This window comes from Anguilla anguilla, chromosome 5 (genome assembly GCF_013347855.1).
Source record: "Anguilla anguilla isolate fAngAng1 chromosome 5, fAngAng1.pri, whole genome shotgun sequence".
Lineage (NCBI taxonomy): Eukaryota > Metazoa > Chordata > Actinopteri > Anguilliformes > Anguillidae > Anguilla > Anguilla anguilla.
This window is the reverse complement of record NC_049205.1, coordinates 46,558,896-46,696,457: the sequence shown is the minus strand read 5'-3', so window position 1 is coordinate 46,696,457 and position 137,562 is coordinate 46,558,896. Positions and strand designations below refer to the sequence as shown.

At 40.1% G+C, this 137,562-nt stretch overlaps 5 protein-coding genes across 18 annotated transcripts; 2 read left to right on the top strand and 3 right to left on the bottom strand.

Annotated features, from left to right (window-relative positions):
* The first annotated feature begins 18,770 nt into the window (after positions 1-18,770).
* On the top strand, positions 18,771-78,762 carry LOC118227283 (fibrillin-1-like). 4 transcript variants are annotated; one of them, XM_035417508.1, is made up of 67 exons: positions 18,771-18,904; positions 19,061-19,096; positions 19,361-19,640; positions 21,683-21,765; positions 24,154-24,252; positions 24,935-25,030; positions 25,312-25,407; positions 31,407-31,604; positions 34,657-34,782; positions 36,169-36,294; positions 38,044-38,196; positions 38,419-38,643; positions 39,077-39,217; positions 39,443-39,562; positions 40,065-40,190; positions 40,993-41,115; positions 41,796-41,918; positions 42,208-42,360; positions 42,898-42,951; positions 43,166-43,291; positions 43,392-43,514; positions 43,674-43,793; positions 44,762-44,899; positions 45,507-45,557; positions 45,813-45,938; positions 46,322-46,549; positions 46,838-46,963; positions 47,770-47,898; positions 48,658-48,783; positions 49,871-49,996; positions 50,246-50,368; positions 53,038-53,163; positions 53,512-53,637; positions 57,733-57,855; positions 57,989-58,111; positions 58,420-58,545; positions 59,477-59,599; positions 60,039-60,161; positions 60,390-60,557; positions 60,685-60,753; positions 60,923-61,048; positions 61,570-61,692; positions 62,091-62,249; positions 62,743-62,814; positions 62,945-63,070; positions 63,195-63,317; positions 64,193-64,318; positions 64,619-64,735; positions 64,873-64,998; positions 65,407-65,526; positions 66,729-66,854; positions 68,371-68,523; positions 68,704-68,766; positions 68,910-69,035; positions 69,164-69,283; positions 69,586-69,708; positions 70,296-70,427; positions 70,997-71,122; positions 71,812-72,018; positions 72,171-72,296; positions 72,417-72,539; positions 73,660-73,776; positions 74,724-74,852; positions 75,297-75,416; positions 76,369-76,600; positions 77,028-77,211; positions 77,425-78,762. In XM_035417508.1, exons 3-67 carry the CDS (start codon positions 19,480-19,482, stop codon positions 77,803-77,805), a joined length of 8,658 nt encoding a protein of 2,885 aa, XP_035273399.1. In that variant the 5' UTR covers positions 18,771-18,904; positions 19,061-19,096; positions 19,361-19,479; the 3' UTR covers positions 77,806-78,762. The 4 variants fall into 4 exon arrangements, with proteins under 4 accessions (XP_035273399.1, XP_035273398.1, XP_035273400.1 ...); XM_035417507.1 differs by having other exon boundaries at positions 18,781-18,929; XM_035417509.1 differs by having other exon boundaries at positions 18,788-18,804.
* A 2,327-nt stretch (positions 78,763-81,089) lies between these two features.
* Positions 81,090-87,417, bottom strand: LOC118227284 (deoxyuridine 5'-triphosphate nucleotidohydrolase, mitochondrial-like). 8 transcript variants are annotated; one of them, XM_035417511.1, is made up of 9 exons: positions 87,320-87,417; positions 86,484-86,665; positions 85,781-85,950; positions 84,403-84,574; positions 83,286-83,377; positions 82,476-82,520; positions 82,217-82,291; positions 81,423-81,493; positions 81,090-81,340 (listed from the first exon to the last, which is right to left on the bottom strand). In XM_035417511.1, exons 1-9 carry the CDS (start codon positions 87,323-87,325, stop codon positions 81,284-81,286), a joined length of 870 nt encoding a protein of 289 aa, XP_035273402.1. In that variant the 5' UTR covers positions 87,326-87,417; the 3' UTR covers positions 81,090-81,283. The 8 variants fall into 8 exon arrangements, with proteins under 8 accessions (XP_035273402.1, XP_035273405.1, XP_035273408.1 ...); XM_035417514.1 differs by lacking the exon at positions 85,781-85,950 and having other exon boundaries at positions 86,497-86,665; XM_035417517.1 differs by lacking the exon at positions 87,320-87,417 and having other exon boundaries at positions 85,781-86,094; positions 86,497-86,631.
* Positions 87,418-89,775: 2,358 nt separating this feature from the next.
* On the bottom strand, positions 89,776-103,962 carry LOC118226719 (solute carrier family 12 member 1-like). Its single transcript, XM_035416538.1, has 26 exons — positions 103,412-103,962; positions 101,882-102,013; positions 101,613-101,688; positions 100,445-100,540; positions 99,627-99,766; positions 99,219-99,329; positions 98,766-98,877; positions 98,402-98,529; positions 98,068-98,152; positions 97,208-97,359; positions 97,011-97,118; positions 96,624-96,747; positions 96,235-96,336; positions 95,722-95,877; positions 95,526-95,625; positions 95,207-95,318; positions 94,645-94,785; positions 94,336-94,442; positions 94,161-94,243; positions 93,355-93,468; positions 92,496-92,624; positions 92,053-92,164; positions 91,582-91,668; positions 91,336-91,471; positions 91,172-91,239; positions 89,776-90,935 (listed from the first exon to the last, which is right to left on the bottom strand). The coding sequence occupies exons 1-26, from the start codon at positions 103,700-103,702 to the stop codon at positions 90,800-90,802; spliced, it is 3,138 nt and encodes a 1,045-aa protein (XP_035272429.1). The 5' UTR covers positions 103,703-103,962; the 3' UTR covers positions 89,776-90,799.
* Positions 103,963-106,754: 2,792 nt separating this feature from the next.
* Positions 106,755-110,019, bottom strand: ctxn2 (cortexin 2). Of its 2 annotated transcripts, none has more exons than XM_035417379.1 (2): positions 109,049-110,019; positions 106,755-108,151 (listed from the first exon to the last, which is right to left on the bottom strand). In XM_035417379.1, exon 2 carries the CDS (start codon positions 108,084-108,086, stop codon positions 107,841-107,843), a length of 246 nt encoding a protein of 81 aa, XP_035273270.1. In that variant the 5' UTR covers positions 108,087-108,151; positions 109,049-110,019; the 3' UTR covers positions 106,755-107,840. The 2 variants fall into 2 exon arrangements, with proteins under 2 accessions (XP_035273270.1, XP_035273271.1); XM_035417380.1 differs by lacking the exon at positions 109,049-110,019 and adding an exon at positions 108,765-109,028.
* A 3,083-nt stretch (positions 110,020-113,102) lies between these two features.
* On the top strand, positions 113,103-123,786 carry myef2 (myelin expression factor 2). 3 transcript variants are annotated; one of them, XM_035419166.1, is made up of 17 exons: positions 113,104-113,319; positions 114,653-114,858; positions 115,723-115,775; positions 116,943-116,950; positions 117,066-117,159; positions 117,286-117,477; positions 117,566-117,719; positions 117,936-117,985; positions 118,162-118,222; positions 118,660-118,761; positions 120,612-120,653; positions 120,936-121,028; positions 121,441-121,536; positions 122,295-122,363; positions 122,632-122,813; positions 122,904-122,955; positions 123,527-123,786. In XM_035419166.1, the coding sequence occupies exons 1-17, from the start codon at positions 113,216-113,218 to the stop codon at positions 123,688-123,690; spliced, it is 1,722 nt and encodes a 573-aa protein (XP_035275057.1). In that variant the 5' UTR covers positions 113,104-113,215; the 3' UTR covers positions 123,691-123,786. The 3 variants fall into 3 exon arrangements, with proteins under 3 accessions (XP_035275059.1, XP_035275057.1, XP_035275058.1); XM_035419168.1 differs by lacking the exon at positions 122,295-122,363 and having other exon boundaries at positions 113,103-113,319; XM_035419167.1 differs by lacking the exon at positions 120,612-120,653.
* The last annotated feature ends 13,776 nt before the right edge of the window (positions 123,787-137,562 follow it).

Genomic DNA, 137,562 nt, shown 5'->3' with positions numbered 1-137,562 from the left:
TTTGGCAGAAAATGCACCTCGTGAATGAAATGGGACAGATTTGTTCTAATGATTATAGGTACTGTGTGGGGAGAAATTAAGTGCAACGGGCAAAGACTGGAAGGCCACTGGGGGACAAAAAAAATAGTCTTCCCTGTTTTAGCACAGCCCATAATATCTTCTTCCTCTGCACTTATATTTTTCCCAGGCCTTAGTTCCAGTTCAAAGATTCATGGCTTCTCTAAACCCACCCTCTTTCTTTTCATTTTGTCAACAAAGGATTTAATGTTAGAGCTATAGACATTCATATGAAACACTTGCAGTGTATACCATATCAGGTGAAGAAAGGCTCTGACTCACCTTCTAATTTTCTCTATTTTATGAACCTAAGGTTTAATTGGAGCAGGTGAAATTCTATATGGTGTGCTCATGAGCATACAGTACAAGTCTAAGCATTTCAGAGCTGCACAGCATACAATGCTACTGTAACAGATCTACTCAACATACAATGCTACTGTTACAGATCTGCGCAACATACAATGCTACTGTTACAGATCTGTGAAACATACAATGCTTCCGTTTCAGATCTGTGCAACATACAATGCTACTGTTACAGATCTACTCAACATACAATGCTACTGTTTCAGATCTGCACAACATACAATGCCACTGTTCAGATCTGCCCTGCATACAATGTTACTGTTTCAGATCTGTGCTACATACAATGCTACTGTTTCAGATCTGCACAGCATACAATGCTACTGTTTCAGATCTGCGCAAAATACAATGCTACTCTTCTTCTACTGAAATATATTTGTGTTTCAGAGTAACTACACCAGAGTATTGTTTCTGGTACATAAGCATGCTGGTGTGTGGCTGCACCAGAATGGTGCTGCAATGGAGTATGACTCGTTTTCGACATGCCTGATGGGAACCCTGTCTTGGTGGAGGTGGTGGAGGAAAACTTGGGGGAAAACTTGGGGGAATCAAGCTGTAGACTGTCTGTTAGGTTGACATGAATTCAAGGCTTCCAAAGACACTTGTCCTGTGTAATGCTCAAAATATCAGGTCAAACACCCTCCTACCCTTGTGACACAGCTGAGGTCAATGATAATTTTTCCCCACACCACTAATGGTTTATTTTCTCCCAGATTAAAGGATGAGCAGGATGTTCACTCTGGGGGGGTCTAGGGAAGTGATTTCAGAGTACAACGAAGAGGAGGGCCAGCTGCAGGGGAAGATGTGGGCCACACCCCCAGACCAGACCCTTATAGGCTGAGAGCGTGAGGTTGTGAGTCATGACATTCACAAAATGATATTGAAGCGGTGTTCTTGCCAGAAAAAGATTAACTGGCTTTATTTCTGTTCATATTGACCCAACAGCAATTATCAAAATATTAGGGAATAATGCAAACAGGATGCTCCCATGGCTATACACAGCTGCAAATTAATACCCACCTTAAATTTGAGCTGCAATGAAAATAAACAGTGGATAACTGTCTGTAGCACTGGGCCAAATAACTGTTCATGATGTGTCTATAGACCATGGTAAAAAAATAAATTAATTAAAAAAAAGAGAGAACACAAACATATCTGTACTGCAGTTTTAAATCTTTTTCAAAATATTTTGATGACACATAAGCATCCATGATTACAGAGCATAGAACCATTTCAAGTAATGGAAACAAAAGCAGAAACAAACATAATTTTAATTAGCAGAACCAGAAAATGAAACAAATTGAATTTCTGATGTTCCAAAACAAAAATGCTAATTAAAACTCTGCTTACTTTTTAAAAAAAATTGTAATTTTTTCTTCAAGGACTTTTCACATTTATTCAAAGCAGGGCAACATAGTCACCCACCACAATGTGGCTAACATGAATAGGCAATGAGAAAAACAGCAGGTTTGAATGAGCAAAGCAGCTTCTCTGGCCTAGAACCTTTAGGGTACTAGTTTCTACTCAGATTCCCCTACTTGCCTGGCTTTTTCTGAATTTTGCATGCAAGAACTTTCAATATTGTCATATACGTTTAATAACTAATAAACAGCTACTTAACCACAACCAATACATTTTCATTTCATTTCCAGACATTTGACTTCACATTGCTGCAAGTGCCCAATAATAGATTAATATTTATTTGGCTGCCAAAGCTATACTCAGATATTCAAATAAGTGAAGATTATCCTTACTGACAATACTAATTTGCTGTATTGAACAACTGACTCAGACTTCAATTCTTCTTAATAGTACACAAAGTAGCTACAGTTATAGTTATGCCTGGTGTGAAAGTCTGTGTAATAGATTTAGCTAGGTTATGGGGGTATTTGTCTTTAATATTGGTTTATGGATTACTTCTAAATGACTACAACCAAGCATGTATTCCCAGGTATTAGCAATCTTTACACTAGTGAAACTAAATGGTCACTGTATTATTCAGCACGAGATGGAATAAAAGTCTGTAGGCTGTACATAATAGATGCAGTATGAATTGCATGAATCATTTTGACTCAGCAATTTAAGCAATCGGGGGAAAGTTGAAATTGCTTCCCCTCCCTGAATATTTATCTGTGGAATGACTACACTTTTAATGTAGACAAATTAGAAAACGCTTTCTGTTAGCCATTTTGGCTGCACAGAGAAATTGTGTCTGAGAAAAACATTTTGTACAGCTGATAAAAATAAAAATTCTGGACAAGTTCACAAGATGATATGCTGTCATTGGTCTGAAATCCTGGTCCTCACTATTTACAGTACAAATTTTTAACATTTTTAAAAGCAGTCAAAACTTTAAAATGGCTGAATATACAGTAATTATAACCCTACCACTTTTGTAGTAGCATGCTACAGAAATTGTCAAATGTGTGTTCAGAGACTGGATGAAGTATTTTTGGGTTTGTGTTTTTTAAATTCATTTTTATGTGGTCATGAATAACATTCGTCAGTTATTAGATAAAACAAAAGTAAAATAGTAAAAAAGAAAATAATAGTAATTGCCAGAACTGACAGACTGTAAGCAGTAAAAAAAAGACATGTCTGTACCTTTAATGGCAAGATTAATATTATGTACAAACTTGCTACCTAATTTTTGAAACCAATAAATTGATGCAACTAGATATTAAAATGACCACAAAATTAACAAAAAGTAAAGTAGTTTACACAGCTTTTGTCTTCCTGTTCAACTTTTTGTGTATTTACTGTATGGTATTTTCAATTTCATATTCAATGGTTATCCTAAAAGTAAATTGTAACAAATTGTAACAAATTTGTACACAGGAATAACTTATTCCTGTGTACAAATGTGTAACTGTAATTTTGTGTTATTTAAACTCGTGTCCGGCACTCAAGGAAAGGGAACTGAAAAAAATAGTTTTGTTCATAATGAACCTCTATGGGGAAAAAATGTGTTTCTCCCTCCCTGCAAGCCATGTTTCTCAAGAGGCCTAATGGGACGGTCATGGTAACTTTTCCACATGTGACCTCATTCATCTTGGTTTGCCTAAAATCCCCAGTTCATGTTGCCAATGGAGACTTTATTTACCAGTTTGTTTATTCACGTCCCCATCCAGAAACTGCAAAGGTGGAATGAGTATGATGCTGATAAGGGAGAAATTTTTGCCAATTTAGAATGGTTGATGAAATGTGAGTCGATCCAAGACATTTTTAAAAGAACGTAGGAGAACTCAGGCCACTGAGAGACCTGGGAAGATTTGTCAGACAACAGACACAGACAGTCACCCACCATAAAGGTAGCTGTGTCCAGATTTATCTGACATTACTCATTTGAGTGGCATAAGGCTGACTTATATAGTTTCCACAATACAAGTCATTCATTTACACAGACATATTTTCACTGAAGCAATTTGGTTAAGTGCCTTGCTCAAGACAACAGACAGAAGTGTCCTTCCCTAGATTCAGGCCTGACTGCAAACACATGGCTACATGTCCAAGTTCCTTACTACTATGCCGACTAAACATTATCATTCTCTGGTGGTCCGTTGTAGGATTGTATCTAGTTTTTCTTATATTACAGGATTAGTTCTATAAATAATGCAAGCATGAAGTGTGGACTATACCCAGGTCAAGGTCTTTCAAACTAAAAAAGTTTTTTGCTTATTCAGTGTAAAGTGTAAAGAGATCCGCTTCATTTTTTTGAACAGTAAATAAACTACCCCAGTAAATTTCTGCATAGTTCAAAACTTACTGACACCAGTGGCACAATGGATATACAGCAGGCAATATTATTATCTGTCTATTCTATGTCTATTCAAACTTACCAAAGAGCATGACAATACAATTTTAAAAATTAATTTTCCAATTCCATTTAGCCTTAGTAATTTACAGCCTCGTACACACTAGCACTATATAGTAGGCCTATCAAAAAGCATTTCAGCTCCTGAAAACCATCAAATCCACGCAATCAGAAGTTTCGAAAAATGTTTTACTTTGAAACCCTTCCAAGGTAGGATTGAAAACACATCGAGAACCCTTATTTGAGATGTGTGTGCAAGATAGTGAACGTTAGTTAACAAAACTTGCTGTTTTGATTGCACATTTGGTTTTTACCGTAAATGTGTTCAGGCCCGGATTTTCTAAATCTACCAGTAGAATCATTTTCTTTGCATCATAATTAATGACACAGCGTTCCACAGGAATGTCAAAAAAATCTTGGAAACACTTGAAACACACAAATCAATCCATGTTGTTTCTTTCATTTTTTAAACCGTAAACGTTGCTATGGTTACCGAGTAACACAAAAGATCATATCCGCTGTCAAAGAAAGTGCTGTGGCGGACTACATTCTTAGTTTTCAAAAACTACCGAACGCATTTGAGTACTGTGTTCGGATAGGTCAAGGTAGTGAAAACCTCTGAACTTAAACATTTCCCAAATGCTTCAAAACTAAAACTACTAATGTGTACGAGGCCTATGATATACACATACTAGTGCAGACAGGATAGAACATGTGACTCCAATCAGTTGACCTGTATGGCCCCACTGTGGCCCCCTCTCATAGGTTGTATGCCTGTAAACCCACCTGCTGAACTGCACGTGTCTTCCTCTGACTCAGGTCTGTGTGCGCCTGACTTGCAGACTGCAAAGTGATAAAAGGTGATTACCATCACGTGAATTTGATGAGGTATGCACTCTCCCAGATCGATGGCGGAAGTTGATGAGTGCAGGTAGATATATACAATTGGGCTTTGCAATTTTCTGAGAAAAAAGGGGAAAAACCAGCTGTGAAAAAACAGATGTGTTTTTAACCAGAACTAACCAGAAGGTGAGAAATACAATGTCAACCAAAAACCTCTCACCCTGAGCATCACCACATAGGGCCCCCAACCACAGCTGAACCTGTGACGGCCATTGGGACCATGGGGTACATCACTTGGGTACATCCTATATTTGTGGGAGAACTCAATTTTCAGACCAGAAAAGACAAGCGGAGCCATATGTGAAAGGAAACTGATGATGCTTCCTTCAGCACAGCATCATTAAAAAATTAGACAAAGAATGGCTGTGGAGAGAGATTCATGGTGCCAGCATCAGTGTGCTCTGTCTGGCCCTCATGCACGTCTCTGATTTACCCGCCTATATTACATTATCTTAGAACAAGACTCGGTCGCTTAATTTGATTGTGCTCAGTGGAATGAATGAAAATATTTCTTAGTATCCATGGAGACATTCCAGACGTGAGCATGCCATTGCAAACATAATGACTCTATAGGAGGCTGTTCGCTGTGGCTAATGCTTCAGGATAACTGATGTTTTAGTTTCCATGTGAATGAATGATAGATGGCCATCTTGGGGTGTGCTGGGCAGATGCCCAGTAAGAAGCCGTAAACACCCGAGGAGGACCTCCTGTGACTGGCAGGCCTGTTTTGAATCTGTAGGTGCAACACCTGTTTTCAGTCTATAGGGACTACACCCGTATCTACAGTAGCATACAAGGATTGCACCTGACTCTAACATACAGGGATTACCCATTTCTCCAGTCTGATAAGCAAATGTTCTCTAGTATGTGGCAATGTCTAACCATTCATTTAAATGTTGAATGAAATGAATGGAATGATACATTTCCTTTGGTTGTCTGAAATTGTATTCCATGAGTTTCGATCATTGCAGTAGACATGTTCTTTAGCCACCAAGTTGCTCAGAGATTAGGTTGCTCTTCCCACCCATATGTCTTATGAAAGTGTGTCTTCATTCATTTTTAATTTTTTATCATATAATACAATATAATGATGGTTTCTGATGGTTTATTCTCTGAGCATCACTCCCTTGATCACATCCAGATGCAATAAATCTATTTGTCAGTGCTTCCTGCTGTGCCGCGGCACTCTGCCGTGCTGTCAGACAAGGTAAAGTGTGCATGAAAAATCCTTGTAAAAAAAAAAAAAAGACTTAAATGAACAAATCTCATTCACAAAAGCCAAAATAAATGCCATTAAAAGCATATTGCTTAATTGAAACCCCAAAAGACTCCTTAGGCCCACTGTTGACACATCACATCAATGTTAGTATGTCGCTTGCTTTTGCAAGTGGTATGCCATAAAATTCTATGAATTAGTAGTGAAGTGTGCCACAGAAGCAAAAAGAAAAAAACAGGAAATGCTGCTATATGGATGGATATTGATGCAACCATGCGCAGCCACACCAGAAAAGGCGCATTATGCCCAGCACAGCTGTTTCGCATGCCGCCATGAGAGACTCCACTTGGGCTTGTGGTGTAAGTGCCGCAGCGGCAGAACGATCTGTTTTCCCTCTGGCCTGTGATTAGGGTGCTGTCTGTGGGCCACTGGCAAGCGCTCTGTGAGAGCCCACAACATACGGAGATGCTCACTTTGGATTTGCAGCTCATTGAAGGAAACTGACAGCCTGAGTCGTGCAGCCTCAGCCTTGTTTGCAGTGGCTTGCGCTCTGTTGATAAAGAATCACTCAGGTGGTTCCTGAATAACTCTGGAGTGAGCCACAGTGTTGACTGGAATGCATCCCATTCTCTGATTGGTTGCAGCCACTGGACAGGGTTATGAACTGAAACAGGAGGAGCGACTGCAATCTGTGAGGGCATTCCAAACTGCATCTGGGCATCTGCCCATCCGACTGGATTTCATTTCCCTGTGCTGTTTTCCATTTAAATGAAGGGGGAACAATGGTCATCTGTCCAAAGCAAACAGTTGCACTGATAATTGCACAAATGTACAGTTTTACCCTGTATTATTAACGGACATTGAGATGAGATTTCGTATTTATAGCTGCAAGATTTACAGCTTATATTATTCTGGATGGTTGATAAAGACAATGTAACACAAAACCAAGCAAACAGAGATATTATGGGAATGCCATGTGCACCTTTTTCTTTGTAAAAGCTTTGTTGTTAGGTGTTTGCCAATGTACATTAGCTCCCCCATGTGGTGTTATCTAAAGGAATTTCCACTTTTTTAGTACTGTGTGCAATTCATTTGTATAACACAGAGCATCTTGGTGCACTCGCCCATAACCTTTGGTTCACTTGCACAACATAATAAATCACAGTGTAATAAATGATGCTTCATCATTTATTGCACTTTTCCCACATTTTTAAGTATGGTCGTTAGTTAAAATAAGCCTGTGTACCACCTTAAATCAAACAGTTCCAAACTGCTGGAGCTGTTTCATGCTTTACATGAAAACACAACAAATGTTTTTAAAAAAAGCTCTCAAGGAGATTTACCCTTCTGCAGGTGAATAGATCTGAACACACCTACAGAACTGGAATAAGGTGCTGTCCCTGCACACTTAAATTAATATATGACCTATTTGCAAGCGTAAAGCGACAGAGACATAAAATGGCAGAAAGCTTATAGGCTTATTACTATCATCAGTGCTAAGTGAGTCACACATGGTTATGAAAGCAACACAGAGAATGCGATGGTGTGAGCAGACAAACTGTTCTGATAAAGTTTTTGACAGCGAGCCATCTATGCAATGATTATCAGCTCCCCCTTTCACCAGTGACATGCTGGTGAAAGTATTTAGTTGCTAGCTCAGACTGAGATTCTTGCCCTCTGCCGAGATCCATTTGGAGGAATCTGAATCACTTGAATCATTACTCTTCTGTTGCAAGAGGCTACTGTTGGACTGGGAAAGACAGATTGCAGAGTGCTTTAGGAAAATGTTTTCCACTGTTGTAAACATTACACGAAGGGCTCTGTGTGGCGTAGGTAAGAGCCTGCGTTTCGCGTTCTTTCCACTTGCTTAAAACTGCTTTTGTGGACATAATGACAGAACCCGAAAAGTACAGACAAATAGATGAGACACATTTGAAATGGATAATCACAAAACACAGTGAGTTATATTTTATTAACTGTACAAATGTGAGTTGCAAACTGAGATAGCGGTGTTTCCATTGCAATGCCTGTACCAAATCCCCAGGATGGTGACAGTGTCTTACAGGCTCCGATGAACAGGAGGTGACAGCCTCCATGGTCTGATGGGCTTCAGGTGCTGGAGCGTGGGGCATTGGTGGGAGCTGGGGCAAATGGGTGCCGATTGGGCTACCCTTCCTCAACACCACGCCACAGTATTCGATTTGGTCATAGACACATGCGTCTAGCTGCCTTACAAAGGCTTATTACAAAGAAAAATATGACCTTGTGCATGAAGTCACTGTATACTTGTATTGTATACAAGTACTGTATTTGTATTGTATACTTGTACTGTATTTTATACACGTGACACTATTTCCCAGAATGCCTCCCACCCCTTTTTAACTTCATTTCAAAGATGTCACTGATGTGAACCTTTTTTCATTAAGTCACCCCGAGCAGAAAGATCAGAGCCCTTATTCAGTTATTCAGCTGAAACATTTTATAGTTGAAGGCCAGGGAGACACTATCCTGCATATAAGCAAGATGTAGAACAAATGCACGACACTTCGCTAACCGACAGTGTAGAGGCAGAACACTATCTCTCCAGTAGAAGTTGAGGCAGAGCAATGGGAAACATCTGCAAAATATATTCAATCTTTTTTCATGATTCTTTGCTGTTAAACTCATTGAACCACTTTTTTAAAATCCAGGCATACACGAAGAGTCACAGACTGACATGGTGTGAAATAATGCTCAAAAGTAGGTTACTGATGCATCATTTCCTGTGGGACCAAGAATGTAAACAGATGCAGACAAACAGATCTGGTTCTTGTGAGGGATTAAGGATGGAGGAGAGGCTTCAAGTCACGGGGAGTAATTAAAGTTCCTGCTAGGAACCTCTCGGCCTGCAGCTGAGAACATGCCATTAGCCATGTAGACTGTTGCCATGTGTTGCATCTGAGGGGAGGGAGAGAGCGGGAGATAACAATCGCCGCCTCAGCAGTCTGCTGCAATCGCTGATTGGGGAAATACACAAAAGGCCAATTACACTGTCCAGCTCCACTGCTCTTGCTGGCCCACATAACAAAAACTCTTAACGAGTGCTCCCCCCCCCAAATGTTCCTACGTGAGTAAATATCTCACTGCCTGAACTGGAGCAGAATCAGCCCTCCAGAGTCCAGACGCCTTGCTGATGAAAGGAAATGCAGCTGCTTCACTGGTATAAAAAAATATTTTCAAAACAATCGGTTGTTCCAGACTTTGGTTTGGTCTTGGATCATTATCCTTGCAAGGCCCGCACAGCTAAGAAGAATAGGCGCAGCAGTTATGCGAAGCCCCGTGAACTCTGGGTTACCGTCACTTGTGATAAAAACTATTGTCCTGTGCTGCAGGCCAAGTGGGCGTTTCTCTGACAAAGGTGGAAAGAACCATATGTACAGGATGATGGCTGTGGTTCTTGAAGTCAGTATGCTCTATCGGTCTCCACCCATATATGCAGCCTAATACTGTATATGCTCATGAAAATGGTCTCCACATACGGAGTATAGGGGTACAGAAGAACAGTAGAGGCTGGGTACATGGCCTACATTTTGTGACTATAAGGAGTTCTGATGCAGCATGTACAGGGGATACGTTGTTGTCATTGTCACTGCATGTACCCATGCAGTACATGCTGGCTAGGGCGATGTTTTACATATTGCTGTGATGGCTGTAACAGTGTGTTGGTAGGTATGTTTCCCACATAGAGTGGGGCTGGAGATTCTGATGGCTTTCTTCACTTGGAACATGGTAATCCCAACTGCCTCTCCTCAGAGCTTTCCCACAGTGTGAGATGGACTCTAGCCTCTGTTTCTCTTTACTCTGCCCCTCCGTTTCTATCCCCTCCCTCTCCCCCCACCCCTGCCACTCTCTCATTCCCTCTGCAGCTTGGGAAACTAGGTCAGTTTCTCTGCTATTAAATCCTTCTGCACGAGAGCTAGCTGCATATGCAATGAAGCCACAGCACAGTTTCTTCATTTCTTTGTTGAAGTCGCTTAATATTAGTTTAATATATTTGTTCATATTTTCATGACTTTGTGCTCATACAGTACTCCCCTATGTGTTACTTTATTTACTGGAAAATTGATGGCCATCTTGTAATGCAAAGTCTGCAGGCATTACAAACTACACAATGTGAATAACCTGAACTAGTCTTGAAGGTGTATTTGTACCGGTGCCTAACTTTCATGAGACTTTGGACAAATATAACTTGCATATTACACATCCTATTCTGGGATGAGGGAGCAAAGTCACAGATGGCAGTATTTAAGAAATACCCAATTACTCACCGAAATGCTCAGATGTGTAATTGCAAAGTGAAAATCACGACAATGACTTCAGTCTGCATCCTGTCTTCTCTTGTTTATGACCTGCTGCAATTCCCTGTCTCGTCATGGGTCCCAGAATGGACCTGCTTGCATCAGGAAAATGGAATCTTTTTGAACTGCATATTTAGAATATCAAAAACCGCAAGCAGTTGCTTTTATTGAAAACAAATGTGCGGTGTGAGAAAGTGCAAACGTGTTGGGGTGGGGGGGGGGGGGGTGTTGGGGGGATTGGGGAGCAACGAATGAAAGGATTCCATGGTGTTGAGTGCTTAGTACAGCACAGTTCCTATGTGGTCTGGCAGTGTGACTGAAGAATGGTCATTGGTCTCAAACTAGCTACAGTCGGTCAGTGTGAGTGGGGCATTAGCAAACTATAATGTCTAAAGCAGTGGCACAAAGGCTGTGGTTTGGAACCATAACTAGAGTGAGGCCAGGCTGCAGAACCTACAGTGATGTCACACATATATGCTTTAAAAACAGGGCTGCTACCAGCCCCAGCCTAGCCCAAATTGTGTCAGCAGGGCACCAATTTCCACAGGGTTGTTACTGATTTCCATGATGTCACCCACAGACATTCTGTTATTTGTATTTTCATTTCAATTTCTGTAGTTTTTTTTGCAGATTTGCTTCTTGTTAGCCAGCTCTCATTGTGTGTTGCAGTTTATTGAGCAAACTCTCCAAGTTTCTTTCTGTTGTATTCACTTCCAAGTGCCTTGCCATACATTGCCATGACACACTTGCAATGATATTGTTGCTATGACACTACTCCAGGAAAAGAGCAAAAACTAACAGGCCAGACCAAAGCTGCATGAACTTTGGGGTATTGAGCCAGAAAAAATGTTGTGATAGTAGCAAAATGTCAGCAAAAGCTATCGTTTGATTGGAGCATGGTCAAACTACAGAACAGATTAAGGGGGGTCACACAACCTGTGGTTTGGCAATGTGCTTGAGGCATGGCTTAGCAGCTGAGATCAGCTGACCCTGTGGTCCATGTCCCTTCAAAAAAACCGCAAGTTTGACTCTGGTCACAGCATGATGTATTGTGTCTGCAATGTTTAAACACTGCTGAAAAAAAAACCCCAAACTGCCAGTATTTTGAATGGAAATCTGGAGTGGGATCAGAGGAAGTGTGTACCTAGCTCTGATCTTGAGATGAACAGCTCTGTGAACAGAATTAATTTGCTGAAGCTATATGAATCGATGTATATAAATTTTTAATAATAAATGAAGTTTTCATGAACTACCCTCTTCTACAATATTCATATGTCACTGTATTTGCATTTGTCATTCGACTCCTTGGCTTTACAGCGAAGGGAATTTTGTTTTCATCATTTTTCTGGGGGATTCGTATTTGGCAGGAGGTGCTGAAAACAATGAGAAGCTGGAAGCCTGCTGGAAAACGGAAACCAGACAGAACGCTTTACAGAGTGTTTTAGTTCGGTAACGTCTCGTTCAGCGCCAGGACTCTGGGTGGGGGGATTCCTGGAGGCGGACTGAGCAGCAGACACTGGAGTGGGTGGGAAAGCAATCCAAATATTTCTTGGGGTATACTTCAAAAAACACAAGTATGTCTTTTTTCTGTCTTTGATCTCCGAGCCATTTCTCTCCTTCTAATAAGGAGAGTGATGTGAAGTTTACGAATGAGATTTTTTTAACAAACAGTGAAAGGACTGTTGAGCTGTGAAACTGACTACAGTTTCTCCTTTCTCCTTAGTCTGTTCTCACTGGTTCTTATTGTTCTGTTTTACTGTGCTGCTTAAAAAAAAAGTTTTAAAAAAAATAATAATAATTTCAACGTATATTTATACGCAGCTCAGAAATTGACACGTTGTGTTTATAACACACTTCACTTTCCAAGAATTGTATTGCCACACCAAGTGTCTTATCTCTCATACTCAGTGGAATACCACAGGCTAAACTCAGAATGGAATGTTTTCCATCCCTAAGATGGTCAAATATGGGAAAACAACATGCAAACTCATAACATAAATCACAAGTTCAGAATACTTTGCACAGCACCATAGCACTATATCCTGGCTACTGGAAAAACACAGCATTCCTCATCGCCAATGAAACATTTATTCAGTCGTTGGACAAGATAGTTGGAGGAATGTTAAGGATATAAATACTTATTAATCACACAGACTTTAGGCTGAAATGGGACGCAACACTACTAACATACTAGTGGAGAGATGAATGGTCATCTTAACCCTTTTTCCTCTGTCAGGGTCTGGGTTCTCTTCAAGCTTTTCCCACGCTAGAGCATCTGGGCCATTGGCTAATACAGTTCTCTGGCAGTTCTTTGTTACACATGCCTTAAGTCAAGGATTATTACCTTGTCCAAGTGAAATGTATTGATTATGGGAGTGCAAAGCAGTATGGACAAGAAGAGATTTGCACATTGGTGCTATTATGATTGCATTGGACAATGTACAGAACGAGACATTAGGGTCAATGTACATTAATCTCACTTAACAGGATAATAAAGTTGATGAGCATGCACTGCAGTGTATATGTTTAATTTGTGTTTGCTTAGGGTCTTTTGCACTAAAGTACAGCTTTTATTTCCATTGAGGTAAAGCAATTATCTTGATGGATGAAGGTGATTTAAGGCATGTCTTTAAAGTGTAGGAACTTTAAAATGAATAGCCTATAGATCCTACATTTTACTGTGCAAGTCATAAACATGTCATCTTTTTAAAGAGTTGATTAACCTAATCACAGTGTTTAATAGGAATAGGTACCAGGGTTATGGTGTGACTGAACCCCTATTTATTGCCACTACTGAGTGCTATGAATTGGACATGGCTTTGATTTACAGTCTCTTAATTACGTTTAGTCCTGAGCTGTGTTCAATTTGTGCCATAAATCTACCTGTGCATTTTCTCTTTGTCTCAACTGGAGAGGCCAAGTAGCACCTGAATCTTTGGAAGGTTGCTAGGTACAGTAGATCTGTCTCACTACCTGCTCAGCATAACTGGCTAGGCAGAGAAGGTTCTGTCCCGATCACTGTGATAGAGATGGCCTGCATGGAACTCTACAGGTCAGACCGATGCACCAGCTGGCTATTCACCCATTGTCAGGAATTAATTTCAGACCATTTGGTCACAAAGATCAAATTCCGCAATGTTGCTTCAGCATTACTATGTTATTGGCTGGACCGCAACAGCGGGGCCAGCCCTACAAACGCAAATGTCTGTGACTGACTGACTGACTGAGTGAGTGAGTGATGAAGTTACACCATTGGTCGGCCGGATCACACGAGTTAGGTCCAGCCACATACTTAACCTGGTCTTGTTTTCCATCACGTGAATATGATAACTTTGTGTTAACAGTGCTAACTAATTTCATTAACTCATTTCATATGTCATCTGCCTTTTTTTATTTGGGGGGGGGGGGGGGGGCAGCTGAATAAAGGGCAGAAGATATTGATATCTAGTGTGTGACTGATATGGCATTTGATGATCTAGTGTGTAGGGAGGTGCAGTGTTTAGTGCTCTGGAGCTGGTCAATGAGCACTAGGCTCATTTCCTACAGTTGGATACCAGATATGCTATTAATGATAATAATACATTTTGCCATCTTCATGATTATGGTTATTATTATAAACCCAATGGAAGCACTTTTGAGATCCACATACATAGTACAGAGGATGCAGGGGACACAGTGAGAGAACCCCAGTTTCCACATTAGTATGAATAGTATGTTAATGCATGGTTTTTAATGTTTATAAATGTTAAATCAATAAATGACAAATATAAGAATACCTATTTGTTTTCTTTTAAAACTGACGTCCAATGATTCCAGCAGATAGGTAGCTCAGTGCCAATAGCAAACAACAAGTAGAATTACCTCAACTGGACACGTACTTGAGACATTTCATTTTGAATGAATTTTCAGGCAATCCTGTCAGTGGAGCTGCATTTACATTTGCAATGTGCACTCAGTAAACGTTTCTTGAAGTCCTTTGGCAACTTCCACAGAGGATTGGCCACAGTTCCAATGTGAGAGAAGACAAAGGGAAATAAAATAAGTCTCCTGGAGCCAAAGGCAACAAATAATGTGGGAAAGTTTGACTGAAATGACTAGCTTCAGTACAGGGGCAGTGATCTGAATCTCCAAGGTCAAGTTCACTTTGTGAGGTATGCTGATGAATATATTTGTTTTTACATCACATAAAATGGAAATATGAAAACAGCTATCAGATTGTAAGTAGGTCACATATTTCTGGCCCCCGCTCGATTTGTCCATGCTATTTAAAATCTTGTATAGCTGCTAGTGTAGTTTTAGGAGCTGGATATATAACCCAAGAGCAACACTGGGATGCTTAAAACAGTAGTTGACCATTGCTTTTGTTTTGTCATAGTGGAACTGTAACATTGTGTAGCTGTACTGTAGTTGCATCTTTAGTTGACATCAATATCTGCCATTTTAGGAATGTCTTGGATGGTGAGATAATTCTACCAGGGACCTGCACAGCGCTCAGTGGACTTACAGTCAGTACTCTTGCAAGTACACACAGAATGAAACAGTGGTTGGGGCAAATTAAAGCTCAACTAGAGCATCGCCAAGGGCCTTCTTTACTCCATTCCCTGGAGTTCAAATTTCTTCTCAGCATTTTGCTTAACTTGAAACCACAGGTTATCATGAAAAACATGTACAGAGCAAACAACAAAAACAAATAAACAGATCTAACCAGAACACTTAGCATGAAGCATGACATATATAAACCAGCCCTCCCTACCTCTCTGCCAATCCTACTCATTGGTTTCTCCTTTTGTGACAATTTCATAATTGTCTCTTTGCCAGGATTTTAAGATCATATTGAGGTGTTTAAGGCCAACACTGGTAGTATAGTATGCGGTATTTTGAGTTGTTTATTTGAAATACTAATGTAATATAATAAAGACCAATGTGTCATGTCATGATAGGAGTGGTGTCATACAAGGCAGTTAATCAACAGAAACTGTACACAGGGATTCTGGAGGGTTCTATTTCAGCACATGATCCACAGCAGAGCTGCACAATAATGAAGACCAATGATTACAGTACATTCTTCTTTGGCTAAACAGACGCCCTTATCCATGGTGATCTCATACAGCATAGGCAAAGCAATATTTCCTATTGCAGAATTTGAGATTAAATTCTTTCTCAAGGTTAAAACACCATTGGTCCATCTGGGCTTTGCTCCAGTAATATAAACCTCACTGAACTAGCTTCCCCATAAAATATGAAAACTATGGAAGTATAGCACATGTATACAATTGGATGCCAGCATGTTATGCATCATATAGACAGAAATTAGTGCTCAGACCTTCCACATACATAATCACACAGTAAAGTCCACATCACACAGTAAAGCATCTTTCATATAGATACTATGTATGTATGAGTAATATGTATTTAATACTGCATGGGAAGGAACGAGTTCAATGAGGCTGGCCGCTGATTTATTTCATGATGGCGGCCTGAGATCTCACCGGCGTTTCTTCCGAAGGGAAAAATGAAACCCAAACCCTCACACACTCCCTGGCTGTCTTCCTCAGCTCGAGTGTCCTTTGGCCCTCCTCAACCATTTTCAAACTCCATAGCAGCTCAGAAGACCTTGACTCACTTGTTGAAAAATCACCCCAGTGAGACCTGGGTGTGGCTCACAAAGCAAGCTATTCCCAAGCTTGCAGCGAACCGTGTTTGTTTCTTTTCTCCACCCTGGCCGTCTCTGCAGGAGATTGTTCTGTTAGTGGCATTTTGGCTTACTTCCCTGGCTCTTTAATAGCATAGCAAGTCTCGAACATGATTTCACAATTAAGGGAATTCTGAGTCAATGTTTTATTCATTTTATGTTTCCAGACATTGAATAGGCCATTTGGAACAAAACTCAAGCAAATTCCATTTTTGTCTACTTCATAGTGACCAATGTGTTGGTTTAGTTTACCATATCATCGATCAGAGCAATGAACATCCATAGGCATTATTAAGGGTAAAAACCTTTTCTGTGTTGCAACATGAATTCTTTCCCATGTCAACTCCAAATACACAGTCAAAGTACACTACATTTCCAAAACTATGTGGACACCTGAACATCACACCCATATGTACTTGTTGAACATCTAATTCTAAAACCATAAGCATCGATATGGAGTTGCTGCTGTAACAGCCTCCACTCTTTGGGGAGGGCTTTCCAGTAAATTTTGGAACATGGTTGCAGGGATTTTCTTCCATTCAGCCACAAGAGCATTAGTGAGGTTGGGCACTGATTTTGGGTGTAAGGCCTGGCTTGCAGCTGGCATTTCCAATTCATCCCAAAGGTGTTTGATGGGGTAGAGGACAAGGCTCTGTGCAGTCCAGTCAAGCTCTTTCCCACCAAACTCAGCAAACCATTTCTTTATTGACCTTCCTTTGTGCATGGGGGCATTGTCATGCTGAAACACGAAAGGGCCTTCCCCAAACTGTTGCCACAAAGTTGGAAGCGCACAGTTCTCTAGAAAGTCATTGTATGCTGTAGCATTAAGAGTTCCCTTGGAACTAAGGGGCCTAGCCCAAACCATGAAAAACTGCCCCAGACCATTAATCCTCCCCCACCAAACTTTACAGTTGGTACTGTTTGGACCAGTACAGTTGGCACTATGCATTCCACCAAACCCAGATTCATCCACCAGACTGCCACTGAAGTGTGATTAATCTCTCCAGAGAACGCATTTCCACTGCCAGTGGCGGTGTGCTTTACATCACTCCAGCCAATGCTTGGCTTTGCAAATGGTGATCTTAGGCTTGTGTGCGGCTGCTTGGCCATGGAAATCCATTTCATGAAGCCCTCGATGAACAGTCCTTGTGCTGACATTATTTCCGGAGGTAGTTCTGTGAGTTTGTGTGTCCTACAGCTTGGCAGCTCAGCTGTTGTTGCTCCTATATGTTTCCTATTCACAATAACATCCCTTGCAGTTGACTGGGGCAGCTCTAGCAGGGCTGAAATTTGACAAAGTGACTTGTTGGAAAGGTGGCATCCTATGACAGTGCCACATTGAAAGTCACTGAGCTACTAGTATGCCCCATCCTACTGCCAGTGTTTGTCAATGGAGATTGCATGGCTGTATGCTTGATTGTATTCACCTATTAGCAATGGGCGTGGCTGAAATAGCTGAAACAACTAATTAGAAGGGGTGTCTTCATACGTTTGGAAATGTAGTGTACATCCTCTGAAGATTCTTCAAACTGCTATACAGAGGTTTCATTGAAGTTCAGACAACCTGAATGTTACAATTGTGGTAGAACTTTGGTTCTCTGAGTAAGAGCCTGACTTGCCACCAGATACATATTCCATACTCCAACACGCTTTTAGGAAAATATTTTTAGAAATTACACATCTGAAATATGTTTCTCAAGTAATAATGGACTGAAAATACAAAATATTTTATTTTCCTTTAGGATGACAACACATACATTCCATATTTACATGGAACAGTAACACATACAGATGGATCGGGCACTGAAAAGTACAAAAACTGACCAATTTTCTAAACTTTCAGTAACAAGGCCAAAGTGGACATGGGTAGCTTGTGGAGTCGATGGAGTGGGATTCAGCAAAGGGGATTTGTGTGGCTGTATTTAAAGACCTTTGTAATCATAATGACTAACTATGTCATAATGGCAGGTCCTTTTATGATTTACCAGGTAAACTTTTCATCAAAAGATTTGCCCACTGATGCTCAGTGTAAATATGATATTCATACCTGAAACATATTTTTCTCATTGTATAGGTGTCATAGTAAACTATGTGTCTGTGTTTTGCTGATGAGAACACCATGTTAGTGCAGTAAATATGTAAGGTGTTTTGTCCGTAGTAATTGAAGACGGTAAAGGCTGAGAATGTAGCTTCAAATGCAACGGGCAGTTTCAACTAAACTGCGAACCATAAAAACAACAGAAAACCTTTTGTAAATCTAAACCGATGGTCTCACTGGCGGAACACACTACATTGAATTTTGGCAGGAATCTGGCAGTCTATGTATCGCGAGAGCAAGAGAAAATCATCCGGAGGAAGGGGAGTTAGGGAATAGTGTAAGTGAGAGCGAGCTCGGAAGGGAGGGTGAGTAGGAGCGTGAACGAAGGTAGCCTACACCTCCCATCACTTCTAGCAGAAGTTCTTGCAGAAGAGCGAACCGTTTTGAATGCCATTAGACCTGGGAAGCTGGAACAATTTTATGCATTGTATGTGGTAGAAATGACAAGGATGGTAAACTTGAAATAATTCATTTCGGCCGCGTCCTTTCGCATCAGTGATTCTTATTTTTATATTGTGTTAAAATAGTTTATTCAACATCGTGCCGTCTGTATAAAAACATTGGCGATTTTATTTTTTCTCAGGCGGGTTTGAAGACTTTTTCTCCTGTTGGAGAGAAGGTACAGTAGCCTGACGTTCTTTGTGTCACAACGTTATATTTTGTATAACTCATTAAGATGTTTAATAAATGTAATATTTTAGAACATCCATTTTTTCTGTTTCTACCATGTTATGCTGACTAATGCCATTTGCAAGATGATTACTGCTTAGAGTCGCTATGTATTTTGACAATGTGGTTTTTAAATGCACACGAACCAAAGTGTGTTTCGCCTGAACATAATCCGTTGTGCATTTTAAGTGAAAATACGGTTTCTTTTTTGCAGTTCTCTCCCAAGACTACGAGTCAAGAGTTTTGGAGCGAGAAGGGGACTTCTGAATTGAACGCTGTTATTCTCTGAATAAAAGTGGAGCATATAACTTTCTAAAAGAAAATCTGGGCAGTATGTGGCAGAGGCGACTGCTGAAGTTTGCTTTGGGACTTGCAGCGGTTTTGTCGGTGGCTGTCAATGAAGGTACTGCGGGGAATAGCGAGGCTGACAAAGACACTGAACCGAGAGCCAGCAGAGCCAAGAGAAGAGGAGGAGGTCAAGATGTCTTGAAGGGGTAATTGTATGATCAAGTTCTCTTGGCGTTAGAACTGGTCCAGACACGACTTGTATCTATTAATACATATTTTGTTTCAATAAACAGAGAATACCAAGATTATGTTAATAAATGTTTCCCTTGTGTTGTGAACAGCGAGAATGCAGCGTAGGCAGCTATTATGGATACATTGTTAAAACAACGAGGATACAGGTACGAAAATAGGAACAGCCTTCTTAACCATATAGGCTGCATTGTTACAGAAAGCTCGTCAATGATGCATTCATCTTTGCCTGATTTAAAAATAAAATTTTGTTGCAAAATGTCAAAAGGACAAGCGTGTTTCAGATAGGGATTTAATTAAGAATGGACAGATTCACATCTGTGCTGCTGTGCTGCTGCTTTACGCAGCCCACGGCTAGACTATGGAGTGGGCGAACTCCGCAGGGAAATGGACTAAAAGTTTTCACAAATTACATAGTCATGTAGTTTATAGGTCAGAGTTATCTTCTGTTTATTTAAGGTCTGCTAATGGAAAAAAAAGAGACGACAGTGGGTCAAGTTGATTGAGTTTTTAATTTGAGAAGAATGCAGGTTGGCTTGATAAGTGAAATTCTTCCAGAGGGAAGCTTCGAGGAAAGCTTTGTAATTAAATACTGGCAAGAATCGAACATTCCTACTGTGTCGCGGAAAAGAAGTTATACTCTAAACAAAGAACTCTTTTGCACGTTTGTCCCTTTTGGAATGTATAGAGCTGTACTGTAAAACCATTTTTTATTACGCAGTTGAATCTAGTTCTCCGCCGTAAACACCACACCCCTATATGGAAAAAGTAAAATTTGCAACCACATACTCCGCAGCAAATATCACGCGCAGTCGCTTTACTGTTGGACCCAGATTTACTTGAGATGAAGCCAAGAGCTTACTGAAAGGTCGTACACGCTCAGAACTTCAGTATTGTTTAAAATTGATCAAATGTTGCAACAGAACCTATACTGCTACTGAAATAATAATAATAATATATATTTTAAAAAATAAATGTAAAGGTAACAGTAGCTTGACCTTTAGACAGCCTTTTGCAATAAACGTCTTAGAAGAGGTTTTCCCTTTTACTCTCTTGTTACTCTCAAATCTTCTTGCTTGATTAGATTGCAAAGAGTGATTTACCAATTAAAAGTTTATTGGTAAATGATTGATAAAACACCTGCTACAGATATTGATAATTAAAATACAGGTGTGCATTGTGCAATCTGCACATTCAGGTTATTTTAAATTGATCTTGGTATTGTTTTTTTTTTTTTTTTTGAATGATTTTGCTCAAGAAAAGAAATGCTGTGCTGTGAGTTCTTAAAAATTGGCAATGCAATTTTTGCAAATTGAATATAGGCCACCAGGTGTTGCTGTTTTAGAGACAAGGATGTGTCTGGATAGATTATCAAATTAAGGCTAGAGGTTCTTTGGAATGTCTCCACTGGGCAACATATTTTGAATTAATTCAAATTCTCATGGGGAAAGGGACTTTGGAAGAGTCCAATTATGTTGTTTTCTAAGTAGAAGACATTGTTTGTGAAAGTCCAGTTCTATCCCGTGAGACGAATGGCTGATCATGTGTCCATCTGTGTCTTGTGCAGGCCAGTAAAGATATAAATGTGTGTCAAATTCATTGTCCTGTGACTCAAAATGGAGTTTACTAAAATAAGTGAAAATTAACACACTAAAAGGTTTTTAACAAGGCTTGTTAAAGAATGTTACATAGGTGCATATATTAGGACCACAGAGATGACATCTGTTATCTCTAAGAATAATATTTTTGGGATGTAATGAAATTGAATACTTCATTGGCAGCAATGAAAAGAATCCTTGATATTTAATTATGACTTGACCAGGTCTTGAAGAATTGAAAATTCATAAAAAACAAAAACTCTATGTAATATTATTATTTTATTTGGACAGAGTTTATTATGGTTGAAACAAGATGACCAAAGTCCAAAGGTGGTGAGCAAATATTATTAATAATTGTTATCATTAAAAAGTAAATTATTATGTTAATGTATTTCTTTAAGGCCCAATGTTTGTGGATCGCGTTACAATGCATACTGCTGCCCAGGATGGAAGACTCTCTCTGGAGGGAACCAGTGCATCGTCCGTAAGTTCTTTGTACCACTTTTGTTATTAACCGCTATTTTTCATTCCCATGTTTGATATGGCCAATCATAACTGCAGTCATCCAGTCATACTTGCTTTAGGTGTGTCCAAATGCAGCAATGTCATCCATTGATTCAGAAGGGCACACAGTTGGACACACATCTACTGAAACACTGTACCACTGTTGGCACAGACAGGCAATGCACAATCAAATGCACACCAGTTTATATACATGTGGAATTCAGTCAAACCTCACCTATGTATTTTTGGATTAAATCAAGAAAACCTAAACACTGATAAAGACTGGCCTGAAAACTGTAGTGCCTGAGCCAGAGGCTTGCCCGTTGCAAATGTTGGTTGCCTACCACCAACTTTACTGTTCTCACTGTTTTTATTCAATTTGTGCCCAGTGCTTCAGTTGGATGTGCCTCCTGGAAGGCCCCTCCACTTACCCCAATGAAACATTTTAACTGATATTTTAATTGATAATGGAAATGAGCACTCAGCAATAGTGAATAATAACATCATATTCAGCACTGACAGGCGTAGGTAAAAGCAAGTGCAAATGTTTTTAGCTCTGGAAGCAATATTTCTGTGACACACCCACACTTTGAAATGCAACTGTGAAATACTCCCAGGCATTCTAATAGTAATGTAACTGTGGGACATGCACAATCTCTATCTCTCTCTCTCTCTCTCTCTCTCCCTCTCTCTCTCCCCCCCTCCCTCCCTCCCTCCCATAATACATTCATAAATTAAGGTGGTCAGGTTTAGTAATTTGTTGTATATCCTATGCAATGACTGCTTGAAGTCTGTGACCCGTAGAAATCACCAAGTAGTGATTATGTTCCCTGGTGATGCTCTGCCAAGCTATTACTGCAGCCATCTTCAGCTCCTGTTTGTTTCTGGGGCTAGTTGCTTTACGTTTTCTCTTCAGCATATGAAATCTATGTTCAGTTGGATTCAAACTGGGTAAATGACTAGTCAAGAATTTTCTGATTTTTGATTTTGCTTTAGCAGTATGTTTGGTCTTTGTCTTCCAGTGACTGGAGATATTTTCTTGAACTTGAGCAGATAAGATTCTTCTGTACACTATAGAATTCATCCTGTTACAGCTGTCAGCAGTTCCATCTTCAATAAAGACAAGTCAGCCAGTGGCAGCCATACATGCCCAAACCATAGCACCCCCACTACCAACTACCAATCACAGATAAGGCTTTGCATCTTAGGCAGTTCGTTTTGGCCTCCACACTTGTTCTTGCCATTACTCTGATTCAAGTGAATCTTGGTCTCATCTGTCCACAAGACCATTTCCCAGAAATTCTCTTAAGTACTTCTTAAACCAACTGTAACCTGGCCATCCTATTTTTCTGTCTAATTAGTTGTTTGCATCTTGCAGTTTAGCCTCTGTAGTTCTGTTTGTGGCATCTTCTGCGGCCAGTAGTCACTAACACATCAACGCCTGGTGAAAGACGTTAGACATTCAGGTGAAAAGTAGAACCTGTGCTAACTCGGAGCTAACCTGAGTTAACATAGTCCTCAACCTAGATTTACACCCTTCTAGATTTCTAGATTTGGGCTTTTGCTCACTGTGAACTGTTTTGCATTATTGACAATAACAAAGACAATCTACCATATGAATAACATTAACCTTGAAGAGGTGTAATTGCGAATGGTAAGTAAATGGTGTGTGTGCCCTGTGATAGATTGGCGACCTGTCCAGGGTGTATTCCTGCCTCTTGCCGAATGCATGCTGGGATAGGCTCCAGCACCCCCTCTCCGTGACCCTGACCAGCATAAGCGGGTCTAGATAATAGATTGATGGAAGGTGTAATTGCTTATGCTTATACCGAGGTCATACCTTGTTTAGTTGACCAGTCAGTCTGTAGTGCTGAGGCTTGTAGTCCTGAGCATACATTGTATATGTAAATGAAATGGTAATGAATAGAACTTGACCCTGACTATGTGATGGAGAACAGGAAGGCTGTTTATTTGTGTGCGTCCTGAGATTGCAGCCTGGCAAGCTGCCTTTCAGTCAGCATGGCCAATGACATTGTTTAAAAATACAAAACCAAGGAAGTTGGGTCACAGTGTGCGTAATGTCTCACCCATCAAGCCAGATTACCTTGAGCTTGATTTTCTCTTGTGGGGAACAGCATCCTGACTCCTGCCTGTTTCACCCTTCCCCCCGATCTGACGCTATGCTGCCCTGTTTACATTATACATGAAGGGAAACCTCAGACCCAACCCAACCCGCCACTATGCACATCGCTTTGCCAGTCGCTTCTGATGGAAGAGTTCCTGCTGATTTGTGTTGTGTGGTATAAGTCCAGCTGTGTTTGGGCATCATAGTCTGGGATCATCTGACCCATCTGTTTTGTTTTTCCAGCCATTTGCCGGAGCTCCTGTGGAGATGGATTTTGCTCAAGACCCAATATGTGCTCTTGCCCCAATGGTCAAATTGCACCTTCCTGCGGTTCCAAATCTGGTACTGTATTTCACCATGAAGAAAATGGTTTCAAGCGTTTTGCCGGTTGTTTAATGGTTTGACATTAAAGTTTGAAGAATTTTATCTAATGGTCCACATCATGTCTGTCTTTAGTGCATGCAAGCCAAGTACTTAGTTTTAGGGTCAGAACAGTCAGAACAAGACACTCTACCCTCTTTAGTATGTACCACACAGACAATATTACTTTTGATAGAATGTAGTGTTACTTGTTCCATGCAAATTATTTGTAGACTGATGTGACATACATGAAAAAACACACAATGCAATATTTAGAGTGATTATTTCAATATGGGTTTTTGTGTTTTTCTTCAGCAACACAGCATAAGTGACTTTTTTATTCACAGAAGGATCTAAAATTAGCTCTTGGCTTAAAACCAGTCTGGTTTTAAGATCCTTCTCTCCATGGCAGATGATGTCATTTCCTGTCACTTGCTTAATCCCTTCTGTTTTTGTCAGGCACAAGACAATGGAGCTCAGCTGCCCAGCTTGAAAACCGGCCCATTCCTTTGTTAAAACTTTGAAATGGCTGCTAGTCATACACATTTTTATAAACCATGTTCTGTATACTATAAGAACATACACGTTCCATAGATACATATGTGCAGAACAGCCTCTGTTCAGGAGAAGATATGTTTTTAATATTGTCACTGTTGTCCCTCAGTTCAACACTGCAATATTCGCTGTATGAACGGTGGAACCTGTGCAGAAGACCACTGCCAGTGTCAGAAGGGATACAATGGGGCTCACTGTGGGCAACGTAAGGACCGCTGCTTTCAAATCCTTAATGTCTTTAAAAGCCGTACCCTTTTTTTGGATATGAGGTGTGCATTTTCAAGGCGCAAGGCTATTTCAGTAGATTATTTTAACATCTGCATAGCATCTCTGTCACACCAGAGTTAGCTAAAGAGAAGATTTGCATGTGCAGTATGTGAAATGGAAATCTTTTTGATGTATGTGGATGTAGTAACTGAACAGTTTGAAACAATATCCCAAGGAGTGTCATCTGGCCTCATTTGCATGTATGATTTTGTTTCTCAGCTGTCTGTGAAAATGGGTGCTTGAATGGCGGAAGATGTGTGGCTCCTAACCGCTGTGCCTGCACCTATGGCTTCACTGGAGCACAGTGTGAAAGAGGTACTGTTGGCCATCACTAAAATATTCCAAATGAGTGCATTCATATCCACAATGGATAAAGCAGTTGATTGAAAAAACATACATGCCATTGCCATAGATGTTATGTACAGATGTCAGTGCATACTGTGTATGTAGTTCTTTGATGGTATTAGATATTGCATTGTGGCTGACAGCAGTGGTGGAACATTGGTTTTATGTTTGCCCTGTAATCTGTGTTAGCATTACAAGAAGTTAATTCTTGCTTTGTGGTATAACATTCTAGTTAAATAAATATATTTTGAAGTTAGTATAAATCTCATTGGGTTCCATAAAGTTGTTTATTATTTGTTTAACCTACTGTATGTGTTTGCAACAAATGTTTGCCCTCAGACCCTCTTTCTTTTGTTGCCCTATTTGTTGCCGTCGTGCAGGTTTTTTGTCTTCACAAAACTAGAAAATATCATCATCCACATCTGTTTCCAACTGTTTTTTTTTCCTGTAATGCATGATTGACCAGTCGGTATTCTTGAAGTATTGCAAAATTGAATTCCTTGTTCATGAGGAATAAAAACACTTTTGCACTGAGGTAATAGCCCTTGGGAAACCTCATGAAGAGGCTGCTACATTTAAAAACACATTGAAATGTGTCAAATGGATTTGCCAGGAATTGTTGATTTGTTAGTGAGTAAGGGTGAGTAATGAGTATTAATATGGCATGGTTGAAAATCTGGTAATTTCCCCCAGTGATTTTCAGGGTTTTACCAGTTCTGTTTTGAGAGCATGATGTGCTGCAGTTCTGGAATGGAGTCATTTCCTGTTGGTGTCGATGACATTTGGATTCTGTCAGACACAATAGCCATGGCCCATGTATGACAGTAACAGGCCCTGGTTTCTGTAAAGGAAATGTTTCAAATGTTTTGTTGCGGCATCTCTGATATTGCAACCGTAGACTGCTGTGTAGTTGGCCTTTTTATGCATCTGAAAGGGACGATCTTCTCTGGGTTTGCTTCACTTTACTTTGCTGGGTTTACTTTAAGATATTAAAGATATGCAGTTAATATGTTCTGCTAAATCTAGAGTGACTTACAAGCTAGTTCATATCATGAGGCGAGATCATTGTTCCAGGGTTTTGTGTTACCATCTCAAAAGTAGTTTCAGTGTTCCAAAACGGTCATATTGTGCAGAGACCTGGCAGACATCTCGTCCTTAGAACTTTGCTCTGGCCAAAACAATCAAAGTCAGAGGATCCTCATTGGTTTTTCAGTTTCCAATGTCAAATTTTAAGTCGATGGTGAGAGACACAGGAGCTCCTTATATTTTATGTTTTTTTTTTTGTCCTAGCTGTGCATTTAACCTGAATTTTGATATAACACAAATGTAGTCTTGAATGTCCTGCATCTTGATTCATTATATGAAACCAATTGTTTTGCTATCATTTTGGTTAATTCTACTCATTGACATCTATTATCCATCTTGAATCTTGAGTCATCCTTCCTGACTAAGTCTATTTGATGCAGATGTGTTGGAGGTTTTTAAGGCCGTTTGTGTGAAAGAGGAGAATAAAATGTACTTGAATTTGCTGCCAAGCTTTTTCCTGTTTTTTTGTATATTAACCCTTAAAACTGACCACTTGCAAAGGGGTGCATCTAGCCTAGCTGTTGTGTATTGTTCAGAGATTTAGTAACATTTTAAGGAATCATTACTACAATGAAATTCAATTTTATTTTGTATAGCACATTTTATCGATACTGTTAGAAGGGTGCTTTACAGAAAAAGTAAATATGAAGCAAGAGCCCCAACAATCTGGCAGAGAAGTTTAAAAACTCTCCAGCAGGAAGGAAAAACATTGAAACAGTTTGAAAAATGCATTGTTCGATTGTGTGAGCTTCGTCACTTAAAGTTAATTAAGTTAAAGCTAATGTGAACACATTGTAAAAGCAGCTTATTATTTGTAATTACAAATGTGATGTGGAAGGCATGCTACCTTAATTGCTAAGTTTTAAGATCACGATTAAGACTTGGTTATTGGATATTCTTTCATATAGTTTTCCAATTATTACTGAATTTCAAGTTATTGCTCAACAGAACAATCGCAAAATTGGCATGAAAATGGCTGAACATCTTTGGCATGTTATAGAGAATACCTTCAAAATTAGAAAAATATGGATCAGTTTATAATGGTTGCAATCATATTCGTGCTTCCTACTCTGCTGTCAGTGTGCACTTTTAACCCCAGTATTTAAAATCACTTAGCATTTTTTGCCCTAAAGGGCATCATGATTTTTTCCTACTTTAAAATGTCAACATTTACTTTGTCTTATCCTAAACAACATAAAAGTTTGTAATGAATTATTGTATACGGAAAAGGAAAAGTAGATGCTGCACATTCCAGGGACATACCAATGAGTGTATTTTCTCAGAAACACATGTTTGAACCCTACATTGTACACTGGTTGTACCATTCAGTACACACATCTTGAAGACTAATTCTAATAGCTACTAGTTTACACTTGTACAATGGACAGACTGTATCCAAAGAGCTACCATTATCTTAAACCAGTGAATCCAAGCACTTAAAAATAGTCTCCTCTTATGAATCCACCTAAATGTGAAATAAGATTGCATGTTGAATGAAATGGTAAAATTCATAACACCAGCAGTAACTCCATACCAGGCCCCTTGATAAGTACAGTAAATGATTGAGTATGTTTTAAATATATAATTTTGACCCAAAGACCCAAAAAGCATTGAATTTTGGGAAGTGGAGAAGGAAAAGAACTGATAATTGGTTTTCTAAAGGAGTAAACACAGTAATTGTGTGCTGTGCATTTCCAGGGTGGGCTTTACAAGAGGCTGTTAATTCTGATGATCCCTGCTCCTTCTCTCTGGCTCCTGGTTAGCACACTCCTAATCAGAGTATTCATTCATCTCAGTATCGCTTCCAATGGTTTCCTTCAGTAGACAGCCAAGCCAAATCGAAAACTTCCTATCTCCTGTCCAAAGCGCCTGGAAAAGTGGTTGCTTTTGGCAAGGCGTGATGTCGACCTCCTTTGTTGCCTCAACGGTTCCAATGGTCACAGATAACCTTGTCTTGTCTCGCCCAGTATTTTTTTGCATCAACAGTGGCAGTGAGAGATTGTATTATGCTTGTGAGGAATAGAACTCTTTCAATTAACAGTTTCATTCAACAGTTTGCTGTATCCATTGATCTAAAGCAAAGAAATGTCCAGTATTACATGATATGGGACTTTTTTCTTGTCCTCTCATTCATGCTTTCATGTTCACAATATTGTACAGTATACATGTATAAGGCTACATGCTTTGTGAGTTTCTCTGACATTTTCCTGGCTATATTCCATCTCCTCTCCAGGATATTGTTTTGAACATGTATTCACATTTTCCTTAGTATTGTTTGAGAAAAGGAGTTTCTTTATTAGGCACAGATTTAATCTTATACCATTAACACAGGAAATGTTGGATGACTGACATTGTGAAACAAGAACAGCACTGGGAAATTGAAACTGAAAAGAATGCCTTGCCTATGAGTTTGATTTCAGCTGAGGAGACTGTGCCCACAATATAGCTGTGGGTACTGCACAAGCATTTCATATGCTAGGTATAAGTATTGTACAGCTCACATTTGCTGTAAGCAGTTATTTTTTTATTGTTTATTAAGGGTGGTTCTCCCGTTGGTGTCCAAAGAGAGTGAGTAATATTTGACCCCATGTACATAATACATTTATTTTAAATTGGCTTAAGGCTTCGATTTAAGTAGCATGGTCAAGTTCAGCTGTCCTGTTTTATAAGCCTTTGCTACACCTCATTGAAAAAGGTAATAGATAATCCAAACCATTCCATTGCTCTATGTAAACCGATATCTCAAATTACAGTGACATGCTCTCTGATTGCCTTCTGTAGACATTGGCTCATCTAGATATCATTAAATCAGATAGGCTTGCAGTGGAACAGACTGCTGTAATTGGCCTTAACAGGTATACCCAGGCTGGAGACAGAGGAGAGAGAATCATTTCTCAGTATTAGTGATGAAACCACATTTTTCCACCTTCAGCTGAGTGCAATGGCATCCTCATTTATTGTGGGCTCTAATATTTTCACACCAATTTATAGTTTGTGACAAATGCCTGGAAGTTGATATTTTGTCTTCAGTCTGACCTTGACTGCCAGCAAAGGCACAGAAGTGAATTCCCTGGAAACGTAAATATTTACAGGCAACTGAAACATAATAAAGCAATAGTTTATTCCGTCCTCAAACAAGTCTGTTTTAATGTGTTTAAACACATATCCCATTCAGAGCCCCAGCAGTTTCATGCATGTTCGTTTTGTGGGTGTGCAGCATTTGATTTTGTCATTCAGTGTGGGCGCAATAGATTTGGTGTTGATCCCTATCTGTTTTAATGACGATATTGGACATTGTAACCCGTTGCTTAGAGTCATGTGGAGTGGAGTATTCAGGATTGCTCTCAGATATGTGCAGACATGGGAGAGTCCCACAGCTGTGTTTAGACATGGTGTGCAGAAGGCTAGAGCAACACCGCCATCAACCTCAGTTTAGGATTTCCTATAGTTAATATCAAATGGGGCTGGCAACAGAGAGGCTTTGGACAACATGGTTGGTCTTTTGGTTACAAGTTTTCATTTTGGCTGACATTGTTCTCCAAACTAAGGATAATTTTAGGAGTGAGTGTCACAAAATCCAGTAAATATCAGCAAACAGCTGCAATTGCTTAAAACGTACTAATTAAAAGAAGGAAAACAAAAAATAGTGGGTGTGAAATTGTAACAGGTCTGGCTTAGTTTCCATTTTAGAAACTTCCATGGCATAAGTCTGTATGTCTGTGAGTTGCATTGTAGTCTCAATTAAACACGATGAATTAAAAATACATGAAAAATGTTTATGTTAAATATCTCACACACTTTCCTCATTTACTATGAGTTCAGTACCGAGTGACTGATGAAAGATAAACAAGCCCCCTGTGACATCTTTGGCATGCATGCTTTTCCCATGTAGTTTGCAGCAGAATAGTTTATTGTACGGTACATAATGGTTATGAAAACAGGATTTCAATAGCCTTCCAGTCGTCCTTCTTATGGTTAGAAAAATAAGAGCTGGTATAACTTGGAATATGTTCATCATATATCCTTAGAGTAAAGCAGTAAAGTTTTGATTTAAAAAAAAGTCTCTAGTGAGCTGTAGGCGGCTTGGATTTTCTCTGAAACTGTGTGAAACTATCTGAGACGAATTTGAGATGTTTGGTAATCTCCCCAGCAATGATGACAGTGAATGTAGCATGACTCTACTACTGCAGTGTTTTGTAGCTGGAAAAGTACTTAAATTATACTTAGGGGATGGAGATGACCCAGTTTTTCTTCAAAACATTTTATTTGCCAGTAACTGGAAGAAATGCAGGGGAGAGTGAAGCATACATGACCAGTGTTGTGTGCATTTTAATCATGGGGAAAACATCCAGTTTAATTTGTTTAAGCACTCCTTACCCTGGAACAAGAGCTTCTTGCTCTCCTATTTTTGCTTCATGCTGTCTGTTGTCTGCTGTTAAATGTGGAACCAATTTTTGAGTTTGGGCTCTTGCCAGACATAATTGGAGCTCACACACTACTGATGTAAATCTTCAGTTTATATTTCATCTGAATTAGACACTTTCTGCCCCCATGTTGTAACTGGATCTGGTGCTTTACAATTTCCCATTGCATTTGCCTGAAAGCTATTCTACACAGTAAAATGTCCAGTGTTAATTCAACTCTAACAGAGTACGGTACATACGAGTCCAGTTGGGACCATATGAACTCTGTAAGAGTTGATTTAACACGGAACATTTTACTGTGTGCTGAATCTCTAAGAGGGAAACTCTTAGTTAAAAAATCCTAAACGTTGTCTTCTGTTTAAGCTAAACCAGGACTCATAAGCCTCCTAATCTCCTGTGGTGTACAGATGTGCTGTCTGATGTGCGGTATCTGTCTTTTAACTGTCTTCTGCCTCTCAGATTACAGGACGGGACCCTGCTTTGCCTCAGTGAGCAACCAGATGTGCCAAGGCCAGCTGACGGGCATTGTGTGCACCAAGACGCTGTGCTGTGCCACAGTGGGCAGGGCCTGGGGGCACCCCTGCGAGATGTGTCCAGCCCAGCCCCACCCCTGTCGTCGCGGCTTCATTCCAAACCACCGAACAGGAGCTTGTCAAGGTACACTCCACGCCACCGCTCTCTTAGAGGGGATTAGGCCTAATTGATTTAAATTGCTTTTGGTCCCTCTGTCTGAAGAATTTCGTGAGACATGTCGACAGGGCAAAGAGGAGGACTGTCAGGTTTATGCATGCATGGTTGGATGGGCATGAGATGCATAAGCACATTTAGTATAAACCAAAAACGTTTTTTTTTTCTCGTAAAAATGTCTCGGGTCATGCAAAAACATTTTTATTGTTTTTCCACAAAACAAACCTTCTGCTTGTGCAAAATTAAATTAATGTTGGAACTTCAACATTTTTCAGGGTTTTTTACAGAGTATCTAAAAGGATTCTGTTAAGTGCTAGGAGGAACTTTATCTGCTGAAGTCTAAACAGTCTTCTGTGAAAAGTATTACTTAATGTATACATTATTTATGAAACAGGTGAAGGGACAAATGCACAAATAAATTTTTCCAGTTTGTCAGAATTTAAATGGCAAAATAAATCCACTTTCAGTATGTCAGCCACAACAACTGACAACAGCCTTGTGAAACGTCCCAATGAGTCCTGATATTTTGTCAGAAGTATGCCTCAACTTAAACAAACCACCACTGTCTGAACATTTACATGTGGGGACCAACCCAAACCAAATTCTGAGCTCAGGTTCCCATTAGTTTGACATAGCTACAGAAGTTGTATTTCCTATTTTCAAGTGTTTTTACTGTACTGCGTTCGCCATCCCTGTTACCTTAATGACATGGACGTCTTTATTCAGCGTGACTTCCTCCATGCTCCTGTTCCAGCATTGAAAAGTTAAAGCCAACAATTCATGTGGAACAGGCATGGGTGCACTTTTGTTGGAACCAGCAGGAAGCGATCTCAAGTCACAAAAATGCATTGTCACTGCATGTTGGGCAGCACTGAACAAACTACCAACAGAAGCCTTTTATTTTAGACTTAAATATACCAGCGGCAGCTATTTGAAGAAAAAATTCTCTCGTGGTAATCTTTGCACATGTCTTGTCTGTGTTTTTTATTTGGTAACCGCACATAGTACATTCTACTCTTAATAATCCTGATTCTCCAGTGTTATTAATTTGAGGCACTTGGAGGGTGCCCTGCTTAAGGAAACACTTTACTATCTTTACTAGCAGCTGATCACTCAGTTTGTGGTGATAGCCCAGTTGACTAGACCAGTTGGCAAGCCGTCTGTCAATACAAGAGTATGAATATTGGTTTGGAAGATAGATCTTTCACCCCACCATTCAGTTTTAGACTGGCCAAATGTCATGTTTCAGAGCTAGCTTATATCCCTTTCATTTTTGATTAAACACCAAAAGCTCTTTGTTGCGGCTTACACAATAATATTCCAAAATGAAAAAAGGGCACTAAACTGGGTCTTTAACGAAACCCTTCATGAAGAAGGTTGTTTCCTGTTTCCTTTTAAACATCTGTTTTTCTTTAGCTGGGGAAAAACAAGTGTCTGTACAATATGCTGTTCATAGACACACGCAAGAAGACCAGCAGTCTACTCTTAATGCCATTTACGGAAGTGACTATATATTTTTCTACGTGACACATTCTAAGACAGTTGATGAAACATGGTTATAATTTTTCTTGCTTGGGAATTGGATGTCCTTGCAAATGGCAGAACAGATGGTCCTATAACAACATGCCATGCATGGTTATGTAGAACTTTTAGTGATTCAGTGCACAGCAACATTTCAGTTGGTTTAGTGGCCATTTTTGAATCAGTTTTTTTCCCCTCTTTTGTCTCTGCTATTACTGCATGTAGTGCACAGTTTGCTCATTTTATATGACTTGGAGAGGGTGCATTCTTAATTTTCTAAACTATGCACACACACACAAAAAAATACCATTGGCAGCTTGCCTGCCCCTGACCCTGTGTCCCTCTGCTAGAATTGCACTACTTTGGCCCTCAGGGGCACAGCTCTGTCCTGATGTAGTCATGGCAAACTAGTCCTAGTTGGTTATAATTACAGCCCTGAGATACACATCGCTCCCAGCATGGCCTGCTGTGGCCGATGTCTTTCCCGCTTGTCAACAGCACAAAATAAAGACTCCCTGGGCTCACACTGTCCCTTTTGTTCAGTCCCAGCATTCATGTCAGTCGAGCGACAATTGTTTTTGGATACCTGTCTATCACGCCGTCCTACGAACGGTCCCTGTACCCCTGGGTTTTAGTGAAGAGGTCCTACAGATGTGGGCCGGGACTCCCCTCCCCCCCCCCCCCCACCCCCACCCCCCCCAGGGCATTCTGGAAAGCCCCTCTGCTGCGTTTGGCTTCTCCTCTAATTCCTCCAGCTGTACAAATTCTTTTTATCGTCTGGCTGTCTGTGGGACAGAGGAGAGCGTGAGCAGGAGTGGCCGGTTCTCAGTGCTGGTGATTTATAGCCCTCCACACGCAGCTATGGGAAGCATTCCTGTCTCCTCTTCCATCTCTGCGTTTATTTTCCCCTTCTCCTCCTGACCCCCCCGGAGGCTGTGTGTCCAGGAGCTCGGGGACCTGCTTTGCGCTGCCAAACTTTTGCTGTCGCCCTCTCTCTCTCTGCCCGGGTCACACCTGGGCCTTTGCATTGGTTCTCCACGTAGGTATGAGTGCAGGCAGTCACGTTGTCACCTGATGTCGTAAGATGTGATTCTAAATCAAACTGCAGAAAGCGTGGAGCAGGCATGAAGGGTTTATTGTTTCTGGGCTTTACGCAGTTTCGTTTTTATGCAGAATCCATTTAAAACACAGCCTACAGCTGTGGCAAAGGGCAGGAGGAAAATAATGTTCTTGTAATAGTGATTACGAGGCCAAGCAGAACAGCAGCTATGATGTTACTCAGTCCTATGAGTCCAGCACTTACAATGGTGTTATATTTCGCCTGCTCATAGCTCCTTCCAAATTAAAGCACAGTTTCAGCCCATTCACCCTGGCTGAACAAAGCCCAAAGTTGGGTGCCCCATTTGTATGGGTTTAAACCAGTAATCTTCATCATAATTTTGTGGAAAGCAAATTGGATTTGATTTTGTTTTGGTTAACAAGTTTTTTCCCCTCTTGCTAGATGTGGATGAATGCCAAGCCATTCCTGGGCTCTGTCAAGGAGGAAATTGCATTAACACTGTTGGATCATTTGAGTGCAAGTGCCCTGCTGGACACAGGTTTAATGAAGTTTCACAGAAATGTGAAGGTAAGACCTTTCTTGAATGTAAAGTGAAAAACCACACCTTGTACACAGAGAAAAATAATTGCTGTTCTATGTAAGGTCCACTTTGAGTCTAGTTACTGGGCGGCCGTGTAGTATAAAGGGTAAGGAGCATGTAACCTGAAGGTCACAAGTTCGATTCCCGGGTAGGACACTGCAGTTGTACCTGCATTATTCATTTTATATCCAGCTGTTTAAATTGATGCGATGTAAATGCTATGTAGAATGTTCTGTATAAGAGCATCTGCTAAATGGTTGTAATGTAATGTTTTTCCAAACTTGGTGTGAGTGATTTAGTTGTACAAAAAATAATAAATGCAAGCCTGCAGGCAGCTGCAACACATTTTAGTGTTTCTCTTAATAGCCGGGATTAAGGCCAACCCTACGGGATTAGTGTGCAGCCGAAGGAGCAGCAAGTCATGACTCAAACCCAGTACAGAGACCAGTAGTTGCCGGTTCTTTATAGAATGCCATTGGACAATTGGAGGGGCAAAGAGGACAGGCACCATCGGCGGATAGTCTGAGGACCCTCCCGGGTGGGAGAGTTTGACTAAATAAGAGCCCTTATACAGTGGCTCGCCTTCGACAGAGGGGCTCCTTTCCGGGGTCAGGGGAGAGGCGCCTGCGTCTCCGGGTGGACGGCGCCCTGGAAGTGCGGGGGCCTCTTCCCGAAGCGAGAGGGGCTGACATGGGCGCCGATGATTCAGAGATGACTCAGATGTTTTGTCCTTGCTCCTGCCGGGGTTGGGGGGCGCGGGGCTCGCAGGCTCTAGGGAGACGATGTTCCTAACATCTTGTGGCGCACCAATCCATAAATAAATATACTGGCTCATGTCATCCAGTACAGAGACATTCTTCTCAGAAGCTCTCATTGTGTCTGCCAGTTCCAAGGCTGCCTACTGTATATGCTGAGAGCAAATAAACTGCGGATTATAGCGAAACACTGGACAATGTATATGGTTTGGTTTTATCTAGTCTCAGAATCTCTCATGCATTCACAGTAAATTAATAGCCTTATAATAAGCTGATTCATATAGAATTCCAAATGTTTCATTTGGCCATTGTCCGATAACTCACATTAATGTCTAGTGCCATTTATTTAGAAATCTATGTGGTTAGCCATGTTTAGCAAACTCTACCAATGAAATTGTTCTTCAAAATAACAGCTTGGAAGGATGCTCTATATCTAGCCTGCACTGCTAGATGACAAGTAGAAGACACTGTTTTAAAAAGACAAAGCTATTAAAAGACATCAGGAAATATCTGCTCTGTCATGTTTTAATTTAGTTTCTAAGCACATTAAAGTTGTATGACATCATTAAAGTGTACTAATAAACAAACATAACCCATACTTCATTTCATTTTGGACAGATCTTGATGAGTGTGCCAGCATTCCTGGTCTATGCAGTGGGGGTGATTGTTCTAATACAGTCGGGAGCTATTTCTGCAAGTGTCCTCAGGGATTCTACACCCCTCTTGATGGGTCCAGATGTATTGGTAAGGGGAATGAGTTGTGACAGTTTGCCTATCACTTGAATAGTGGAGATAATGTAGCATCTACTGTTTTGTGGAAAGGTCTATTTGCACTACTGCAAGTGTGTTTAGCTTGAAAATCCATAAAAGTCATTAAATCCTCCTGAACTAATAGCTCTGAAATGGTGTCCTAATATGCCAGAATTTGCATGGAAAATTGGGGAGTTAGTAGGATACAAACAGGAAAAAGACTGGTTCTCTGTCCCACTTTTGCGTTTGTGCTTCACTAGTGACATGTTCAGATTTGTTTTTTGGCTCAATATGAGGTATGGGCTTTTAGGCTTATCAGCGATTTTGATAACCAAACCAACTTCTGTGTACCTTCCCATTTCCTAATTTTACCAACTGACTGTACCTCAGTTAAAATTCATTCAAGGAACATCCCTACAGAGACATCACCCTTTTCCATCCAGTTTCCAGCCATGCTCCTTCTTGAAGACACTTAAGAGAAACAGGAACGTTTCAGTTGGAGCGTTAGGAAGCAGAATTTTTTATGTTAAGAATGCAGATTACCGCGTAGCTCCACTCCCTCAGACTCTGTCAGATGAGCTTTTCCTCTTTGCAGTCACACTCTGCAAGCAATGGGGCCATGCCGAGAAATCACTGTAACTATTCCAAAAGCTCAACTGACAGGAATTTAGGTCAGTAGTCTGTTGCCTCTTAATGCCACAAGAATGAGCTGTTTTCTTTAAACTGCTGCGAGTGGAAGGGACACGGGGTGTAACATCACACTGTGCATACCTGCCTGTTGTCTTATCCCTCTCCTCATTAACGTCTGATAAAAATGCTTGTTGGTTTAACTCAATAATGCCTGATACTGAAGAACTCTGTGGACGAGAGCTCCTTCGTCTGAAGCCAAGGGACATCTCCCCCTGTCCTGCACTATCGTTTTGAAAGCAGTGAGAAAGGGAAAAAATACAGCTGAAGTTTTTATGGCTTTTCCAGTGGCGTAGTGCACCCTTCTTTATGAAACTTTCCTTTAAGAGGCATTCACAAGACATAATTCAAATGAACAAAGGCTCTTAACAGAATTTGAGCTGTAGCATATTGTTGGGGGGAAAGAATTATGAAATATTGGTTTTCTGGATTTGTCAACCCATGTTTCAACACATTTGAAAGCCGTGGGACATTGTATTGTGGATGTGCATTTCAGGGAAGGGGGATCAGCTGCACTTTTCCAGGTGCTTCTGTTTAGTCACACGGGGGAAGGAAGGAAGATGTTGATATGTAAATCAGAGAAAGCCATTACAGAGCCCTGAGTTATGGGCCTATATCCTCGCGGCACACCAAGATCTTTCACCCAAACAAGGCAAGAAAAACCCTAAATCATATAAGTGGGCTTGGTTCCGCCCGGGTCCCAGATAGCACTGGGAGAATTTGGCCCAGGAAACTGCAGCTGATCTACATTGGCCCCGGCCCCCAGGAGGATGTTTGTTTGGAAAGAATGTCTGCTATGAAGCTCGACTTGCCAAAAAATCTGTTTTGCCAAACAATTCTGTCAACTTCCCAAGCACAGTGAATGTCGATGTGAACGTCCACCATGAGCCATGTTTTAAATTTTTTTCCTCTTCCTCCTCTTTATTTGACATATGTGAGGCACTTGATCATTGTTTACAAGTTCATAAAGCCAAACTGTCCCCTGCATCCATTCATCCCGTGTAGAGTTGGAAAATGTGAGGCGTGGCTGTGTAATGCAAAGCCCTTGTTCCTCAGATGGCCGGAGTGGGTACTGCTTCTCCAGTCTCCTGAATGGCCGCTGTGCCAACCAAAACTCACAGCTCCTGACCAAGATGCAGTGCTGCTGCGACAGTGGGAGATGCTGGTCGGACGGATCCATCCAGGAGATGTGCCCCATACGTGGAACTGGTCTGTTTCTCCTTTTCTCCTCACTTGCCATCCTTCAGAGATCAATGCCATACATTGCTTTTACCAGCTGGACTGGGAAGCCTCTTGTTTTATGAATTCTCTGCATTTTATTTGAGTATGGGAGTGAAGTTTTCTAATTTAATTTTCCAAGCAGAATTTAGTGTTTCATCCTTGATTGTGTTGATTATAAGAGTCTGTTCACACTGCAACTCTTTGTTCCAGATGAGTACCAGAAGCTGTGCAGCATCATCCAGCCTGGGGGCCCCATTGGACCTGGTGGACCTGGTGGCCCCATTGGACCTGGTGGCCCCATTGGACCGGGTGGCCCCATTGGACCGGGTGGCCCCGTTGGCCCTGGTGGCCCACTTGGCCCAATTGGCCCTGGTGGCCCCATATATCCCAACATCCCTAGACCGACATACCCGCCATGGGTTCAGCCTCCGCCTAGTATGTCCACATCTACATTTTCAGATATGAAACTGTCCAACCTCTGTATGTATGAGACAATGGTTAGAACCTTGCATGGTTCTCCATGTGAAAAAATGTGTGCTGAAGTATATTTGAATTATACTATAATATACCTCAGAATACTTTAAGTATAATTGCATTTTATATAATTATACAACTTCAGGTATGTTGAAGCATACATATATTTCCAAATAGACAGCCTTAAGAGTTAAGTACTCGTGATTATCGTAGCACCAATTGTAATTGAACCTCCTTGTAGTTGTGTTTCTTCTGCATTGCAGATGCATTAAAATATTGGTTTATTCGTGAGCAAGATAGACCAGGACATGTTTGTTTGGACCTGAATGCAGTGTTTTAACAATGTGTGCTAATCCCAGAATAAGTAATAAGAGTGTTCTTTGTCTTTATGCAGTTATTCAAACCCAGAATATTACCAACATGTGTTTGGCCTTCCGGCACCTTTGTCCGAATGGCCGCTGTATCCCTACTCCTGGAAGTTACCGGTGCGAGTGTAACATGGGCTTCAAGCTACACGTACGGGGGGAGTGTGTGGGTGAGCACTTCCTCTTCAAAACATCCGACACTTAGCAAACCTCGTGGAGCAGATTAAACAGGTGCATTTCCCCAACGACTACCTCTGAGCCGTTATTGTGGGGAAAATGGCAGCTCATGGTATCACAGTTGTCAAAGATGGTATATTGCCCCAAGAATAGATATGTTATCTTTTTGGGTTTGATTTCACCCTGTTGGCTGACATTTTATATGTGCTGTGCTACAGATGAAGACGAGTGTGAGCGGAATCCATGTGTGCACGGCGAGTGTGTCAACACGGCTGGCTCGTATTTCTGTCAGTGTCCCACTGGCTTTCAGAGCACAGCTACCAAGACGGAATGTAGAGGTGAGGGAGGCTGTGCGCTTGCACTGTGGGCATGCTGATCAACCCACAATTGAGCACTGCACTACAGCAATGCACAGGGTTATAAGTAGGACTGAAACGGACTGTCATCTGTCCAATTATTCGAGTCAAAACAGAACAGAGGTGTTTTAGCCAAATGGAGCTTATTGGTTCTGGTTTGACTGCAGTAAGTTGATATATTAGTCTGTTTTAATGGTCTCACTGCCTGTGAGAATTGTGCTTGAATCTTTGCAGTGCATTACAATACAACAGTCTATTGTTCTTCATGCAAACATCCCAGATAACTTTGCAAGAAAATGATAATATGAAAAATAAAAATAAAATGAAATGTGTCAGAATCACCTCAAATTCCAAACTATGAAGAATATAGGCAACAAGAATGGAGAAGCTTTACGAATGACAGTGTGAATTGCAGAACACAAATGACCGAGCGTGCACAGGCTGGAGAGATGCACCCTGTGATTGTTCTCTTTTTTTCTCACAGATCTGGACGAGTGCATAGCCAATGGGCGCATCTGCAACAATGGCCGCTGCGTCAACACTCCAGGCAGCTTCCACTGCGTCTGCAACGCTGGTTTTGAAATCTCTGCTGATGGAAAGAACTGCCAAGGTCTGTTTCCCCATAAAACTTCACTTACTGTCCACTGCTGTGTTCATAAGCTGTGTTTTCTGCTCTCTGGTGTGCGTTCTTTAACATCACAGCACCGTGAGTTGGATAATCCCAGGCACAATACGATAGTGTGGCAGTTTATTTGACTCTGTGCAGTGGCAATTGACAGTATATGACCACATTAGACTGGATTTATTTAACCAGGTAGGTGAACTGAAAATTCAGTTTTCTTCTCTTCTGCTGTGGGAAATATAAATGCATGGGGATTGTGTAAGGGATTGTGTAGCCAATCAGATGTAGTGGGTGATTAGATGGCCAGATGTAGACAGCCAGTTTTTTGGGAATTTTGCCAGCACATTTGGATTATCCCCTGTACTTTTCTGAAAATTTCAATGGGATCTTTAATGGCCTCTCGAGAGAAGATTGCCCCATACTGGCCCACCTCTTCTAGCAACAACTGATCTAAGAAAACAACAACAGGTTTCCCTAGATCTCCTATCCAAGCGCTAACCAAGCTTACACTTGGGTTGATTCAGCATTTAACCATGTGAATGGTATTGGGTGGTATTGCTGCTGGAAATGTAATCATGTGACAACATGATAACATACGATATTGTGTAAGCATATATAATTGTATATGACAACACCTGACAATATATTAATGTTAAGTAGCACAAAACCGAGTCAGTGAAGAAAGAGGCACCGCAGATGGAAGCAACTCCCAAATCACTGAAGATGCCATTTAACTGGTGGTGCCTTAAAGTGCTGCGTTTGACGAAACTGCGTGGATGTTTGGTTTCAGATCAGGACGAGTGCCGCATCAGAAACATGTGCCTGAATGGGATGTGCATCAACGAGGATGGCAGCTTCAAATGCATCTGCAAGCCAGGCTTCTACTTGGACTCGACCGGGCGCCTCTGCCTAGGTACGTCTCATTTCTGTTCATTTCTGGCCTGCGTTATTGCAGCTTTTACCAATCAGACGAGACCCTGTGAGGCATTCACGCTCTCACTAATGTTTTGTATAGTCTGGTGACAAAAAAGACCTACCCCTTTGTCTGGATCAGAGGAAGTAGATGTTTCCAGCTCTGCACAAACCGTGTTTAATTGGTTGAAAATTACAGCCTGGTGATTTCTTAAATACGAGTAATGGTAAAACAAATAGCTTGAAATATGGTGACCATGTACAAGCCTTTTCGGGAAAGTTCTGTTAATATGAAAAATAAAAAATGACAATTGTTTTGAGCAGTTTTCTCGGGAGTACGCCTAACACGGTATCCCCTAAACACATTCTAACTTGCCAAATTCCTTCCATTGTTTGTGAAATGATTGCTATGGGAATTTATACAACTTTCGACAGGTTGTTTTTAGCAATGGTTATATGCTGTTTGATTAAAGTGGAAGGAGAAACAAATCTTGTCTGTCTTGACAACAACAGACATAGATATGTCCATGAAAGACCACTCGCTAGTGCCTGTTGGGTATTTGTAATGGCAGGCACAAGCTTTCCCATCTGTACCTCTGTATGCCCCGTGGTTTGCTCACTGTGATCTAGAGCTCTGTGGAGCTGTGGTGGCACTCTGTGATGTTGGCCCTCTCGTTGCAGACATTGATGAGTGCCAAACTCAGGGCATGTGCATGAACGGACACTGTGTCAACACCGAGGGCTCCTTCAGATGTGACTGCATGCCCGGCCTTGCCGTGGGGCTGGATGGCCGCGTTTGCGTCGGTGAGTCACGCTTTTAAGTCTGCATTATCTTTCCTTTTGCCTCCTCCTCAAATTTGTCACATCCATTCCCTCTTTTCCAACAACGTGTTAATCATGGTTATCGTGACAATTTTTGCATGTGAATTATTTGTGTATCCGCCTAGATACTGTTGTAAGCTTTGTTGCCACAGTGTTACATAAGTTGAGATATCTGCTCTGAGAGATCTCGCCCTCTACCACCAACTTTTTCTCCTCCCCACCACCAAATCCACCCGCCCTCCCCTATATCCCACCCCTGCCCCCAATACAGACACACATATGCGCAGCACATGTTATGGAGGTTACAAGAGGGGACAGTGCGTGAGGCCCTTCTTCGGTGCGGTCACAAAGTCCGAGTGTTGCTGTGCCAGTGTTGAGTATGCATTTGGAGAACCGTGTCAACCCTGTCCACCGCGGGGCTCAGGTACTAATGTGTCCCAGTTTCCCAGCATCCTCTGCCTTCAGTACACCAGTACAGCACTGAGGAAGTCAACCTCGAAAGTATCTGGCCAATATTGTGATGTAGTACTTTTCATTTCAAGACACAAATCCTTATAGGACACTTTGGTGATTAGTCCAAGCTTAAGGTTTTACTTCAGTTAGCTGTGTCACTGATCAGACAGATGAGTCTCACAGTAAGAGTGCTTAACAGTTTACAGTTTCTAGTTCAGCAGTTTCAGAAAAATGTTCAGCAGCATATGATGTTACTGGAATAGGATTTCTTTTAAAACGGCACCAATTTCTCATTAGTTTTTCATTTTTTTATGCATACTCACTAAATTTATGCAGCATAGGTTGACTGAGTATACATGCTCATTAACAGCAAAATGAGAAATGCACAAAGCACTGACATGGATAATAACACAATATTGCTAGCACCTTCAGCTTTCTGCATTTTGAATTCAGAAGTTGTAGCATTCTGGACTATTAAAAGAACATCCTGGGATTATTTGTTTTTCAGCTGAATTCTTGGCACTTTGTAGTCATGGAGAAGGCACTACAACCGATGGCAGAGGTACATGCTTCCTGGACGAATCCCAGTCTTAAATACAGCTGCTTGAATCCCAGTATTATTCATTCAAATGAGCCAAAAAAAGCAAATGACTTTCAATATATTGTCAGAGTAATAAAAACATCTTGAAATGAGTGTACTGGTATCTTGAAACGCAGCCGAATTTTAAATTCCTTTTGGATTTCTAATATTTGTCATGTTGCTTTCTTCCCTACAGATATAAATGAATGTGCTTTGGATCCAGACATTTGTGAAAATGGTGTTTGTGAGAATATGCTGAGAACATATAAATGCAATTGCAACACAGGATTTGAAGTTGACCTTTCTGGGAAACACTGTTATGGTGAGTCACACCTCTGCTAAATAATTACTTGGATAAGACTTTATAGGCTCATTATTAACATAGGAGGTAATGAGCTGTCGTGTGCCTGTCTCTTCCACAGATATTGATGAATGCGCCGTTAACAGACTCTGCGATAACGGACAGTGCAGAAACACTCCTGGCAGCTTCACCTGCCACTGCTCCAAGGGATATGTCTTTCAGCCAGAAACCGATGTGTGCGAAGGTGACTTCATACAATCTCAACTTATTTTAACAAACTTTTACATTGTTATTTAATTAATTTGCTCAACAAGTAGCCTTTTCCACATTAATTTTCTGATTTGATCTGATAATTGTGTTGGCAGTATAAGCCACGTGCGATAATAGTGCATTGCCTCTGCAGATATCAACGAGTGTGAGTCCAATCCCTGTGTAAATGGGGAGTGCAAGAACAGTCCAGGGTCCTTTGTCTGCTTGTGCCCCACAGGCAGTACCCTGGACAGCTCTGGGACTCAATGTGTGGGTAAGTGGGGTGATGGTAGGGGTGACTACCAGTGTGGGCTGGGCTTCCAGATTTTAGCCATCGGCAATGAAGGGGCTGTTGTTTAACTGAAAATGTGATTTAAAAAAATATACATTTAATTTAGCAGAATTGACTCCAGAATAATGACAACAAAAACAGCAGAATGCAGTTAGATTGACTTTGTCATTATCCCAATGAATAGTGGTTTTGTGGGTCAAACTGAATAATAGGTCAAACCAAATACAATTTTGTATTTTCTTTTTTGTTTTTGTTTGCCGCATGAAATCAGACAGACAATGTAGACAGTGTCATGAATAAATCAGCAAGTTTAAAAACAGAATTCAAATTAACCTGTCTAGGTCTTTGGTTGTTCCATCTCTATGCTAAAAGTGGCTTTCCCAGTTCAGTAGTGCGTCAAGAAACTTTTAACAGTGAATGTGATACTTGTAGGAATTCCAATTAAGCAGAGCTGATTATTACTTTACTGATATATATGTATATCCCAGTCGATGATTCTGCAGACCTTTAGGTATGTTACTCCAGACATTCATAGAAAAGAGTGTTGGTTTAAGAAGCTAATGAAATGCAACCCCTCTAAAAAGCTATACCCAATGTGATTAAATAGTAGAGTATGTCTCTATAGTCTAAAACAGGTCAAAAACGTAGCTATGATGATGCTCTTCTCAGTCTTAAAATTATTCCATAAGGATTTTCAAAAGGAGAGACCTGTCTGTCATATATATTTATACATTGAGTTCTGTTAGAAATATCATTAGAAAACCCATTGGATGCTGCAGGCCCAAACCAACGTCCCTTAATCTTTTAATTAAAGGGATGTGGTGAACTCTCTGGAAGGCCTTTGAAAGTTCAATAAATGACAATGTCATTTACTACTGAGGTTGCAGTAATTACACGATGAAGTTTGTTTTATTGAAAAATGAAAGGACCGTATTTCTTCTGGCTTACAGAAACCACCAAGGGAACGTGCTGGCTGAAGTTTATCAATAACCGATGTGAAGTCAACATCAATGGAGCCACACTGAAGTCCCACTGCTGTGCTACAATGGGCGAGGCATGGGGCAGCCCGTGTACCAAGTGTGAGAGAGGTGAGAGTAGAAGAAGTCTCTTTGTAAGGTTTTGTGTTGGCCATGTCTGTTACAAAATTTAAGACTTGTCCTCACTTGCTCTGACATAGGGCTCATTCCAACTGCTTATTGTATCCGTCCTTGTCTCCTTGGCCCTCCCATGACCTTTAAGGACATTCCATTTTGTTAAATGCTCCTTGGAGGAGCGAGGAGTGAGGAGCTAGAAGGCTCCTGGAGGATGCTTAAGTGAGGACACATGAGTGCAACCTTTGTGGAAATATTTTTTTGGAATGCGTGATGATGTATAAATGATCAGCCTGTGGATCCACCTCTCCACATCTTCAAATGAATGCTTGAAAGAGCAAGGATGCTCGATTTGCCAAATATGTTTCCTCGACTCCTCCATCCTCACATCCTTTCCCTGCATCCTCAGTTGGGTGGAGCTAAGGAGTGTTGAAAGGACATGAAGAAAGGATGCAAAGACTGACAATAAGCAATTACAATGAGCCCACAGTCTTTTACTGCTGAAATACTGTATGCATTTCCCATAATTGTTGTGCGCTGAATGGTGAATGTTGAAATGCTAAGATGGAATTTTGCTATTGTAAAACATGGCCTCTGTTTTTAGATACAATCTGCTCTAAAGGATATGCAAGAGTAAGAGGGACAATATGTGAAGGTAAGGCCATCGCTGAATTGGTAAAAACAAATTTACTGGTTTTTAATGCTATTTATGTGTCTGTTATGAAAAGATGTTATTTAATGAGTATTAGGGAATTTATTCTGAAAACAGAATAAATATCTTTTTGATTATGTTGTAGAAGCTGCAGTTTTATGTCATGCAGACTTTCTGAAAATATGCTTTAACTGTCTCATATTAATGCTTTAATATATGAGTTCTGGGTGCAATGTTAATTCTCTTTTCTGGCAATAGATGTGAATGAGTGTGAAGTGTTTCCTGGAGTCTGCATCAACGGAAAGTGTGTAAATACCGTGGGATCTTTTATTTGCCAGTGTCCCACTGGAATGACTGTGGATGCCAGTGGTAGAACATGCATTGGTATGTAGTCCTTATACACAGTTATTCACTCATAATTAGTGAGGTTGCTATTATACTGAATTTCATCAAATTACTGTACCATTATTTGTTCTGACCTCAAATACTATTTTAATAATTTTGCTTTTATAAAGTTACATTTATTGTCCATATACCTATATAGTACAATAGTATATAATTTGTATCTGTTTTGCATCACTATTTGCTCACTCCTGGTAATGCCCTGCTATCATAATCATGTTTCATTTCCCACAGTTCCTTGCTGCATGTTGTGCTTTGCATTCCCATTGTGAAATACATTTGATTAGTTGATTGAGTTTGGAGCGAGAGAGAGGGGTGTGGCTTTGAGATGAGTGACATGTGTGTTATTGTGTGTCGTCCCCCAGACCTGCGCACGGAGCAGTGCTATCTGAGCCACGAGGATGAGCGCTGTGGGGCCCCCATCCCTGGGAGGCACCGCGTGGATGCCTGCTGCTGCTCAGTGGGCGCGGCCTGGGGCCCGGAGTGCGATGAGTGCCCGGAGCACGGCACCCTCGATTTCAAACAGCTGTGCCCACGCGGCCCCGGCTTCTCCCACAGGGGAGACTTCATCAATGGGAAGCCCTTCCTTAAAGGTACGGAGGACAGGGTTCTGCGACAGTGCTATAGCGGCAATCAGTCTTAAAGGGTACCCTGATTTTCTTCAATGTTTCGTTTAAGATTTCATTCTGATTACCATTCAATATGTCATAAATGTTGGGTTACACGTAACTGTACTCTGTCTTTTTTTCGGATTTGATCAAAAAAATTGGGGTTGAAAGTGATTTATTTAGCCCTTTCAGCATTTGCATTGTTTTCTGACCACATTTTAGCAATGCATGTTGTTCCAAGCTGACATTTCCCTTGGTGCTCTCAATCCTCAGATATAAACGAGTGCAAAATGATCCACAGCCTGTGCTCGAACGGGAGGTGTAGAAACACCATCGGTAGCTTCAGGTGCAAGTGTGACAGTGGCTTTGCCCTGGACTCACATGAAAGGAACTGCACTGGTGAGTATGGTTCCTGTTTAATTCTGTTAGGACTGAGACCCAGATTCAGTCTGGTCATAAGGCGTTCTCACTTTAGCCCTTGACTCACAAAATTAAAGACGGGCTATGTCTTGTCATTTTACACAAAAACACGAAGGCGTTGACATGCTAAAACAATATTTTAAAATGTAAAAAAGTTTTATTTAAATTTAAATTTACTTATTTAAGCATATAAAGCATTAAATGCATGCATTTTTATTTATATTTATTGTGGTAGTAATATATATCTTTGTAAGCTTTAAACCAAATATATTTTATGACTCTGTTGTGCTCAGCAATTCTAGTAGTCTGATTAGGCATTGTGATGCAACTCTCACCCGGCATTTCGTCAACATCTCACAAACAAATAAACTATGGTAACTTTAAGAAAGTGAAACACAGAAACGGCTGTCTACACTGTCTTTCAAGATAAAGTTTAAAAGATCAGAATGTTGTGTTGGCATGCTAATGTGCTCTATTACTAGGGAAAGTATCTGCTTTTCTAGATATTGATCGATTTAGAAATCACAAAATCACAAACACGCATCACTGTGAACATGAATGCCAATTCATTCATTCTTTCATTCTTTCTGGAGTGTAACCTTATAGTGTGTTTGTTTAGTTTTTGTGTGAACCTTTTTTTTTTTTTTCAATTTTGGCCACAGTGAGTCTTTTGTTTAGCTGGTCCACTCTTGTACCTAAAAATGCACAATGCTCAGTTGGAGATATTGCTGCTGCTGCTGCTGCTGTTGTTGTGCTAACTGTTGACGCGGTGCTGTTTGGTGCAGATATCGACGAGTGCCGGATCTCTCCGGACCTGTGCGGCCACGGTACCTGCGTCAACACGGTGGGAGACTTTGAGTGCGAGTGCTTCAAGGGCTACGAGAGCGGCTTCATGATGATGAAGAACTGCATGGGTGAGCTGAGGACACGCGTGCGTGGAACGTGCGCCAAGCCCAGCGTTTGACCCAACAGGGCTTTGGGAGTACATCATGGAACACATTACAGATTTAAACGCCTTTATTTAAAATTATACGAGCGGAAACTTGTTTTCTACCAGCAAAAAAAAAAAAAAAAAAAAAAAAAATGCAAAAATTCAAGTGATTGCCTGTTGCACGGTTTCAGTCCCTACCTTGTAATTAGCACAGATAATGTAGGGGTTGCAAATGAGCTGTGTGTGGAATAAATGGCTCTGCTTATAACAGGACTCAGTTTGGAAAGGCTGTTATGCCAATTTCTTTTAAAGGACTGTTCAGCACATTGAGTCAGCTTTATGGGAATCACTGGAGTGGTGCTTAAAACTCACTGTGTTTCCAGCTGTGTGAGCTGACTGGTGCATTCGCTGGAGCCAGAATTCCCTTCCATTAAGGAAGCACGCCATAATTATTTGTCCCTCCTCAAGGATTTTTATATGCAATTACTTTGTCATTATGTGTTACCATCTGCAGCAGAATTGAGTGTTACTATATTTATTTATTTGCTGCTTTATTTTTTTTTATGGGCTTGGCATAGTCAGTGTTTATAACAAATCTTTGTATCTGTGCTCATGTGTGCCAAAACATGCACAAAAGCATGAATGAAAGTATATTGAAGAGTAGGGTAATAGTAGCAGTGTAGTAGTAGTAGTAGTACACTGTGTTTATGACTCCACCTTCTGGTGCCCCTCCTCTCTGCAGACATTGATGAGTGTGAGAGGAACCCTCTGCTGTGTCGAGGTGGTGAGTGCGTCAACACTGAGGGAAGCTTCCAGTGCCGCTGCCCTGATGGACACCAGATCGCCCCGGATGGGTCGGCCTGTCTTGGTGAGCTCTGAAAGGCAATGAGGGGATGGCTGGGGATGACGTGGTATTGGTGTTGGTGATTCATGGATGAGGAGATTCATGGTCCTGCCTTGGATTTCAGTGCCTGGGTGTGTGAGTGTCTGAGTGGGAGTGTGAAGGGTGACTGAGGGGATGTTTATGCGTTTCTGAGTGGTTGGGTTTGTGGGATTTTGAGCGGTTGTGCGTGGGTGCTTGAGTAGATTCTGAGTAGATAATTAACATATTTGTGCAGTTTACTGGAATCAAGCACAAGCAGTGTTTTTAAAGCCTAAGCCTTTTTTCATGCAACCCCTGTCCACACCTTGCTTCTACTGGTTGAATTGATGGAATAGTAGAGGTGTCAGGGCACCTGGTTGGCTTACATATTGGGATGATGTTTTTTTTGTGGTTTTCAGCCATCTAAAAACCACAAAAAACATTATCTCGGCAAGTAAGCCGACCAGATAGGCAGATAGCTGAGAAAATTATTGATGTAATAGATGTAAGTTTTGTGAAAGGATTTGAGAATGCTGGTTGCTAGGCTGGTGGATGTCCAGGGTCAGTGAATCTCCTGCTCAGACTGTGGTAGAGAAGACTCGCTGGACTGCAGGGAGGGTGGGAGCCGTGCACCAAGCTCCAGGGCAACAGATGGAAACCACACATTTCCAACGTAGGCCTCTGTAATGCAGCTTCCCAGTTCCCACATAAAAAAATAAATACAAGCTGTCGGGAAACAGACCGCAAACGGATTAGATTGCGACAAGGAACCAGGCAGAATATGTCTTTCGCGGCCACTACAAAATGCTTGCACAAGTAGTTTTACTTGTGACAAATGGCTGGCTCATAATTTTTTTAAATGCAGCATTTTGGCTGGGGAGTGTGTGTGTCAGTGCTGTAGTGTCAAGACATGCCATGTGTGCTAATTACTCATGTTGTTAATATATTTTCATTGCAGGATTGGAATACTGGAAATCCCCACCAATATGAAAAAAAATGTTCCACTTCTGAAGGCCAGTTTCACGTTTTGCGTTGTGCTGTATCTAGGCAGTGGAGCATTAAAGTATTTTATTGTAATTTGTTCTCCTTGCAGATATCAATGAGTGTGAATTAAGTGATAAACTATGCAAGAACGGACGATGCATCAACTTGGTTGGGCGTTACCAGTGCTCCTGTGATACTGGATACAAGTCTACAGGGGACAGGCTTTCCTGCATTGGTAAGAAGGCCACTCCTGAAATGAAATATTAAACAAAAAATTAAATCACATTATTATGACCACAAATTTATATTTTTAAACTCTAGTGGCATAATAGTGCACGTATGAATAATGAGATAACTGTGTTTAATGGATTTCAAATCAGAAGCTCAGATTTGCACGCATTTTTTGGAGTGTATTATTGTGAATTTTTGGAATTACCTGCCTGTCACTGACTGTGATGTTTGCTCCAACAACACTTTCCGACAGATATCGATGAGTGCACTATTCAGAATGGGGGCTGTGAGACCTTCTGCACCAACTCTGAGGGAAGCTATGAGTGCAGCTGCCGCAGTGGCTATGCCTTGATGCCGGACCAGCGCAGCTGCACAGGTGAGACCCCTCTGCGGCTCACGCTCACCGGGACCTTACCTGCAAATATAAAGCAGGGGTTGCCATGTGCGCGTCATCCGGAAGTCTCCGGCTCAACACTGAGATAACTGACAGTTCAGCAAACGGTGTAGAGCATTCTCAGTCCTTGTCGCTGATGGCACGACAGTAGCTCGAGTCCGTCTCTCATCGGATATGTCCTCATTGTTGCTCAGAACCACCTCCTTTCAGAAGCGAAAAACAAATGAAAGAATTCCAGAGCAGAATTATTTTTTACATGGCTGGAAGTATGAGGCAACGGAAGAAGAAAGTGGTAAAAATGAAAACAGATGCAGGGTTGCAATGGGTAGCACTAGGCATACCACCCTGTGAAATTCTTCTTACTCTTGCCTGAAGCTAAACTGAACTGGGCTTGGATTGTACTTGGATAGGAGACTTGGGAAATTAAAGGGATTTTAAAGACCCTGTGTAATAAAAATGACTTTTTAATGGCTATATTACAGAAAGAATCATACAAAACAAATGCTAGTATGTTAGGCCTTTTTATCCTTCAAGCATTGCAGGGAGATTTGGTATTGGCCATTTGGAGACCATTTTTCTTGTAAAAGTAAAATTGAATTTACATTTTAACCAATCAGCAGTGTCACTGTTTAGTAGTCTGCCAAATCAAAAGTGAACTAGATGTGCAGATCCATTCAGAACAAATACTCCATGTCAGACCTCCAGCTCCAACAGTTGGCTGTAGCATTACCTAGGAGTGACAGTGGGCCTGTCCCATTACCCACACTTGCGGTTTTGTCTACTTAAGTGCACGTTCATGCAACACGTGTAAGCATGCAAGACCGATGTCTGAAAAATGGCAACACACAGTACACTTGTCCCGCACGTAATGCACCCTTACCCTAATTTCGCTTTGGAGCGGTATTTGGAGCTAAGTGTTTCCCACAATTCATCATGTTGAGGAGTCCTAAGAGTCTTCCCAAATGGAGAATCGCCAAGATGACGGAGAAGAAAACATTCCCATGTAAGCTACGCATCTTAACACATTACTGTATCGCATATTATTGGACCATATATACAGTCTGTCTATATGTCTAGTGTGAATAAGAATGTGTTTGAATTATTTGTGCAAAGGTTGGCCACCTGTGGGCATTGCTTGCTAACAGCAGCCAGCACAATTTGATGCCCAGTAAAATATGTTTGTTACGTTTGTTGCCGCTGCAACCGGGAACAACATCTTCGAGTCGATAAGGGTTTCCCAATGTACGGTGAAAATCCTCTGCACACTGCAGTCTTCACGCATACTTGGGCACTGTGGCCAATTACTGGAAATACGTAACACAAGTAGCCACTTGGCTAAGTACAAAAACTGCGTGTGTGAGTAATGGTGTTTCACCGTGCACCAGCAACCTCTGCGGGTTGATCGAGTGCCTGCAAGTCCGCCTGTTGATCTTCACAGGAAGTGTCTTCCTCTGACTCATGTCTCTTCATGCCAAACTCAGTGTGATAAGAAGTGGTGGCTGACATTACATGCTTCGGAGAAGAGAGCAAGCTTGCCTGCACTCTCCCAAATTGATAGCAGATATTGCGGCAATAAGTGTAGATAAATAGTATTGGCCATTCCAACAATTGGGAAGAAAGAGGGGGAGAGCATAAAAAGTTAAGTGGGATAACTATTACAATCAGCCAGCTTGACCTTTTGGGCGAGCTAACACCCACCCCCCCCCCCCCCCCCCCCCCCCCCCTCAGATAATCCATTCAGATCTTTCATGCTCCAAGCAGTGTCCAGCACATTGCTCATTCTGAGCTGCACATTGCATTACATCATATTAATTTATGCGTAGTGCTTTTGGTATGCCCCACTACTTAACTTTCCCAAAGACATTGTTTTTTTTAAGACGCCCCTGTCTCCTCAATAATTAGTCCTTGAGTTCAGGCAATTTTTGCTTGAGATTGTAAGATAAGTTCATGCAGGTAAAAGCACAAGTACAGTAAGCTTATGTTGGTAAGAGATGTGTGATAAAATTGAAGAATTGGCTATCACTCGGGAATGATGCTCTCTGCAAAGAAAGTATTTAACACACATGTATGATGTTATATCAGATGTACTCCAGGTTGGCAGGTTTCTAGTTCATTCGATGCTAATGGGTTACAGTGAAAAAGTAATTAGGCAGTGGGGAAGGACCGCTTTGTAATGCATGTACTGTGTACATTCATGTGCTTCGGAATAGGAAATGGGATTCAGCCCACAGAGATGGCCTGGGAGCCAGACCTGTGTTAGCATTGACAAGTGCCTCTCATAAAAACCCATTATAAATGGCTGTGTTCACTGAAAATGTGTTTGTTCCTACCCGTTGTTTAACACAGTTGTTAACAAGAAATGTTATGGATCTTGGTTTTGCTATAAACTTACAAAAGGAATTTCTTCAGTGTGAAATGCACAACCCCTTCATTATCGGCATGATGATGAGTGACTAGCTTACGAGCAGAATGCTAGCAGAAGAGCTAAGGGTCTGGGTGGCATGCTAACGCTGAGTTACTCCCCATAAATGAATCAACAGTCACACGTCTGGTTTCCTGATCACTGATTGGTTCATTGAAGCCTGTCAATATTCCAGCTGCCACTGCCATGAATTTATCCTGAATTTGATCCTCCACTCTCTTCCTTGCAGATATCGATGAGTGCGAGGACAATCCAGATATCTGTGATGGGGGTCAGTGCACAAACATCCCTGGTGAATACCAGTGCCTGTGCTTCGATGGATTCATGTCTTCTGAGGATATGAAGACCTGTCTGGGTAAATGGTTTGGAATTTTATGATAGTTGCGTAACAACGAATGTACATAAGCATAACATTTAATTTATTTACTTATGTATTTATATTCTAACTATATATAAATTCTTACATGAAAATGGTGTTTTACATTTAAAAAAATGGATGAAATTATGTGACTTGTAGGTATGGTTCAGTTTTGATAAATCAGACAATTAAAAAAATTACCAGCCTGATATAACACGTGTAGATTTAAACCAGATTCAGCTCTACTGTAAAGTGAGAGCTTCCTTTTTTGGTATGAATAAATAGTCCTTGTTATTTTTAGACTAAGAAATGCCCCCCCCCCCCCCCCCCCACCACCTTTTTAAGATGTTGACGAGTGTGAGCTCAATCCAAATATCTGCCTAAGTGGGAACTGTGAAAACACCAAGGGCTCCTTCATCTGCCACTGTGACCTGGGCTACTCCGTCAGGAAGGGGACAACGGGCTGTACAGGTACACACCACCCTCATCTCCCTCCATCCGCTGTGGTACTGCAAAATGCAAGCATTGCTATGCCTCGAGTACGAAACAGGTCTCTGGAGATCACAGAGGTATCTTCTTTCCTAAGTTCTGATCTTGGGCATGGAGTTACCCTGTGTGACTTGCGGTGTTGTTGTCTGGCAGGGCCGTAACACACCTTATTCTTGGGCTGTGTCGCCATAAATCCACAGGCATCATGCAATGAAGGCTAGACTCGGTGAGTCAACATGCTGCCCCAATTAAAGAGCAGCTGCTCAAAGGTATTTCTACTCCTACCTGTGAGCAGACTGCTCACAGCTGTGTCCTTAAAGGCTTCTCCCAGGCCAGTGATCTCATCAGGCTCTCACGTGAGTTTGTTCAGTGAAAAACATGTGCTAAATTATTCAGTCTCTTCCTTTGTTGTCTTTTTTATTAACCCAAGTAAACCGTTACGTCACATTTGGGCCATTTCATTAGAACATAATAGCTGGTCCAGGACTAACAAACAATTAGACCTGAGTGGATCTGAGTTTTTTTGTCATTGCATCACTCACTGCAGTTATTCCACAAAATGTTGGGGGAATGTGTCCTCCGGAAGAAAGGGAATTCCAAGGTGGTGATGTCCAGAGAATATGCAGTGGACCCTCCGTGTTCATTAGCCCTAGCAGCTGACAAGCTCGGGGTTTTGCAGAGAGGATACTTAGGGCAAATGAAAGACTTAGACCAGCTGCCTGAGCAACCCACTGGGTGTGGGTGTGTGTGAATTCCTGCACACTATTGTTTAAGCTGTCATCATGTTTGCTGGCCCTGGTGGTTCTCCCAGATGTCATTACGGCATATATGTTACGCTGCGTACGCTGTGTACTGTAATTGGGTGGAAGGTTATTTTGCGTGACATCATTAGCTTAAGCCGCACTTTTCTAGAATGGCCGCAGTGGTGCCTAAACAAGGGGGACCGTACGCTGAGAAGGCCCTCCCAGCCAAGAGCGCTTTAGGGTTTAAGAACATTTTGCAAGATTCAGTGGTTGAGGAGCACGGCTGGGAAAAGGTCACAGATTATGTTTTTTGGAAGCGTGGCTGGGAAAGACATGCGTTTGATGAGAACAGCCAGCATGACGGCTGCTGGGTTTTATTAACATTCTGCCTGCATTACTCAGCTCTCATGTCATCATTGTTTCCAGTTTGACAAACAAACAAATCTTTCCAAATCATGCGATGGCTTTGGAGAATAACCCAACCCTCCTGCTGTTAGTTCAGTCTCTCTGTGCATATTCTGGTCCTCTGCAGATGTTTACTATTTTCTTTGTTGTTAAGCACAGGATGCATGTGCTTGGTAAAAAGAGTACACTTTGTTCTTGTCCAATGTGCTGGAATTTGGGCACTTTAAAGTTTTATTATTCAGAGTGAAAATAGCATACAGTAGGAGAATGCGTGGAAATGGTTAACTCGCTAATTTACTTTCCAATAATTTATATGTCTTCAGTTCACATTTTCCAGATAGATTTGCCAAACTTTTGAAATAGGTATGTAATGATTATCTTAAGGATTGCTTTTCACTTTGTTTGCAATTCATCTGTCTGAAATGTTGGGCTAGTTTTACAGTGGATTGTTGGCTTTATTGTGAGGTGAAAGGTAGATATCTGCTGAACTAAACCCATCACTCCAAATTTATTTTAGTGACTGAGCCTTTAATTAATTGTTTCTGTATTGGTAATCATTAAGACAAATCATTAGGGAAGTTTTTCTTTTGAAAGGTAAGCCTTTTTGTTTTTGTTCTGAAAAAATGTTGACAGTGATGAGTTTCAGGGCTTGGGTCTTTTTTTTCCCAGGATTAAATAAAGTTCTACTTCTTCCAAATACCTGAGCCAGCTGCACATGATAGCCATTGGGGAATAATTTCCCTTTTTATTTAACATTACCGAGCACATAAAGTTAGGGTGGGAATACAATTCTGAAACAGAGGGGTTTAGAAGTTTAGGAGTGGCCCTATGCAGACCTACATTAAATCATTCTCACAGAGACCTCTTTGTAGTCCACATGGGAAGTCCACTGTGGGCAACAAAAATGTTTCAAATCACAAAAGGGTCTGCCTGAAGTCATGCTGTACCTTCTGCCCTGACAGATAGAAACATTCCCCTATAATATGTGAAGCATTAGCCCCCTTAAAAAATCTCTATCTGCAGTTATCATTACTGGGTCCAATCAGCATGTGACCATGACACAGATTTTGCATGCAAAGAATTCTGCTCACAGTTTATTGGTTGGGTTTCCACATTCTTGGCACGATGCGCTTGTTTTCATGGGTTTTTCTTTCCCCACTTGGCTTCAAAGGTCTGTAGGATGTATCTGGATCAAATGAATATCTCCGAAGCATCCTGTGATCAGACAGTACACAATGTTTTAGCACTCATTTTAAAAAGATGAGGATTTTATACCATGGAATCTAAGATTTTCAGCATGAATCTGTGCTCCCTTTACTCAAGATATTCAGTACATCTACAAAGCAGTACTTTTCCTGATTTTATATTTTTGTAATTAATAACTAGATGCGCAGTGAAACAAGTACATATGCTGAGACCCTTTGGGATTTTGGTGTGGTTAAATTGTATGACTTCCACCTATTCTTTTCAGAATGCCCAGCTTTTGTGCTGTTGGCTTGGCACATGGCCAGATACTGTTTTTGTCAAACTTACTCAGATACGGTTTTGTTCCTGTCATTGTAATTTTTTTGTGCACAGATGGCTTTCTGATTAAAATAAATGTGTTCCTGAAATAAAGCAAATTTGGCTCTGCCCTAGCTGACCTGTTTGGGTTATTATCACAGTACTGACACTTGGCAGGGTAAGGTAGAACAAGCAATGTTTTGCATCGATGCAGTGAATGTTACAGAAATGCTGATGTCAATCGAAGCACTCAGGTGAAGGCTGATGGATATTGTTATGGGTTGGTGGGGCATACCCCTTACCTATACCTTGTGAATATCTCCATAAACAGTCAGCAGTGCCTATAATGGAGAGTATTCTCACTCATGTGATGATTTGTCTCTACCTTACTGCTTACTGTTGTTTATCAGTCATCATGAATGTTACAGCTTTCTCACCAGGCATTCTGAGAAAGTGTTTTCCTTTTCACCCTGCTCCACTCACTTGCTCCAATAAGAGTACTCATATTTTCAATGGGTGGGGTCCCTACGAGAGTGGGGCCACTTTCGCGTAACCTTGTGCAACCAAAACCTGAGGACTAAAGTGTGAGATGAAGAAAAATTGAACCTTTTTGGGTGAGCTATTCATTGTGAGAAGTTAAGCCAGGAATATTTAGCAGTAAAGCTGTGAAAGATTTTGTTTTCTTCTGACTCTACTTTCATTATAATTTGACGATGTGCCAATACAACAGAGCCTGTGCTACATTAGTTTTGTCATGTGATAACTGTTTTATTTCATTGATATTCCCATTAGCTGACATTTTGAGTCAAAGATACAGAACTGAGAAGATAAATTGGCACATGAGTTGTGACTTTAGGCATACATGCAACAACCAATGTACAATTGCCAAATTGTGTTCAGAGATTAGTTCTATTTCATTTCACTGAAATTGAATGTTTTAAAAGCCAGGGTGAAAGGTAATTGGTGCTGACTTTGTGCAATCCTGCTGTTGCACATGGCTGCCTTGTGAGGTGACACATGCACATGGTGAATATAGCCTCTGCTTCTCTTGTATTCCCTTCTATTGCAATTTGTAAAGCATATAATGCAAAAATGGACTTAACTTGAACATATGCTTGCTGCATACTCGTGGACCTAGATTATCTCTAATAGTTTTCTGGCAACCGTGCCTGATGTACTTTCCAGAGAAATACGATAGCAAAATGGAATTCAAATCTGAGGCATGTTTATGATAATTTTGTAATGCAGAGTATCATGTGACCAGGGTGGTGTGACTAAAGCACCTGCTGGGCAGATGGGTATTTATGGAGAGTATATGTGAGCTCATCTTTGGCCATTACCTCATTTTTGTACTTTCAATGTTGATGAAGACCTACAAACCTCAAACCCATTTGAATTTCTCTGTCTGTTAACTACTTTTCTGCAGATATTAATGAGTGTGAGATTGGAGCTCATAACTGCGACAGACATGCCACCTGTACCAATACCGCTGGCAGCTTCAAGTGTAAATGTAGCCCAGGCTGGATCGGCAATGGAATTAAATGCACAGGTGAGCCCACAGCACAGATGCCTTTTTTCCGGTGAAAGTCTATGAAGAAGTAGAAATACTGTCAAATTTTGCAAATAACCATATTTTAATTGTGAACCGGTTGAATGTGATTACCTTCCACTGTCTGTTTCAGACCTGGACGAATGCTCCAATGGCACCCACACGTGCAGCAACAATGCGGACTGCAAGAACACCATGGGCTCCTACCAGTGCTTGTGCAAGGAGGGCTTCAGCGGGGACGGATTCTACTGCTCAGGTGACAGCCACACCTCATTGCCTCATGCTTACAGTCACAGAACGTAGAGAGAGCCGCTAAACTACGGCCATGGCGCATTCAAACCCTGCATTTAGCCTGAGGGCTTAATGAGTAGTAATGTTGGCATTTATGTATGCTTAATGAAAGTCTTATGAAGAAACACTTAATGGGGAGGCTGGAGTGTGTATGTGTACCCCCCTGTGTTCCTGCTAGCATCACAAAGATTCAAATGTCTGCTGCTTTCGTAACTGCTGGGCAAAAGATGACTTTCTCATTGGGCGTTTGTGTGTGCCTTTGCTTGCTTGCAGACAGCGATGAGTGTGCGGACAACGTGAACCTGTGTGAGAGCGGACACTGCTTGAACCTCCCAGGGGGATACCGCTGCGAGTGCGACATGGGCTTCATTCCCACCCCGGACGGCAAGGCTTGCGAAGGTAAGAGTTCTCAAGTCACCCCTGCAGGTGACACATATTAGAACCTAAGTAACTTGTTCTTGTCATCATTGCTCTTGTCATCATGTATTTTTGTAGCCTTAAGACTTTTTTTGTCTACCGTCTACAATCCAATGAGGTGCTGCTATTCAGTGTTGAAATATCAGTTCTTTTTTGGAAGTGAGAGAAATATTCAGTTTCTTTTTCAAGTACTTTTCATAGTCTGAATACTGAAGAAGATTAAGAAGAAGAAGAAAAAAATTATTTTAAATAAGATTAATTTGTCATTTTTGCTCAGAACTCTCGGGTCGTTTTGAGATTAATAGCCACCACTGTCCATGTTCCAGACATGCAGGATCAAATTTTTAATTGGGGTGCATTATTACTGCAAGGTGATGGCACGCCTGTAATATTTATTGGTTAAATAGCTTTGTCTTTCTTTTTACGTTTTTAACTAAATACCTAAATTGTGCAAAAGGGCTGTGATGGGGGTTAGCCCATGGGAACTTCAAAAAAATCTGATTCTTTTATTGGACACAGTCAGTTAAGGGTGTTCCAGACAGTCATCTTGCAAAAGCTGTCACTGAAGCTTGCAATAGCCTATCATTATTTCCTCATTACTGAAGGATAAAGCTGCCAGGATACAAAATTACATCAAATGTAATATTTAGATGTGCACAATCAGTTGTGACTGTGTTTATTGCTGGGATTTCCTTCGTGGTTTAACAGTTTATTTACTCATGAGTTATGGTTTAGCTTCGGTGACTATTTGGTAATGTAAAAGTTTTCCAGTCCAGTTCCTGATGCGGAAGGAGTTGTGTACTTGCCTCCAGCATTCCCCACTTCTTGCATACCTCTCGTGCTCTGTTGATATCTCAGTATCCATGATTTCCCTGTTAATTCCTAACAGCTGACCTCTAATTTCTGTCTGCAGACATAGATGAATGCACCTTTGCAGATATTTGTGTCAATGGAAGGTGCCGGAACATTCCAGGCCTGTTCAGATGTGAATGCCACATTGGGTATGAACTTGACAGAAGTGGAGGCAACTGCACAGGTAATGGAGCACCAAAAAATCCTAAATATGCAACAGTGATGTAAAGAATCCCAATTCTTTCATGTCCACCTCCACAAAAAAACTCTAGAAAGCCCCAAAATATACTTCATGACTATCTGTCCTGGGTCCTGCTTTTTGTAATGCGATAACAACTTCACTGCCCCATCCCCTCTGAAACAGATGCTTCAGCTTTCCTTACATGACCTTGAATGGAAAGTGTGACAAGAAGGGTGGCTATTTTCACACTCTCTATGGACACTCTGCTACTTTGGAGACTTAGTTGGCACTCAAGTAGATCTCTGTGCCCCTTCTCTCAGCCACATACAGAGAGTTCAGCCATTGTTTTTGTTGCTGTTCAGAATAAAATTTATGTTTTATTTCAGAATGGCACATTTTGTCCCTTTTGATTGAGGGGGTTGTTTTTTTTTTCACTTTCCAGATGTGAACGAGTGTGCTGATCCAACTACTTGCATCAGTGGATTTTGTGTTAACACTCCAGGCAGCTACATCTGCAACTGTCCTCAGGATTTCGAGCTCAACCCAACTCGTGTTGGATGTGTGGGTAAGACACTGCTTCGAAAACTGGGTCAACACAAAAGGCCTTTCATGCTCTACAAAAAGAACCTCAAAATTACATTTCACATTAACTGTGAATATTGTCGTTTTTTTAAACTAACTGATTGACTGTCCTCAATTATGGTACAACAATAGTACTCTCTATGGAGGTCTATTTGAAACCATTGAAATGTAAATTGAGTCATATTTGTCACCAACATTTGGCTTTTACTAGATACTCGCTCTGGCAACTGCTACTTGGACGTTAAAAGGCGGGGTGATGCATCCCTCAACCTGGACTGTTCTAACGAGATTGGCGTTGGGGTGTCCAAGGCTTCATGCTGCTGCTCTCGAGGGCAAGCCTGGGGGAGCCCTTGTGAGGAATGCCCGCAGCTAAACTCCTGTGAGTCAGATGTCCAGCTCATTTCCTGGACCAGCTTTGCTTTCAAGAATGTCAATTTGACTTCATCTCTTAGAACATCAATCCATTCTTTTCAAAACCTTCTTTTTGGGATTTCTTTTTCTCACAGCTGAGTACAAAAACTTATGTCCGGGAGGAGAGGGGTTCCGACCCAACCCCATCACGGTCATTCTGGAGGGTGAGAGTCTGAACTGTGTTTTACACAGTTCCATTATTATTTTTCGGTTTTTGGCTTCATCTGGTGTTGATGCAAGTATGTTTGCATGATTGAACTACAATGATGTGAGTGAGCTTTGTCTTCCAGCTGAAGGTTTGACCCTGTGTAACGCTGGTGTGCTTTCTGGCAGATATCAATGAATGTCAGGAACTGCCTGGTCTTTGCCAAGGAGGAAACTGCATTAATACATTTGGGAGCTTTCAGTGTGAATGCCCGAGGGGTTTTGCCCTGAATGAAGACACCAGGGTCTGTGAAGGTACAAAGCCTCTTTTTCTTCAGCTTTATTGAGTGTTTATTTGGTGAAAGACAAAAAAACAGTTTCATATTTATTTAGAATTAGGAACAGGGAACCGATTTTCTCTGTGGATGTAGTGTTGACTCATACAGCATTGTGAATAGTTTTTCATATGAGTCAATAAATCATAATTTACTTTAATTCTGTACAGATGACAGTCTGTGCTGATCTTTGGGCCCTTATGATGTGGCCAGTTCCATCTATTGGATTAGAGCAAGCTAGCTAAATACATATCCCTTGAGGTCAGGAAACCGGCATACGCTGTTCTGTCAAGTGGGAGTCTGTGTGGTTAATGGCTTTTTAATTGGGGTTTGTGTTGGAAATGAGTACAAAAGAACTGTCTGGAAACTTCAAACATCCCCATAGTTTAAGGATAGGTTAATGGCCTGTTTTCATGATCACAGTACATACTTGGTTGTTTACAGCCATTAGAGTGGAAAAGGCAGGAATGACTCCTCACAATGCATTCTGTTTTGCTCCAGATGTTAATGAATGCGAGAATCCTGGGATCTGTGGTCCAGGCCAGTGCTACAACACCATAGGAAACTACACCTGTGTCTGTCCCCCTGATTACATGCAGGTCAATGGTGGAAACAACTGCATGGGTAAGATTAGAATACACAGTTACTAGACTCTGAAGCAGTCTGCCTGAGGACACCAGAGTGACCAAGTCCTTGTCTTCTTTGAAATCTCTTTTAAAAATTCACTTCTGTTTATTTTTTATCTCTGCCTATTGTTTGATTAATTTATCAGCCCTGATGTTGTATTCATTATCATAATTGTTTTGTTATATTTTTATTTGCTGTTATTGATGTCTTTTTATTCTGCACAATTTGCCAGAGAAACAAATCATAAAGTTATTATTGTGTGTGTCTGTTTGCTGTAAGATACTTTGGTGTACATTTGCTTGGATTGATATTTACTTCCAGATGTCTGTATACTGCAAGAGTTTTGAGAAAATATTTGAAAGAAATAGACTTTGAGTCAAGTCTTTTCACCACAGACATGCGAAAAAGCCTGTGCTATAGGAATTATTATTCTGACAATGGAACATGTGATGGTGAGCTCACCTTCAACGTGACAAAGAAGATGTGTTGCTGCTCCTACAACATTGGCCGAGCCTGGAACAAACCATGTGAACAGTGCCCTGTCCCCAGCACCAGTGAGTACCCCATCAGCACAGTACCCTCCTCTTAGCACAGTGAGTACCAAAGCACTGCATACTCTTCTTAGGATAGTGAGTACCCAAGCACAGCATACTCTTCTTAGAATAGTGAGTACCCAAGCACAGCATACTCTTCCTAACACAGTGAGTACCCAAGCACGGTGTCCTCCTACTACAATAAGTACCCAAACACAGTGTCTTCTTCCTAACACAGTAAGTACCCAAGCACGGTGTCCTCCTACTACAATAAGTACCCAAGCACCACATCTTATTTTTTCAAGCGAAGTTAGTACTATAGTACAGTGTACTTTTCCTAGCACTCCTTAGTACTGTACCCGAGCACACTATTCCAGTTTACTCCACTTGAGCACTACTACTACAGTACTGTGCAGCTTCCCAGGGGACTGTAAACCAGTATTATACTGTATATGCCCTCTAACCTGTACTCAGAAAATACTCCTGTTCTCTGATGATCTCTCTTGTCCTCTAGATGAATTTGCTGTCTTGTGTGGCAGCGAGAGACCAGGATACTACATTGACATTTATACTGGACGGGTAGTAGGTAAGCAGCACCAACTTGAATATCCTTTCCTCTATACTATTTCCTGTTCCTGTTTGTCATATTTGTTCTTGGTGTATTTACATTTCATATAGAAGGCACTTTAAAACAAGGCCCTTTTGTTGTTTTCCAGACATTGATGAGTGCAGGGAGATCCCGGGCGTTTGTGAGAATGGCGTGTGCATCAACATGATTGGCAGCTTCAGGTGTGAGTGTCCCATGGGTTTCATCTACAATGACAAGCTTCTCGTCTGCGAAGGTTAGTCACATGTTTTTAATTGTGATTTTGGGAGAACGAACAGGCGGGATGATAAAATATGTATAGCTGTGAGATGCTAACAGGCTGTGTGTTTTATCTTGATATTTCTTTGCGCTCCATGAAGACATCGATGAGTGCCAGAATGGACCGGTCTGCCAGCGGAACGCTGTCTGCCTTAACCTCCCCGGAAGCTACCGCTGCGAGTGCAAGCCCGGGTACCGGTTCACCCCCACTGGCCAGTGCCTTGGTATGTACCCGGCCAAACCTCCCCATCTATGCTTCACATGTCTATGCTGCCTAGTGCTTGCCACCTGAGAGGTGGAATTGAGCTAACATTCACGTGTGGGTCATGAAAAGAGCAGGGTGGAAGGAATGTGGTTTCTAGGTACTATGGGTCATTGATTTTTACTGCTCCGCATAGGCCGTTGTTTCAGTCCCACTGTAAATTCGAGGAAGTGTTCTCCCTGGAAAATCTTGATAACAGCCTGGGCATCAGACTCCATTATTAAAGTTGAATATGAGCCATGCTTGGTTCCTGTTGTTTTGCCTTCTTTTATTTCTGAGAAAGTGCATTCCAGATGACACTACTAGCCCAAACCCCTTTTAATGGCTTTGAGACTAGTGTTTTAGTAAATGCCTTCTGTTTGTAATCATGTATAGGACATGATGAAAAGGCTCACAAATAAGAGACATGAAGAAACAAGGACTCTGTAGCACTTAATATTTTCTGATACACAGAATCTAGAAAATGCAAGAAACATTTAGAGAATATAGAAAGTTCAGAGTGTAACCTCATGCCTTGATTCAATAGGGAATGTGAAAACATGAGAACGTTGGTTTTTTAATGGGACAAAAATGTGTGCTATTCTTAGCTTTGGAGAAGTTTCAGAAGTATAATTCATCAATTGCTTCACTCTAACAGTGCAAGTAACCTGTACTGTTACAGGGGTTGTGCAAGAGACATATGACTCAGGGTCTGGGAATTTTTAATCATTATGCTTCTTACCAATGAAAATTATTCTTGTGCAACAAGTATGGATTTTCTTTCAGTCATTATTTGATTCTGAAGCAGCGATATCCAGGTGGCCAGAGTTCTGAAAAGTCCTGTTTCTCTTTCTGCAGATCGAAATGAATGCATTGAGAACCCTGGGATCTGCAGCCCAGGACAGTGCATTGACACAGTGGGAAGCTATCGCTGCATCTGTCCCAACGGGTTCAAAGCAACTCCAGATTCGTCCATGTGTATTGGTGAGGGCTGCCTTTCTTGACCAAATTCCTCTTGTGATAGAAGTGAAGTGATATGATGAACTGGTCCCAGATCTGCCATATGTGTGGACTTTTGAGAAGTTAAACCTGCTCAGCTTTTAAAAAATATATATTGCATGGAATCAATCCTTTCACGTGTAGCACAAAAAACATTAAAATGTTTGATGACAAGAACAGACAACTCAGTCAATGTAGGCTGATCATTGTATAAAAGGCGGCTGTTGGTTAAGAGGTTTTAGGTGGGGCTATTTAATATATAATAAGTCTTTTCTGTCATTACAGATGTGGATGAGTGCGAGCGGCAGCCATGTGGGAATGGGACATGCAAAAACACAGTAGGGTCATACAACTGCCTGTGCTACCCTGGCTTCCAGCTCTCCCACAACAATGACTGCATAGGTACGCCCAACAAAGACTCGCCCCTCGTTTCTAAGGACATCCGGACAACTTTACCATCTATTCCTGTGCCGAGGCAGAACAGTGATGGTTGATTCTGCCTGGTGCCTCCGGTGTATGACTGTGTTGTTCTGTTCCAGATTTGAATGAGTGCGACACACAGAGGGGTCTGTGTCGGAATGGCAACTGCGTCAACACCCTGGGCTCCTTTGTGTGCTTGTGCCGCGATGGCTTTGAGCTCACGCCCGATGGCAGGATCTGTGCGGGTGAGGGCCTGCCTCATCCCTCTCTGCTACTCAGTGAAGTCACTGGGTTCTCCCAAAGACTGGGAGGGTGTTGTCTTTTTGATTGGTTCATATGCAGCAGCTGTTGACAGCAGATTGGTGGATAAGTACTGAGTGGTTGCACTCATTGTTGGGATATGAAGCCTCACCTCCTGTACTTTATCCATCGTGTTAATCTTGTCCACCCTAAACGATGGATTATCTTTTTCAAATTTAAATTTTAACCAGAATTGTATTTCCCTTTTAGTCGACAATAGATGCTATCTATTACAAGTGAATCCTGGGATTCAACAAATTCCAATTAATATTTTAAAACATTTTATTGTAATATTTTGCATTTCCCAAACAAAAATATATATTTTAAGTTAAAATAAATGTTTTTCTTTGTAGATATCAATGAATGTCTTGTCAATCCTGGAACATGTGGCCCTGGAAGCTGTCAGAACCTGGATGGATCCTACAGATGTATCTGCTCTTCGGGATACTCTTTGGTTGATGATAAGTGTAAAGGTATCTGTGATGACACTTTTTTATCTCAGAAAGGCTACCTTGTACAGACAACATACACGTTACGGCATTTTAAATGTCTATACCAGAGATGCATTTATATTTAGATCTATGAACAGCCTTTTCACAACATATGTTTAGGAATATATGTATTCCTAAAGCTGTCATATGCCATGTATAACATAAAATTACATCCAATTTATTTCTAATATATGCAGTGACTTACAAAACCATCATAGCCAACCTATATAGTTCATGTTGTGTCAGATCATCAGCAGCAAACTTTGTTCTGTGAACACCTCTAAAATGATATTCTCTAGTGTGACATAACACAGGCTGTCATGTAACAGTCAACCCTCTGGTTAAAATCTCAGGTAGATCTGGCAGGTACATCTTATGCAAGATGTATAAAAATGTCATACTATGTTTATGAAGGGGTTGTGCATCCTTCTTCAAAGCATTATGGACACATGCATTGTGTACAGTGTAATCAAATGTAGCTTTGGGTAGGATGAATTTACAAATCCCGTGGCCTTATAAGGAAATATGAAACTTAAAATCATTAAATTACAGTACCCAGGCTGGATTTGTTTTTGGAGACAAGTAACTGTAGAAGGCAAATAAAACCTCAGACTTTTAATGCGTGTTATATTTTAAGATTGTGCAAGGGCACCAAAAAATCAGTTTGAATAGCAAAAAATATCATTTTCAGACAAAATGTGCTTTGGCTTGTGCTGACAGACTAAATGCATTACATATGGAACCCGCCTCTGACAGGAGGTACTGTTGGAGTTCTGCACCTGTTCACACAAAATTGTGTAAAATATGTTGTGGTTTGTTAGGCTGAAAATCTGAACTGACATTGAGAGTCTGCTCACAGGCCCATGATGCTGATGTAGAGAAGGGATTGGGAATCAGGCCTACCGGATTACAGCCTAAGCTGTTTTACCCAAGACCAAAGTAGCATTGGCAGATTCTGCATATTTATAGAGCTTAAGTGATACACTGATGTAATATGTCCATTTTCCTGATTCCTTTTGTGTCACATAATCCTCCCTTTTAGCATAGGTAATCATTCCACGCAAGTATCACCACCTGCTTTCAATCACAGAAGGGTGTATCATCTTAGCAGTGAAACAGAGATTGTTGTTGCCCTGGATCAAATGTGATTCCGAATCAAAAAGACTTCTTTTCTTTTTCCGTAGACATTGATGAATGTGAAGGTACCCCCGATATCTGTGTTTTTGGCACTTGCACCAACACGGAGGGCAGTTTTAAGTGTAGTTGTCCAGAAGGGTTCCAACTTTCCTCATCTGGGAGGAGATGCACGGGTGAGTTCCCTTGGCTGTCTTCACTGCTTCACAAGTCCAATAAGCATGTGTGTAACTGGTCTCATGACACTGGAGATATATCCCATAAATTTGCAGAGCCTTTAAAAATGGTCTGAAATTATACAAGCTATATTTTATCCTTGACTTCCAGCTGAAAAAAGTCTTGTGTCAGTTAAAAAAGTGTCCACTCTAACCTTTTAAAATTCAAAGCCCAGCTCGAAGCCCTAGAGTGCAGAGTAGCAACAATAAATTCAAACCTTTGTCATGTGACATCATGGATCCTAATATACTGTTTATATGCTGGTCCACTAAGCACAAATGGCACAAGACCTTTATGACTGTGGTGTTAAGCTTGAAGAGAGAATAAGATGAAGGAATCCTTGGATACACAACACATTGAGGAATAGTGCTGAGTAATATAGGAATAAAGCACACGCATGCAATCCAGGGCTATTACTGTTGCATAGGTGGAACGTTTGATTGTACAATTAGTGTATTATTTTGGCGTTGAAGGGCTTGAAGCAGCTAACACTGTCCAGATGTCTTGCTTTTTAATGACATATTGCTCTTGGGTCGGTGTACCCAAGGGTGTCTATGAGCAGCTCTCAGCAATTTTCCATTTCCTCAACTACTGAGCTAAAGGGGTGTTCATGATCTTAGCTGGGAGTTCCCCGCTAAAAAGCGCAATGACATAATCACCGAAAAGGGAGGAACTGTTTACATTTCCTGGTTTGCCCCCACACAGATGTGAATGCCTGAGGATGGGAGAACAATTTAGTAAATTAGAAACAGGTTTTAGGAATTAGAAAAAATAAAATCAGCTAATAGATAGTTCTTGTGTGTTTCTCCGATAATATGCAGAGTCACATTGCATTGTCTACATTTTCATTCTCGATAAAACCTGATGTCTTCCCCCGGTGTTGGAACATTTCATGGCTGTGCATGTGGCAGAACTTTGCGTTTGTGCACAGCTGTAGCAGGGGGACCTGCGGACATAAATCTTTTTATTTCGGAAAAGCTGACAAATCAGTTTCATGGGGGAAAAGTAACAAGACACTTTTCAGCGTTTTTCCACTGTGCTTTCAGGCCAGGTGTCTGTGCTGTGTGATCTATAGAGGTCAAAGAGATTATTTGCTTTAAGTCTCAGGACGGCCAGCACAAGTACTCCAGGGCCAGGTGCCAGCCATTTGCTTTTCATTACAAATTAACTGAGAGAACCTGGTTTCTCATCTTGTGATTTACGCAATAAAAAAGACCACTGAAGTCTTTCCTGGCATTCTTTTGCTACCCAGTTGGTATGGATATTCTATTTTTATTTTCGTTTTGGAGAGGCTGACCGTGAGATTGAAAACAAGCCTGTGTTGCTTCTTTGAGTTATTAGCTTATTAGATTAATATTAGCTTATTTATCTGTCACTCTTACTTTTTGGTAAAAGGGACTTCCCCATGTTGTTAATTTTGTTATAAAAATTCTTTAAAAAAAAAAGTGTTACATCCTTTTTTTTGTAATCCCACAGATATACGTGTCAGCTATTGCTACACCAAGTTTGAGAGTGGTGTTTGCTTGGCCCCAAAACCCATGAACACCACCAAAGGGGACTGCTGCTGCAGTGCCATGCCAGGACAGGGTTGGGGTACCCCGTGTGAAATCTGCCCCACCCCGGCCGAGGGTAAGTGGTCCACCCGCCCATGAGTTTGCAACACTTCATCTCAAGGCTTACTTAAGAAACAATTCATACTGCACATTCTTCTTCTTCGTCTTTGTCTGTTGGGGAATTTGGACTATTTTAATTATAAAACATTTCTGAAATACTTCTTTAGAGTCTAAAGTAAGGTCTATCTCATTCCAGATGTGTTTTCCCTGCTCTGCCATGCACTTGGCCAAAAATTTGGTCCAAATGACAATGCTGTTGGTAAGCTGGCTACAAATTATTATTTTTTGACCATTTTGTATGAATATATGTGATTGCATGAATATACAAATGATCAATGTGAACGTGATATGTGCTTCTGTGACATTGAATATCGTTTTGCATGATTGTTTTTTGATAATCAGATATTGACGAGTGCGCTACAAACCCCAACATCTGTAACAATGGAGTGTGCATCAACACTGATAGATCCTTCCGCTGCGAGTGTCCTTTTGGTTTCCGACTGGACTACACTGGGGTCAACTGTGAGGGTAAGCTGTGATATCTGATAACTTGTCCGGTGTGCCTGTGTATGAGGAGAGAGCTGCCATTAAGAGAGGGAAGCAGAAGTTATATATTATATATATTCAACCAAATTAAATGTATATGTTTACCCTAGATACCAATGAGTGTGACGTGGGAAACCCCTGTGGCAATGGCACCTGCACCAACGTGGTTGGAGCTTTTGAGTGCGCCTGTGATGATGGCTTTGAACCCGGGCCTATGATGACATGTGAAGGTACTCAAGTCTGTATTTTTAATTACTTTATTAATCCTCAAAATAATATATATTTATTAGCAAAAATGTATTTGCCGTGAATTTAAGTTCATCGACATATGTTCCATTCCAGACCAACACAGTCAAAAAAAATCAGTTCATATTTCAGATTGTTTTTATGGAAACGTCATTGAACGGTGCTGTATTGGCACCTGTTTCAGAATCTGCAGAGCATATTTACGATACATGTGCTCCGCTGTCTTCAACTACAGCGTCTGTTTTCATAATGTCTGATGAGAACTGGTGTATGTCTGCCTCTCCAGATGTGAACGAATGTGCGCAGAACCCCCTGCTCTGTGCCTTCCGCTGTGTCAACACCGTGGGCTCCTACGAGTGCAAATGCCCTGCGGGCTACGTGCTCAGAGAAGACAAGAGAATGTGCAGAGGTAAGGCCTTTCTGTTGGGCCGCTCAGACTGCTGTGGCTTTCTTCTGCCTGGCGGGAACCTGGTTATAAACAATTGCTAAAGTTATAAAGTTATGAATATAGGCACAATCTCCTCATAAATATAATTATGTCTGTTTATTTGATTAATCGTCTGGGTCATTCATCTGATGTTGGTTCAGGAAGGCCTGAGTAGAGGAGCTTGTGCAGTGCGAGAGATCTTCTGGATGTGGCATTCATGCTCAGTTCAGATGCGCAAAAAGCAAAAGCCCCCGGAATCAAACGGTTAACTCCGCAGAGTCTCAGCAGGTTGAATCCCTCACTCTGTGGAGGCTACATGATATTGTTTACATTACATTTATAAACAGAATCTCAGCTCACGTTTTTTAAACATGTCAGCCAGTGACTCTTCCCGTGAGAGAAGGGTGTTACGTTTCGCTTGGGCTTCGCTGAGCCTGTAACATAATACCCCCGGGCCCAGGGTGTCAGGGACCGCGGCCTGCCGACACTCCCAGAACCCCTGCCCTCCGCACCGTGTGGAGGGAGCGCAGATGAAACCCCTAGAATGTTCTGTGTTTTCCGCATCGCAGACCAGAACGAGTGCGAGGACGGCGTCCACGACTGCGACTCCCGCGGAATGACCTGCAAGAATCTCATCGGCACGTACATGTGCATCTGCTCCCCGGGGTACGTCCGCCAGCCCAACGGGGAGGGCTGCATGGGTAAGATAGACAGCCTCTGTTTTTTTTTGTGTGTGCCTCCAATGGCTGTTTCTATGGCAACAAAATGCCCACCAGGAATTAAAAATGTAATCACTCACTGGGTCCCAGGATGAAGTTGTCAGGTTATGTGTATTAAGCCTCATACATCATACCCCTTAAATCTTAGAAGCGTCAACTTCAATTCACTTAGCTGTACAGAAACCACCCTTTTCTAACACCTACAATATAGAGCACATTTTTCATTTTGAAGTCATTTTGCTCCCAGTAATAAATCTCTTATTTCCTCCAATTCTCAGTGCCATCACAGGTACATATATACATGAATTATATACAGTATTTTCCGATCTGTGGTGTGGTGGTGGAAGAATTCTAGGTACACAATGTGATCGGATTAATATTTTCGACTTGGTCCAAAAGTAGTGCTCTGTTATTTGGGTTAATCACCTCATTATTCAAAAATGCAGTTCACGTTAAATCACATTCATTTGACAATTTCCTTAGGTGAAGGCCCACAAGGTACTTAATGCTTGCTTCTGCCTCCTGTTCTGTTCTGTTCTGTTCTGCTCTAGACCTAAACGAGTGTTCTACCAAGCCAGGAATCTGTCAGAATGGCCGATGTGAAAACACAATTGGCAGCTACCGGTGCAGGTGCAACCTGGGCTTCAGTCCGAGCCCCACGCAGACAGAGTGCATAGGTAAATATCACCCGTCACTACGGACTGAACAGCACTTATCGGTTTCGACGGAATCAGCTCAGTCTAAAAATAACTGACAGGGTCAGTTTGGCAGTTCAAAACAAGTTTTGTTGTGAACATTTCTTTAATGTTATTTATCAAGAGCTGTTTCCTTCTCTTTTTTTCTCTGGAAATGTGCTAATATGTCTGATCTTGTAAGGAGTAAGGAATAAGACTTATTGGCAAAACTTGTTTCTGTTGATGGAAAATGGGTGGCTGGCTTCAAACATTAGATTTTTTTCCCCACTCTTCTGCACTTTTTAAAGCATTTTCTGTAAAGAACTGAATATAAACATCTCCAAGGAAAGGGAACATGGATGTATTTCATTTTAAAATATATTGACTATCCATGCTTTTCGTATTTCTCAGTGCTGTTTATGTTTTATGATGCTGTTCAGTGGCAATTAAGTTCATTTGGAAAATAGATTGATCGATCTGTCAATTGATACTTTTAAAAATTATTTTCTGTATACCAGTGCATAGTTTGTTATAGATCTAAGTTATAGATCAATAGATCTGCAGCTATGTTATACTGCTCTCATTTGAAGAATCATTTCAGACATAATGTCTCTTACCCTTCTCCCCCTGCTCTGTTACAGGACATTATGGGTAGTGTAGTTCCTTGCTAACCACCACCCTTTTGTTTGCAGACAACAGGAAGGGTTTCTGCTTCACGGAGGTCCTGCAGACCCTATGCCAGATGACCTCGAGCAGTCGGAACAGTGTCACCAAGTCCGAGTGCTGCTGCGATGGAGGCCGTGGCTGGGGCCCCGACTGTGAGCTGTGCCCCTTGCCTGGAACCACTCAGTATAAGAAGATGTGCCCCATGGGCCCTGGATACACCACTGATGGCAAGGGTAGGAAGAGGAAATCCACAGCCATTGTGGTTGATTTTCAGCTACAAAAAGCCTAGCACTACTGTTCCTCAGTCTTACTGTATGTTCTACAATTTGTTCCGATGTTATGCAAGGCTGTTTTACTGTTACTGATTTTCCCCCCTTGACATCAGATATTGACGAGTGCCGCGTCATGGGCAACCTGTGCCGTAATGGTCAATGTGTGAACACCATTGGTTCTTACAACTGCATATGCAAACCTGGGTATGCCACGGACATCAGCGGGACCACATGTGTGGGTAAGCCATTTGCCAACATATGAAGTATTGCTTCATACTGACTGTCTACCCAAGGTTTCATGTAATGGCTGAGTCTGGGGACACACTTCACACAAGTTTTCGCTCTTGCGCTTCTTGCAGATGTGGACGAGTGCATCCAGGCGCCAAAGCCATGCAACTTCATCTGCAAAAACACGGAGGGGGCCTACCTGTGCTCCTGTCCCAGGGGGTACATCCTGCAGGAAGATGGCAAGAGCTGCAGAGGTAACAGAGTATCCCCTTCCTCTGATTAGATTGGATTTGCGGTCGGAGTGCAGTTGTTGCCCGTTGTTGAGGTGAAGACAGTCTGGATGCTGACCTGCAGCCATTTCCTTTTCCAGTTAATATCAGTTCAGCAAGGGGTCCCTCGCTAGACACCACATTACATTTTCACTCGACTTAATTTCAAGGTTAGCATTTGGCAGGGGTATTGCTGGGCCCATTGCCCAATATCCTGCCTTGCAAAGCGTGCAGTACTTAAGTCTCCCCATCTGGAATTCTAATCATTTTCCCCCGTTGGCCAAGTACGTGTTTAATACACAGAAGTTGTTACCTCCTGCGTTTGCTGAAAAACAGATTTCTCCCCCCGCTGGTTTGCGTTAGTTGAACTGTGAGTTCATGAATGGAATTCAAAAAAGCTTCCTTAACAGGGTCATTTTTTGTTGCTTATCTCTATTTACATATTTCTGGACCAAGATTTTGCCCCAGAGTTTCCGCTGTCTGGTTCATTTACTGGTCACTAAGTATGGTTGGGTGGGGGGGGGGGGGGTGGGGGGGGGGGGGGGGAGGGAAATAATCTGCAATTAGTGTTTTCTCCCCCCTACGCAGCCTGTGAAATGTTTGGCCTTTGATAGAGGCCTGGGGTGCAGGGGGTCTGTGTGCTTGCTGAGGCAGGGTTTATGTTGTTTGGCAGAAGCTGTCTTCCTTTTCCTGGAGCAGGGAGTCCAGTCTGCATCTCTCTGTGGGGGGCTTCGTCAGCTCGCCCTCGCTGCCTCTTTATTCACCCCTCCATCTCTTCACCCCGGCTTCACCCCTCCTTCTCCGCGAGACTTTGATTCACATCCTGATGAAATGCGCACACACATTAAACGCCTGGAATTTTTTGGCGGCTGTAATTGACAGCGTCTGTGGAACACCTTGCCCATCATGTGAAAGGGCCGGATTTGGAAAGATTTCGGTATTTAACTTTTCGTGATTGCGGAGGGGAATGGTTGCTGTTGCTGCTGTATTGAGGGTGCCACCTGGAGCTGACTCGAAATGCATGGCTGGGAAGACGTATGAGGTTGGCGCTTGCCTTTGCGGACACGTCATGACAACTCCCCCGTTTGTCACCTGTTTCTTGCAGATCTGGATGAATGCTCGACCAAGCAGCACAATTGCCAGTTCCTGTGTGTCAACACCATTGGGGGTTTCACCTGTAAATGCCCCCCTGGCTTCACCCAGCACCACACTGCCTGCATTGGTAAGGGCAGCCCACACAGTCACCCCTTCAGTGCTGCTCTGAAGGTCAGACTCACTGAGCTGAACTAATGAAGCCATTTATCTTTCATCATTCTTCAACAAAAAACTCCTTTTATGACTTTTTTTTTTGCAGACCTAATGGCTTCAGTTTGATACAAGAAAATCAAATTAAGCTTGACTGATTTGTAGTTATGGAAACTTAACTATTACTTGTTATGGAGCGTTGAGCTGTCGGTTTCCATGGTTACACCCAGGGTAGCCAATCTCTGGAGCAGATCCCATGATCTCAGCCTTAAGTACTTGAAGTTAGGTAATCATTATCCAGTAATGCTGTGGGTCATTGAGGGCCCTTTTATGGCTGTAGGCCTCTGTGAGTGACTTTTACATTCACAGGATAAATGAGTGCTCTCAGGAAAGAACACGGGCTGAGATTTTCAGAGTATGAATCCTTGTTTCAAATGGCTTCTGAGTTTAAAGACTTTAATAGTGTGCTTAATACATAACAGGCTACAAACTAAGAATGCAGCAGAAATTCTGTTTTAAAGCAACAGAGAATTTCAGCCGCTTAAGGTAAAACATAAAAAACATAAAAATTAAGTACACAGTAAAATGTCCCGTGTTAATCCAATAGGGACCATATGTACACTTAGGGACAATGAACACTTTACTGCATAGAGGTGATTCCAGATCCTGAAAAATCTGCTGTACATTCTGAAAAGTGTAGATTCTTTGTTTGGCAAAGCAATTATTTGATTCAACTGGATTTCAAGATATCAGATGTACAGAATTTACCAGCTTTCAGGGTAAAATTTGTGCTGGAGGGTGGGGGCGGGTGCCATAGTGTCAGCAGGCAGGTGTCCTGCAGGGGTTGCAGACACCAGGCTGAGGGGGGGGGAGGGGGGTGTGACTCAGTACAGAGGGCTCATGTCTGTCCACATTCCTCTGCAGACAATAATGAGTGCGCCACCGACCCCAGCCTGTGCGGCACCAACGGGGTGTGTCAGAACAGCCCCGGGAGCTTCAACTGCGAGTGCCAGCGCGGCTTCTCCCTGGGCCAGACCGGACAAAGCTGCGAAGGTCAACCGACCACCTGATGGGGCCTCTGCTGTCACACTAACACTCACTGAACAGTCATTTACAGTACCAATCCTACAGCTGCAATACACTGTGTAAAAATGATTTGCAGTCCCAGAGGTTACCACCTTCTCCTCTACTGCGGCCATGTTATACTGCTCTCGTTTGAATGTGAAATATGCACACCCATGTTTTGCACGGATGGTAGGTTGTACTGTTAGCATAATGTAAAGGATAACTGGCAAGCACACCCACTGCTCTCATATATTGGTTTTCCGCTAGATTTTAGCCAATGTGGTCTTCCACAGGTCTGTATTACACAAAGTTCAACACATATCTATGGGGACACATCATCCGTGGGCTTTCCGCATGGGGAATGGCAAGGCCGTTTGTAGGTATTTGTGTTTCTCCCCGAGTTTTAACGTCACCCTGCGCGTCTCCCGGCAGACATGGACGAATGCGATGGGAACCATCGCTGTCAGCACGGCTGTCAGAACCTGGTGGGCGGGTACCGCTGCAGCTGTCCCCAGGGCTACCTCCAGCACTACCAGTGGAACCAGTGTGTGGGTGAGGAAGGCCTCCTTCTCCTGACTGATTGAACTTCCCTTTCCTGGAAGCACAACCTTTTCCTCCATACGATTACCACGCAGCAGAACAAAGGGACACTTAATCTGCATAAATGTTTACCTTTGAGATGAGCCTCCTTGAGATTTGCTTGAATACATATAGTATGTTTCTTTAAAATGTCATCATGCTGAGTGAGAATGTTGTTAACTTGCCAGTTGCAATAACATTTAATTAGAATGGATGCAGACATTTAATGTTGTATTTGACACACTTGCAAAATGCATTTAGATTTAGCTATTTATTGATGTGGCAAATTATACACTAGACACTAGAAAATGGACAGATTTTGTACAAAACACTTGATGACATGTACTTGAATCAAAAAAATTTCCCTATTTGCAGCTTATTTTCTGCTCTGAATTACACTAATCGTTGCTCAAACTTTTGACATTTTTAATTTTACACTGCATAGACATCTCCATTCCTCTGCTCAATCTGTGTGCTTGAGAACAGGAAGTATGTCTTAAAAGATAAGTTACTCATAAGAAGTTCTTAGCACTTTAAATATCTCAAAGAAAACTACACACATTTTGTAAAAATAAAAACAGCATTAGTTAAGATTACTATTTCCTATGTCCTTGCTCATTTGTATTTTAGGTAGATGCAGGTAGATAGCAAGATTTTATTACTGACTAATAATTTACTTTCAAGTGACAGTTAATTTTCTGGGCATCATGTGACCACTTTTATATTACCTCTTAGTAATATGTAGTGTGCAAGCTGGTGGCCAGCTAACTAGTTATGTTGCTCCATGGGGCAGCAGGGTTAGATCTAACAAGCAGAAAACATTCACATATCACAAGTATTGGCTGCCTCCATTTAAATAAACTACAGAGGAGGCATGTAACGCTCTTTGGTCATTACGTTGTTTTATTTCATTTGCATTTCATAGATGAAAACGAATGCCAGAACAGCCAGGTCTGTGGGGAAGCCTCGTGCCACAACACTCTGGGAAGCTTCCGCTGCCTGTGTCCCACGGGCTTCAACTACGAGCAGTTCAGCGGAGGATGCCAGGATGTGAACGAGTGCTCATCCTCCCAGAACCCCTGCAACTACGGCTGCTCCAACACTGACGGGGGCTACCTGTGCGGCTGCCCACCTGGATACTACAGGGCGGGCCAAGGGTGAGCGATCTCCCCTTTGTCAGATAAAAAAAAGCCTTAAGGGTTTCAGGTTTGAGAGCACTGTTGGGGTCTTGAGGCCAAATAATCTGACTCATGGACAAGGATGTGCAAAGTTCTGTATAACACCTGTCCTCAAGGGCAATCCTCTGAATGACATAAATGACTAATACTTTACTGAGATGCAGTTAGTGTGAGATGGGTATTACAAGCCTATAAATGCTTGGTATCTCCAACCAGACACTTTATCTGAGTTCGCTTTCTCTAAAGAGCAATGCTTGTGGCTTGTTAAGTGTCTAAAAGACCTAATCCAGCTTTTAGAAGTGAACTCTGTGATGAGGAATGCAAGTGCCTTGTAGTACTGAAGTAAGTATGCGGTTCATGTGTTATAGAAAGGTGTTGCTGAAGCCTCTGTTTCCCTGTGTTTCAGGCACTGTGTCTCAGGGGTGGGCTTCGGGAGTGGAGCTCTGGGGCCTGGTCAGGGCGGTGAGGCGGACGATAACTCTCTTTCCCCCGAGGCTTGTTACGAGTGTAAAATTAACGGCTATCCAAAGAAAGGCAGGAAACGCAGAAGCACTAACGGAACCGATGACACACCTGTGGGAGAGTCACAGGTAACCTGAAAATCAGTTTTTGCCTGTTGTCTTCTGATAAAAATGACTTTTTAGGAACATAAATGAATGGTCCATTATTTATTGCTGGCCATTTACAGTAAGCAAGAATGTCTGTTTTAGAAAGCCTGAACCTTTCCCTTAAAAATAATTTTGTGGAATTGAGAATTCTGTCAATTCTGTTAAGTGTCATGGAAATATTTTGGATTTTTTTAGGATGAACAAGAGGCCATCAGCCTGGCAGCCGTGGATATTGAAGACACCATCTTGTTTAACTTCAACATCAGCGACCTAAACAGCAAAGACCATCTCCTGGAGTTTACTCCCGCTCTCTCCACGCTGACTGACCATGTCCGCTACATGATCGACTTTGGGAATGACGAGGGCCTGTTCCGAATCAACCAGAAACAAGGAATAAGCTACCTTCACTTAACCAAGAAGAAACTTCTTCCGGGAGCGTATTATTTACAAATCAGCAGTGTGCCACTGTACAAAAAGAAAGAACTGGCCCATCTGGAGGAAGAGCATGACAAAGACTACCTCACAGGACAGCTGGGGGACGCCTTGAACATGAAGGTGCAGATAGTTCTCCATTAACAAATTCCGCAAAAGACCGCAAAAACGTTCGCTGCCAAAGAAATAGGGGGACTGCATTGTTGACTCCGAAAGACGATTCTACATATCATGGATACGATTTCTTATCACGTGTAAAGTGTGAAGTAATAAAATTACTAAGTGCAGCTGCATGTTCAGAAAGCTAAGGGAGGGAGCAGAGCTGAGTGGAGGAAAAAAAGGTTAATATGCAAACCCCCCAAAATCAAAATCGCTTTCTCAGGCTTTGTATAAAAAGCTCTTTTGAATAAGGTTTTGTATGATGGTATGTTGAATCTTTCAACTTTCAGTGACACATGTAAATTGGAAGAAGTCACTGACGTTGAGATATTTTCACCAGAAGTTGAAGATTTTTTTTATTTTGTTTGGGCTCGAAGGACCTTTGTCTTCATTAACTTCTCTTTTCAATCTTTTCAATTGAATAGATCAAAATTTTATATTACCTGGTGCTAGCAACGTGACATCTTAGATTTATGAATGCACTGTAATATTTTGCAAAGACGGTAGCCAAAAACACCACTTTTCTACTGGTTGAAGATTTCAAGTTACTTTGCAACCAACCAAAGTTAACTCAATAGCTTTTCTGTTCTGTTATGCCTGAACTACATGTAAATTAAGTGTGTTTATACTGTAATCATGCCACTTTTTTTAATCATGGAAGCATTTGTAAACTAGATAAAGCCCTGTACAGAAGGGTTTTGTAATGGTGCTTATAATGACCAACTACTTCTTTTTAACTGTATACACCATTCTGATGATGCAATATCTGTGACTTAATTATGCACTGAGGCCTTCCTGGCCACATACATTTTCGCAAGTACAATCAGTGCCGTCATCATGTCAAGATGACGTGAATGAGACCATCTTTCAGTGTCTGTTCACATCAATGAGGGTTTAGTTTCAGTAAATTCACAATAAAAAACATATTTTTGGTTTAAATGAGTTCAGTCTTGCTTAAGTACTATATTTCTGTTTCTTGATCCATGAATTTTAAAATGTCAACCAAAGACTAAAACTGAATCTGAGGGACAGGAATCCAAAGAATGTTTCATCTTCATTCAGGATTCCCCTCGATATTCCGCCATTTTCCACCGCAATTTGGAGTCACCAATCGTAACTGTTCACCAATCCCATAGCTGTAGCATCCTATGTCAGTTTGGGAAGAACCCACACTAGCTTTCATGCAAAAGTCGACCGGTTCTTCTCCGATGAGCAATCCCACAACTGAACTTCAGCAGATACCGCGCTGCACAGCTGTAGCTTGCACAAGCACATCACGTGTGTCAGATCAAATAGACCAAATAACAGATCAGCTTAATTGCCTACAACTTGTACGCAATGAGTTTACTCAATAGTTGGCAAGTAAGCTGATTTGGACACGGCCTATGTCTCCTTTCCTTCATAAACCATTTATTAGCAATAACAGGGCAGAAGCTGCAACTGACCATGGCAGGTAAGCAAAGGAAGAAAAGTCTTCTCTGCAATATAGCTGATCTATATACCCGGCTGCCTGTCATGAAGGATACTTCACACATAATCTGGACCTTGCTTAGAGGTAAGCACATTTTTATGTGAAGTTCAAGTTTTTAAAAATCACAATACTGAAATGCACAGCCATGCATTTATCTAGAGCACCCTAATGTGGTTTCTGTAATAATAAAATGTCATTGCATAGGTTGTGAGCACGAAATGCAAACACCTGTGGTGAGGAAAGGAGGGCTTGTAGCCTGTTACTTCCACACACTGAGCTGTTTCCCTAAATGCCGTTAGATGCATTGGCTCTTTCTAAACTTGCATAACCTGAACTTACTTATTTCCTCCATTTCCTTTAACATACTGTTGGATACAAATGATTCAACTTTGTGGCAAACATCAAAGTACACAAGAACAGTATAGTAAACAAGGAAAAGAAATGTTACCTTTTAGAGAAAAGCATGGACTGACTTTGTAGAATTAATATTTTATGTGGACTCCCTTCAAAACATGAGGAAGCTGTTGCTTCAACATGCAGTGTTGAACAGCTACACAGAAATGGTAGTGTCCCTATTCTTTTAAGTGGCTCTTCCCAAAGAAACAGCAGGTCTGAGTTTTACCACTAGGTAACAAAGTTTGGGTGACAGTTCTGAACACTGCCTACCCATTGCTCATGTGTACGATCAGCTATCCAGCAATGACAATTAGTCAGCACTATGCTAGGACCGGAGTCCAAAAACCTTTAAAAGTTCAGTGGTTAAAGGGAGAAACCTTCTTCAAACATCTCAGATGTTTTTTGTCTGTATTGACACCTTTAGAATGTGGCTATATTCTTCACCTAATATTGCAGAGTAAAACATTACAGCATTTCTTCTTCCTTGACCCCTGCATTATAAAAACAAACAGTTTTGCAGTCCTTTTTAAAGCTGATGCGGTTCTTAGGCTGCTAGATAAAATGTTAAATAACTGCAAATATGACTTACGCATTTGCATCATCCTACAGCAAACCTGTGCTATAACTTCCGCATGTATGCACTTGAAATACTGATTTATATATTTATACTTCTGAGCTTTTAACAAATAATACAGATTAGACAATACCGGCAACAACTCTTCTGGCTAAATGTTGCCAAATGGCCCTCCAAACATTGCTTTGTGAAAATAACTCACTATAAGTAGTACTGGCAGTTATCCTGAGGAAACCACTGCCTTCTTACTCTGGTGAGATTGTATTTTTTTTAGTTGGCTAATACTTGCTGGATGGAATCGGCTAGTCATAAAAACAATAAACAAAGCCATCAACATTAAGGACCTCATTGCAATGGCACAAATGTTTTAATTTTCCCTTCCAGCAATGACTTTGTAAAAAGTAATGTTTATAATAAATTGATATTAAAAACAAGAAACATTTTTCTATCATGTGCATGTAGCGCCATCTAGTGAAACATTTAAAGGCAAGTAAAGCAATGTTATAATAGTTGGTTCTGGTAACCACTTTCCAGCGTGATTGTACTACTGTACACTTTAGGTGTCCATCATCTTGTTGATGAATAAGTTACAACTTAGCCTTCTACATAAGCTGATAAAAAGTCAACAGACCACTCAACTTTCTGAAGAAAATTCACTTTGGATTGAATTAATATTATACCAAGAACATTAATATTTAAATGTTCTACCAAATCAGTCATGGCTTGTGAAGATAAAGTTGCATCAAAAAGCCTCCACCCCAATTCTAGAGGTAAAAAGCACATTGTAAAGCTAAACCCCCAAACACCATTGTAAGGAGAAATTAAAAATAACCAATAGCCAAAATTGCTTTATTATGAAACAATGACAAGTAAGAGTTACCAACTGTAATATCTTCACTATCTGTAATATGTGTGGCAGACGTTCATAAAATGAACCAAACATAAACCAACATTATTAATTACAGCATATACAGTAATAAACAGAAATCTTGAAGTATGAAAACACCCAAAAAAAAGTGGTCTCAATTTTTGCCAGTGGATCCAAAACCACCAGCTCCACGAACAGTTTCATCCAAAGTCTAAAGGAAAGAGAACAGGGTTTGGGACTTTATTACAGAATATATCATGACAGACTGAACGTATAACAAATTGCCTACATACCTTGTGCTCCTCCAATTCCGGGTAGCATATTTTTTCACAGATCAGCTGCGCAACACGATCCCCCTTTTTAACTGCAATGAAGTCAGACATTTTAGTTGTTCATTTTTACTGCAGCATTCATAACAACAATGAAAATGGGTGATTTGGACACAAAAACAAGCAATGTAAACAATGTGAGGAACTACTAGCAGTTCCCAGGTACTAAACCCGATTGGACTGAGATGCTTCAATTGCTGTTCTACCATGGAAAATTCTTCCAATTAAGATTAGAAATAGCAGAACAATAGCTTCTTTTAAAAACCAGCTTTAGACATTTCCTTTTAACTCTGCTTATATTTAATGTTGTCAGGGGATTCAGGGTCTGGAATTGCTCCCATTCTAGCTCATTTTTGTGGGAGGCGAATTTGAACTTTCTCTAACCAATCACAAGTGACTGACGTATCTGACTGATATTAAACTTTTACCAAATCCCGCGGGGAGTACGCCAAAAAAAGATCTCTCCTTCGAAGAAATGCCTTCAATGCATAATGTTGTTCTGATTTAAGAGCTGTTACCGTTGTCAATGGATTCAAAACAGCCTTGCTACCAGATACCTTGTGCATCTGACACAGCTTGATGATGTCACCAACATTAGACCCACCCCCAAAAGTGGAAGCAGAAAATCAGCTAGAATGGGAGGGATTCCACACTCTGTATCCCCCCAACAACATTTCTCAATAGTGGGCAGGAAAGCAATTCAGGAAAAAAAATGTATATAAACAACAAAATTGCATCAGTACAATGAAAGGCCTCACCTTCAAATGTTTCTTTACTGAAGTTGAAAAGCACAACTCCTACATTTCCTCTGTAGTCTTCATCTACAACTCCAGCTTTGGAAAATCATTTCAATTAAAACCAGAATTCAGAGTGGCGAAAAACACTGCATTATTTAATCAATCAATGAAACCAGCTGTTAAAAATTTTCAAAGCCATAACAGGTGCATTTTATATTAGACCACCAAATCGGCATCATTTCTAAGGATTTTTTTTATTTTTTTTAATAAACATACGTACCTCCAACATCTATGAAGTATTTTGCAGCTAATCCAGACCTCGGAGCTTGAAACAAAAAACAAGACACAGCTAAAAAAAACTCTGCAATTAAATTCCTCCTCACTATTTAGAGTGTAAGCACCACATAGATATCTGATCGCTATATTTTTCTAGAAGTTTTTCATTAAATTAAGCTGAATATGTTGTCAGTATGGCTTCAAATTTGACAAATTGATCACTCCTGTCGGAAACACCTGAAGCCACGGCGAAAAATTATTTATGCGACACGTAACGCAATAGGTAGAAGACAAGCAGCTCTGCTATTATACCTTTGGGTTAAAGAGGTGACAGAAATGGACAGAACTGAATACAGCCTTTCAGGTTTGAGCCAGAGGTGACCTGAGTTGGAGGATTCTTCTCAAAGCCAACAACCAGAGCACTATCTGGGAAATTTGTTTTTTAGCCATCTTGCTCAGATTCATGAGAAGACTGAGACCAATTGTGTCTGTCCCTCAGCATCCAGTACAAGGATATTAGCCAAAAGGGCTGTGTGCTAACAGTGCTAGCTCTATCAACCTGTGTGCTAACAGTGCTAGCTCTATCAACCTGTGTGCTAACAGTGCTAGCTCTATCAACGCCTGCAGATGGATAGCTCATACCTTTTTATAATATCTGGTGCTTACCCTTCAAAACAATTACGCTGTCTTTCAGACAATTAAGCACTGATGACAAGTTGTCATCTCAATTAGCTGTCTGATTAGGACAAATGTTGGCATGGAATTAATTCACGAAAACTTAACCATAAAATTAAATTTAATCAATGTTACTCACCCACTCTTCCGTAGCAACCAGTGGGAACTGCAATCTGAATGTCTGTCTTCACTACAACTTTATCCATGGGGGCGACGGAGTAGTCGTAAGCACTGTTCGAAAAGTGTCAGATTCAATATTAGCATGCCACGGTTAATGTATGCTGTACATTTTATGGCTGAGTTCAAAACCACATATTATCATACTCGTACTAAATTTTAAAATAAAATCAGTATGTAGTATGTATATTGTGTTCTCAGTATGCCAAAGATAGTCAGATGATGTACTATATCACCCAAAATGTCTAGTATATGGCGAATAAATATATCAAACAGCTGTTGTACATGTGTGCAAGAGCTTTTTTTTTGGTATATAAACCACTTTTTTGTATAAAACATTTTTTTAAAACCACTACGAAGTTTGACAAATTATTGTTTTGTATAAAATATTTCTAATATTCTAACTGCGATAACTATTTGATAGCATGTAGAACTGCTTCTTGGAATGTTAGCTGGTCATGCTCGCACTGAGATTAGATTCACGTTCAAAAATCAAGGGCAGAATTCCTCCTCTTCATGCCTCGTTATTGGCTTGAACAATGGAAGGTGGGACGCGTATTGGGAAATACTGTACTGATTTGTGCCGTCTCTCCCGGAGGTAAATTTTTTCAGACGTCATGTGACAATTAATCAGTACACTTTGCGTATGTATGCGTATGTATTTACAGTACACAGTATGCTTTACGGCGGCGTGCTGTGTACACAACAGTATGCAGTGTACAGTACACGGATGCAGTGTTTAAAATGAGGTGGGCAGTATGCAGTTTCTAACACAGCCTACGATTTAATCAATACTCCCTTAGCTACTTTCATAGTTAGTTGGCTACCGTCTTTAACTTGAGGTCTGTAAATGTCAAGACGTCAAGTTCTAGCAAACGCAAGATAGGGACTGAATTACAAACTACCAATGGCCAAACACGCTAACGATACAACCGACAGCAACATAGTTGGGGAACCATTTTTTTTTTTGCGAAGTGGTTAGCCAGCCAACTCACGCTACATGTTGCAGTTAACGTTGTAGTAAAAATGTAGCTAACTGTACCACCTATATTGAGAGATGAATACAAATTTGGACCAACCTGTAAAGATCATAACCCGCAGATTTCGCAGATCCCTTTGTTGGAACTGTGGCGTTTTCGGTAAGTTTAGCGAATTTCAGAACGACTTTAAGTTCTTCAGGACCCGTCTTGAGACCCTTCACAGGAGATGAAGCTGTGGCTTGCGTGACTTCAGAGCAGGGCATGTTTATTGCTGGTAATTATAAAAATACAAAAATAAATGATTAGATAATTAACAAAGTGAAAGGAAACTATTAATACATTTAACAAGCTACCGTTAAAACGGAACACTAAAAGTCTGAAAAGTAAGTCAGATGGCTGACAAGAAATAGCTAACGTTAACCAGATTGTCTGGATGCTTAAAATACCCGCCAAATGTAAGCTACTTCCGTTCCACCCTTATTAGTACACTGAAAACGTAGCTACGTCATTGACATAATTTAATACATCCTTGCTGGCTAACGTTCCATTTTTATATTTTAAATGGGGTATTTCTACCATGCGAACTATGCAGCTATTTCAATTCAATATTAAACTATGAATTTAACATTTAAGTTTATTATCTATTTTACAGATACGTGCTTACACATAGCTACACACAGATTTGTGTCAGCTTGTTACCAGCGTAAAATACGTCCCGCTGTTGTTCGATGAACATTTTCGGAAGATGAAAAGTCAATCCCCTGTGTAACGAGGACAGAATAACCCGGAGTGAAGAGCTACTACGAAAGAAATAGGGTTTCATAACGAGAAGAGCCATTTTCGACCAGCATTTTCTGGCGCCTGGAGAAGCTCCAAAGGGGAGTGGCCTAGCTCCAAACTGACGGAGTTTAAAGTCAGAGTAACTAAAATGTATTAGCCACCCCTTTGATCTCATTCTTTGCAAGAACGTTCGATACTGTGTCAATATGGGACGTGACTTGTCTCGTACTTCAGAATTAATGTTTTAAAATGCTATATCCTATATACTACACTATGCTTTTTGTATCAGTTGACTTTATATTGTTTTAACTTGTATTTATCTCAAAGGGGAAGCCCCTCCTATTGCAAAGCCTGTCTATTATAATACTTTTATTTAATCTCCTCAAAGGATTAAAAATTCGAAATAGAGAACAAAAAATATATTGTACATGATCTAATACATTCTCTGACTATAGTATATCCTTACACATTTGTTACCAATTAGAAAATAAACTGCCTGGACAGCCTTACTGATGGCATAAATGCCCCTGTCAGCATCAATGCACTGTAGATTTCGGTCAGCTGTTATGTCTTTCACAAGTGCTGTGTGACGTCTTTGTAGATGCCTTTTCAAATTTTTTGAATTAAGCAAAAGATTGCAGTGAGGACACTGCATGATGTTTTGTCTTCTTTTAGTCAAAGGTCCCAGTGGTGTAACCTTCGGTCCAGCAGGTGATGCTGTGGGCCCTGGCAGTGGTGCAGCAGGTGGTGCAGTGGGCACTGGCAGTGGTGCAGCAGGTGGTGCAGTGGGCACTGGCAGTGGTGCAGCAGGTGGTGCAGTGGGCACTGGCAGTGGTGCGGTGGCCACTAGCATTGGTGCGGTGGGCCCTGGCAGTGGTGTGGTGGGCATTGGGTTACATGAAGAAATGTGCTTCAGTAAGTCAACCCTCCTGATAATACAGCCACTGCATTTATAGCAGTGAAAGTGTTGTGTCTTCCTGCATTTTAAGTGGCACTTGTATATTGTGTAACCTTAAAAAACACAAAACAGTTACATAGTTACATTAAAACAGCTATTGTTTTTGCAATATCATAGTGGTATATTTTAGGATTTATTATTATGGAAGATTGCAAATTATTAGCAACACATTATACATTGGCTACAATGTTTATATTGGAGAAATTATGTCATTTTTCTAAACTGAAATGCTCAGAAATGAAAACTGACCTGCTGCACTATTGCCTCATATTCAAATCTAAATTATAAACTGCTTCAGTATACTAATTTGAATTACCTGTCGCAATGAACTCTGTAAAGGGAAAGTGTACATATTTTGGCAATTAAATCAATATTTACAGATAAAACAAAACACAATCTAAAACAGAGTGATCTACGGGATGGGGGTGGCGGTTGTGATAACCTGAAACGCAAACCTCCATGATGGAAGGATCGCCCAGTGTGGCTCTCCAGGTGTTTTCTGGCTGTTTTTAAATCAGTTGGCCTGAAAGTCTCGAGTGCGCAGATTGGACAGTGATATAAACAGCTGGACGTGTCCTGCTGAACTTCAAGGTGTACCCCCATGACTTTGATGGACACATGCAACTGGACGTTATACAAATACAAAACAGAAAAACAGTTTCGATTAACAAGTGCAAATTCGGCGTTTGATCATACATGAATTGAGAGAGCCTGTTTCTAATCAACGAGGCCGGAACCTTGCTCTAGCCTACATCGCGCTCATTAGACGCAACTCGCTGATAAGAATCCGGTTGAAAACATCGAGGATGTTTAAATTAAGGTTAGTCAACTATTTTTAGTACGACTGTGTCTGGTTTATTTTCTCTTAAACATGCATTAAGCTAAAACGGATGTACTAGCCTACCAACAGACTTTACGGTAGCCTGTGCTATCTACACCTCTTGCTGCTAATGCTAGCTAGTTTAGCTCGCCAACTTATTTGGCAGCCTTCAGCTATAAACAAAGTTAATAGATTCATCAGGACAGAAACTAGCAGCTGTCGCTAGGTGATATACAGCGGCAGCACTGTGTAGCTAAAAGGGCAAAATGACTACTTTCACGTGACATGTCACGTTGGCCAATCAGAGAAAAAACTATGGGCGTGGAAAACTGCAGTTTTGAGAGACTTTTGCGAAGGCAGTTTCCCTTCTTGTTCTTAAACAGAGATATCAAAGCCAATAGAGACGGGCTACAATATCGCCGATGTTATCGACCGAACGAATTAAATCATGTACTTACATCCATTTTATTGTTCTCTTTCCCCCAACCCCGTCTTGCAAGTTCCCACCTCTTTCTCCGAGACGCCGTCTAGCACTTAAGTTGTCGCTCAAGCTAACAGTCCTCCTCTTTGGAGCTAGGCCACGCCCCTTTGGAGCCAGGCCCCGCCGGAGCCCTAGAAACATACGTCTATGTTCTTTGAGAACGGGCACACACCCCATTTGGAGCAGCTCCAGTAAAATAATAATAATAATAGTAATAATAATAATTGGAATTGTTGTTGTGAATTGTCATAAATAATCCACGGGACATCTAGTCTTGATAGCTATATCAATTAGATAGTAAGCAGAGCTCCCCAAATCAGAAATTATGAAACGGCCAACTACAGCTCTTATGTCGATTTACTGCTTTCAAAATCGGCAACCTATGCTAACTACAGAGATTTTGGGCTCATCATTGATGGCTTTTGGATTATGCGAAGTGGCTCCTTTCTTTATTGCTCTAGAATTTCAAGATTCAGGCAATTTAAGTGTATGACATAAAAAATGTATATGAAAATATAATTACAAACAGTGGAAAAATATAAATGATAAAAAGTATTATTTTAAAAAAACATAAATAGAAGTAAACAAATAATAAATATTAACAAGCATATCAAAGTTTTAAAAAAGCTTTCATAAAGTACACATAGGCTACACTTTGATATAACATGAATGAATCTCATTAGTCCACTCTTTGTAATTGCATCTATGTGGGTTTTAGCTCCCATTTCACTCCCATTCATTTTCAAGTGCTGTGCTTTATAACTATTGATTTTGGTGAGGTCTCGAAAATGAATGTGGGTGAATGGGAGCTAATACCCCTGTAGATGCAATCACAACAGGTGGACTAATGAAATTTATTAATGTTTTACCAAAGTGAAATCATGCTGCCGGTGTCACAGCATCTGAACCAGAACTAGCAGATTCAAGAATAGTTTCTACCCACAGGCAGTGCGCGCACTGATTTGCTAACTGCACTGCCTGTACCACATTGACATCCAGGAACTGTATAACACATAGACGGTGAGTGCACAACAGCACTCTTTATCACTTGTCTGTGTGTGCACAGGACACTTTCAGCTCAACCTTAACTCATAACTTACAGTAACTCAATTGCACAATCCACTTTAACTTACTCTGCCTTTTATTTATTTATTTATTTATTTATTTATTTATTTGTATTTATGCTTACACTGTAGGAGTGAGTGGGGAGCAAATGTTTCATTGTGCTAGTTTCATGTGGCAATGAAAATTTTGGATCTTGATCAAGAATCAGGGCTACTATTTCTGGGCTAAAACAGAAAACCTCAGACATTTACGGATAAGCTTGCCAAAATGAACATATAAAAATATAAGATATACTTGTGAAATGCATGAGTTCATGAAGGTCTGGAATTCAGACTGTCATGTATATTTTTGTTCCTGTTTTTCTTTGTTATTCCTCTAAAAGTAGGCCTCACTTCCACACTTTTGCTCAGACTGTGTCAATATTTTGGCACCCTTGGTTTGAGGACATGCCAGTGTACTATTAACACATCAGTAAGGAAAGCATACATCTCATATTTGTTACATATAATTATTATTATCTAATTTAATTATTATAATCTTATTAGTCCCATGATCTAATTTTCTCCCAATTTGGTCTGCCCATTATATGGTACCCTTTGTCAATTTGGGAGAAAGGAGACAAGCACATTCCTCCTGCCGAACATGTTCAGCTACTCGCTGCTCCTTTCCACTTTACAGTCCACTGGCATTAAACGACTGCGGATGATGCAAGGGTACACTGCTGACTGACATGTCCCTGGGTGACAGTACAGCAGATTACATGCTAGCCTGTGATAATGACAGTCAAGGTCTGGTGTTTCAGTTGGACATGCCATCTGACAGCAAGAAAGTGTATGTGCACTGAAATCCCCAGGCCGTGTCCATAGTCTCAAAATACAATTTTTCTTTAAAGGATTACATCATCTTTTTACTTTGTTTTTTGATCCCAGTGTCTGGATTTGTGTGAAATGGTTTCAGAGCCTTGAATCATGAGCAATGACTACTTTTATACAAAGGCAGAACCCTGAACACACAAGGCACACATATCAAAGCTCCAGATGTGAATTCATTGGTTTTCTCTTGGGTATTGTTTTTTCTATTGGGTACACATGATACAACACATACAGTTTTTTTTTTAAGTTGCTGGACATTCAGTCATTAATCTTATTTGTTTTTGGGCATAGTCTCAAAATGTACTCTTGGCCAGAGCTCAGAGTTTCCCATCTATCTGTCTTAATAGCATTGTGTTCATCTGTAAAATCTTATTTGAATAATAGGCTTTACTTTTCTGTAACCTCATAAGATAAATATAAATTTGAAGTAGGCAACATTATGAATGAAAGCACAAGAAGCACAAATAAATATTCACTCATTCTTTGCAAACAAATATCCCAGCATTAAGAAAGTATTTTATAAAGGAGAATGAATGTAACACTGTAAAACACATGAAGCATCTAACACAAAGCAATATCTTCCATTATCATTAGGTGTTAGTTAATCATAATCAGTACGTAAATAGCAACATGTGTTGTTGTTATAAATCCTTTAGTTGTAATGGGCTACTTATTGATTAACAATTTTAACCGCAGTGTCATTTGATTCAGATTACTAATATAATAAACTTTCCTGACAACATATCTTTAGAACTATTATTTTTGTCTGTGATACTGAAATACCTTGTTGTATGAGATAAAACAACAAAGCCAGATGAATAAGCATCTTTATTGTTTTTTTTTCTAATAAAAAACTTCCCTTATGAGTTAAGCGTTACAAGAACACCTTTCCTATAAAACACAATACTAAACCACAATAAATGTAAATTGGCAATTGCAAATTAAAATTAATACAAAATGGTATTCATAATAAATCTGACTAAACTTCTAACTGAAATATTTAATGGGAACATACACAATGCTATTATAAATTAATACAGTGGCATTTTTAGTCTATTTAGATTGGTTAATTATGGCATACATCAGTTAAAATGCAGTTGTTAGTATGTAAAACAACATTTGCATGGAAACAGCTTGAATACATCTGTACAAATTGTTATATTACCAGTGATTTATGTGAAATGTCTCGTTAAAGGCTGTTTTCTCACAGCAAATAAAAATGAACACAATCACATGCAAAAAATCCCCTTGGGTTCATCATCCTGCAGATTTGATTTACTTTCTAAATATAAATTTCTATACTTTTCCTATATCATGATAATTTATAAATCCTCAAATTTTTATTTTAATTAGCATTTTGTACGTGTGTACTTGGCATGAAGAGTAGATGCGTGACATATTATATTTAATATTGTCAGTAGAGGGCACCATAGGAGCTGCCTATGTAACTCTGTTCCATTTTTGAGCTACATAGTTTGTCACCTCATGGTTTCTCATTGTATAGATGGCTGGCGATTTATTTAAGAGTAGAAGGTCAGTACACTCTTGTGGTTTCCTCTGATCAGCAGGGTGGGTGGAAGGTTCTTAGTGAGGATATCCAGCCAGGCCATGTAGAGGTGGTCAGAAACAGCCCCCTTCCGAGCAATGGGCATACTCCTACATGATGTAGAAAACAGTGACCTCCAGAATACAGCAGTTTATTTCACACCAAGTATCAGTTTTATCTGTACTCATGGCTCTCGATGCATTATTATAGAATAGCTAAATAAACCCACAAATAAACATCCTGCCTATTTACTCACTGCAAATCTCTCCCTAGCTGTTCAGCCTTTACTGCAACTCGATGTATCATGCTCTCTCGAATCTGAAAGAGACTGAAGTAGGGCACTTACAGAATGATGAGGTTAGCAGCTCTCGAGTTCTCCTGTAGCAGTTCATTAAGCCTGACCTGGAGTCGTGTCTGTGTAGGGAAAGGAGATAAAGTGGAAAAAATCAAACCTTCTGTGTATTACTGTGATTTTGAGATGTAGTCTTGGTTTCTTAAGCCACATTATACCTTGTCCTCCAACATCTCCATTTCTGCATCAGTGATATTCCATTGGCTATCCCTCCTCTGTGTCTCAGCGCTACCTATGTTTTTGGTGCTTTCATGAAGGCGGAATGGCTTGATCATGTCCTCGAACACTTTCCAGCTAGAACAGAAAGCCGCACGTATGTATCAAACCACATGTTAACTTGCATGGGAATGGAGAATGGAACACTTCTAGAGGCACTTCATCTCTTTTGGGCGCAGTGTTCTTACCTCTCTGCACTTGGTTTAGTGTTGAGGTCAGCAATGACATTAATGTCATTGCATTTGATTCTGAATTTTGACAGAAGTGACTCCATTCTAAATGATAAACAAATACATTTGAATTGACAAAAGAAAAAAACTTTGTGAACAGACTACAGGCTGTTTTCACAAGTAATAAATGTAGTTAGTTGGATTTTCCTCCATTAGTGGTTGTTTTTGTAAGGTATGATAGGAATGAAGAACAAATCAATCTGCATTTTTGCAAGCTTATTGGTTCTCTATCACTACTCTAAGCCCTCCCGCAGCATAACCAATACAATAGTGTGATTAAGTTGTGATTAGATCTTAAGTCAGTCGGTGACACACTGTTGTATTGTGGTACACAGCAAGAAGTAGTATAATCTGTATTTCTATCAGCCAAAGGTTCAGTTTTCTCATTGTTCTGAGCTGAACAGATACACAAATGTGACTTTCACCCACTCGGCTTTGTCTTGTTCAATGCGGTCAGTCTGCCCTGCAATGAAGATCCTCATCTTGCAGTCTTTCCATTTCTTGCGTGTTGTAAGGATGTAGGGGATCAGGAGAGTGAGGCCTAAATGAGTGAGAACATTCATTTAATGAGAGCATTCGCAGGGTTTTTTTTATTCTGCAAGAGAGTTCACTTTTTACTTACTGTTAATTATTGTTATTATTTTCCCATTTATAAGTTTGATAAAGATGCATGTACATCTTTTTCTTATGGCTTAATGGACACAAAAAGTAAACAACACTACTGCACAGGGTCTTTAAACAGGAAGGAGAGGAACAAATTTGATGGATAACAGTATCTTATTTTGATGCAAAATTCTTCTTTGAAACCATAAACATAAACTTTTATGGCTTTGCAGGCTTTTAAAAATCTAATGTGACAGCTGTAATTTTACCTCCATCGTCGAAGAGCCACCATACATCAATGGTTCCTTTGGACTGTTTCTTCTGGAACTGAGTGCTGGACTCTACCAGCCTCGGACTAACTCTGGCTGCCTGAGCAGACTGAGTTATAATTACCGAATCTGTAAAGAGGGAAACATGGAGAGAAGAAAAGGAATGACAGACAGGTATGAAGAGAGAAGGGTAGAGCAAGGGCAATTTCCCCATCCAGATTAATATGCATGTATCAGCTGAGTCCAACATTTCAATTTAAAAATCTGTTGCTATGTATTTATTTTCCAACAGTAAAAGTAAAGCTGACATATTGGAAAGTGGATATACTGCACGCTCCCTCTGGTGTTTTGAAGCAGTGCTCTGAGCTTAGTTATAAGACATTTTGCTGGAAAGCTGGAAAATGAAAGTGATAATCTTATTCGATTAGTGCCAAAGCTTTTTCACCCGGAACCTTTTATTCATTTTATTGTGGTAGGAGGGGCATACTGCCTTTTTTGTTTTTTAAACATTTTGATTAAAAAGAGGAGTGTATCATTGGTTTCGTTTGTCAGATATGATATTTGGTCTAGACACTTTTTGAAGCCTCCGTTCAGCGGTTTCCTGAGGGCTTTCAGCGCCTTGAAAGAGGCAAACAGAATATGAAAAGATGCAGCTAGACAGCTTCGTCCTCAGGGACCTGTATGGAAGGTTCACGAAAGGCCTGTGTTGTTCTACACAAACTGTAATACTCTGACGCTTTCCCTCATTCACCACTGACCCTGAGGAAGTATTTGCATGATATGCTGTCAATCATGAGTCATCATCCATTGTAAAATTCTTTAGCCTAAATGTACTATTTTTTATCAATGCTGAAAGTACCTTTTGTAAGAACTTGCTTTGATGATTTCCTGGACCTTTTGAATAGTCCTTTACCACCTCCTTGGGAATCCATCCCCTCCAAGGACTGCTCTAATGCCAGTCTCTCCATTTCCTCTGAAGGCAAAAACAATACACAAAAGGCAATCAAAGTTCAATTTAGAGACCTGTAACTCCTATAATGTGACTAGATATTTTACGTGGATGGTCTCATTTGAAATTGGGCTTTACCTCAGTATTTTACATTTTCAGACTCCAAAAATAATGACCCAGAGCCAGGATCTCTCTGATTGCTATGAAGAAGTAATAAAGGATATGGGCTAAACATCAAAATGGAATGTGTCCTGTGTTCATGCTGTGCCCTAATCTATTTTGCTAGCTGAGTCTTAAGCATGCAAGTTTGCCTGCAGGTTTGTTGTAGTAAAAACCTAGATCTTTGAAAGGTTTTTTAATGGTAAGTAGTGATATTGGGTTGTATTGTAGTTTTACCTCACTACTGAATTTAAAAGCATTGTATGGGGTGGGGAGGGGCCTCAAATATCACATTTTTGGCACCCAACTGGTTGATGCATGGTAAACATTGAAGAATTGAAGGTCATGAAGTGACCATGAAGCAAAAAACATATAAACACCAGAGATGATCTACAAGGCACCATGAAAATGAATGAACAGGCTAGTCTGTTCATCCAGCAAAGTAGCCTATGTCAAGACTTTATCAAACAGTATGTTTGTTTGTTTGCTATGCTATAGCCAAGTACAGAAGCACAATGTTTTTAGGGTGTTTATATTTTATATCCAGTGAGGCGCACCTTCAGCCTGAAGGATGTGAGAGATGTCAAGTCCTTGGCTGATCCTGAGCACCACTACTCCATATTCCAAGTCAAACGCATCACTGCCACAAAGAAAAGCAAGTGGTTAAAGCCTTCCATCCTGCCTCCCTCACAGAAAGATCTGCCGAGGTATGAGTGCATGTCAGTAACTTACTGCAGCACGCCCACATAGCTTTGAACATCAGCTGTCTCCGCACTCTTCCAGTCTTTCTTGAACCCAATCACCATTGTATTTGGTTTGAGTCTGCCAATGCCTGCAGCCTAAACATAAATAGCAGAGTAACTTTGAGTACCATATGCCTTTAAGCTCCAAATTTTCAAAATAGTAAATATTATATTTCAGTATCAATGTCAGCACATTTTGATATTGATACTGATACATAAATGAGGCGACAAAACTACAAGTGGCTTTGTTATTCAGATACCCATGTCATATTTTGCTAAGTTTGTCAAGAATGCATACTTGCAGGAGGCTCTGAACCCCTTCCCTGAAGTTGTCGCTGGTCACTGCCTTGTAAAATGCTTTGCGTTTTTTCTTGTTGAGCCATGTCTGGTGATGTTCCATGCCCATGTTCATCTCCTGGATCATCTCTGTCTTTAGCCCCTGAATGGAGGTGTAGTCAGTTATCACCAGAACGACACTGCAGTGGGCATCATTGTTGGTCCATGGGCCTATTACCTTATGATAGTGATTAGACAGTTGATGGCTGAATTCAACATTTATTACCATCTCATCCCTTTTGAAATGAATGCAAAATATACAGGGTATACAATAATATATCTAACTATGAGGATAAATGCTTGCCCTCTCGTGGTGGAGTCTTAAGTCACTCAACCTGCCGGCTTGCCTCTGGCCTCTGTCTAAATAAGAGGTTCACGTTAAACTGTGGCAGCATAAAAGACTTGATCTGACCATCTTTTGCACTTGGCTTTGATTGGCTCAAATAAAATTTGCTGGCTATGTATTGTTTTGCTCGATCTCAGCCAGCCAGTGACACAAAAACAAGATGAGGGTCTGTTCTTACCACAAACACTTGGCAGGTGAGGCATAGCCCATAGTTCTTAGAGAAGGAGTGTGCAATGTCAAGGAGAGCTGGTCTGGTCTTCGGTGCACCAGTCAGCACGATACATTGTGGCCTAAGGGTGATGGTGATGGACTTCAGACCAATACAGTCAACATTGTCAAAAATGTCAATATAGAATATAATTATACCTGCATTTCATCAACGTAATGTTCATAACGTTTGTGGAATTCTATTTTAAAAAATCATGAACCCCAAATAAACATTCTCAGTTTCTAATTTAGATAAAAAATAATTTTGTTGGTCATACTGTAGTTCATACCTGAAATTTTTGATGTGGTCATCTACTTTGGTTAAGCTCAGTGCATTGTTCACAGCATTAACAAATGTCACTGCCTGGGTAGAGGAGCCCCAGTTAACATCTGAGGGAAAGAAAAAAAACAAATGAAATCAATAAATAAATAAATAGAAGCAGGTTTATTATTTTATGTTTGATGAATCTCCATTAAGGGCTTTACCGGGTTTCTTCACTGTGACATAGATGTAGAGGAAGATCTCAATGGCGTAAGTGAGTAGCGCTGCCCACCAGTTGATGACGAACATCACAGCGCAGCACAACACCGCTCCAAACAGAGACAGCCACATGTTGTAGTATTTGTAGGCAGGCCTCCAACCTAAAGAATAAGATTTCACCATAATTAAAAATTTGGGCCTACATTAGAAATTTTGGTAATCATGATTAATGTATTAGCAATGAGCTATGTTATGATATAACACAGCATTCTCTATATGAAGCTGAAATTTCCATACAAAACACTTTCTTCCTAGCCTTCATATTCTTTCAAAGTAAATGGCATGTTTCCACTTGTATGATAAAAGCACACAAGATTCTTTATTTCAGGAATACGGTCAGACCTCTTTGGACTTTGCCTTTATTGTGGGATGTAGTGTCACCTGTTGATCCCTCTTTTAAGTATGAAACTGTTAGCTTTGTCAGACACAAATGATGTAAGAGTATTAGGAAATATGACCTGGTGATTTAGCATAGGAGGCATGGAAGCAGGAGAAGTTGATGAGAGCGTAGGAAGCCAAGAAGAAGTTTGAAATAATGGGAGCAATGACGTTGAGCTCGGCTAGAAATAAAGAGAAACGTAAGTTAGTTTCGGTGATGGCAACAAGTACTAGAACAGCAGAGTTTCTGAAGGAGAGTGTAAGGCAAACATATGTTGATCCTTATGTGGAATACTAATGTTAACATACTTATGTTTGTGAACACACCCATATTTTATCAAACTCTCACCCAAACCAAAGAACCAAAGAGAAACTGAGATATATTATATTAAATAATAAATTTACAGTAGCAAATGTACAGCTCCAGAATTCCAGACACTCCCCTAGGTTTGATTTCAAACATAGTCACCTATCAAAATGAAAGCCACTGCAATGATGAAGGTGAGGACATAGCCGCGGAGAGGCTCGTTGTTTTTGCCGTGTCCTTTGGCAAAGAAGTGCAGTGCCTTGTAAATGTTGTCTTTGCACAACGCCTGTGGGTTGGGAATTTTACACAGTAATTCAGAAATTATGTAAATACACAGTGCTGGCCTAACAGGCAGTGTCAAGCCCCATCCCACCCTAACAGCCTGCCTGCTATAGCCTACATTCAAGGTGAATATACAATGATAAACTAAAATAAGCCTGCGCCAAATTAGCAGATTACTGTGGTATTCTATAGAATGCTATGCTTTAAGTTTTTATACATTCCAAAAAAAAGTATATATATAGTATATACAAAATTTTGTGTTCTCACCTGAAAGACTTTGGGTGCACTAACAAGTGAAGCTAGAGCGGAGGAGAGAGTAGCGGAGAACGTTCCTGCTGTGATCAGTGGACCGATACCAGACACCATGGTCATGACCTAAAGGTATTTAGAATTGAATTCACATTAATACTGTATATACATTTTGCATTCATATAACGGCATTCTGAAATGGTTTTGTGGCATACCTGGAAGTTATTCATGAGGCCAAATTTACAGGGTTTGTCCTTGCAGGATGAAAAGTCAAATCCAAATTCACAGGCGGCTGAAAAGTTACAGCTAGCTCCATTGGCGATAGTGTCGTTGAGATTGCCAGTTGCATCACGCACTACAGTTGCGGCTACGAAAAACAGAACCATTGTGTCAATGGGTTTTGGTTGAAACAAGGATCACCACGCAACATGGTAGCCTACTGCATACGCGACCAATTGTACAGTCTACTGCCTCTCCGCATAATTGTGAGATTCAAGGTAATACACTGGTATGACTGCAGTTTAGACCCTGCCTGTATTAGTTGCTTTTGATTGATCTGTACTTTTTAAAGCTTGCTTTTTTTTTTTTTGCCAATTAGGGTGTTCCATTGATTTTTGGAAAGACTTGTTCCAGCAAAGTAATGTATTAAGCTTTATTGTCAAGACTGGGCGAGGCACTGAGCCAGTGACTTGATTGGACCAGTGTTTTGTCTGCCTTGGGTGTTTATCGATTTCCAAGTGCACAAGCCTTTGTGCTTTAAGAGTTTTTATAATGAATATTAATCGTGGCATTATAAGATCTTCCAGATCAATTTGCTTGGAGCAGTAAGGGAGTCTAAGGAATAACTGTGTAATTATATAAAATAAACGGTAATCCATTACTAACAGTAGTCCTTTCATTTAAAATTGTATTAGTCTACTCCAGCGTGTATTAAGGAATACAATCAAGTAGATTCAACATAATTCACTTTTTGATAATGCTCGTTAAGAATAGTTTGCATACATTTACAAGAAACAGGAAAAAATGAAATGGCATATTTGAACTAAATTCATTATTATTCTTAAAGTTTACTTACAGACACAGAGGGCCACAGCCAAATAGGTGACTGCTGTGATAAAGATAGCCAGCAGAGTTCCTTTGGGAATCGCAGCCTGAGGATCCTTTACAAAGCAATATTACAATCAGCAAAAGCATTGCACTTCGTGCTTTAAACATATTTAAGGCAATATTACTCATTCTAGAACGTCTAACTCAATGTCTATCTGTTATTCAAATTTAAAGACAATGAGCTGCAGTTATAAGAAAATTATAATTGGAATCACAATCTTTTTTTTAATTTTCACAACAAAATACTATACAATTGAGGTATGGGAAGTAGAAAAAAGACCATCCACCTGTATAGTTCTTACCTTCAGATCCCCAGAGATGTTTGCACCTGCCAGAATGCCTGTGGCCGCAGGGAAGAAGATGGCAAAGACAGAAAAAAATGTCTCTCCATCTCGGAAGTCCGGTGTAAAGTTTTCCCTCATTATGGACACTGCAAGATATTGAACATGGTCTTGATATCAGATTATTATAAACCTGTATTCGGTTTCACATATTCTACAGACTTGATTGTACTTTTGTGGTTGCAATGGCATTCTCGTGGCTGTGTTTTGCTGTAATACAACAGCTCTATCATTACATGCCATTTAAAATGTAATAATTCAAGCCTGTTTAAGACTGTGGAATCAGTCATCATTATCGTAACAAACACTTCATTATTTCAGTCACCGCGATAATTGAAGAATCCTCTGGATCGCTTAGCTTCCGTGGACGGAATGACTGTCCCTACAAACACATTTAGAATGGCCACCAGCAGGATAATCAGCAGGAAAACTTGGGCCTATAGGAGAAGAGAACATTTTTGTATCATCCTTTTGTCACTTCTCAACACACAGGTGTGATCGGTATTATTTACCGATCCTTTAATTGGGCTAAGCAGTTCTGGTTAATTCAAGTAATGCTTACAGTTTTCTCTGTCGAAAAGTCACTGTAAAGCAAATTCTAATGAGAGACTTGAAATGCATAACATGAAGGAAGTCAGAGAAAATAAAGAGCGTGCAGAGAGGTTTCATCGTCTCTTCTCGAGTAAAACTCGAGTTGAAAATTCTAACAGGAGGGAATGATGCTTCCTATGTGAGACATTTGTTGGAGTGTTAATGAAAAGCAATTTTTTTCAGTCACCTTAGCCTCCCACTCCATTCCAGCTAGTGAGATCCCCAAAAGCAAAATCACCGTAATGCATCCAATGATTCGGATGTCATTAACGTCATCCACCATTATGGCATTATTCTCCTGTAAAATACAACAGTTTTGGAAACTATTAAAATTAATAAAATGTTATTGTTTCTTGAAGTTACATTACTTATAGACCAAGCACTGCTATGTATTGTATGTTCTACAGTTAAAATGTACATGTCTTTGTTGCCATTTGCTTTAACTATTATAATGAAACGCAACTTCAATTTACTTGCTAAGTCAATGAAAATTAGCCTTTTAAGCATTTTAATTGACTTTAATTTATTTGCACTTGTTGAAAGTGTCGTAATTTATCCCTTACTGTTGTAATTATTCCTCGGTTTCCAGACCTACCTTCAGAAGGTCCACCACTGTCTCTGAAAACCCAACCACGTACATAGCCACAGCCACAGCATTGGCAAATGCAAAAATCAGGCCAATAGACCCACCAAACTCTGGTCCTAAACTGCGGGAGATCAGGTAGTATGCTCCCCCTGAAGACACAACGCAGTGGTCACATGGTTAATGGTTACACACTCCTGGGCTGGTGCTTTTTCTGTATAGAATGATGGAACTAAGCCAGGAATCATGATTTACAATACGGATATAATCCACATATAAATATGTTTGCTGTTAAAATGAGTCATGGTATCTTATAAGAAGATGGATGTATAAAAAATAAAATAACATTCAATGTTTTGTTTCCTTCGTTGTTTTCCCCCTATGTCAAATTGTTGCTGATTTAAAAAAATAATCAATTCACGTCTGCATTGTGTTTTAAACATCATAATGTGTAAACAATTCTACTTTGATACTGTTGAAAATAGTCTAACCTGCAAGCTAGAAAAGTAACAAAGCCTCTCCTTTGGTCAGAATAGACACATATTTATGTTTAGAATGAACTGAAAGTTATCCAAAAAAAGTTACATGAAAAATGATTTGGTCCTACGCCTTTTACAACAAAACGTGCTTTTCAAGAAATTATTGTATTTTGTATCATTATATTTTGATACTTTTTGCTCTAGTATTTTGTGGTTTATTTTGATATATTTACTCATGGAGTATTGTGATGTACTTTATGTGCTTCTGCTTACCATCTCTTCTGGAAGTGAAGATAAGGGCACTTCTGTATATTTGCCCTTACGCGGGTTATGTGTGTTAGATGCGCCTACCTCCCCTGACCACTCCGTTGGTACAGATGGCAGACATTGAGAGTCCAGTAACGGTGGTCACCACAACACTGAGGACAATGATCACAATTCCCAGTCCTAGGAACACAAAAGCTGTCAGTCGTAACATATCATCAGCACCAGAGCACACTCTCTCAAAACTCAGTCACAACCAGCCATGCACCTATGCAGCACTGCAAAGAAAGTGTGCATAAGTTATGTAACCTGAATTTTATGGCTGCATAGTATGTCCTTTTAATATGTCACGACTCAAAGGATACATTGTACAGCGTTTTCCCTCAGTTGTAAAAAAAAATTGCAAATAACTTTAAAAAGTGCTAAGCCATAGTCACTCCCTCTTTAGCTTAAGAAGAATGAATGAGCTCATGCTGAAATAATTTACCAATGCCTTATGAAATCTCTAACACCTTAAGAAAGAACGATTAGCTGCAATGAATCACAAATGGCCCATTTGAACGTCTAATTGTAACCCAAGGCATCAAGCAGCAACTCAAGCACAAAAAAAGTTTCCAGTTTCCTGTCTAGAGCATTTGGCTTTCCATCGCCATTAGTTACGCATCATAAATGGCTATGACTCTGAGGCCAGCCCTTGAAGGCAAAAAGTAAAGGAGGTATGCATAAATAGTGGTGCTTTGGTGCCAAAAGACATTGGTTATATTATAAATGAATGGACTCTGTAACATTCTGTAACCAACAAATGTTCCAAACATTGACATTCTTTCTTGTCTAGTCTTTTAGAGTGTGCATTGACCAGCTTCAGATTTAGTTTGACCATCAACAGGCTGATACTTGATAAGTAGTTGGCCTTTACTCCTTACTGACCAAGACGTGCCACACTTTCGCTTACCTCTTTGTATTACTATCACTTTGAAATCTGAACGTTGATTCTTTCAGTGTAAGATTTATTGAACTCCTTGTCTCATTTTTGTTGCCCTGAACCTTACTGACATTACTGACACTGCCAGTTTACATGTAGCTGGTTTTACAATTCAGGTTATTTTTCATACACATCGCTGTGGAATGCCTCTCATGAGTTTCATTATGAATGCATCACGTGTTTTTGGAAAGAACAGAGCCATAGAGAAAGGTAATTACCCTCACAGGGTTCTTCGGAAGAGACAGAAGCAGACTGCATAGCAGTGCCACTTACCAGCACCAGCCTGACCAAACACCCATGAAAGGCGGATGAAAAGCATCACCCCCCAGATGTTCAGCATGCATCTTACCTAGAAAGGAAACATCGGGGTAAGACTTGGGAAGGCGGTGAAAGAAGAGGGACCAAAGAGCCTTGTGTTCTCAAAATTATAAAGCGTATGTGCGACTTGGAAATGTATGTGCCCACTTTGTAGCTTTGAGAGCTAAGTCTTGGAAAAGAGGCTAATTGTAAGTAAAATAGGTCGACCATGACTTTATGCTCACCAGCACACCCGTGATCCAGCCAAATTTAACAAATCCACCTTTGTTCTCCTCCACGACTGACTCCACATCATCATTGGGGATCCCCTCACTCTCATCCATCTCAGCCACAGTGTCTGGAGGCAGGGAATCATTCTATGGTGAATGAAAACAAGGTTATCCCAGGCAGCTGTGTTGAAATGTTGAACCTATATTTTACCTGAGGGAGACACAACATTTTTAAGTTTGGGAAAAAAAAACATTTCAAAGGCACTATTTTGTTTTAACCTTGAGGAACAGGCAAACTGATAATTGGCACAAACTTTGAAACACTGGCCAGGCAGGCCAGTCAATCAGTCACCTGCTTTTAATTGTTTTCTTATCCAAAGAGAGTGAAGAGAGCCCTAATTCATATTTGTACACTTTCTAACCCACAGGAGAAGACTTAGAGGGAAGTAGTGCATTTTGATTTTAATGAAGATTGATAATAAACAGCAGCCATGTTTCTAGTGGGGACACTCTGTCCTTGAAAAAGTTGATTGTGTGGGTACAGCAAGGCAGCAGTGGAGGTTGGGTATAATTTAAGAAGACAGAATATTGGATGTTTATGCAACAAATGATTGGGTTCCCATCAAGACAGCTGGTTTACGCCCCCTCTGATTTGGTGAAACTTCTGAGACTTTGTTTGCATTAATTACTCTAGTTAAAGAAAGATGGATCAATGAATTTGCTGAGGGACATTATTATTCATAAATTAAATGTTTCTCTATGGGTTTCCTGTAGTTTTCCACATGATTACTGCAATAGTCTGTCCTTCACCATTGATCGCTTTTTTAACTGCTTGCATGCTACATGTCATTTTGCAGCCTCATGTACCATCTGTTTTTCTTTACTGTCTATTCTTTAGCTCCATGGGTAATGTGTTAGAACATTGTTTACCTATTATTGGATAGCTATGCCTTTCTTTATTAAATCAGTTTATTTTTCCTCAACATGAAATCAATTGGCAATACCAATGCCATTTTTTCAAAGTGGAAATTTCATTTTCACTCAATTTTCTTTGAGGCAAAGAAGCTGTGGGGTTCCAGTTGTTGAAGGAGTGTACTTTAATTTGGAAAGGAAAACATAAATGCACAGAAGAGTAATATTTTGATGTCTTATTAAGCTCATGTGTTATTGTAATAAAAAAGAAAAAATCTAAACGTTATACTTTCGTAACTCTTTGTCCATTTAAATGCAAATTAAAAAGATTCTGTTCAGTGTAGTATAATTAATTCATTAACAATTTAATTAAACAAGTAAGTTATATATCTCCAGTTTTCTGAAGTGTTCTGGACTGGAACATTCAAAGGAGGTAGGATACAAATACCTTTCCCTCCTCTACCCACCTAAACATGGTGATGGAGCCTTTATTTTTTGTGTTCTCAAGGTAACCACCTTTGAGTATCGAAACAGTATGGAAACACTTTATCTTATTGTTGATGACACTGCCTGAACTCAACAAGCACACAGCTCAGACCTCACACAGAGGTCGAGCCTGGACTCAGTGCTCACCCGTTGGAAGACATCGTGGAGTTCCTGCAGGGAGGGCCTGGCGATTCGGTTCCCGCTGAGGCTGCCCGCGTTGCGGTAGAAGTCGATGCGGGGCACTCTGTCCAGCGTGTTGTGACCAAAGGCACTGATAACCGAAAACCTTTCCTCCCTGCGGTCAGGTCTGTCTCCATTTGGGTAGCCATTCCCAGTAGTGCCCGAGAAGGACGTCTCTTCATAAAGTGGCGGCTCATCTACAGACTTGGCGTAAACTGGGTTTACATTTTCTCCTCCAAAGGCGTTGTACTTTTCCATTGGTATCTATGGTGAGTTTGTTTTCAGAATCTTTTGGTTAAAATCAACAAAGTACTGAAGATCAAAATTTTTGAATATTCCACTGAGTAACTAAATGGGATTGGTCAACACTGAAAAGCTTAAAGTTGATGTTCACTGGATCTCCACTGGGATCAGATACCCTACTTATCTGAATGGCGACATGACTATATCTTCAGTTTGATTCAAAATATTATCGCTTACCATTCATACCCTTCATATGGATTACAATATGGTACCTGACACGCATTTATACCCTTACTATCTCAGGGGAGTCCATTGGGAGAATGCTATTGGCTCTATCCACAGGCTCTACCCTAAATGCTTTTTCAGGGGGTGGCAGAAGTGTCCTTGATTCATTAAAAGGAACAAATAGGGGTTGTTTAAAAATTAACTGAGTTGTAAATGCTGAGAATAGATAAAGACACTTCCTGCTAGTGTTTTAAAGTATTGATTATTAATATTCTTGTTTGAAGTGCACTGGAGAGCACATGTTAAGCCATAGTGCTACAGTTTATGAGCCTACATTCAACAACTTTTCGGAACAAGGAGCCACACAAGAACATTCATGAGGTCATTGTTTAAATGCAGGATAATGATATATTCGAGAATGTCATCAAATTGATGATTTTCAGTGACACTTGTCACTGATGAGCAGTGCATAATTAATGCTACAAGAATAGGAACTAGTTGAAAATTGAGTTGCAGTGTTGGTCATAATGTGTTAAGTATATCATTATGGTCACTGTCAAGGTCAGGTATTGGTTAACAGTCTTATTAGAGGCTTAACAGAGTTGTTGTTGTTTATCTTGACCAGCAATGGTGTTTAAGTAACTGATTGAGACAGATATTACAACTGTGTTTTCAAGCAATTATAATGTTAATTTAAGCAATTATGGAACAAGGACTGAAACTAAGTTTTAATAATCTGGTAGGCTATATTGGTGTGGATATTGGGATATTTGTTTTAAGAATATAGGTTTTTTTTAATTATTATTATTATTATTATTATTTTAACAAAGACCAGTGCAGCTCATATGTATTTGAGTAATAAAGATGAATGAATGCATCTCAGTTGTTTTGTTTGAAGAGGACAAATTAAAAAGAGTGAAGTGGACCACTTCTATGACCTGTCTGTGTCAGGTGTTTGTGAAAGTTAATATGAGACCACAATTAATGGGAACATGCCTAAGGGACTTTTTAAAGGTGCATGACCCCAGAAGTCATTATTTGAATACTTCAGTATGCATAATAAATTACTTAAGTTTTATACACCATGTGCATCTCAGAACAAAGAAGCCAGTAACCTGACCTTGAACCCATATCTGGCAAATATTTTAGCAAGTGTTGACATTTTGACATATTATATTAGTCATAGTCAGGTTATTTTCAGATATATTTCTGTGATGGGCATCACATAGAGTTTAAATTACGAATAATTTGTTTATTTTCCTAGTTTGTGAAATCAAAAATTGAATCTAAATTCAATTGGCTTTCCTTTAAAACAAATTATAATTTGATTATACCATTGCTTTGTCCATTAAAAATATTAGTGTGCAGTGTTTTTATTATTGAGATGGATTTAATGAAACCACAACCTACCTGATCCAGGACTGCACTGCAGTCCAGAAGACATTGATTTAACACAATGGTATTCATGTTTATGGCTACCAACTTATCATAGATCCTACCATCCTTCTGACCTTGTAATACAGCTAGACTGTTTGACTCCACTCTTGCCATATTACAAGGTGGACATTGACTTGTAGGTCACAGGAGCAAGGACACCAAGGGGTGAAGTCTAAAGATGACAAGTGTAATAATATAAATAGTTGATAGTGGTTGACATTGCAGCCTAAGTCCATAGTTCAGTTTGGTTGCTTGTGCAAGATTACGAAATGCACATAATAGATATTTTCCTTCACCTCTTCAAAAATTCATGGCAATGTAATTTATTACTGCATTTCTCAAGATACTGAAATAACATCAATTTCTTAGGGGAGTCTCTTTTAATAAATACTATGCTCCTGGTGATTTCAGCGTGTCGGGGAGGCATTTCAATCTGCGTCTTGAGTCCTGTCAGCTGAGCCCGCTGGCCGCACATGCCGTGTGACTGACAGGGTTGTGCTCGAAGCTCCACAAAGCACTTTATCAGCCTGTCTACCAGACGCGGCTCTGCCGGTGACTGAGTCCTGATCGGTGGCTGCAGGTGCCGGGAATGGATGGAGGTGTCATGCCACTGCCTCTCCGGCACAGAAGAAGATTGTTGCAGGAGGTAAGAAAAACAAGGTGCAGCACTTAATATTCTCCTCAGGGTGAATTTTGCTTGTCTAGACTGCCACAGGTTGCTGCTCTCAGATGCTCACCAGGGAGCAGGCTCTCAAAATGCCGTCCTCATAATTCCAGCACCCCTTCGAACACTAGGGGCCTCAAAAATAAGGAAATTCACTACATTGCTCTCTGTTGAGAGATCATGTCATTTTTTGAAAGTTCTGTCTCTTTTTGTGCTAAGGAAATGTGGACCTTGCAGACTTAAATAAAGAGGCACGCCGTTTACTGAATATTTTAAAGGAGAACCATTTTTATTTAACATAATACAAATCCATGGCACTGATATGTCCTTTCCCCTAACCCCTCAGCAACAGGTGAGGAGAATGGAGTAATCAGCCATCACATGCCACATATGCATACAGTACACGCCACCTCATGGGGAATTGTTGTAGCATTTCTAAATGAAGGCACATTAACCCATTCGGGTCACAGTAAGGCAAATTCACAGCACTAGGAACACTTGAAATGAGCTCTATTGTACATATTCTTTCTCAGAAGACACCCCACCCCTTATCATCCTCAGTAAGTGGAGGACGATATGCTAGCAGAGAGCAGGTACTTTTGCTGATAGACATCTTTATTATCTGCTTACCCTGATGATATTTTCATTGCTAGAAGGTCTCTAGCTCTGTCACAGAATGTCTGTATGGATACGACAGAGCACCTTGCTTTCAGATTTTTTAAATGTGTTCCTTGTTCTTTCATTTATTTTTATTTGTAATATTTTAGAATGTTACGTTTCATCTCTATATTTCTTTATTCTTCAATCTGGAATTCCTCATTTTCATTGTAGGCCCATTTCATGGCCTCCATCAATGTTCTCTGAGAATTCAGGAACCAGCCAACCCATGCTTCTATTTATTGTGGATTCCACTAGCTGAACTGCACAGTTATTGCACTAAAGGGTTGCGCAGCTGGTGCAGTCAGACTGAAATGGATCGTTGGATACAGTGGTTGCTATTGCACAATGACAATGATAATACCCTTATGACTGAAACAATCCCTCCCTACATGAAAGCTAGTGCTTTAGTTGGTTATGAATATAAATGTATAGAGGACTGAATGATGGCCCTTTGCATTGGCATTAATGCAGTAACATCAGGCATACAGTAAATTTACCTTCAGAAACAGCCACCATTTCCCCTGGTAAAAGGTACATCCCGGCTGGGACGAAGAAAACAGTCACAGAAATCTGCACTTTACAAGGCTGTGCAACAGCATTTTCTTTTCAAGCCAAAGTGCTCGAAGACATCTACACACACATTTGAGACATAATAGTTTTGCAGAATTAAGAAACAGTAATTTTCATCAATGAAATACAGTTAATTTACATAACTACCACTTGTACACAAATTGCCATCATATTTATTATTGAGGCTTACCACACCCATCAGTATGGGTCCCAGCAGTAACATGTGACCATTAATTCATTCACTAAATAACCATCTAATTCATCAATAATGCCAATGACCCTGTGTTCTTGTGTAAGACTGTCCAGCTTTAGATGACTACTATAGAGTTACAGTAGTACAGACCCTGTTTCTCATCTCATGTTTGTTTTCTAGTTACAAATGACTTCCATTTTCCCTGAGACATCTCTTTCCCTGGTCTCCATGGAATACAGTGAGTTCTAACGGCAAATATGCAGTACCCATATTGTTCATAGACAAATATCTGCTAAACCACAGACCACAAAACATAAAATGTCAAAAATATTCAAAATATTTTTGAATATTTGATTTGAATACGTTGTCTAATTTGTTGAATCGCAAAAGGCATTTGTTTTGAGTCAGGCTAGCGCATACTCAAAAGTCCCTTTCTCTAGTCCCTCCACACCGTCTGCCCAAGTAGACGATGGCATGCTGCTGTAAGGGTCCAGCAAAATCTTGAAACATCTTATAATCAGGAGTCCCAAGAATACCAACAGCATCCCAACAAATGCAAAGGCTGTTTTTTGCTCCAGAGTCAGTGAGTAAGCCATAATTTCATTCCCGTTCATCGCGGACAGAGAGTGGTTAAAGTGGATGTTACACATACTGAGCACTGCACTTCTTCATCGTGCTTGCAGCAATATCAGGCTTGAGTGAAGCTTCAGATTACCTTAAAAGGAATTTAAGAGGGAAATATGATATACGTTAACAGACATGACTGGAAGCTGAAATCCTGTTATTTTCTGGCCAGTCTGCTAGTTTTTTTTCTTTTACACATTGACATAGTTTTTCAATGACAAAACAGTAAAATGAACCCTTAAATAACAGAAAAATAACAGCAATGCTTAAATAACAGCAAAAGGAACCATTAAATAATTTCATTCAGCAAAGCCATTACTATTTCAGAAGGAATTTGCTATCCTGCAACAGATATAGTACAGCCAATTGATATTTTACGAATATGAATAATGTTAGCAGAGTCAATTTTTGTTTTTATTCCATCAGCATCAGATATTATTGTGATCTACACTCTAAATGGAGTCTGCAATAGCACAAACCTACAATACGCATCAAAAATAATACACAATGCTTGTTGTGACAAAAGGAAGAATTCTGATTCATTGAAGGCTTGCTATCTTAACTTGTGCACCTGTGGTTAAGGTTGCAGTCGTATGCACAGTCGCATAGCATTATCCAAAAAGGAAATTCAAATATGAAATTTCATATTCTTTGAATTTCACACAAATTTCAATACATAAAACAACAATAAAAAAGAATCTTACCTGTTGCTCAGAAGCAACAGCCAGATATTTGGTTTTCAGCAACAAGAATGTGATGCATGAACAAGGATACAAATGCTCATACCGATGATAAAAAAATATGATTATGTGTGAAGCATTTATTAATATTCCCTATTTGCATCTCAACTGACAGTAAAGACAATCCCCCGCCTGTGTTCTGCCTGAGCAGTATAGCAGATGGTTAGAGGAAGAGAGACAGGGATAAATGCTGTGTTTACAATGCAGATGATCTGATGTTATTGGAGGAAGAAAAGCATGCAGCTCACCTTCATTTTGATCATGTTTTCACAGACCTGTTGCTGGCAGTTCTACAGTAGTGCTCCCATCTCTCTTCAGCAGCAAAAGGGGAAGGGATTTTATATCGATCCCCTCCGTAACCATTTCGTTATTTGCAGAAGACTAGCCTGCTAGTCAATCGTGCTGCCGCTTTGACATCCCCGACTGGGCTTCAGTGATTTTCAAAAGGCATAAAAAGGGATGGTTTTCTGCTCTAATGAGAACATAGCTGACTGGCTGTAGTTGCATCGACTTCAGAAATCCCAGCCTCTGAATCTTTTTGAGGGGTGCGCTGTCTCCCACTGGCTGCCTCATCTTCATTGTCATTCAGCCTTTCTGTCCGTTCCTCCGAAAAGCAAGCACGCCCAGCATGGCAACCACTTGTTAGTCTCAACCAGTCAGTTTGTTTTTAGCCACTGAAAGCACTTGCTCACCAGAGCAGACAGATCAGAACCGAAGGAAGAGGAAAAGCCCCTTTCTTCTCTTCTTGTTTTCAAAATGACTCCCCTCGAGATATCAAGGATCAGAGAGTTAGCCAGCCATCAGACGCTTTTCCTATCCTCTTGTCAATTATTGCTGGCAGACTGAGCAGGATGTTTGTGCACTCAAGCTAATATGAATCACATTATGTGTTTCATCTGCCTTTTAATTGGTACAGGTTGCTTTTCGAAAATGTAATTAAAATCTCAGCTTAAAGCAGCTTGTTAGCAGATAGTTCTTTAGAGTCCAGATAAATTTCTGTCTACCTCTGAAAAAGGTTCTTTAATGTTATTTTTTAACTAAAATAAATAAATAAATAATTGTTCTAAATTTTTTTAAATGCAGGGTTCATTTCATTAAGTGTGATTTCATAAAATATGCAGAATATAAATATTATAGAGAAAGAGTTTATTGCAATAGCTGGTCATACGGTCGTGACATTCTTGGCTGTGACTGGAAGTAATGTCCTGCACTAACTGACTGACGATATGACTGAGTGAGCAGGAGCCATGGTAACAAGATTTTACCTCTAGAGGCACGAGATGGAGAAGATGCAACGGGAGGATTCGTGACCAATATAATCAGCTGCTGCTTACTTCTTTCCTAAAGTGAAAAGGGGCAATAATCAATTTTATTATCTTCATTTATTATCATCACATTTTAGAATTCCCCGCACGACCCTCTTGAAAGACTAGCATCCATCCCAGATAATTTTATTCTTACAGGCATATTATTAGAAGTGGAATGCTTTCAAATGGCTGGAACAATCAAAGTTAAGGAAAGACTATTCAGAAATTATAGGCATGTCTGTTTTAAAATGATACATAATTTATAATTGCATACTGAATATTTAATAGCATTTGAAAAGGAGCAATTCCATCCTATGAACTTTTATCGCTACATCTGGATTATTTCTACATCCAATATGTTAACAAGTGGATTGACTATTAAATATTCATAGAAATTGAAAATAGTGGGAAAAGTAAAGTAATGGAGAAGGAGAAGAAACCTACCACATCAACTCAGTTTTTCAAGGTTTATTGGTTAATTTTGCATGATGACACGTTTAATTGGAGACACCTTGGTCATTGTATTCCCAGATTAATATTAATACTCATGTGGATAAAAAACTGTATGCTGAAGTATACCAGAAGTATTCTATTTTATACTTGGGAATACTTTTAATTTAATTAAAGTTTATATCATGTAAGCTTGGTATACTGTTTTTCACATGGGCATGATAAAGGCTGCAGCATTGGTTGAAATATCAGGTTTTAGCTAACCTGTCTGCTCCTAACTATCCTTAATGTCTTTGCTTAAGTTATTTTTCAGCTTTTAATTCCTGCACCTCATCATAGCTGATGACAAATCTACTGTCCTTCATCCACTGTGTGATTTTTATTATTTTCTCGCCTGTGAAATATGGCTATGTTTCATATTTCAGACTGTTGGTATTACTCCTACCACGCACAGTTGATCCTATGATTTAAAAAAAAATTCATGGAAAATGATTCTCTGAATTTGAAAAGATAAGAGGTCTGCAGAGGAACATGGATGGCTGTAGTTAATTTTATATGTTTTAGAATGAAAACCACCTGGCCCTATAGCCAAACAGGGCAGATTCAAGCTTGATCTGTCTCACTGGTAATCTGCAGTACTAGTGCACAATTGTCCAGTCCTGCCAGGGGTACAGGGTAGAGTTTAATTCCAGAGTCACACACAACATTATATCCCTCCCAACAAAGCACCAAAGGCCATCCATGAATTGTTGTTAGAGAGTCACCTCTCCTCGGGTTGGTGCTAACTTTCTTACCAATCTTTGTGGTAGGTAATGTGAAAAATGGTCACCGGCTTACAGTGAATGTTTCAGAAGAGTGAGTACCCATAATTCAGCTTGCAGTGGTCCTGGCTCAACAGCAGGTTACACAACATATTGACGGAGTTGAAAACTACTTTCAGATTCCTGTCCTAGATATTTTTTTCTGTAGATCTTTGGGAAATTCAAAATGAACAACCCAAAGCAAATAATATAATGATGAATTCATTGCATTTCTCTGTGATTCATTACATCATTGTAAAATATTTGGAGGGGGTACATGTAATGGCTCTAGGGAATTTGTATTATTACTAAAATTAACAGATAAAGGTTTTTTTTTTTTTTAAATCAAACTAAACAAACTACAAAGTTACTTGATACTGCACATTTAGCCACCACCTATCGAGTTATTGAATTGTCACTGAGCCAATGTGATATTTTCTTATGTTCAAATTCCAAGATTTAATTAGTGAGTCTCCAAGTTCTGCTGAGAATTGCATTGTTTTGTCTTACAGAGATATGAAAATGTTACAGGAGAGGAAACTGAATCATTGCATCACGTAGCCGATAATCTTGTTGCTTGCTGTCTGGCACGTGTTGAACCCAGTAACAGGGTAGAGGCTCAGCTCTCCTGTTGCATTCCATTAGAGCAGTGTCATTTTTATTCCCTGGCGGACAGCAACCACTTCTTTAATGCTCCCAAGAGACACTCTGGTGTGTTTTTGAATGATTAAATAACGGTTTTTCTGGAATCCATCCAAGTGAACCATTATATAAATGCTTTGAGTGACAGTTATTGATTTAGAAAGGGATTAGATTCATAAAAACTCTGACAACAGAATGTCCTATTAGATCTTTGCTGAGACATCGTTATTATTTAATTTTTAAAAGTAGCCCAACTTGTAGTACCAATTTGTCTACTTGCTTTTCAATTTTGCATTATTTTAAGGTGTTCCTTAGATAATATTATTTTGTACATGATAATATTGCATTGCACATGTGACAGAGTTGGGAACTGTCAGACAGATTAACTTTTGCTACAGAGAAGTTAGAAGACCTAACAGTAGGCAATGTAACCAACAGAGGCTGGCACTATATAGCATGACAAAAGTCACAAATGGTTTGTTATAGCCAATTGTAGCCCACTAGTTCTGTTTTCAGACTGCTAATCTGATTTGACATAAAGAATTTGATGAGGGACTCTCCTGTTTGCAGATAATTAGATGCTATCAGTATACCGACAAAAATGAAAGAAAAGAAATACGATGAAGTGAAGCACTTAGTATGCTGTTCTAATTAGGCTATGGTAGGCCAATATGATGTTAATGGAAATATAATTGGGACATGTATGGCCACAATCGTTACGCTACAACATGCTATGTTGGTTAATACAATTTCTTCAGAATATATTACAATGTATTTGGTTTAACTATGTCTAAACCATAATGTTATATCAATTTCAAGCCTACGTAACTTGCCGGTACGGGAAAAGAAACAAGCGGACGAATCCGTAGAGCCATCCAGAGGGAAATTTAATTGGCTACGTAGTGTTATTATTAAAAACAGACTGTTCGTTGATTTAAGTTAATAAAAAAATAGTGTCTCGTGACTCAAATTTTCGCACACTATCGTTCTATTGTTATCAGATACGCACATAATATTGTTATTTTAAACTCACAGCAACTGAAACATTTAACACATTATTAGTAGTTAGCTATCTCACTGCAGTTCTCGCGATAATAGATCGCGATGCGAAAGGCCTGACAAGTGATTGCTGATGCTGTTTCGCGCGGCGCAGTGGTCATAAGAAGTGGCTGGCTAGTTTCATTTAGCTAATATCTACGTCCTTAAACTTACTATCATGGATGATGATATTAAACTGGAGTCTGAGGAACAAGAGGAAACAACGCCGATCACTGAAGTCGAAAATGAACCGCCGCAAGAAAACGCGAATGGCGAGAAAACGTAATTTGTTTGTCAATGTCGGTGTAGCTAGCTCGTTATCGATATGTGACGGATTGCTAAAATGGAGCCAGAGTTGAGCTACACTACCTAGCAAAAGGCCTTAGTGTTAGCTAGCTGTTTGCCTTGCACCACAACATCGAAAATGTATTGTCGGAAGCTCGTTAGCGTTGTCGGTATTTGAGTTGCCCAGCTTGTTAGCAGTTTAGTTTCTTCATTTCTCGATGAACAGTATAACTAGGTACGTGTTACTAGCTAACACTGAGCTAGTACATGACACTAAATTTATTACTTGGACTACGGAGTAATGATCTAGCTAGCTAGCTACTTGGCTAGTCCAGCCCATTTAAAAATGATCTAGTTTAGTGGTGTGTCCTAATATGCGTAGCTAACCACCTCATCCGATTAGCATACTTATAATATCTCGTGTTGTGATGCATTTTTAGCATAGACTAAATTATTGCAGTCTTCAAAATCAGACTATTCTGTTTCATAGGTACAGGAAAGCTAGCAACCACTGCGCTTGGCCCAGTGAAGATTTTGGCTTGTGCTAGGCTAGGCGTACCTGTGAAAACGTTTGTGATAACGTTAGCCGGCTAGTGGGGCAATTTGACGATTCAGGTTTTGTAGCATAATTTAGTTCACCGTAGTTTAAGGGTTGCTAACGTTACGTAGGTTGAGATGTTTGTCGTAGTTAGCCACCTTGCTAAATGGCCAACTTGGGTATTTGGATGGATTTCATTGGAGGTGTTGGAAATCGGATGAAGTATTCTTTAGAAAATAATTTGGCAAGCTTACGCTTATTCCGGCTTAACTTGAGTACGTATTTTGTCTGTGTATATTGGGCAAATTAATTGACAAAACTTTTCTTAAATTATTCTTACAGTTTTTCTTAAATGTTCCTTTGTTTTTGTGCATATCCCAGGAGTACGAGATGATGAATGCTGGCTGTTTGTAAATTCTGTGGCAACCATGTTCATGTGATTTGCATAAGGAAACAGCCATGTACAGATAAGAAAAAAATAAAAGATGAATGCCATAATGTTCTTGGAAACGTTCTTCCACGCAGCTTACGACCACCATACACATATCTGGGGAATGAGGCCCATTGTCAGTTGAATATTAATATTTATTCAGTTCATATTTCAGGTTGGTAGCGCAAAAGTCGCATTATAATATCAATTTCCCAACCTGGCAATCCCTACAACCTTTTGGTCTTAAGACAGGGAAGCTTGCAAACACTAGTTTTGTGTTGTATTCCATTTTAAGAGTCTGCTTGTATTGTCATGATATGTTTAATTCTGCCACGTATTTCCCCCTGTTGTATTTTATTTAGTGAATCTGAGGAAGCCCCAAACGAGAAGTCCGAGCTGAAAGAAAAATCATCTGGCAACAGGAGATCCAATCGGTTTCAGCCTTACTCCAAGGACAAGCATGCTGGCACTGGAGACAAGAAGGGTGTCCACAGAAACAGAGTGTTCATTAGCAATATCCCATATGACATGAAGTGGCAGGCAATTAAAGATCTTATGAGAGAGAAAGGTAATTTTATACCCAGGACCCAAGGACTTAGGCTTCCCCAAATTAATTGGGCTTCCCCAACCTCATACTCAACAAAACCTGTGCCCTCATTGAAATTTTTTTTCCTTGATGAAACAATTAATATCTAGCTGAAAGGATGAGAATTTATCCCATGGTGGGATTTTACGTTTGGTTTTCTTAAGACAATTTTTGGAGGTATTTACTGTAGCTGACCTTTGAGTTTGAGTATGTGACATTTTCCTGGAATTGTTCATTTAAGTCCTCAATGCCTCAATGTGTTCTTTCTCCTGTGGTAGGAGATCAATATTGTTTTGGACAGAACTATCTGTGTATATACGTTTGTCAAAGGTGATTTTTTGGTTATTTCGTCCTGGGTTTATTGTCTATTGACAGCTCCAGCATGTAACCTCCCAATGTGCATATGTTGATAAATTGTTTTTGTTGTATCTGTTGTAAGGTGACACACATTACTGAAAAGTTGTGCCTTGCTATGCATCGTTTTTGAATTTTTGGAATTTAGCTTTTTAATTGTAGAAATGTGTATTTAAACTGTTCAAGGTGGATGGTCACCTTAAAACAGTTAAGTGCTATGGGTTTGGTGTTCACCAACAGTATCATGTTTGATTAATTTGAGTATTTCCATGTTTAAGTTCGAGCATAGAGAATATTTTTACTTTGTCCAAGGCAGATGGACAGTAAATGAATAGGGGCATGGTGTCGTCAGGTGGAATGATGGTCTGGATTGATTGTTGATGTTTAATGGGGTGCTCCATCTGTAGTGTTGTACCAAGGGGCAAGTGACGTGAAGACTGGTTTAAAATGCATTGTTTCTTTTGGTATTTTCCCTTTGTATGTCTCATGTAGTTGGTGAGGTTACATACGTGGAGCTCTTTAAGGATGCAGAAGGAAAGTCAAGGGTAAGTGTTGTGGACAATTTACTGCACGAGGTTTTAAATATCCTCTGCAGTTTTTATTTTATCCAGTAATCCTATCAGGTAATGATACTGCTGGTTATGTTCATTTGAATTGCTACTAAAATGGAAAGGAATTGTGGGTAGAGCCATTTATTGGCGGCTATAGATTGTGACGTGTTTGTGAGAGGTACAGTTTGTTGATGCTACTTTGTGATTTTGGGAAACTAACACCTGAATTCATTTTTTCTTAGCACACTAAAGTTTTGGTTGTAGTTTTCAATTGGTGGCTGTTTGGCTGTTTATTTTTTTTAAGGAAACAAAATGACTGATTTGTCAGTACTTGTCCATTGATTGACATTGACCATTTCAAAAATCTTGCATTTATATTTAATGAAGGTGTGGGAATGGCACAGTGCACTTTTCTCTGGAACCACTTCTATTTTCTCTCCCCAATCTAGTATGTTTTGGAACAAAAATATTATTTACTCAATGGTTTGTGTGTATGCATATATATATATATATATATATATATATATATATATATATATATATATATGAATAAAAAGTTAAGGCAATTATCATTACTGTGAGAACTTTAGCTCAGATTTTATTGAAAATTGTAATTAAATCCAATCATTTCTGCTGTAAATTGCATGAACATCAAAGGCTTGTCTGTTTTACACATGCTTTTTTGTTTTCAACCACTATTTTCTTAAAATTAATTTGCTTTTTTTTTTTTATCTTGGATAATATTTTTTCCAAAACAGTTTTGTTATGTATAGACAGTGTTGTATTTTCCAACTTTTTTGCATTTGATTGTCTAATTGATCTGAAACAGGGAGGTAATGTATCTCTCCTCAGATGTCAGCGTTGGATCAAGGCCTCATTCATTTGTTTCTCAAAGTTCCAATAAAAAGGACAGTTTATCAAATGCTTTGATTTGCTGCTCACATCATCTTGAAATGAACAGAACGCCATTTCACAATGGAACATTTTCCATGTGTTTAATTTTTTTCTGTGACCGTATACAAAAAAATCAGAGAGCTGCACACTTAAGTGATTCAGTAACCTGGATTAAAACAAATTATCAGGTGATAATTATCTCTGTTCCTCTTCTTTCCCCACACTGATTGCTTTGCTGTATTGACAACTACCTTGCGGCGGCTGTAGGGTTGTGGGTGAGTTCAGTGCATGAGAACTGAAATATGACCATTTACTGTATATCTGGAAAATATCAATGATGTTTTTTTGCTATTAGAATCCATTTTTATGCTTAGCTGTTTCTTTTTTCAGTGTTGTTGAATTCAAAGATGAAGAATTTGTGAAGAAGGCAATCGAAGTTATGAACAAGCATGATCTAAATGGCAGACCCCTTAACATCAAGGAGGTGAGAGCTACACAAAAAGACATGTGCAATGAAATATAGGGATTCTTTATTTTAGAGAGGAATTAAATACTGTCCTGTATTGCCTCCCTGAATGTGTGTGTGTGTCTGGCATTGGTCATGTTCTAGGACCCTGATGGCGAGCATGCTCGTAGAGTGCTGCAGCGTACTGGTGGAATGTACCCAGGGGGCCGTGGCCAGGATGGCGGTCCGGGTGGGATGAATCTGCCACCTTCAATCGCCAATAACCCCAATATCCCTCCCGAAGTCATCAACTCCCTACAAGCTGGGAGACTCGGCTCAACTGTGTTCGTTGCCAATGTGAGACCGTCTTCCTTTTGCAATTTTGCGTCGTCGTTAATGTTTGCCAATTACCTGTTATTAATTTGTCTCCTATCCTGTTTCTTAGCTGGATTTTAAAGTTGGCTGGAAGAAGCTGAAGGAGGTCTTCAGCATGGCTGGAAATGTCAAACGGGCTGACGTGAAGGAAGACAAAGACGGCAAGAGCCGGGGAATGGGCACCGTCACCTTTGAGCAAGCGCTAGAGGCAGTGCAGGCCATATGTATCCTTCACCCTGGACAACAAACAGACTTGTGAAAATGTTATTTAAAAAATAAATTTACATTTGTAAATATTTAATATAAATAATTTTAAGATGATTGAACAAACCAACAGCTCAAAGTAGCGCAAGTCTAATAACCCAGCGTAACAAAAGTTTGGAAGACCAGCACTTTTCATTATATTTACTTTAGCTCTCTTCCTTGACTTAACTTTCAAGCTATGTTCAATGGGCAGATGTTATTTGACAGGCCCATGCATGTAAAGATGGTAAGTTATCTAGTTGTTTATAAAGCCATGTTCGGTATTTCTTAATGCTATCGTCGTCTTGTTTTCTACATATAATGTAGTCTAGGGATTGGGCAGTAGTTAAGGGTTTCTGTCGCATAGTCGTTAACTCTATTACATTTCAGTTTTTGTGTGTGCGCGTCTGTACCTTACTGCAGGATGACAAGTCACTTCCCTCAGATGATTTTCGCCCAGTTGAGAAGTCGCCACAGTTGCCAAGTCAGTCCCTGATTTATTTCTCTTTTGTCCATATTTGTTTTGTAACAAACTGAAAACATTAAGTGCACCCAATTAAAATGGCTTATGCAACCCAATGTCTTGGTTCTATAAAGCTATACTGGAGTTGGTCAGGGAACTACCGAGAGTAGAGGCTGAAAACATTACTTGTTCTGAATCAGGGTTTTGTTAATTTTAGCGATTACCAAAAAAAAGAAAACTGGCTTGCACAAAATACGCTTGACTGTAAAATATTTTATAAAGATTTTGTAAAAAGATTTTTTCTTGAAACTGAAATTTCATCTGAAATGCAAAATGCATTCCTGTAAAAATGGACTGAATACTAAGAGGTAGTTTGCGGTTTGCAAATGAATGCATGCCCTGTTAATAGTTTGTGGCCTTATGGTGGACGTTTTATATTAATAGAAATCTTTTAACAGGGGGTCTAGGTGGAATTGGGATGGGCCTTGGTCCTGGAGGCCAGCCAATCAATGCAAACCGACTGAGTGGAGGTGGAGGCATGGCAAACATGGGTCCTGGAGGTAATATGCCCAATGAATCCTCTTGTTTCTGTGCCAATTTAAAAGTAGGCTCTTGTACATTATTGGCATCACTGTTGCTTGGGACAGAATGTTGAGCTGGTTGAACGATTTTGTTACCAGAACCACTTAACTAAATGATTAGATCTGCAATCCAAGTAATAGCAAATTACACATTTTCCCTTCATTAGTGGCAAACTACTCTCTCTCTCTATAGTCTCATTATCCAAAATCCACATCATTCTATTTAGAGGTTTTCAGTTGTGCTATTATTTTATAATATTGTTTTTTCTAAGTGTCCCAGGATGGATTTGGTGAGTTAGTAGTTTAATGTACACACACAAAGTCCAATAATATAAACATGTATTGCAGTTCTTTGGCAACAGAGGTTTTTTAAATTGCCTCTAATATTTTGGTAGAATTGGATTCAGTATTTGGCCGTGATCCCTGATGAATCTCTCTGAAACAGAATTCCTGTAGGTAGCGGGAAAATGTATTCCACGGATAAAAGTGAAAATATAATTGCGGAACTGTTGTAAAGTTGTGCTTAGAACATGTTTCTTACATGAATATGCCATTAGCTTCTCTTTGTGTGGTGAAGTGGTTTTAAGGTTAACCCAATACTGAAAACGAGTGTCATGTCAGTACAGAATCCTGAGATGTGACATTTTTAAAAATAAAAATAATAAACATGAAGCACACCCTAGAAATGAACAGTCCACAACACAAAAAATGAATGGCAGTATAGTGGTACGTAATGTGAGGCAGTCTGTTGCACGGGCACATGCTCCTATTGAAAATGTGTTAAGTTAGTATCTGCTTCTTGTTAAAGGAGGTAGGATTTTTCTCAGTTTTCTGAACATTTAATATAAATTTGTAACAGAAATGACTCATTCCAGTCAGTGGGAATGACATGAAATTTCTATGATTTTCTGGCCCATACTTTGTGAGCTAATTAGTTTGTGTGGGTGGGATTTTTTGTAATTGAAGTAGAGTGTTTACTTGACAATTGGTAATGTACACTGGAAGCACTACTTGTGTTTTTTTATCTACTCAGCGAGGTTGATTATTGATACAAACACTTTCCTCTCCGGGGAAAGAATAACCAGGGTTTATATTCTTGGATTAGCTACCATAAAATAAAACCCACATGTTAAGAATGTTCAGTTTAATATGATTTGCTAACATGTTTACATCAAACATTGAAATTTGATCAGAATAAACATTTTGTGGCAAGATTGAACGCGCTACAATCATTAAACAAAACATTCGTATGCAAGAGAACCGTAACTAGCCAGAAATATTTTGAGATTTGTGTTTGATTTTAAAAAGGAAAAAAAATCCTCTTATCAGCATCCACTTCAATAAGCTGTGATGTACAGCATGTTCAGTGTGTTGCGAATTAATACTTTTTACAGTTTGAAAAAAGTAGATTGAAACTATTTACGGTTTCTTTGCTGAAATACTTGATACTTATGGTAAAGAGTGTTTGTCTCCAACTCTGTTCTGGGTGACTGTATTTGACGTAAAAAAAAAGTTTATTCGATCTGCATTCTTCCAGTGTCGCATTAGAACACTTAAGATCTTGTGGTGAAATTTGCACTTGTCTGTGAGATGTTGTCAGCAACGCCTGTTCTGCAAGGACGATGGAATGAACATTAAAAATAAGCTTTCAGAGCAGAGAGCATACTAACTCTATTGACGCGGTATAATTTTGTCTGTGCAAGCTGTCCACTTAAAAAAATTGCTGTATATTGAAATTTTTATTGGAATTAATTTCCATTGTGAATGGACCCTCGACATTGATTCCCATCACTGGCTAAGCCTGCTTTTCTGTTTTGCTCTCTGTGTAGGTATGGATGGTCCTGGGTATGGTGGAATGGGGCGAATGGGAGGTTTGTTCTAGTTAAATGTGTGTGCGTGCGTGCGTGTGTGTGTGTGCGTGCGTGCATGTTTGCGTGTCACATTAATCCCCCCCCCCCCCTCATTCATATGTATTCCTTTTAGAATATCAGTGGTATAGGTTGTGTCATGGCATAGGTTATATTTTACATAAAAATGAGTCCTAGCACTTAATCTAGTACTTTTGGAAGCTTTGGTTGTTACCTATAGATTTGTATGCCTTGCTTGCATCGTAAAGTCTTTGACCCTGTGCACGAATTGTTCCGCTCTCTTAGGAATGGGCAGTGGGGGATATGGTGGAATGGATGGCATGGGTAACATGGCCGGGTATGGGGGCAGAGACATGGGACCCATGGGAAGAATTGGAGGTAATGCACCAGTTCCCAGCTCTGTATAACAAACATAAAGCAGGCAAATGCTCTGAAGTGTACATAGACCATTTATTGTGGGGTCATCATTCAAACTGTATTGGGTGGTTACATAGGGGAACTCTGCTATGGGCAGCATGGATCTCATCGGTGGATTTGATGCTGCCTTTAAATGATACTGGAATATCTCAGGGTTAGTAAGAAGTGTTTCAAGTCATCAAGTGTTCTATTAACATATTGGTACCAAACAGTAAGTAATGATGGCATCTGCTGTCTTATTCCTGAGGCATGTTGCGCACAAATTGTGATAAGGATGCATTTTTCCAATCCAATTTTAATGTACAGTTCATTTAAGAGTGTGCACTGTTTTGTATTTTCTTTGAATTGATGTGTCTGTAAAAAATGTTTTTAGACATGTATCGCTCAGGAATGGGTGGCATGGACAGAGACTTTGGAAGAAATGACATGTCTATGACCCGAGGCTTTGGGGATTCATTTGGAGGAATGGGTAAGCGGTTTTGTGTGTGTGCGCGTGTGTGTGTCTGTGTGCGCGTGAGTGTGTGTCTGTGTGCGCACATGTACTTGGGCATACGTGTGCATTCCTGCATCAGCATCATTCATGTCCATTGAGCAAAGTCATTGGCAACAAATAGTAGGAAATTTGCAGGAAAAATGAAATGACTTTGATGTTTTTTGTCTGTTTATAGCAGTTAGATTAATAAAAAGCGAATTAAAGGGGCAGTTCACCAAAAAATGAAAGTTTGTTTCTTTTTACCCATCTATCCATCCCGATAGTTCTTAATATCTCAACTATGAATTTCAAAGCTGTTCTGTGCTTTAATATAGTAAGTTACTAACAGTTGCAGTCGCATTTCGTAAACGTCACATCACCACTGAAGTTTCACACTAGTCCGCCTGCACGAGACATTGCTTGGATATACACAGTTGGCGTAGTTCGGGTTGAAGTAGTTCTGCAAATGTTTGAGTAACTGTGACATTTGTGAAGAGAAGTTGCTGATGAGTTTTTTGAATGTAAATTTTCGGCACATTGAATGCCACAAAAACATGGGTCATAGAGGTCGGTCTGATCAATGTGAACTGCATCTAGAAAACTCAAATCTCTAAACTATCTAGATGGACGGATAGCACTCTGGGTAAGTGGAAACATACTTTAATTTTTTGGGTGAACTGCCCCTTTTACTGTCCAGTCAAGCATTCAAACACTTTTGTTCATCAACTGACTCTTAAGTGAATTCTCTTCATCAGGAGGTGGATTGGGAGGCTTTGGCGGAGGAATGGGTAATGCTGGCATGGGTCCAATGGGGTCTGGATTAGGTACATGTGCATTCTCTTCATTGCCGAACATCAGCCTAACATCACAAATTCATTTGAGTATCTCAGTAGTGGCGTCGTGATCTTTTTTCATTGCCCTGTGTTGAATTTGGTGGAGGAATTAAGAACTGGAATTTCAGAACTGTTGAGGTGCCTTGCGCAGGTTGAAGTAAAATGCTTCCCCCGTACCCAGTCCAAGCTTCCCAAGACAATCGAGCCATGAAATAGTTGTAGCCAGAGTCAGACCCCTGATATCTCCAATCTTTTGCAGGAGGTGGGATGGGGAACATGGGCATGGATCGCATGAGCTCAAATTTTGACCGGATGAGCGGTGGCATGGACATGAACCGAGGCTTCGGAGGCTATGGAGGTGGCTCAGGCTACATGGGCGGTGGAGGAATGTCAGACAGAGGTTCGGGGTCAAAGGCGGGCTGCCAAATCTTCGTACGAAATGTACGTACAAACACTTTCAATATCATCTCTCTCCTGCACGGCTGTAGCAGATGTACTAATTTAGTGTTTTTTTTAATTATTTTTTTTTAGCTTTCCTATGATCTTACCTGGCAGAAGCTCAAGGAGAAATTCAGTCATTGTGGTAAGTGCTCCTAGTCGATGTAGAGGCAGCTCAGTTTTAGTTGACAAAAAACAACTTTTGTTTTTTATATTAATTGTGGAAGTAATCTCACCAAACATATCTTGATTAATTTTCTGTAGATAAATCATTCCTTTTTAGTATACTCTTGTGCTCGGCAATACTTGAATTGAATTGACATGAAACGGCAGTATAGAATGATTGGATAAAATAACTGGATGCTTCCTTGTGGCAATGAGATGAATATATGCAGTTTATATGTACTTGACTTGTAATTACCAAAAGAAAAACTATTGTAAAATGCATTTATGGGATAAGTTGTAATTCAGAGCAAAATTAAGCAAAAAAATGCACCAATTTGTTTCCACATTAGCCTTGTTTTCTCTCCTGAAAATGGCGAGACTGGTTAATGAAACAAGTGAGCTGAAGATTATTGTACTTTTGAATGTATCTCAGGGTGAGAGTGTGTATGATAGAGATGAAATGTAAGATTTTTCTTATTATGTTTCTTTAAGCTTAGCTTAAAATGTGTTGTTTCGCTCGTTATTGAAAGGCCCGGTCTCCGCATTTTCAGGTCAAGTGATGTTCGCAGAAATAAAAATGGAGAATGGGAAATCCAAAGGGTGCGGAACAGTCCGCTTCGATTCTCCGGAGAGCGCCGAGCAGGCGTGCCGGATGATGAATGGCACCAAAATCAACGGGAGGGAAGTGGACGTCCGCATCGATCGAAATGCCTGAAGCCCTGCGGCGACGTTCGCACCCACCTCCCACCGGTTTTTGTTTTGTTTTAAAAACACTTTGCCCTGGAAGTCCTTTACTGCTATCCCACAAATTCCATGATAATCACCAGCTTCTGTACCTGGATAAGTGTAGTTTGTTTATATACCATTAAACTTTAACCCTTGTTTTTTTTTTTTTTTTTTTGTAAGCCATTTTTAATTTGTGGGTCAACAGTTTATTTGAATAAATAAACTTTTTAATTTTTAATTTGGTTCTTGTGACTTTGACTATTAAATGAGTAATTTTTCCATGAAGATTATTTTAAATGACAAGTTCAGCTGACTTCAGGATGACCCTAGCAGGATGAACTCACTGGGTTACTCAGGGTCAGGTGCTGCAATGGAATTTATCAGTTCATAATAAATACACATTTTGAGTAATAGTACTCATTTGGTATGTTCATATCTGCCTGTAGTTATTTTTTAAAACCCTCCACTTAAGGCACAAAGGTGTTCTGCACATTTCTATAGTTTTCTGGTTTGGCTCATGGTGGGATTTCTCTTTATTTACTGGTTTGACTTTTAATTCATTTCCTGTTCTCTCATTCTTTGATAAGTTTACATGAGGGCATGGGCTGAGAATACCTATCAGCTGGGATTTTTCAAATGATCAAGTTTTCCTTGCTTGTTGCCTGTTATTTCCCAAGATGTGACAACATTTAATGATTTTGAATGATTGAAAGTCAGTCATTGCACACTTGTACTGGGCTGTTACCGATAATCCCAAATTGATACCGGGTGGCCAATTTTGTGTAGAGAAGATAGAAAAATGAGGAAACCAGGCCAAGCTTCCTGTCCAACCTCCATCCACTGAGTTGCACATCCAAAAACAAGACTAATTGAGAGAAGTGTTGCAGCAGTGAACATCAGCCTGATGCTGTTGACGTCCACTGGGGAGACTGAATCCACAAAGGCTGCCTTGATGAACCAGAGCAATCCCAGACACAGCATGTCAAATACACTGGATCCCACAATGTTTGACATTGCTGTGTCTCCTTTGCCTGAAATAGAAAGTACGTGCTAGTTTATGTCTGGATGTTTACCTGACTGTATGGACTATCTACATTTTGCAGATCAACTGTAAACAGCGGGACCTTAGAGATATAAAAGCATTGGGAATTCTGGTCAGAACTGAAAATAGAATTGGCTGAATTTGAAGGCAGATAGTATATCCCATAAATGTTCAGAGATCACCTTAAACATTTTTTTCCATTAAATCAGTGGTTGCTGGTATCACTGCTGTGATCAGGCAGGGACACCAGGAGTTGAATTACAAGTGTAGTGAATGGACCATGTGATCTAGTTCAATCTAAAAATAATACATTTTCATAGTAATATATATTATGAGATATATTGTGAGAATCAGGCTGGATGTTTCGTGATTTTCACAGGTTTCTAAAAACTAGGTAGCTCTCTCCAATCACTCTAATGTTACTAGCCTGTAGAACAAACTAATATAAGTTACAGTAAAGCTAACCTGGGCAGGCCAATTCAGTGTCATTATAAGAGTTACTGCAGAGTTTTCCCATGGTAGTCTTTATGAGCACTAGTAGGATAATAATTCTATTATACTTTATAATGTCTACTGGTGTCACATGATTTCCCTTGGTATCTCACAGGACATAGCAGCCCTTAGTCCTGTGCTGGCCAAGAATCCTGTCTGATTTCAGACAAAGGACTGCACTAATCCCCCAGGACATAACGAGTGCATGTCAAGAACTCAGAGTTGACCATGTGATTACGCTTTTGTGCATTTCAAAACCTTTTATTCTGCAGCAGTTCATCTTCCCATCCCCTAGCGTCTCTTTGAATGTTATCAGGCATGTTTCTCTTTGTTTTTAATCAAGCCAGAGCTAATGTAAATCTGGTGATGCAGTGTAGTAATTTTATTCAGTGTCTTTCATGATCTCAGTACTTTACACTGAAGAGGTGTACTCACATTGACCACTGACAATGGGTAGCACTCACTTGATGATTGCCAGTAGCCTTTTCACAGTAGCCTTTTTAAACCATATCATTCATAAAATAGCAGCTAACTCAATGGCTCAATGGTCAGACAAAGAGCAGGGTTAGAATATGACCTGGGCACTGGAGAACCCTCTACTTTCTGTGATATGTAGACTGTAGTCAATCCATTCAACAAATTCAGTTGCATTTGAGAAGCAAGAATTAATTATAGATACTTAAATGCAGGGCATGATTAAATGGCTAGTTTGATGTAAACAGATTTTAAATTTGGCTAGAATGCAAGGGTACACGCTGAGTCTTTTCAATCACTGTCATGGCAAGTTTAATGACTGCAATATATCAGGAACTTTTCAAATCTAATTAAGGCTTAAGGACATCTGCTTCTGCTGCCACAGAACAATTGGTTTACATTTGTTCCAGAGAGAGGAGCACTTCTAACTGGTTCACCAACACACCTTCCAGGTCCACCCTGGTCTTCCATCCAATTACAGACACGCTCAGTACTCAGCTACATCATACTGAAAGATAAGGCAACAGGTAGCCTATACATAGTTTCCTGTATTGCAAGTGGTTTGTGGTATTGGTTTCTTACCTTCTGATATTTCATTCAATCAATGAAGACTGAAGGAGAGATGAACCCTGAATCATCAATGAAGATTCTGCTGTCAGTTCTGGTACATTGGTGAACCAGAAGACTACTTGTCTCATTCCAGCCAATCATGGGCTGCTCTTCACAGTGGTGCTCCTCCGCTTTACTCAGGTGTGGGCTGATCCACTTCACTATGTAAGGGTGGATGTCAGTTTGAAAACAAAGTGTGACAATATACAATCCATACACCAGAAATAAACAGGCTGCATCATCATACCTTAATAACAAACTGTTATCCTAAGAACATGATAAATGATTAAATTTGAGAAAGGATTATATTTTGTCATTACCAAAAAGAAAGAGTTAGAATTGGAATTCAGGAGCACACTTTTATGAAAAGCAACAATTCTCTTTGAATGGGCTGCCATTCAAAGTCATTGTCTTTCCACTGTTTATTAACTGAAAAGAAGAGTGTATACTCGTTTGCTATTCTGTTCAATACTTCTGTACACAACTCTTTACTAATAGTCATGAAGCAGGTTTCTGATAACTTTGTTATCAGAAATTATAGCAAGTACAGCTGCTACACTAATCACATGTCACACAGTCTTTGAATGAAGGCCAGCAGGTGAGACGACCCACCTGGAAAGAGTTTTTGTAGAGATGGATTTTACATTGTAATGACATTCAGACATCCTTGGTGAGTTTTTGTGACACCTCAATCATTTTGTCAAAGTTTTGAAATACTGTACAGCGATTTATATCTGTGCTTATACAAGGACAGTGAATAATGTTTTGGGTATTCTACAGTAGTCCATACAAATCACAAGGAAAGTGGGATCCACTTTGCTCTAACGCAAGTCTTTCATTAATTTCTATTTGTGAACTGTTTTCCCCCCAATAAGATAACCTTTAACATGAATGTCACATACCACAGAGGTTAAGAGTCCACATGCAGCACAAATACCAAGGAGACTGAAAACTGCCAATCCAACAATTCTACCAACACCAAATGTTTTTCTTTGTCACAAAAACTCCAATGACTAAATTAAAGACAGTATTAACATTGAATGCATTAGCAATTATTTAAATAGTAATCAGTGTTATTAATCAGTAAACATTGTTATTGTATTATTGGTGTTTTAAAAAGACTGCTATGAAGTCTGCCACTGTGATCATGATTACATAATGAAAGAAATAGGGATTCCTAAGTTTTTAATCATTCTGCACCCATGACTTAAACAAAATATTTCTTCTTCAGAATATTTCTGGAAAAACGTCGTTATGCAACCTAATGGCTTACAACACTCTAGAGAATTTCCAGTTATATTTCCATTCAAATCACAGCAGAAAACAAGCTTTTGTAAATTTAGAAACTAAGTTGTCCATTTTAATTGTGCATTAACATATATATCTGAAATAGAAATCAATGAATTCATGTAAATACTTGTTTTTATTTATTCAATACATTTCCTTTGCATTGAATGGGTTGAATTGAGGAGGAAATTTATTACATTATATTACATTTATTTGGCAGTCACTTTTATCCAAAGCGACATACAAGTTTCATTTTTCCCTGAATTGTTTGAATGCGTTGTATCTTTCTTCTTACCTCGTAATATTTCTGGTCTCAAATGTAACATGTTAGTGACAGCTGAATTTATTTGGGGCTTCCAAAAACATTTTGGATATCTTCCTGATGGAATTCCCAGATGCTTGATCATTGTAGACCTTATTTATCATTTATCCTAATGCAAAATAGGCCTATGTGGAGTCAAACCTTTGTTTGCCAATAGGCTTGTTTATCAGTTGTCATAGGCTACTTCAGTTTCCTTTCAGCAAATTATATAAATTATACAGTCTTACGAAGTACTTATTGAGATTAATTATATCACTTTCAGTTGCATGACTTAATTTATATGTAGCACATTTATGCCAGAGAAACATGAATTAAACACCTGTTACTCTTTCTCTTTCTACCAGGTGGGGGCACTACTTCTGGGTCATGTTAGGGCATGTCCAAGATCCCTTTTGCATCCACTCTAGCGCGGTGAACCTGGGGGTAATATTAAGCTCTTAAACAAGTCGTCAGGATTCTAAGTACCACCATCTTAAGCACGTGTATTTTAGCAGGTGAGTCTTTGCTTGAACGGCTTTTATACGCTGAAATGTACCCTAATGGTAATCTTCGTATAGACAATACGTGTTTACGTTAAAACACGCATCTTTTTTCCTACTTCGTTTGATTTGTGTGGACGTTTAATTCTGTTGACATGGGAATGTCGCAGCGTTTGCAGCTGCTTTGTAGGCTTGTTATAAACTGACTGCATGAAAATAGGTTCAGAAGCCTACTCAGTATTTAAAAAAAAGAACATTTCACAAGAGTACAGATTCGACTGAAACTCTGGAATGTACCTACTTATTTGTACGATATAAGGAATGAACGTTTGATACTTTTTGAACTGTAACTTGCAGTGCTGATATGTTGATATTTATTTACTGTTTAACATGTTTTAGGAGCATATGAACACAGATGTCGAATGTGAATTGTACGTTGTGATAGTCTGACCTCTGTTGTTACGTTTTAGAAACGCACGCAATTTTCTGCTTTTGCCTACAGTCGCGCAAACACACTTGTGAGGCAACGTGATTTGTTGAATATATTAATGAAGCAGTTTATTATTATGACCCTTAGAAAAGCCAATAGTAAATGGATTACAGGAAATGGGAGTTCAGTAAAGTCCCACTATGTAAAACTTCTAATGTAATTAATATCTCAGCAAAAAACGTTTTCAACATGCAAAAATGACAAGTTACAAGTGCAAAGCACTGTCTATAAAGTATACATTAAAACTTGAAAAATCTAGGGCTGCAATTAAAGGTATTGATACCACAGTGAGGGCCAAGGTACAAAACCTGAATAAATGTGTGGAGAAACATAACAAATGTAGTTGCTTAGGTGTACTGCATAATATTATTAAGCAATTAACATCCTATCGTGTGGCATGTATAAAAATGCTGCGTTGTCTCAGTAGACATTGATTTTGGATCAAGATGGCAAGAGGAAAAAGATCTGTGACTTTGAAAGATGGTTCATTATTGCAGCACGGATGGCAGGAGCTTAAGTCACAAAGACTGCTCAACTCGCTAGTGTTTCAACAGGAACAGTGACTAAAGTGAACTCTGCATTTAGATCCATGGGAAAGACATCAGGAAGTAAGGTTGGAAATTGTGGTCGAAAGCGCCCATTCGTAGAATGGTGTTCCATCCCTCCAGTAGAGTTCTAGAAACTTGTGGAATCTATGGCAACGTGCCTTATTCTGGTGGCTCGTGGTGGCCCAACACCTTACTAAGACGCTTAATGTTGTTTTTTCCTTTAATTTGTCACCTCTGTGTGTGTGTGTGTGTGTGTGTGTGTGTGTGTGTATATGTATGTATACACACACACACACACACACACACACACACACACACACGTACAGTACTGGCCGAAAGTTTCTTAAATATTTTTGGCTGGACCGCAACAGCGGAGCCAGCCCTACAAACGCAAATGTCTGTGACTGAGTGATGAAGTTACACCATTGGTCGGCCGGGTTGTGAAGTTGCACCATTGGTTGGCTGGATTAATTGTGTTAGGTCCAGCCATATTCTAGGTTTTGACCTGGTCTTGTTTATTTTAGGTAGAGAAGAATTAATTTGATTTATGGTATTCATTAAATAACAAACCAAAGTACAAACATTTCTACCCACAATAACACAAAAAGATGAGTTTTACTTAAGAACAATTTTATATCCAACTTTTGTCAAAATAGCTTCCTTTGGCTTTAATCACAATTAAACAAATTATTAGATGTCTATCCAATCATTTTGCAAAGTGGGAAGTGGGGTACATATTAATTTAAGTGTACAGTACACATTTATTTCTAGAATTCACCTAAGTCTTAGCTTCAGTCAGGGCCCCTGACTGTTCTGCAATACAGCAAACCAGCAGATGGCAGCAAATGTCTATTCTCTCTGCCACTTCATTAAAAATTATCCTGGACGTATGGCCTACAATGGGCAGGAGGACTTTAAAAAAAAAAAAAAAAAAAAAAAAAAAACCTTTTATACTGCTTATCATTTTCATCTCTGTAATATATTAAAAATGGCAAGCACTAGACAGTTCATTCACTGATGTTGGTAGAAATCAGAACATGTGGTCTTGTGAAACTTTTTGCTAATTCAATTTATTTATTTATACTATTTTACGCACACTATTTTGCATGTATTGAGTACATTCAAGTATGGCCATCTGTGTGAATTTACAATTCAGTCCCACTGAGGGATACATACAGGAACAGTAATAGAACACGCTTCCACGGTGTAGTTCTAAGCCTTCGGTTAATGCTGAAATTGTAGCATTTCATGCCATATTGGTAAAAAAAATCAGTATATTGCACACACAGCTGATAAATTATGTAGCCCATTAAAATGAGTTGCTGTAAACACAAGAATTGATGCGGGCATGTTTGTGTGAGTTAATTAATTATTGGAATTTGATGGTGTAAAAGGGAGTGGTTTACATTTTAAAATTGTTGTCATTTCACAATAGGGAAATTGTTATTTCTGTTTTATTTTTCACATGTGCTCTGACACCTCTTGTTAAAATAGAGTTTTAAAAGGTTTTGTATGGCATACCTCAAAGTTTTTCTGTTTTGTTTATAGTCATGCAGATATGATCAAAAACGAATCAATTAGATCACTCTGTAGTTTCCAACTGTTCCTTGCATCCTGGCTGGAAAAGCAGTTTGTTTCCTAAAATTGTTTAGGAATTGCCATTAAATGCAATTCCTCAGATGGCAAATAGATTTAACTTTGATTAGCCAGAAACTATAGCCCTCAGACTATTTTTGAATAAGGGGCTAAGGAGAGAGATGGAAACAAGTCACTTTCAGTTTCCTATTTTTGTAACTGTCTGCTGTTCTTTGCTTCTATATGTAATGGGGAAAGTGCAGTCCTTTAGGAAACTGTAACATCACAGCCATTTGCATTTTGGTGTAGTTCTGGAAATAAAACGTGACAAATTGGGCAATAGAGACAAGGAGAAGTAAAAAATATATTAAAAAGTTGTCCTAATTACACAGGTAATTTGGAAAATTATTTTTGCCCCATTTTTAAAAATTGGTTAATTTTGTTAAAATTATTATAATTTAATAAGTAGGCTACATAAAAATTTTGAATTCTGTTTTCAGCTTAAATTGCTTCCCCTTGCATTTAACTGTTTTATCTTACTATGTGAAGCTGTGATGTCTACTGCACTGAAACCAGTGCCAGTTACTGTTTTCATGTATGTACATCGTACTTGACAGTGATGGGTAGCTTGTCCTCTTTAGTGATATAGATGGCACTGTCTTGCCATGGTACACACTGCACTGATATTTTTTGAAGAAACAATAATATTAGAGGTACAGTAGCAAAATGGTAATTATCACCATTATTAAAAGGCCCAAACTGTACAGAAATACAGCCCTCAGCATTTGCCAAAAACCTATGGTAGGATAATAATTAGTGGCACAGTTATGAAAGGCATTTAGCGATGGGCTTCGGTCCCGTCTGTTTTCTCTGTGAGAGCCGGAGGACAGGGCAATAATGATGAATGTTTTCGAGGAGAATCTCGAAATAGGAAAGGAGGTAATTACCTCTCAGTTGGGGGGGTCACGGTCTTTCAACACTGTTCCTTGTTTAGCATTATATTTTCCCTCTGCTAATCATTTAGGGACTCTAGCAAAGTCTTCTGTCATGTTAGAGGCTAGCTGTGCAGCAGTCACACATCTCCCCTGCCCCCCCCCCATCCCTGGAAAGCCTGTCACCTGGAAAACCTGGCAATTAATTAGTGAGCTAAAGCTTCATGTAATCCTTCTTTTCTCTACACTTTCACAATGACATTTCTCATCAGTTTTTAGAAACCAAGGGTTGCATGCTATTAAAATATAAATAGAGAGTAACTTAGTGGTCATATGACTGTTCTGTTAAAAATGTGGTGCCCCAAGCCACACATCTTGTGGTTCCGTAATTGTGTATAGACTGAATCTAGTTTATGAAATATTCACATTTTTCAGTATTTATTTTTCCAACTTTTAGATGCAAAGCACCTCATGGACAGTGCATGTGACTCACTCAATCACTCATACATGTTTATCAGGCTGAAGGCTCTCCACAAGGGGGAGCTATTAGCACTCATGGAGCTTCACATCAATGACACAGTGCGTCCTTGTTTTGTATTGGTGGAGATGACATGGGGGTATATGTGGGTTACATACATTCTGTACCTCAGTTATCAGTTTCATTTTCTGCCTGGTATGGTTGTAAGGATATCATGCATACCAGGATATACTCTGGTCAGGCATTAGCATTCACATATTCAACCCACTACACTGATCTGCTGTTGCCCATTTTGTGGTCACTTTTGCATTCATCAGCATTTGTGCTACTCTTGCACACGCTAGAATGGTGTAATAAACATTCAATCAAAAGCTTAATTCCATTTGCATTGCCATTTCACTTTCACTTTAGTTTATGGCGTGCACATGAATATAATGAATAAAAAATACTGCAGTACATAGTTTATCATGCTGAGGTCTGTATGATCTTCAGTATTTAACTCTCACTCCAACATGATGTTTGTACTGTATTGATCATGCAGGGGATCAACATTCTTAGCCATGAAATATAAAATATAGGGAAACCAGTATCAAGGCTACAGGCTGATTTTCAGCCTGACCACGATAGTGATCCCCCGTTGCTATATGATGGGGCAGAATTTGGATTTGAATATATCTAACAGAATTGCTCACAGTAGTTTCTGTATGTTCAGAAAGCGATTAAAGTCACTTTAGTCAGTATGAAGTTTGAAAACATTGGCTCAATGGAATGACAGAATACTCTGCATTTTATTTTGTTTTAGTGTCCTGTAATTGTTGTTTTCCCTGTATTATATCTTATGGCACCGAGTGCCATTGGGGTTTGCATAATTAAAACTAATTAGAATTAACTTAGTAAGAAGGGACACCCAAATGTTTTCATCGCAATCCCGCAGGCTCACAGTTTTAAATATTTCCTCATCTGGCAGTTCAGCATGAGTGGTCTTTGATTCGAAAATCCTTTCTTTGTTGTAATCCTTATCACGATTTGTAATTAGTATTAACTAGTAATGAATGTTAATCTAACTCATTGTTCTTTTTGAATAAATTTTGGAAGTGAACTACATCAGTGAGCCTTACTGTTGAGCCTTACCTTTTAATCCAACAGTATTGCCAACTAATATATAATTTTGCAGGGTTGATTTTCCGGAGCCAGAAATAATTTCAGTAGTTTCATTGCTTTGCTTTTACTTTACCATGTTCACCACTTTCTAGATTACGTTTTTGAGCCTTTACAAAACTTGCTTGAAAAGTAAATCTTTCTATGACTTGTTATCTGTCCGAAGGAATCAATTTTCCACCTTCTCTGAACTCCAGATTTACTACAAGAGCATTATTCAACTGTAGACTGTTGTCGGCCTGGAAACTGCTGCTTCAGTGAAACACACCCCATTCAATTTCTGCGGTCATCAGCTTAGTTTCATCCTCTAAATAATTAGGCTAATGTAGAACTAATTTATTCAATAAAAACCTGACAAATGTGACAGTATTTAAAATAAATTGATTGAGGTATGCACCAAGGCATGGTACATTTTAACTCTCCTGGGCACTGTTCTTGAGGAAACTGCTGAGATCTTATTATATGGTGGAGTCGAGGATTGACACATCCTCCCAGTGCTTATCTTTCCTGAAACCCCCTTCACACGGGTTGACAACCTGTGTTTGACCCACTCGCGCCACACTATGGTCACGGCTAAGTGCTGGGCCCTTGCCATTCATACAAGATCCCGGTCTGCAATTTCACTTCTGTACATGTCACTTCTGAACAGAGTTGTCGCGTTTCGACATTAAAAGCAGAAATGTCAGCTTGTTTACACTGCAGATTCAACATAGTGGACTGCGCAGACAGGCTGGCATTTGGTTTGTTAGTCCTAGACTGCATAGGATTTCTCTTTCTTATTCAGTCAACATAATGCGTGTACTTATGGTTTGCAACAGCACTTGCATTAACAGAGAATTGTTTTACACAGAAAAAGAGCCAAAAGTGCAGAAAAAAGTACACTGCATTCTATAAATGGGATATTCTACGGAGCCCCTAAAGAGACATGGGCAAGGAAAAAAAAAAGAAAATACTTTTGGGGTCCCTCGCAGAACTTTTACATTACCTCGCAAAATGGTTGCGTTCCATCACAATACTTTCGGGTTCCCTCGCAATACTTTTACGAGCTTTGAAAACAAATATATATATAAATTACAGCACATATGTACTTCTAGGTCATTGTCACAGTGTCATTATTTGCTAGGAAACTGTAAACATGGAGGCGCAGCTGCTTGTGTTTTGCTTTGAACTTGATTTAGTATAAATATTACCTAGCCTATTGTAAATACGTTTAGGCTACATTCAGTGATTCCTCTGTCACACACAGCATTAAGTAAATGCTAGCTTTTGCTTGGTTGCAGACCCTGGTCAGATAATGCGGTTTCACCTGTTCACACCAACGACAAACAAGGGTTTTATTCGGTTAGTTGCTTTTGTGTGAAAAGGGTATGAGGGGCACAGTTGGGTCCTGAAGTTACAGGACAGGCAGGGTTGGACACCAAGCCCCCCAGTGCAGTTGTCTAGAGACGAGGAAGGACCTCAGTGAGGTTTACACTGTGTCCTCTCCCTTGTCACTTTCTGGCTAATGCCGGGCTCACACTATATGAATTCTTTTCCTAATTTTACAGTCGCAGACAAGTTTTTGAGATCTGCGACAAAAATCCCAGGTCGGAGCCAAATCGGTGCTTGTGCCCATCACTGACGGTCGAGAGTGCTTCTGTGACTCTTCTGAATTTGTGGGTGTCACAGCTGTGTCACAATTCTTTTTTTTTTAAATCTCAGATTAATTTCTTGATGTCCATCAATAAGAAGACCTCTTTTACCTGCCTACACCTGTCTTGATTACCCTTGGTGTTTTGCTCTCTGTGACTCAACTCGAAGTCAATCAGTCAGTCAGTCAGTCACATCCAACTTCTACACATCTTCCCCCTGTCAGCTGACCACTAGCTTTGGGATGTTGTGCTGTCGATATATGGTGTAGGATTGTCACCACCTGGTTAACTGTAGTGATGCTCACTAGTAGCTGTGTGTCATGTTCAGAAGTATCACTCGTGATATCCTTTCCCCCATCAGCCATAAAAAATAACAAAATTATTGCCCAAACACCAGTAGACTCATCTCATTTTGTTTGATCCCTGCCGTTCTCTGTGCGATCCTGCATTTTCAATTCCGTCTGACGGTTGGTGTTCAAATCTGTCAACACAGTCCTCAGATGTGTGGGAGGAGGTGTTGGGGTTTTCTTTGAGTTTGAAAAATTCTATGAAAGAGACCAGGGCCCTATCAACATATCAAACACCATCCCACGTAGGAAGGACAATATCTGACAGTCTGCACTGCAAGGAGAACCCAAAGGAAAGCGCTTTGTGTGGCAAAGTCATTGAGTATACCTTGACTTTTTTAACATGACATTCCCTACATTAAATTTTGAAGCCTTGAAGTGTCAGTGACATTGATAAATGAATGGCTTTGAGGTTGAGCATTTTATGTCTGCCTGGTGTGTGTGTTCACCAGCCCCTTCTCTTTCATTGGGTTTTGAGAGTATTTGTGTGTCATTGTAGCACCCCCTTCTAGTCAATCAGAGCTGGCTGCCATAAGTAGAACTTACCGGGCTGGAAGCTGAAAATAGGGTGGAAATAAGGAGCAGAGCTGAGTTCTCCGCTTTTAAATAATCCGTTTTCACAGGGACCCGTCATTCCGAGAGTGATGTTTTGATCGGCGACACCTCTCACAGTGTCGCACTCGCACTTCATTGTAAAAACCTACAATTTGCTCCTCTTTGTGCCCTCGTGTTTATGTGTGTAGTGGCTTGGCAGACTACACATGCAGCACTCCACGCCGAACTGAGAAATGCGCATCTGTCAGGAACAGAAGTCACCTTTACTCCTGAAAAGGTCTAAGGAACCTTTATGCATTCGGAACAGGACCTATTTCAGTCACAGCTCCTCAGCACTGCCGTTAGCACTGTGAAAGCAAAGGGATCTTCTCTGCTATTTTAAAACATCCGTCTTTGACTGTGTAAAGTCTGTTGGCAGCTTTTGTTCAGTTACTTCTCGTTTCCAACAAAATTCATTCATTTAATAAGAGTCCCTGGCTTTGTTTATCCTCAGAGTGCATGCTTTTAAAGGGAAATCAATGTTCAAGTGACTTTTTTTTGGTAAATGTTATTGCTGTTTTGCTGAAAATTCCCAAATTGAAGATGGTTTCGTTGGTGGTGAATGTCAATACTGTATGAAGTAGTGGTTTGTTCAGCACAGCGTCCAATCAATTTTACTCTTGTTGCTCCCGGCCAGTAATTAATTGCACATTTTCTTAATTGCAGTTTGTAGACAAAGTGACAATGCTCTGGGGCAGTCTGATGCTCAAAGCCTGAGGTTTGCCATATGTCAGATTAGTTCAGTGCCGGCTGTCCAAGCTGTTATATGCAAGCAGGTTTAAATCCTGAAGGAATTTGCTGTCCTATGCAATTGAAACTACTGATTGGACTGTTTGTTGGCCAGATATATTACCTCTTGAGCTTTCACTATTCAGTATAATATGCAAGGAGAATGCGATCCTCCCCCTACTGCCCTCAACAAATGCTGCCAGGTGTTAATTACATTAATTTTCAGGCTCCTTTCTCTGTCATTAAACCTATTCATTTATTTGAAGCAGCCAATCCTTTAATTGACCTATTGATTTTTTAGTTCCTTTTTAAAAAAAATGACCAGGCACATTTTCTTTACTGTGGTCTCTTTTGAAATCACAAGCAACTGACCTGTAGCTGGGTTCAGAGCAGCCAAAACCTCTGCGAACCTTTTGTTTTCTCAATGGAGCAGGGAGAGAATGGAAGGTGACCTTTTTTGTGTGTGTGTGTGAGCTGCAGGGGATGAATGGCTGCGGGTGAGGGGACATCTTGGCCCCGTTGGAGCTCGGAATCGGCCGAGCTGTTTGTGTTGGCAGGCCAGCCCGATGCGAGGGCACTGAATAGCACTCCCCGCATTGTGTTTCCATGGTAAATAACGCTCCCTTTTTTGTTTTATTGTGCAGTATATGTGTATCTCTTTTGCGATGCTACAT

Bases quoted from the DNA above. Each gene is read 5' to 3' on its own strand.
- myef2 (XM_035419166.1), top strand. From the start codon at position 113,216: ATGGATGATGATATTAAACTGGAGTCTGAGGAACAAGAGGAAACAACG. The intron at 118,762-120,611 runs GTAATATGCCCA...CTCTCTGTGTAG, and splicing joins GGCAAACATGGGTCCTGGAG to GTATGGATGGTCCTGGGTAT. The intron at 122,956-123,526 runs GTAAGTGCTCCT...CCGCATTTTCAG, and splicing joins GGAGAAATTCAGTCATTGTG to GTCAAGTGATGTTCGCAGAA.
- LOC118227283 (XM_035417508.1), top strand. From the start codon at position 19,480: ATGTGGCAGAGGCGACTGCTGAAGTTTGCTTTGGGACTTGCAGCGGTT. The intron at 31,605-34,656 runs GTACACTCCACG...CCCTCTTGCTAG, and splicing joins CCGAACAGGAGCTTGTCAAG to ATGTGGATGAATGCCAAGCC. The intron at 61,049-61,569 runs GTACAAAGCCTC...GTTTTGCTCCAG, and splicing joins AGACACCAGGGTCTGTGAAG to ATGTTAATGAATGCGAGAAT.
- LOC118227284 (XM_035417511.1), bottom strand. The intron at 84,575-85,780 runs GTTACACCACTG...TATAATTACCAG, and splicing joins CATCACCTGCTGGACCGAAG to CAATAAACATGCCCTGCTCT. The intron at 81,494-82,216 runs GTGAGGCCTTTC...ACTTCATTGCAG, and splicing joins CAGTAAAGAAACATTTGAAG to TTAAAAAGGGGGATCGTGTT.
- ctxn2 (XM_035417379.1), bottom strand. From the start codon at position 108,086: ATGTGTAACATCCACTTTAACCACTCTCTGTCCGCGATGAACGGGAAT.
- LOC118226719 (XM_035416538.1), bottom strand. From the start codon at position 103,702: ATGGAAAAGTACAACGCCTTTGGAGGAGAAAATGTAAACCCAGTTTAC. The intron at 98,878-99,218 runs GTGACTGAAAAA...CTTCTCCTATAG, and splicing joins GAATGGAGTGGGAGGCTAAG to GCCCAAGTTTTCCTGCTGAT. The intron at 90,936-91,171 runs GTAAGTGCCCTA...TACATCATGTAG, and splicing joins GCTGCTAACCTCATCATTCT to GAGTATGCCCATTGCTCGGA.